We start from the raw sequence: 144,179 nt of genomic DNA, 5'->3' as shown, positions 1-144,179 counted from the left end.
AGAGTATCCAAGGCTTTAATAATTTACACCATTTGCCAGCAATTCATTTATTGGTTTATTCAGCACAGGCTGTATGTTTCTCCTGGCTTCTCTTTGACCTCAGCTTCAGTTTTATGTTCCCCACTAGATCAATGTTTGAACAGAATACAAAATAAATTCTGTAATAAAAATGACTGTAGTCTTTCTACCCCTCTCATATTTTCTGTTTGACTAGCCACAGCCGTGGTTTAAATTTCTTGGGTCACAAATGAATATGCTGTATTAATATTATAAATGTAAAATTTACCGTGAATGTAAAGAGCATGAAATCAGTTATGCCATCAATTATGCATCATGTAGTTTAAGGTACTTTTTATTCTTCCATTTAAATTACTGTATTCATACAATGTGGCATAGCCTTTAGATTTCATTATGAGGGTAGAGGGATATTTGCATGGGTAAGATCCCAATGCAGAGGCAAAGAATAAATTAATAGGGGAGCACAGGTTTGAGAAAGCAATTTATATGTATTTTGATCTGACTCCTAAGGAAAAGCATGAGAAATATGTAATGTTGAATCCTTTTTATTACTTGTATTCAGAGAGAGAGAAACCAGCACATGAACACAGAGAGATGCAACACAGGGAGTGTCTTTATTGAACTAACACTAAAACCAGCCAAGACTGGCTGATCTATACCCTAATAGTCAAACTATTGGCACAACGTATTCTTCCCCTTTAATGAAAACACCCATTCACTAAACTAGGGAATGAGAGTAGACTGCCTCATTTCCCGGCTAAACCCCAGGGATTATTCTGCCCCGTAATGTATGTTCGCCCTAGCTATAGATCCAGTCATTGAGGAGGCCTTCTCTCTCTAGGTGAATTATGGCAGACTTCTGGTGTTCTTGCACCAGAAGGTGTTATTGGTGCTGGTCTAACAATGGGCTCAGGACTCATAGCTCGAACAGGTGAGGATTTTGTATTTGCTCAAACAGGGGAGGGGGCTGTATCTGCTGCAGAGATGGATGGAGAAAGGGAGTCAGGAATGGGTGACTCTTGATTCGATAGCTCACCTGTAATGGTGAGGTCAAGCAGTTCAAGTGGAGATGTGTCCTTGGGCATGTATGACCTGGCAACAATTGATCTACGTGCCCCCGCCAGGTGAGATCATCTGCAGTCTGGACAGTGTAGGAAACGGGACCTGTTTGGGCGATAACTGTAGCAAGGACCCATTTAGCTCCAGAAGCATAGTTCCAAGCTAGGACAGGCTGTCCAGGACTAAAGGTTCAGTCTTTTGCTCTGTGTGCACATCTGATGACTTAGTTTTGCTGTTGACGTTGCACAACTTGTCGTGCTTTGGTGGGTTTCAGCAGATCAAAGCAAGTGCGCAGCTGTCATCCCATCATTAGAAAGGCCGGGGACACTTTGGCCGTAGCATGAGGTGTGGTTCTGTAGGATAGTAAGAAGATGTCCAGATGCTTTTGAATAGACAAATGTCCCTTTGCGGATTTTTAAAGCTTGTTTCATGGTCTCCACAAGCCTTTCAGCTAATTCATTGGTGCATAGATGATACGGTGCTGAAGTGATGTGATGTATCCCATTCGCTTTCATAAAATTTTCAAACTCCTGAGAGATGAACTGCGGTCTGTTGTCGCTCACAAGTTGACACAAGACCGAAATGACTAAAGATTTCATACAGTTTCTGGATAGTGCTTTCAGCAGTAGTGGATGGCATTACAGAGACTTCTGGCCATTCAGAGAGGTCATTGCAGGCCAACTGTAGAGGTAAGGATGGATCAAAATGCATCAGAACCTCTGAATTTAGCAATGCGCATTTAGCCTTGTTAAATGCAACATCACAGGCTTCAGTCCACTTCCAGAACTTGTTCTGGCCAAGGAGTTCATGTAGTGGTTTTAGTAGTGTTGCTAACTGTGGAATAAACTTTCCATAATAGTTTAATAGCCTTAAAAAGAGCGAAGTTGGCTTACGTTTTGAGGAGGTGGAGCTTCCACAATTGCCTTAACTTTTGCAGGAGCCTTACTAAGACCAGTAGCATCTATGATATGTCCCAAATATTCAACAGAGAGCTGGAAGAATTCACATTTGTCTTTTGTGGATTCATAGGCCATTCTCTTCAAGTCTTTGTAGGGCAGCCTCCAAGTTCTTAAGGTGATCCTCCTCATATTTGCCAGTGACCAGGTTGTCATTAAGATAGTACTGGACTCCTGGAAAGCCACTCAAGATCTGGTCCATAGCCCTCTGGAACAAAGCTGGAGCAGACGTTATTCTGAAGGGCAAGTGACAATATCAGTACAGCCTTTATGTGTCATGATAGTCAACAGCTCTTGTGACTTCTCATCAACTTGCATTGTAAATCTACCTGACTCCAATCAATCTTGCTGAACTTTTGTCCACCAGCCAAGCAAGCAAAGAGGTCATCGATGCGGGGAAGAGGTAAGATCAGAGCTAAGCTCTGTTGCTACAGCAACCTAGGCAATTAGGAAGACACAATGCACAACAAAATGCAAAACCTATGTTGTGCAAATTAATTCTTTACATATACATATATACATATACATATACATATTAGGGCCATACTCTGTTTACAGTGGCAGTGGGGGAAAAAAAGCCCATAATATGTCAGGGTGCTTCAGTAATGGGATAGAAAACAACACTGAAAATATATGGATAGGACTCCGAAAATCTGGGTTCAATTTCTGACCCTGCCACTGGCTGGCTGGGGAGCCTCGAGCAAATCATATCACCTCAGTTGGGAATAATGGTATTTACCTCCTTTGTACAGTATTTTGAGATCTACTGATGAGATCTAGGTATTATATAAATCAATGAGGTGTCCTCACCAGAAAGAAGACTAGTCTATTCACTCATAAGTCCTGCACAAGGAGCTGGCTAGAGGCGACAGAAAAAAGGATAAAGGATTTTGTTTTTTATGCAGAGCTTCATTAGTCCGTGGTACTCCTTGCCACAGGATCACACTGAAGCCAAGAACTTAGCAGGATTGGCTATTTAAGTGCATAATTAAAGAATCCATATGAAAGAAAAGTTGGAAAAAAGATTTTAACTCTGATGCTTCAGGTCAAAACCAACCTTTAAACGAGGGGGATAGGAAGAAATTTCCACTATAGGCAAGTTGTTCCATAATTGCCTATTTTGAAGTTTATTGTACTTTTCTCTGAAGTATTTGGTACTGACAGTTAACAGAGACAGGATAGTGGAGTAGACAGACAGTGATCTGAATGCAGCACAGCAATCCGAGTGTTACTACATTGGTATGATTCCTAGGAATATCTATGGGATGTACATACATCGGGAGAATTCCCTGTGATACACTGAGCACCCACAGCTACTGGGGGGGAACTCATTTAGAGCTGGGGATGCTTTCAGGATCAGGCCCAGATTGAGGGACATATATGGTGTTAAAATAGCACTAACGGAATTGAAGCTGTAAATAGCATCCTATTTCTATGCATGCTGTTCTGGTTTTGACAATGGAATGAGTCACAGATGAAGCATGGGCCCTAACTTTGAATTTGTATAACGTTATTTAAATGTACTTTTCCATCTTCACAGACTCACTGTGATGATTCAGGTAAGCTGCTTCTTACCACATAAATGTGAGCTGTAAATATTTAAATCCTAAATTTTACCATAAAGAGTAGCATCTCAGCATGTACACAACACAGTCTCTCTGCTGGGTCTGATTCTCATCTTCACTAAGGCCATTTACACCAAGCAAATAGTATAAAGGAACATTAAAGGTACAACCTCTTTAAGGCCTTATCATGTTGGCAGAGTAGTTTAAGGGAGCCTCAGTTTAAAAGAGAATCAGCCCTATTTTGTGTAATAATTGACTCAACTTGAAGAGTATTCTGTGATACAGGCAATAAAAATGAAATCAGTGAGGTCAAATGTATTGCCACTTCTTTTCTGTTCTATCCCCATAAACAGATTAACAGATATCTCCTCCTTAAGGAGAGTGGGCTTATTCACAGTGTATAAAGCAGACAGCAGTGACATTTTTCATTGAACTCTGACTAACCATGGGACAACAATAAACTTAAAAGGAACTATCACAGGAGGTAATCTTCATGTGAATAAGTTATAAACAACTAAACACTTTTAAACATTATTACACTGATACAAATAACTGGTCTAGAACTTTTGAGAGTAGATTGATGTTTTTGTCAACAAGATTTTGATTTAACTTGAAATTCTACAAGCAGAAGAATAAATTCATCCTTCCTGTGAAGCTTCACAATTGAGTTGAATTATTTATTTTAAAAAGAGAATCTTTCATGCATAGATTAATATGGCAAATGCTTATTATGTTACTCCATTTCTGACTTCATGCTTTTTTGAACTGATGTCTAGAGTCACCTCAAGCTGTCATCATATGGGATTTCTGAACAGGTAAAACTTAGCCTGCAATCCTACGTAGAGTGTTACGTATTTATTTATATCATCTATCATGAACTCTAAGCAAGGTAACAGTTTAAACACATTTCTTCAAAAGACTTGCAGAATGTGACATTTGAATTTAAAGAAAATATCAACCTACCAGCATAAAATTGCTGCTTTTTCCATTTGTAGGCCAATCTTTATGGAGGCCAAAGTGCAACATTTTTCCCTCTGGGTTTATTAGGCAAAGCTGGCCTTAACACTATTAGTTAGCCTTGCAAAAAGAATGTTTGTGTCTGCTGTATTAATTTATATGAATATATGGGGTAAAGCTGTCAACATAACTCAGTCACTGGCTAACATTAAACAATATTAAATAAGGTCTGCTGCTTGGTATCCATGGCAAACACATCATTAAAAATCATTGTAACCTTTTATTAAAGATACAGAAAAAAAGGAAAACCAGTTAAAGCATTTGAAATGTAAAGTATTCAATAAGGGCTTTCATTTTAACAGCAGCCTTTGTTCCCTTTTCCTTTAGCTGAAGATAGTTTTTAAGAGGAGAAACCCCCTGTTGTTTGACAGTCTTTTAGATGGTATCAAAGATGATAACAGTCCTTTTGGGGAAAACTGAAAAAGTTACTTGAGATGGGTTGGAGCTCTTGTCCTGGTCGCTGCTGTTGTTGTTAAAGTCCAATCTTAAAAGGAAAAGGCCCCTTGTTTGATAGTCTCTTAGATGGTATCAAACATGGTAATAAATGTCATCCCAGGTGGCATTTGGGATTCAGCTGGAGCCGTAGGGGTGCCAATGTCTGCTACAGATTACAAAGATTTATCCCATGTGCATTTCTTTTTTTTTTTACCTTGTCACTGCATATACTCAGAAAATATTCCTGAGCAATGAGATCAAGCAATTGATCATAATATTCAACCCCTTTCCCTTTTACGCATTTCCTTATTAGGTTACACATCCTATAAGCATATTCACTATGTCAGCATTCTTCTGAATTCTTCTAAATTTCACCCTATACATTTCAGGAGTAATTTGGTACCTTTATAAAACAGTTTTCTTAAATTCAGAATACTTTAAAGCTTCCTGAATTGGCATTTCATTAAAGACAGTCTGAGCTTTACCAGACAGTTTTGCAATCAGTGTGTGGACCTGCTTATCCTCAGGAATATTATGAACTTCACAGGAGACAGATCGGTCCCAGTCGGGGATTCTTTGAGTGACGGGGGATGTTGGTGACTCTGGGATCTTTTCCTGTTTTTCTAACAGTTCCAGATTGTATTTCCTCTCTTTCTTCTCTGTGACTTGCTTCTGGGCTTCAGCCTCTTGTTCCTTTAGCTCCATAGCTCTTTTACAGGCTTCAGCTTCCTGTTGTTGAAGTTTACATGGCTCTCCTATGAGCTTCAGCTTCCAGTGCAGCACCTGCTTCTTTCTGCTTCAGATCCATCTCCTTTTCTTTCCGTTTCATCTCTGCTTGCCACATCTGATGCTGGTGTTCTCTCTCTCTTTTTTTGCAGCCTTCAATCTGGCCAGCTCTAACTTTGCAATTGTTTCACTGTTGTTCATTTTTATGCCTTACTGTTCCTAATTCTTTTCTCGAAATAAACAAACAGAAAACAACAAACTGTATCCTTTCTTTGACTGTTTCCAGCCATCACATTTGAGACTCACTTAGAATTGCTAAACCAGTGCTTAAAGTGTAACCTTCATCCAATAGTTGAGCAATGATTTATTTTTAAATTATCCTTTACTGTGGCATTTTTCCCTAGAGACGCCCCAAAGCACTGAAATCAGCCATATTCCTGTCCAGATGCTTGTTTGCCATTTTCATGTTGGACATGCTACATAAAGAGCATTGTCTTGAGTAGTGCTATTATCTAATCACTGTTGCTGCAGTCAGCATCTAGTTGCAACAATGAAAGGCTAATTTCATAACAACATGTGGGCTCATCCTCCCCCCTCCAGTCGATTACTTACAGGGTCGTCTTTCTTGTACTCATATCATCCTTGATAACAGGAGTTGATTTTCTTATATTCAATCTTGATTTCCTGTTGTTACTGACTATTTCAGGCAATGGTCATTCCTCTTTGGAATCTTGTCCCAATGACTAATAGTTCTTCTAAGACAACTTTTTCCACCGTATTCTATGCTATGTAATGATTTTTACTTTGCCCAGCACCCTAGCGTTTGGTCTTTGCTGCCTGTGCTAAAACCAGGTCACGGTCCCATGTGCTCTGTGGAACATTGGACCACGTTTATTGCATCCCACCATGCACGTTGCAAGGACATGCTGATTATTTAGCAAACAATTATTTGGCAAACAGGGAATTATGTGGCAAGGCATTCTGATTACAAAATCATTCCACACTGGACAGTTTTACTGAAATAATTCTTAACATGCACCACAATGTGAAAATGCAACACAGATGCACAGACTTCTATATAGAGAAATATCAGTCCTGCCAGGCTTTGACTTGCTACACATGGCAGCCACCTTCTTCCTTGAAGATTCTAAGCCATGCAGAATCTGAACCCTGTTATGTCGCAATGGTAACAATTATACACAATCCTATTTTTTTGTGCTTTATTTACCTTTGCCTCCAAGAACCAATTCGGTGCATCCATCGCCTTCCATTCCCAGCCCACATCGCTGCATGTAATGATGTGAATGACAAGGAGTGAGTTTTCTATGGTGTCACTGAAATACAAAGAATGCTAGTGAGCAATGAAAGGTAACTGGTCTCCTTTAAGTATTTTAAGGCTAATAATTAAAGATGACCTTAGCTCTAGTACAAGAGGCCCACACAAGGCACTCTACAGCACATATACTGCACTGAGGGACTGATCCTAAGCCCACTGAAGTCAATGGAGGCACTTAGCTCTGTGATAGTAACCCTGAAAGCAATTATGAAGGTTATTTGGGGTTTTCATCCTTTAGAAGGAAAACCTGCTAAAAAATCCCAACCCAAATCAATGCCACTCTAATTACTTTCAGATAAAAAAGCAAAAATCTCATCTGTACAAATTATTAAACAAAAAAAATTACAGCCAGAGCCATTTTCACCCTTACTCATTCAGACAAAAGTAATAAATAACAACACATTAGTAGTCTATTATTTGCTCTTTACAATTGAAAATTATAGCAGGCAACTGAAGCAACAAGAAGAAAAGGGAAGTGGGTGGCTAAATAACATAATGGGATTTGTATCTTCTACTCATTCTTGACTTGTAAGGTCAGATCCTCACCTGGTATAAACTCACATAGTCCCATTTAAGTCAATGGAGTCATATTGATTTATACGAGCCAATGGAACTACAACTGATTTAGAGAAGCTGGCCTTTAGTCTTCACAGAATCACAGTAGTAAATAAATAAAAATACTCAACAGCCAACAAAACCTTTCAGTTTAACCAGGAATAGTTTAATGGGCTTTACCCATACTGGGCTGGTACAAGGGATTTTTAGTACTATTCAAGGTCAAGTGTGACTTATTGATGCATAGGTTTTTCATTGGTCCTCTGAACATGAGTGAATTTCACCCCAAATGACTAGCAATCCACTGGTAACTTTAGTTGAAGTGGGAGAGTTCACTAATCCTGAAGCAAATACTAACCTATCAAAAGCACAAGATAAGACCATCCTTCGACAAGCCACACATTGACATGGAAGAAACCCAAGAAGTGCACATTTGGAGTGGACATCACAATGGTATAAATACTGTGACTAAGGTATATATCAGCACAAAATGAGTTATTTATGATACGCACAGTCAAGGCCATCGACCCATGTAAACACTGATTTAATTGTAATTGATTCCATGTGAAAGATGGTGTTGCCAGCTCTGAGTTTTTGTCACCACTATAAAACTGTCAGAAATTTGAAAGCGTATACTCTTGAAAGCAATTTTTTTCATGTGGCTATCCTTGCTCATAAAAGTTAAGGGATGGCAAGTTTTCTATTTAACTACAGGCCATTACCAAGCAGGCAGCGAGAAATGTATATTTCTTTGCATTGCTTTGCAAATAACCACATATCACCTCCAAGACCCTCTTGAGCAGTAGCCTACATCGATAAGCAATTCTATGTGATCACTATGACATGTGGTAACAGATAGAACACAGAGAGATATTAGTACCTGCTGCATTTGCAATGTTTTTCTTAGACAGAATTGTAGACTCCATGACAAATTCAATAATTCATCATGTCCTAAAATCTACCTCTGCTACTACAAGTAAGCATGACTTTGCCTTGATATTTTCTCTGTATTAAGAGTTCCATGCATACAACAGATTATGCACAATTCAGTGACACTGTGCCTATCTCTATAATACAGGAGATTTTTAAGCTGCTCTAGTCCATGTAAGGAGATCAGCACCAGAGACAGCATTTAGCCACACAACTGAAAACAAGCAGAGAGGAGGAGAAAACATTGTGGATTTTATCTGTTCTAATTTAAATAACGAAGATGGTAACAGTATCGTAATGATTAGGCATGAATAGAAATAGTTTTAAATGTAAGGCTTTTGATAAGTAGCAAATGATAGTTTAGAGCAAGTTTTATCTAGAAATCTAAAATGGTGGCCGATGATGTCATGCTGAGAGCGAGCTAGAGAGAGAGAGAGAGAAACAAAATGGAAGTGTTAAGAAACTGACCAATAGCAGAAAAGCAGACTGAGGTGAAATAAAGGTCACTCCTAATACCTGCAGGGAGGGGTCAGTAGGTAAGAAGGAGGATCTGAAGAAAGTCCAAGTCTGCAGTAAACAAGTAATAGCATATCCGACAGTTGACTGGTTGAAATGATACGATCCCCTGCATGGGGCAAGATGCTGTTGATTGGTTGCTTTCTTAATGTCAATCAGGAAAGGGCAGAAAATCATATATAAGGCAGAGAGCTGACAGGCTTGAGTGTGGGTGGTTTGATGGCCAGAAGACAGCAGAAGAAAACAGCAGCAGTAGCAAGCAGCTTGATAGAGCAGAAGGACCCCTGAGTGGAGTCAGAGGGATTTGATCAAGAAGAAGAAAAGTAAACATAACTCTTTTAAGGATTAGGAATGTATGGTATGATGGTAAATAAAGCTGGATGCTTCTGAGTGGCCTCTTACCCCATTCCTTCTGTGATTGCCTGATCAGCACTCACAGAATGTTATTGAATGTGTATTATTGTAAAGTTACTTTATACACATGTATAAGTAATCTGGATGTTACATTATAATATGTTTGGCTTTATATGACAACATAGTATTAAGACTTTATACATATGTATGAAGGGTTTTTCTCTCTGTGTGTTATATGTTGCGATATTGCATGTCTGCTATGCTGTATCCCACTAAGTATTCATAACATTATGTTATAGTATGTGCTAAATTATTGTCTGAGTGTCAATCCTTTGAGCGGAGGGTTGTATCCATGTCCTCCGAAGGGTAAACTGAGGCAGGCAGGTCTAAAGAGTTCACCAATGATTTAAATAGAAACCCCTGGTGAACCCTTGTAAATCTCCTAGGGTGGATCACTTTCTATCACCCGCTTAGAGAATTAAGGCTTGGGATTGGTCCATTAGTATACCCAAGCCATTGTAGGATCTCGTGGGTTCCAAAGTTTAGGGTAACACCTACTCCTCTATACAATTCACTGAAACAGACAAAACAACTCGAAACTTATGCAAGAAGTCTTATGATCATCTATGTTTCTAGCATGTGTCAATGATTCATCTAATTTTACCTATTAATAATAATTATTAGTAAACATTTATAAGTTGGTAGCTCCTAATGTTCACAAAGAGGATGAGCCCCATTGTCCTAAGTGCTGTACAATCACATAACAATTTGACAGTTCTTTCCCCTAAAAGGTTAGAGTAAAAAAGATTTATAAAACAAATATAGGCCTTCCTATAACGTCCCAGGCGTTTTATACTGTCATATGGGCAAAACATTGAGAAAGATTTAATGGAGTTCTATATGTGAGGTCCTCTACGCTATGCTGGATGTCATATAGCTAAGACTCCATCACTTCTACAAAATGTACAGCAATTAATTTCCTGTTACACTGTAAAGTAGTGACATCAATCACTAAAACTATATTTGTTAAACTAAATGAACACATCATATTTCATGCTTTGCTTTCTTCCTAAGTCTCTTCACATAGGGAAAAGGATCACTGGCAAACCCCTGGCCATTCTATATGGGGAGTATTGACCATCCAAAGGGGTTTTTGCACCCTAGAGTGGTGGGTATCACCTCATCACCAAATACGGTGGTGTGGAGAAACCACTATATCCACTGCTCGGGAATGAGTAGTGGCAACAGACCCACTTCCAAACCAGGGACTGAAGTAATGGCTATTGGAGGGGACTTCTAAGATGCCCCCACCTCAGTTGTGAGTTGAAGGCTAGATTCTGTTTCCTAATCCTCTGTGTTCATTTCCCTAGCCAAAGCCTATTTACTTGAATATTATACATGTGTGTGTTTAGGAGTGAACACTTTCACAATCACTTTCTTCAACATCTTTGCAAATTAGCAAGAAGCTATTTGCAATAAAGCTTGTAAAAATGTTCTTATAGAACAGTTTTCCATCTGAAAATGATGGTTTGAGAAAATGAAAACATTGCAGGGGAACATACCAATTTTGTTTAAATTTTGTATGGGAAATTATCAAAAAGTTTTGGTTTGATAAGGTTGAAACATTTTGGTTTTACTTTTATGATACATTTGTAATATAATAATAAAAGTCAACTTCTACGTTATATTATTAATTATAATATAATATAAAAGGCAAAAATGGAAAATTCAAAATGAAATGCTTCAACTTAATCAAAATAAAATGTTTGGTGAGGTCAAATGAAATATTTGGGAATATTTTATTTTGTAAACGATTCCATGGTTTTGACTTTTCCTTCCAATTTGAAACAAAACCAAATTTTGAACTCTTAGCAATTCATGGAGCATTTATATTCTGTTTTTTAACCAGCTCCAATTAGCAAGTTTCTTTTGCTTTTTTCCAAGAGAACGAGAATTCCTTTATATACATTATTCATAAATTTTGCTATTGTGCTTTCAATATACATTTGCATTAAGCGTTAATTATACTTCACTATTTCAGTAACATGCAAATTAAAGATGGGACAAACCACTGAAAAGGCCAAAGGTTCAGGGTACCAATCAGCTCTCCAATTCAAGAGAATAGTGTTTGTGGTTTTCTCTTCTACCTCCATTCCCCTACTTATTGTTAATGGGTGTAAGCGGGCGGCACAGTCCGGCTGGGGTGTTGCGACCTTCCTCGGTCCCAGGCTCCGAGGAAGGCCACAGCGCCTCTGCTAAGGGGAATTAGCAGCCGGTTTAGGAGCTCATAGTCCCCAGCCTTCCCACCGGGGGGCTCTTAGAGCAGTCTATCGCTCCGGCCCTTAGGCAGGGCGGGCAGTTAAGGCAGTCTATTGCTTCTGGCCCTTAAGCAGGGCAGGCAGTGAAAGAAGTCTATTGCCTCCGACCCTCAGGTAGGGCGAGGCATGTAAGCAGTTTATTGCCTCTGGCCCTCAGGCAGGGCAAGGCAGGGAAGTACAATGCCTTCTGGCCAGTAACATAGAGGACTGCAATTACTCCCTGGGTGGCGAGGGAAGGGGAGAGGGGGACGCAGGCCCACCCGATTCCACTGCGTCCCAGCCCAGGGCCCTATCAGTGGCAAAGGCGTTTGCCACTGAGTCAGCTGAGCTCCCGCCGCAACTCGCTGATGGGGGTTTTGCCCCTGACTCAGCCACTTGCTACGGCTGTCCCTGGGCCACTTCCTCCCATCCAATCCTGGGGTACCTGTAGCCACGTATCTCCCTCTGGGTCACTGGGGGAGGTGGTGAGAGGGTGTCCGGCAAGTCCCTCACCATCGACCGGCGGCAGGTCCAGGACCTGAGGGTCATCTGCGGACAGTAGCTCCTCCAGGTCACAGGGTCCCAGGGGTTCCTCCGGTCTGCTAGGGTCTGTCCACACCAGGCAGCTCCTCCAGGTCAGGGCTGGCCTCAGGGGGTTTCTCCCATCCAGCAGGTGAGGTTAGCTTCTCCCTGCTACTAGGGTCCGGCAACCCTCTCCAGTCTTCCGGGACGGGTGGCCCTACCCAGTCACCAGGGTCGGGCAGCCCCCTCCAGTCACTCAGGCCTGGCAGGTCCAGCAACGTTGGGAGGCTCCGGTCAGCGGGGTGTTTATGCCAAACAGCTGCGGGGCCTGGGTCAGGCCTAGGTCACAACCTCCAGGAAGACACATTTGCCTCCAGCAGCAGCTTCCCCCTAACTGAGCTGCTGGGCCTGTCTTTTATACTTCCTGCCCTGGGCCTGGCTCCACCCCTCTGCTTCCAGGTGGCTGGGCCTGCAGGGCCTGGTTCTGTCCAGCGGGGGCAGAGTGACCCTTCCTCGGTCCCAGGCTCCGAGGAAGGCCATAGCGCCTTGCTACAATGGGATTTGGGTCACCAAAGTTAACATTCCTTTTAAGATCTAATTTTGACAGGAGGGTGGCAATTCACATTCAACCTTTTTATTGATAGTTAAAGTTATCATTGAGGGCCAAAACTGAGATCACCTGCTTTGTGGTCCTATAAAGGAAAGAGGATATATGCCTCCTTTACCCCCTTAAACATTTTTCCCCTGAAGCTTTGATGTGTTTCCCATGCTCCTGTGTTTGTGGCTGGATCATAACACTTTGATCTCCTCTTTCTCATAAAGATTCACCCTGACAACTAGTGCTAACTTTGAAAACAATTTCTTGACTGTCTTTTAAGACACATGAAATACATTGACCCTATAATTCGCTTTTGCTAGTGTTTCCACACTTACTTGAAATATAAATTTTTGGCAGACTATAAACTAATCTGTCCTAGGACATGTTTTGCTAAAGAATGTTCAGAATTTCACCAGTTTGATTATAGAGTAAGTAATGATGTATCGTTATTGAATTTGTCTAAATGTCAGATTATAGAAAGTTATGTAACTATTTCTACAAAGAATGAAATCAGTACTTAGGGGATAAAACGAAATTGTAAGATAAATTTTGTGCTAAAGTCCTACTCCATACAACCCCACTGAAGACACAGATTGTGTGGGCTGCATATTCATGTGATTTGGCCGTTTGATATTATTAGCAGAAGCTAATTACTGTTGCTTATTGGAAATTAGAGGTATTAGCTTTTATGCTGTATATTATGATTGACACTACAGAGCTAGAGATAAAGGGCCAACTTCTGACCTCGGTTACAGTGCATAAATCTGGTGTAACTGAGACCAGAATCAGTGGATTTACCCTGGCATAAAACAGTTCAGAATGTCTATGTCTTTGCTGTCCCAGACGTTCTACAGAGCATAAAAATGAAGAGGTATAATTTTCTGTAAGCATATTTAGTTAACGTCTGCTCTTTTCATTGGTTAATATTTCTTCACTATCTAGCAGAGGGACAATCCAGCACCAATTTACTCTCCGTGACATTTCAATGCCGGCAGTGAGCCGTTCGGCTAACAAAGCCAGATCCTCAGCCTGCACGATTAGATGCAGTTCCACTGAAGTCAATAGAGTTATGCTGATTTACACCAGCCGACGCTGTGGCCAGATGGTGGGGATGGAGTAAGAAGAGTGGGCCATAAAAGGTGGTACATTGCTATTTATTGGTTTTCAACAGCACCTAGTAGCCTCAGTCATGGACCAAAACTCCCTTGTGCTAGGTGTTGTACAACTCGGAACAAAAAGGCTGCTCAGTCCCGCTGAATATTCAGCTGTTCAGAGCAGGATCATGCCTCTGTAAACCCCAACCCCTTCATCCCTTCCCGCCCTGCCATCTAACATGCTGTGTTTTTCAACTGAATGAACAGACATATTGGAGGCAAATGAACCATGAGGCAAATAATGAGGTTTCAATAAACTTATGCAAAATTGTGAAACAAAATACACACTCATTATTCATCCTCAAACAGGCAGGAAGCAGGATATTGAAAGATAATCTCAAACCACCAAGCTTCCAAACTTTTCTCCTTTATCATGTCCTTGCAGACAGACATTTTAGTGCCTAAAGTCCAATTTATGAGTGCCTTGTTCCTCTGGGCTTCCTTGTAAGAGACAGCCATGATGGGGTGCAGGGTTGCTAATACTGTGGATGTGCTTAAAGCAGCAGAGGAGACACATCTGGAAGGGGTCAGATTTAGGAGGCATGCAGACAATCTCACCCCTACTCTCCATTCTACTTTCATTTGGAGAATTTAAAGTAGGCAACACAACACACGGAGAAGGGAAGAGAAGGGGTAGAGTTGAGGAGATGCACATCATTCTCCTCATCCCTGTAGGACATCTGCACAGGAGGTAATACAGTCCCATAAGTGCTTCCCTGAATAAGGATGGAATTAAACACAGGGTCAAATGTTTTGCTGAATCAGGGCTCTGATCTGCAGTTGATACAATAAGGAGACAGAGACTTAGATTATATTCCTCTGCTGTAACCATTCATTACTTGAAGACTCTGATATTGCCCGCAAATTCTAGAGCACCCTTACAAATTAATGTCAACATGTGACTGTATGGCTCAGACCAGCATAACACAGAATCATAGAATAGCAGGATTGGAAGTGACCTCAAAAGGTCATCTAGTCCAGTCCCCTGCACTTATGGCAGGATTAAGTATTATTTAGATCATAACATATTGCTCAATGATTTGTTATTTGAGAATCTTTGATTGCCCCAGATATATCAAAAGCTTCATTTAATTCATTCAATAATAAAAAAAATCACATCTGGCCACCCCTCACACTGCTACCAAATGTTGTGTCTAGACACTTTAAGGGTTTCTTTGATATCGTTCAGAATGCCTTACCAGATAATTGCAGCAAAAAAAAAAAATATGAATCATTTAATTATGGGATTCAGAAATATTCATGATATACCTTGAGGGTTTCTGGTGTGAAAAATTATGCTGTGCCTTCTTGCTCTTTATGTTACTCAGATTTGCCTGCAAGATCCATAGTTTCAATTAAATCTCCATTCTTGGATGCAAGAATTCTCATCACTTGTGACTAGCTAGCCTTATTCTCCATAGCACTTAACATGAGCTTTCTTTCAATATCTTGTGTATAATAATAATAATAATAATACCTAGATCTCATAAAAAATGCAACATGGAGAGAAGAGTTAATACCAAAAATCACTTTCCTTTAAAAACATTAAAATTTGCATATTCAGTGCTCATGAAAGATTCCAAACTGAGAAAACTCTAAACCAAAGGAATTCTTTCACCCATGCACAACATGGCCAATGGCTATGCAGGCCCTTCCATCCTGAATGCTTTAACTTTCACCTGCAGGGACAACTGGAGAGGTTAGGTCAGCCTCCGATCCCCATTCATTGTTTGGTCCTTCTAGAGAGACTGTCATCAAGAGTGTCTTGAAGTGTGAATTGTAATGTGGCCATTAACAAGCCTGGAAATGGACCGAGCCCAGCAACTGATTTCCCATAGATCTACCATCAGCATCAGAGGTTATCAATGTAGATGAGAAAGGCTCAGTGTCTCATTGTCAAATCCCTAAACTACCTAAGCCTCCTGTAATCCAGTCATCATGGACAGTCACTTTTTAGGCCTCTTATTTATACTTTTGTTAAGCAATGACAGCTTGCTTGGCTCTGTATAAGACACAAAGGAAGAAACGGTCTATGCCCTGCAGAGTTTAGTATCTAGATCAACCATAGAATATTCTGGGATATGCAGAGGATGGGTCTATCTTAGAAAATAGTGATATTTCTAGCCTAACCAGCAGCTAAAGGCAGGTAAAATCTCATAAGAACGTAAACCTCTGAAAGATTTGCAGCCCCCCAACATTGTGCTCTGCACTGACGAAGCAAAGGATAAGCAGACAGACTATATGATGCTTTCTGTGAATCAGAACTCCATGCCGATTGAGGTTTGCCCATTCCTGGTGTGAAGATGGAAGCAAAGTTTGAAAGCAAGGAAATGGCAGTTGGCATGAACAGACAGGCAGTGCTAAAATCATTGAGTGGCCAGAGGGTTCCAGGTCAAGCGGGGAAACCCATTTCCCTTTGTAGAGGTGGGAAGGGAAATCAGTTGCTTCTGGGGAGTCTCCAAAACAGTTAAGTGAGGGACTGAGGTAGCTGGCTCTGAAAATCTCTAATGCAGACAAGCATCTTTGCGTTTTAGCAGGAAGCGCCTTTTCACATATCAAAACCATACCATCCACACCATCCTTCAGCAAAGCCTTCTCCAATTTGTCCCTCTTTTTTTTCAGGAACTTGGAAGCAAAAGGAGAAAAAAAGGCACAGTGGAAGCAGAGAGGGAAGGAAGAGAACAGGAAGACTGAGGCAAGGACTCCATCTTTCAGTGGCAAGGGAGGCAAAAGAACTGAAGCGGGAAGGATCTGAGTGATGCTTATATAGCATGCTTTAGATTAAACCACAAACCCTTTGCCTCCTCACTGCCTGGCAGGTGGAACTATAACACAACAGTTATATACTGCCTGAAGAAAGAGACAGACAAGAAACAGAGAGTTTGACGCCAAGGGAGTTTCTGGAGCAGAATGAAGTGACTCTTCTAAAGAGTATTGATAGAGAGAAAAGAGGCCTAGGAGAAAAAGGCATAGAAGCCTTGAAGCTGAGAATGAGAACCCGAAGATAGATGAGAATGAGTTACTGTACTTAAAGCAGTAGCCAGTGGTTTGAAAATGTCCAAGGCAAAATAGATACAAATTCAGAATCAGGGAAGGATCCTGGCCACACAGGCTCTGTCTACATAGCAAAGAAAAACCTGCGGCTGGCCTGTGCCAGCCGATTCGGTCTCACAGGGCTCATGCTGTGGGGCTGTGTTACTGCAGTGTAGACTTCTGGATTTGGGCTGGAGCCCAGGTTCTAAGACCCTGCAGGGTGGGAGGGCCATAGAGCCCGGGCTCCAGATCAAGCCCAGAAACTGTCTTTCAATAAAACAGCCCCCGCAGCCCAAACCCTGCAAGCCCAAGTTAGCTAGCACAGGCCAGCTGCAGGATTTTCTTTGCCCTGTAGACATACCCATAATTGCTAGGTGGGTCTCTTATCCCACTGATCCATGCTCATGAGTAGGTAACAACATATCATGTTTTGAAGAAGAAGAAAAAAAAAGCCAGAGAGTAAATTTGTTGAAGAAGTTGCATGACAGCATCCCTGGGTACTCTCCACTTGCAGTTATTGGCACATATAAAGATGCATACCATTACAAATGGGTAACGGGAGGTCACATTGTTTTCATAGGTCCTTAATTTGGTTGTCTAGGATTTCTTAAACAAACATAAGAATGTACATAACATGCAGAACAGCACACACAGTGACCAAATTTTCACAGTGCGCAGTGATGCAGTTTCCCAGCTCCCCATAATCCTCCCTATAGAGCATTCTGGCAAAACATGCATTTAGCATACCTAGATGAGGAACTTCAATCTTACACCTCGTTCCTACTGAATCTAATGAAAAATCTACCATTAGCCAGCATATAAATCCATATTGGGACACTTCTAGCCCACAGGGCACCCACAGGGCAAGTCAATAGGAGCTGTGAGGTGGAGGAAGCAATCTGGCCCTCAGTGTCACAATTTGGATGCTCCAAAAATTGAGGCACTTAAATTAGAGAGTGTTTCAGAAACTGTCTCTGCACCTGCACTGAAGTAATTGGAATTAATTGGAGTTGCTGGGTGCTTAACATCTCCGAAGAGAGGACTTTATTTAGGCACCCAAAAATGGATTTAGGTGCCTACTTTTAGTCATCCAAATTTGAAACTGTTGACCTATTGACTTGCTTGGTAGGCTAGTGAATTAAGCAAAAACCTAAATCAAAAAAGAAATTAATTCTTGGCCTGGACCTGCCACAGACTTCCTTGGTGAGTCACATTACCTCTGTGGCTTCGTTTTCCTTGCTGTGCAATAGAAACAATAATACCTCCTTCATACAGGTGTTGTGTGGCCTTATTCATTATTGTCTACAAAGCATTTGAGATCCTCAGATGGCAAGTCTTACTGAAGTGTCAAGTATTGTTACAATTAAGTGCAAAGTAGTTTTATTTAAAAAGCTGTGTCAGTGTTAAAGGCATTTCAGAGTTAAAGTCACCCCACTTAGCACAAGCCAGCTTTGAATAAAACCAGTTCAATTATTTTTTAAGTTAAAGCTGTAACATTGTCATTCAGTTTTCTAAATTAATTCAAAACTAGTATTGTTAGAACACTGGGACATACCTTCTTGGAATCCGATTAGTTTCTAGATCATGTCACATGACGGAGTCCCTCAAATTAGAGAGCAGCTAAAATTCCAGATCTTCTAAAATTCCGGATCATCTCAAACTTTGGGCCATTCAACTGTAAGCATTCAAAACCTTCACAACCACTGATTTTCCACAAACTTGGCTTAAAAACATAAGTATGGTCAGACCAATGGTCCATCTAGCCCAATATCCTGTCTTCGGACAGTTGCCAATGCCAGGTGCTTCAGAGGGAATGAACAGAATAGGTAATCATCAAGTGATCCATCCCATCGCCCATTCCCAGCTTCTGGCTTGTTTGAGAGGGCTCATTCATTTTTCATCAAGCCAAACTCTGATCTGTATATACTGAATTGTAACTGACTGTAATGTCATATAACAAATTCCAATTTCTATTATACTGAATGTTGTATTAACTGACACATGGGTTATACTTTTAAAATACAGTCTTGCTTTATAAGCACAAGGGAGCAGAATTAAGGTAGAAGTTTTCACTCTTAACACTGCATTTCTGGACTTTTGACAGCTTAATTTATCAACCTTATCATTGCACTAACATGACTTTTTTGCATGGAGTTTAGCCTACTGTTTAACTCTTATGATTTATAGTCATTTTCACATGAATCACTGCGATCTTTACTTTTCCCCTAGCGTGAGAAGGGCCAATTTAATGACTCAGAAGATTAGTACATAAATCTAACCTTTACGTAAGTAAAAAAAAGTAAGAGTGATGGGTTAATTTACAGCTTCAGGAAATGTCTACATGCTTTCAACTTGAGTGAGCAGCAGGGAAAGCATGTGTTATGTAAATTTGTTTGGTTGTATAACCTGTGTTTCTAACATCAAATCTGTGTGTTTTTATGAACTGCTTTGAACAGAGACCTCAGAAAGAATCCTTCTAATGGCCTGAAAGCAGAAAGAGCCCTTACCAACATAGAGAGCATTAAAGAAAAGATTCATATTACTTTTCAAGTTTCAACCCACAGACAAAATACTATGGGTCAAACAAGGGATTTGATGCTGATGCACTTTTTTGCTCCACTGCAAACTTTCAAAGATTGACGTCAACACTCATAGGGATCCATTTCTTTCCAGGTTAGTCAGAGGTTATCCCAAAAATTTGCTAATGAGGAAAAAATAATGTAAATAGACATTTAATACATCTGACCTCAGAGCTGAAAACTTCACCATATGATTAATATAAACATGGCAAGACAAGGAATCTAAGTGATGCAAGCCATAGGGCCCAAACGTAGTAGGACTTTCCCAGCAACGATAAAGCTTAATGGCATAAAGCTGCCTTGAAGTCGTGTTAATTGACACTGAGGAATTCCCTCAATGCGCAGGAATTCTCAAGAAGCACTGAGCTGTCACAGTGGTTTCTTATTCCACCTCAAGTCACCACAGATGATGTTGGGGCAAGGCAACACGGATGTGCAAACCCATAGTTGTCATTGATGACACTTACACAAACCATTTTAAGATGTTTCAGTGTTGCAGCTGGGGACTTGATTTGGCCCAGAGAACCTCCCTGATGGCACTGATGAGTGAGATGGAAAGAATCCAGCTTGACTGTAGGATGCTAGGGTGGGTTTGTGGGGCTTTTTACTTGGAAAATGAGGAATTTAATGTGTAAATCAGTGAGATACATGAAGATGGATCTGTATAGCGCCATTTTCACAAAGCCACTTTTTTAGGGTAGAGTTTCTGTTCTAGGACCAATCCTGAAAATAGGAGTTTTGTCCTTGACTCCAACAGGAGCAGGATTGGACCATGAGTTTTTATGAACAGTCCAGTGAAGAGCAGAGATTTTTGCAGTAATCTTAGAAAATTAAAGCACAATGTTTCTCCCCTTTCCCCAAACCCAGCCATAACCCAAGTAGAGCTTGTTGTAGAAAACAGAGGGAGAAAATGCATATTTTCCCCCTAAAATGTTTTCTGGTTTTGTTTAGTTTTTGCCCCAAAATTTGAAGAATTTCAACCAGCTTCATAGTTGGCTGAACAGAAGGGTATAATCACATATGGGAGAAGTGACTGGTTTTTCAACATTTAGTCAAATTTTTTTATTTTCAAATTTTGTCCAAATTTTGAAATTTTATATATTTCAATCAACTCCAAATGCAAGTATTACTTGGTTAAAATTAAAAGTAAAAAGTATCACAACAATAAAGATTTTGGGGAAAAAAAGATTGTGAATATTGCTGTGCGAATAACAAATTTTTTGGTTTGCAGACAAATGCAAAAAGTTGAAGAAAAAACTGTTTTGGGGTGATCCAAAATTTTTTTTAACCTCACAAGTTTTGGAGAATCAAAAGGTAGGGAAAAAAAACATTTTGGGTCAAATGAATCATTTAGTTCACCCTGAAATTAAAGGAAATTTGAAAACAAAAAATAATTTTGAATTGAAGTATTTCATTTCAAAACAAAATATTTTGCTTTTTGGATTTTTTTTTTTAAATTATTTTTCCCTCTGCAAAAACAATTCAATGAAATCAACACAAATTCACAAAATGTTTCAAGCTGATCCAAATCTGCATTTGAAACAAGTTTCTGTCAAAAAATTTCACCCAGCTCTTATTATGAATCAAAGTTCTGAGCACTTGGTTTAAGCAAAATCCAATTATTATTGGTTTCATGTTGTTTATGAGGAGGAGGGAAGATGTTTACTTTTTCTGGGCTACTAATCACATTTTATATAATTTCTAATACAGTGCATGATTAATTGGCTTAGCTTCCTGCACTACAGCTGACATGAATTAGGTTTGAATGCATCACTTTCTGATTGCACGGAGATAGATTTCCTGTTCTATATTTATGAATGTCAGATTATGAAAGATTTTCATTTTGTTATGCTGCCAACTGGAATAAACAAGACCATACTCCTCAAAAAGCTAGTGGGGGAGACCAAGTCATCTCAGATGTTTCTCTTGCAAAATAAACAACAGCGCGTGCTTAATTCCATTCAAGTACTTGCAGAGGAACAGCAAAAAGAAGGGCATTAGCAGATAGTCTGTTTCTGAATGGTAAATCATTTTAGTTTTAAATCCACAGTAACACTGGGTTGCCATCCATGATGGTTCAAGAAAACATGCTGCTTTAAGCATATTGAAAAGGCCTGTCCTGCACTCCCATGTTAAAATATTATTGCGTGTTTTGATTTCTCTAATATTTTGCTGAACTAATGGTGAGGGCCAGTGTTAGACTGCCAAGCCCGTGGTTGCCATATGGCAATCCAACAATCCAGGTCCCTCATGAAAAGATTTACAACACTCAAATGTTTCCTTCCCATCAGAAAAGTGAGTTGTCACAGACCTAGATCCCCTGTGCCGGCAACTGACCAGACTGAATCCAGCCACTGAATCCCTCATGTACTTTAAGCTTTTCTGGGTCTCAGCAGGGTGCAGCAGTAGCTCCTCCCTTGGTCTCTCTGGCACATTTCCTGGGCCCTGACTCTCAGTCTGTTACCTCTTCATAGAAATAGAGCCCTTCAGCCCACTTGCCTTCAGCCCCCAGGACCAGGGCTGACCTCCCCGAGAATCCCACCAATGAGTGAGCCTTTGAGCATAGACGCTCTCCCTGAGTGATGTTTTAAAGCTAATCAGACAAGGACAAATGTGGAGCAGATCTGTCCCTAGAGGTGGTCAACACTTTCCAAAATTCAGTTGTTCAAATAAAGGTTGAATTTCAACTAAAAAGTCATTTTAATTAAAATGTCCACAAACGTTGCATCTTGTTATGGACCATCTGTACCTGTGTGCCTTGCTCAGATAAGTCCCACTGGTTTCCACTCACACTAGTTCAACACATCTGAGCCTGTCTCAGAATGAAATGTAAAGGACAGTGCAGTGCCTGAGGATTAGTGTATGCCTCCTGAAAGCAACAAATGCCACAAACCAAGTTTTATTTATTTTTTTACCATCTGATAACATAACAATGTGATAACATAAATCTTACAAAGTATGACAATACTTTTCCGTAAAACATTTTATAAAATACAAAATAAAAATATTATCACGTTAACTGAAAGAAAAAACAATATATTTAGAAAAGAAAAATATTACAATATAAATGTGGTACCAGCTTCTTCCTGTTTTCAATCATTTGCTGCAAACGTTTTAAATTATGCATCGCTAAGATAAATTACCTTTATTTTCCCTCTTGATTTTAAACATGTACTAATTCAAACACAAATAAAGCCTATTCCTCAATAAAGGAAGTGTTTATTAATCACCTGGTATTACATGTACATTTAAGGATGGATGATGCAGTAGCTATTAAGAAAAATTCATTATAATTGCTTACTTTCTCCTGGGCATGAAGATTTTAGACCATTAAAAATGGTATTATACTTCACAATTAAAGGAACAGCCACTGGATTAACAGTCATCTCTGATAAATGAGCAGTTGCTGTAAAATTTGTTTGCTGTGAAAATTATCAAATAAAAACTCAGCTTAGCTTTCAGTAGGGCTTGCGAGAACGCAGTGTTGTTAATTGTGATTTTGACTATTTAGAGAGTGCCAAGTCTGGTGGGAACCTTATGGACAAGTAAAAAGATAAAGGAGGGAATTCCTGGTTCCACTGAAGACAATAGTTTTGTCATTGACTTTAATTAGACTAAGATGTCACTCAAGCTCCTGGCACTGAAGAGTTTACAATCTGAGGACCCGATCCTGCAAAGATTTATTCATGTGCTTAACTGTGCTCATAACGCAGAAATTAGTCCCTCTCAGGAAAAAAGGTTGGATAAAGTTCTTGAGCTCCAGCCTGGCATGCTTACCTCTACTTTTCCCACAAGTATCTGTGTTTCCTGCTGAGCTGCTCCCCATCCCCATAGCAAGTCTTGAACAAAGCTGTAAATCTACTACCTTCTTCAAATGCCACTTCTGCTGTGACACCTACATGAAATCAGCCAACTAATGACTTCTGGGCTGAGTGGCATTCAGGGGATAGCTGATACTATTTATCTGAAGAAATAAACCAGACAGCTTTTCATCTAATTCACAACCACCAAGCTGCACATATAGCTAACCTATGTCACCATGTGATCTCATCTCCCTTATCTTTATCCTCCTTTCTTCCTCCCCTTCCTTCCAATATTAATTGTTACGCCCAGTCACTGCATTGTTTCAGATCAGACTGTAAGCTTTCTAGGGCAGTGATCACATCTTTCTGTGCATTTGCATAGGGCCCAGCACAATAGGACCCTGATAGCAATGGGAATCTTTGAGTGTTATCAAAATCAAACTAATAAATAATAATAAATTAACACAGAGAACCTTGCGTTTCCCCCCTCACTAGCAACAGGGGCCTTGTTCACACTGTGAGAGGTTTTCCTCCCAGCAGGTGCCTGGGGATACCTTCATCCTCACAAAAGCTTTTTCTGTCCACCTGACAGCCCTGCTTCAGTAGCTAGGATTCAGTGGGAGCTGTGTGTATGCACACCTGAAGGTTGTCATTTCATACTGATAATTTTTAGAGACTGGACAAGAGCTGTTGAGAGAAACAGACAAGTTAATTAAGTGCAAAGGAAGGGTAGAGAATGTGGGACAGATCCCTGGGCTTGGATGCTATCATGGGGTGTGTAAATCTGCTGAGAATTTGTCCCTGCATATGAACTCAAATCACTTTATTTTGGAATTGTGTTGCTGCACCTGGTGTTGAAATGTCAATTCTCAAGTGCTGCCTACATGGAGTTTTTTCTGTGACAAACATCTCATTGCCTTGTATCTATTTCATTTTAAAAAGCATGTCAAATCTGCAAAACAAATACAGGCAGTTTTTGAAAAAAAGAAATACTAGCAGAAACTGACCTTAGAGCATCAGCCTTTTTTCATTCCCATAACTACAGAATTTGGGGCTTTTCCAAAATAACCATTAATGTAGTCTCCTATGGCTACAGCTTAAGTGGTATATGTCAGACAATACCAGTTCCTGACAAGATATTTAGAAGTGTGTGTGCAGGTACACACATGCACACACACACACTCTCATCGTTGACAGAGATAAAGTTATATTTCAAACATATTAGTTAAAGAGTGACACATTTTTCATTTCACCTAGAAATTTTAATCATTCTCTATAAATCATTTTTCCTGTGAAAACCCATGTTCTCTGAACCCATGTTCTCTAAAGCTGTTTTCCACTGCTGAACAGGTTTGTGAATCATTGAACGTTCTCATCATGAGATAATACTTACTGACATGAATCACTTAGGACATGGAAGGCTGCATTAGTGACTAGTTCTGGAGAACTGGCATTAATTTTTGTGAAAATATTCAAGATTAAAACTCAGAATGTTTTGGGGAAAGATCTACAGCTAATGTGAATTGTCATTGCTTCATTAAAGTCAGTGGTAAGATACACTAACTCAGGATGGGACCAATAATCTTTAGTAAAAATGTTTAAAATTTCTTTTTTTAAAGAGATATCACTATGTTCTTTGTGCAAGAAAAACAAAGTTTGAAATGCAGCTCCCTTATGGATTTAGTGTACTGGTCAGTCTGGCCAAAGGATATCAGTGATCAGTTACTCAAAAACCCTTCCAGAAAAGAGTCATCTACAAAAGAAATCTATAGGAAGAATCAACATTACTAGCACTGATAAGAGGCAACTGCTGAGAAAACTTTATACATTAGGAAGTTGATACTAACTAAAGAGCCAACGCTGTTCACATGGAAGTCATGGCAATTTTACCATTAATATAATGTGGAGTGGGAGCTGGGCCTTAGCTTATAGCTTAAGTATATAGATCCATGAAATCCATGCCATTTACGTTTTATTGTGTTGAAGAAAGTCAGTGTCTTTGTGCAGTAAAATGATTCATCCTGAATTGTAGAGGTGTGCAAAATTTATCTGACAACAGTCTACATTCCCAGTTTTTCATATTTCATCACGTATTTGAAAAGGGCATCATTTTAACAAAAATTAAAAATGGAAAATAGGCCCATTTTGAGGGAAAATATTCATGAAATTGGCAGTTTTACAAAAATGGGACCATTCTGAACCAAATTGCTTTGCATCTGAAACATACACCATTCCATCTTTTTTAAAATAAAGACATGGCCCCTTTGTGCTAGAATTTTGTAAAGGTTTGCAAAAGCAAAACCAAAACATAAAAAAGCACAAATCACAGTGAAACATGAAATTTGACCCTCCCAAAAAATGCTTTCCTCAGTTTCACATGAACCCCTTCACCTGAGCAATGATGTGTTCTAATGCACGTTCAGATCCAGTTACACAGATTTAGCAAACTTCCAAAAGGATTGGAACCTGCAGTACATATTCTATGTATGGTTACTGCTTGGAGAGTTCTTGTTAAAGTATTTTCTTGCCTCAATATTGCTGAGGGACACAGAACAGCGGGATGGATTCTGTCTTCTGTATTCAATGCTCTCCACCATAGCTTGCTTGATCACCTGTAAAACAGAGTCAAACAACATATAGTTCAGGGCAAAGAATTGACACTGACTGTGGTCAGATTGTATAAAACTGTTGCTCTTAATACTAGAAGCAAGCTAGTATTGCACAGAAGGGTTTTAAAAACAGAGAGACCATATGTTGACATTTTTTGAAAAAAGACCATCTAGTTTCTCCCCTCCCCATTCCAAGAAGGAATCCTGGCTACTTCTCAATTTCTTATTATCAATCAGTAGTTCGTTTGTTTTTTTAAATAGCAACCTCTGATAAAATATAAGATATCTGGAAAGACTGAAGAAATATTGAAATGAAACAATTGTGTAATATGGAATTTTATTATGGATTATGATTTGTCCTAATACAGTGGCAGTTCTATCCTTTTAGCATGGCAGCATCAACAATGTGCACTCAAAGACTATACAAATAAACAGGAAGTGTCTTATTTTGGGGCTCTATCCCGATAATAACTGACAATGAAAGGATTTAGTGTGTTCTGAGTATAAAGTGAGGAATGTATAATAGTCTTGAGATTAACTATTTTATCACAGCTTAATTCCTAGATCATCCTGCCTCTACCCTCATCTTGGGCCCACTAAGAGTCCCATAAGCCCAATTTGGTCTATGCGATGTCCCTCCCTTTGATCAAAAATACAACAACAAACTTAATGGCTATGAGGACTTAGCTGGGCTCACTAGTCAACAGAGGAATAGCCAGGGTTGTCAGGAAAGAACCATAAAGCGGTGGCAGACTGCCCATCTGAATTTTGAAAAACAAACAAATGTCCAGTTAAAGAGGCCATTCCCCAAGAATCCAGGGAGGCAAAAGAGTCACTTTTGTTGCCCCTGTAAATTACTGCAAACTCAAGTATTCACTCTGCCAAAAAGGGAAGAACACAACAGCAGCAGCTAAAAAAAGACAAAGTTAAATTCATTTACTTTGGCTTGAATTCACTCCTTGGATCATCTAGAAAGAATGTCTGCTATCTGAATTAATTGAAGAACCTGATGAATTTGTCATGCAAACATTTCTTATCAGTTATTTCCAGACCAGTACTTCTGGTTGTTAGATTCTGCTACGCAGACAATCTTGTTATGAAATAAAGTTGTGCACCTTCTAGAGAAAATTATACAACAGATAAGAGGAGAGACTGGCTTTAAAAAATGTTTATGTTAAAAATCCTATTTGATGTTGAAAGTAGAAAGCAATACAGCCACTAGGTGGCATATTTTGATCATATACTTATTACAAAGATCTGAAACTTGCAGCAGAAAATATTTACAGCTGTTGAGTGGTATCACTAGAATAAAAATATTCTTGGGCCCTGATTCTGATCTCATTTAAAGTAGTGTAAATCAGGTGTGATGATTTAAGTAAATGGAATTTCACTGCAGTATATGATATCAGACTGGCCCACGTCTGATTTTGAGATGTAAACCAAATACTCCACGTATATTCAGATTTAACTGTAACATTAAATCATTAATATGGCTTCTAACTGTTTTAAATTTTACTTTTATTTCCTTAGCTCAAACATAAGTGCATTTATTGATTACAGTTTCAGCAGAACATATCAATCTCTATGCTCTAGGGGGCTGATTCTGAGATCATTTACCAAATCATCATTTAAGAATTATATAACTTACATAGCAACTTTCATCCATAGAATTCAGACAACTTTACAAAGTTGTTAAGTGTCATTATCCCCATTTTCAGATGAGGAAACTGGACCCCAGAGTGGTGAAATCACTTGTTCAAAGTCATACAGCAAAATCAATAGCAAAGTTGAGACTACAACTCATAGACTTCAAAGCCAGAAGGGACCATCATGATCATGTAGTCTGACCTCCTGCACATTGCAGACCACAGAACCTCGCCCACCCGCTCCTGTTATAGACCCATAACCTCTGGCTGAGTTAATGAAGTCCCTATATCATGATTTTAAAACTTCAAGTTACAGAGAATCCACCACTTACTCTATCTTAAACCTGCAAGTGACCCATGCCCCATGGTGCAGAGGAAGGTGAAAACACCCCAGGATCTCTGCCAATCTGACCTGGAAGAAAATTCCTTCCTGACCCCAAATATGGCAATCAGTTGGACCCTGAGCATGTGCGACCCACCAGTCAGACACCTGTAGAATTCTCTATAGTAGCTCAGGGCTCTCCCCATCTAATGTCTCATCACTGGCCGTTGTTGATATTTGCTACCAGGAGTCACACATCAGCTACATGCCATTGTAGGCAGTCTCATCATACCATCCCTTACGTAAATGTATTAAGCTCACTCTTGAAGCCAGTTGGGTTTTTTGCCCCACTGCTCCCCTTGGAAGGCTGTTCCAGAACTTCACTCCAATGTCCTAGCCACTGAACCAAGTGGCTTCACCTAGTTACCTGAGAGGCGCTCAGATACTACAATGATGGAACAGTTAAAAAAAAACAGATTACATTAGAATATGAATCCAAACTGGAATCAATCCTGAACAAGCACAGCATCCTAAACATGAAAAGCATAAAGATATAGTTACACTCTATCCAATTCTTCTGTTTTGGCAGGAAACTACCAGTACATGAAAGTTATCTTCATACATACATAAAATCAAATGCAAAACTACAAAACAGAAAATAAGTGGCTAGGTTGCAATGCTGCTGAAAAGGATCTGGAGGTCATAGTGGATCACAAACTGAAAGTGTGTCAACAATGTAGCATAGTTGCAAAAATGGTTAATATCATTCTGGGATGTATTAACAGGACTGCTGTATGTAAGACATGGGAGGTATCTGTCACACCCAACTTGGCACTGGTGAGGCCTCAGCCAGAGGACTGTGTCCAGTTCTGGGCCCCACACTTTAGCAAAGATGTGGAGAAACTGGAAAGAGTCAGAAGACAGCATCAAAAATGATAACAGGTTCAGAAAATTTGACCTATTAGGAAAGGTTAAAAAAACTGGGCATATTGAGTCTTGAGAAAGACTGAGGGGGGTGATGGGACCTGATAAGAGTCTTCAAATATGTTAAGGGCTTTTATAAAGAGGGTGGTGATCAATAGTTCTCCATGCTCACTGAAAGCAAGACGAGAAGTAATGGACTTAATCTGCAGCAAAGGAGATTTAGGTTAGATATTAGGAAAATCTTTCTAACTATAAGTAGTTCAGCTCTGGAACAGGCTTCCAAGGGAGGCTGTGGAATCCCTGTCATTGGAGGTTTTTAAGAACAGGTTGGACAAACACCTGTCAGGGATGGTCTAAGCCTCAACACAGGGAGCAGGACTTGATGACTTCTCAAGATCCCTTCCAACTCTACATTTTTATGATTCTATAGTTCCTGAAACATTTTTTAGCTGTTTCTTTTGAATGGAAAGCATCTCTGTTATTTCAGCAGCAAACTCACCAAGGAGCTGACACAGTTACAAGGAGAGATGATCATGCATGACTGTATTTACCGCAGCTGCGGAATTCCAGACTTTAAGATGAGAGGCCAAAAGAACGGGCAAAATTCTCCTCTCTGACTCTCACTACACATCTCATCCATCTCTTTCTCTGCCTTACACAAGCCTCTATCAACATAGTATCTGAGCAGCTAATAATAGAAACAACTACTTTTTCACTCCCTCCCTTCCCAGGCTGCAGGGGAAATAATTCCACCAGTTCATAGTTTTTGTGTCTATGTGTACATTATCAACTTGTATGGAAGCACAAAGAACTTATCCAGGGAAAGCTTAACTGAAAATTTTGCATTTAGGGTCTGACCCAACTCCCATTAAAATCAATGTCAGTCTTTCCATTGACTTTAATGAGCTTTGATCCAGCCTTTAAAATGTAAAAGTGTCCTTAGTCTTGGTCCAACTACTTCAGGGTTCAAGCAAAATGTAGCAGCTGTGAAGCATCCTGGTTATGGAGGGTCAAGGTGATCTCTCAGTGAACCAGTGCCAAATCTCAGGCAGAAGCTTTGAATATCAAGACAGACATACCAGTCTGGGGAGCCAGTGCAAAATGGAGCGCTGGTTGATATGTTACAGTGAATAGAGTTGCTAGGCAGATGGGATGTTGGTTGTTTATCCCTGGAACTTTTTCAGTGGTTGACTCTCCATAGATATAATGCACCGTAACAAATAAGCTTGGAAGTAACAAATGAATGGGTCGCCAGGGCCACAGCCAGTTCTGCATCTGGCAATAATGGGTACAATCAGCCGCACATGGAAATTGGCATTTTTTGCCATCACACGGCCATTCAGCCTCTTTGCAGAAGCCAAAAGGACCCCAAAAGAGGCAAACAGATGCCATTAATAATCCTTAATGGAGAAGGCAAGCTGTCCCCTCTCCCTACCAACATCGCCTTCATCTTGTTAGTTGCTTTTCATCAAGGTGCTGATTTAGCCAGTCACTGAGAAAACTGGGGGATGATGCGGTTTATCTTCCCTATGTTAGGTTGTGTTCTACATTCAAGTTGCTCTGTAGACCTTCTACTGAGATCACTGGGATTCTGCACATAAATCAAAGATACTATGGGATCTTTAGAAGTTAGCTGGCTTTGTTTTTTTAAAGTAAACTTTTCCATCTTATTAGTTTGCTGTGATCCCTTTGTGAATTTTGTAAAAAAGATCAATAAAAAACAACATAGCTGCATATGTGAATACCTTTTTGTGCAAGTTTGAACTTTTCTGCACACAGGCAGAAAAAAATAATCAAAGATTTTCAGCCAGTAGGTTTAGGGGTTTATTCTCATCTCTAGTTAATCCCATCACTATCTGGACTTCCTAAAGCACCTCTGAACTGGTGTAAATCAGACATCTTTACACTGTACGTACGTCTAAGTTATTCAGAGTGTTGAATTCCATTAGATCATGAAGCCTTTTGAAAGCTTCATTTGAATATTGGAAGTTGAAGGTAGAGAACGGTGTATTAGGATCATCAAAAATATCAAAGTCAGCAAAATCCTTCTCTCCCTGAGTTTCTCTTGGAACACCTACAGAGACAACAAAAAACAGACACAATATTTATACAATTTATATAACAATAATGTGCTTTTTATATGTGGCTTTGGAAATTCATGGCCATTATGGAAAGATTTCTTGAGATTTTTTGATAAAAAGCATTCACAGTGTAACAACTGATATATTAATTTCTTGTTCCCAGGAACACCAAGAGTTAGTGTCTCAGATATTATGAACTCACCTGGAGCTTTGTATTCTCGGAAGTTGATGTTTGCCAGAACAAAGTGGATGATGGTTGGACAGTCTTTTTCTGTAGCAGTGTTCTTGGGTTTGAAAACATAGCACTCCTTCAGGCCCTCTCGATCAAACACATGTGGATCTATTTTTGGAAAAGGAAGGTTGTTCATTTTGGCCCATTTTTCAGCAAGCAAAATTTCCTAGAAAGGAAGTAAAGTTTCAAATGTTTACAAACAGCCAGCGCAATCGGGGACTTTCTATTGAGGGCCAGAGAGATGAACAAAGATAACCAATGATAGGAACAATCTTACAAACCATTGCTTTCTGACTGCAGGAGTACTGGCATGAGTGAGGCTCTGTCAAATTGGGCTTGATATCTAAACACTAACCATTTGAAGTGTTTGAAGTGTAGACTCTCCTTTAAAGACTGCTCAATCCCCAATCCTTAAAGTGAAGTTTCACTCTTAAAAGAACTCTTTAAACATAATTTTTTATGCAGCTATGCTCTCCATTGTACGGAGAGTCATAGTTGAAGATTTTATTGAAAAGATGAATTTTAAAATGATTTTTATCCCTATATTTCTTGCAGGGCCCGCAGGGCAAGTGAGAAGGAACAAAATTCAATTCCACCCTTGTTAACACCATGACAATTGTTTAAACAACAGTCATACCTCTGTGAAAATAATAGGGCAGTACAGCTGTCATTGAAAGCATTATTTGAAGATAAGGGAGCTGCTCAGCTATAATTCAGAGCCGAATTTGGCCCACACAATCTTTATTACTAGTTATAATTCACATGAAGGAGAGAGCTCAGCCTGACTCTCAAATTTTAGGGTGAGTTTGCTTTGCTGACAGCTAAAAAAACAACCCATACTTTTACTTGTAAACTGAGCGCCACTGCTATGGAAACCAAAGATATTTAATCAACACTGATCCACATAATGTTATGTTTACAGAATTACTTCTCCAAGCAGAATTGCACTTTAAATCATGCGACAGCAAGGATGGAAACCTGGAAAATAGTATGTTGTTTTTCTCATGACAGAGACGTAAACAAAATAATTTGCAGACAATTACTCAAAAGCATGTAGTGAGGGAGCATGTGTGGGAGGGTAGGGAAGACCAGGCTATATTTAAGCTTTTGTTATCTAAATATAATCAGACTGAAACAGGACCCACCTTTGGAAAACTGTTTTGGACACGCAAGAGACTAAAAGGCAATAGGTAATAATAATAATAGGAAATAATAATGTGTTAATACAGTTATTGTCTTCACCTGTCAGATTTCACTATGTTTTGGAGAGATAAGGCACATTTCAAATCTATTGCTGACAAAGGACAAATTGTGCACTGCAGTATGCTCTGTGAAAAGCAAGTCAGTGGGAGATGCACAGAGTATACACACCAGTGCAGACTTTGGCTCGGGTTTTTTTTGGCAGAGCGAAAGTGGCTACCATAAAACTACTGTCTACAGATTATAGCTCTGTGCTACATGGAGGTATGTTAGTATTTCTCTCATACACTTCCGTTTTCAGAATTAATAGATCAGCCATTTCAGAGATCACTTTGAGACAAAACTTGAGGCACTTTGAGACAAAACCTGAGCTCCTACCCTTCTGTCAAATAGCCTTTCAAGTTTTTTTTTTTTAAATGGAATGTATATGAATAAAAGTGCATGAAACCCTCTTGCTATTTCTAATAGCAATCTTAAATGTTGTTATATGCTGTCCCGCAATCTGCATGCAAAATACCTACCGACAGACAGGAAGCTCTATGCGCAGATCAAAAGCAGTACACAGCTATGTATTTAAAACCTTGTATAGGGAGCACTACTGGGAAAATATAAAAATGAGGGAAAAGAAAAGGTGTCTTAGTGGAGATGACCTTACCAAGTCAATGATACCAGCTGATCAGGACCATGACCATATGTTCCCTTAATGACAAAAAATGGGCCAAATTCAGAAGTCAATTTTGCCTAAGTAAGAACTAGACTTCAGGATTCAGTCAATTAAATGGAGGTGAGTAGTTTATGCAGAGAAGATTTAAGAAGCATGCCAAGTTCAGGGACTGTTTGAGTTTGCCTAACCTACTTTTATTGCAAATAGTACCCAATTTCTCTAACCTCTTTCCATTATAGTAAAGTTCTCTCTCTATTTTTTCAATTTGTTTACTCTGCAATTGACAGTATCTTGTCTACATTCATATTACCACCCCTCCCACCCCCCAGTGTTCAGTGTTGTAGCTCTGACACATAGCAGCGTTCTTTTTTAATTGACTATGTTGTTGTAAAACCACTACTATTTTCAGGGTTTCTCCAAAACAGCTGTATTCCCTGACACTACTTTAACCTCACCTTTAACAACTGATTAGGATTTCAAATTGATGATGTCCCTTTAAGTATCCCATGAAAATGTCCTTGCTGTTATTTTTCTGTTGCCTTTAATATTCCCTGGAGACATTAACCTTCTGCTGGACATTTAGAGCTCTCGGTCTGTTTTTTTTAAAGGAGTGGATCAGGGACTGCCTTCCACTCTTGACATTTACAAAATAATAAATGTAATTTAACCTTTATTTTGCAGTAATTATTTTATTCTAGGTTGGATGGGACTATTCTTAGTAAATTCTAGGTAAAACACTGGGTTTACCTTGGCAATGGTGCAATTGAAAAGTTAGCTTCACTTCCAGCATATTGTATGATCAACTATAATTCAGTGACTGAACAAAGATAAATCTGTACAAGATGATACAGAGACATTCCCTACGTCATATAGTGAAGTTGCTCTATGAAGCAAGAGCATCGGAATTCTAGTTCATATTCCAGCTATTACATTCTTTCCAGATACTAATGTGTATGTGTTTAATCTTAAGAATTCTTAGTGTCAGCCACATGTCAACCACCTTCTTAAGTAGTTACAACATGCAGTGCTTATAAATTTGGACTTTTCCCATCCTATTTCTAGTATGACTGAGAGATTCCATGGCACAGTAAGATTAGCATTTCTACCTCCCTTTCCCCAAACAAAACTGTAGACTTCCCCTACGTGAATACAAAGGACCTGACTCTCATGTACACTAAAGCAACTTTACACCAGTTTGGCAGAGTAAAGGAGCCTGAAAATGTGAGTAAATGTAATCTACTGTAGAGCAGTGTAAAGGATCCTTAGCGTAAAGGAGGATCAGGCTCACCAGATCTCAAACTGCCATAATTCTCATGTTCATTTATCAGGTTGGGTCACTATCCTGATAGTACTTTCTAACAGAATATCTGATACACTTTGAATTACACCATGTAATGCATTTTGAAGACTTCCTGTTACATAATCATCATCATTATTGCAATAGATGTGGCAATTTCCTCTAATGTCTTTGGAAAATCAGATTATATTAAGTTTATGTATCATTGTGGGTAAAGGATTGTATGTAATTCCATAAAGGAGAAAAACAACAGCCCCTCATGGAACTAAGAACTGTGGGTAGGGTATTAGGCAAATTCACTCAGGTTGTAACATCTCCAGAGAGACAAAGAAAGGATTTTTGGAGAAATAGCAATAGAAATCTGACCCAGCAAATGCACAGGACTTCTGTCCAAGGAGAGGGCCCCAAACCTCAGGGAAGAACTGGAAGCACTGACACTGACCAGAGTCTTTGCAGAGATAGGAAGTGATCTCTAGTAAACTTATTAGCATACATACAGGCTCGTTTGCTCTGTAATTCCTCTACCGCAAGAACAAATGTGCTTGCTTAGAAAAAGCCGTGTAGTAACTTTACGGTGGGCATTTATGTTGTTTATGGCCTCTGAGAAGAAGGTAAAGCAACCAGTCAGGAAGGAAAGTAAAGCAGCTGTCCACCATGATGGTCAGGGATGCAACCCCATTCTGTGAGTGTCACTAGCCTCTGTTTGCCATAAGACAGGATTGGATGACAGGGGATGGATCACTCAATGATTGCCTGTTCTGTTCATCCCTTCTGAAGCACCTGGAATTGGTCGCTGTCAGAAGATACTGGGCTAGACAGACCTTTGATCTGACCCAGTTTGGTTGTTCTTATGCCCAAGAAAGGTGACAGCTGGGGAGCCAGAAGCTGCTCAAGTGGGTGCTAATGACAGAGAAATTCGCTTGGTTTTGAAATCTCCTCTGGAAAGCAATTGGAATGGCAAAGGGAAAGAGTTATAAATCTTTACCAGATGGTGCTGAATACTTTAATAACCAACAGCTGGAACTACATTGATGAAAAATCTCCAAGCCAATTAGATTCCTGAAAGTTCTAACTGTTTCTTCATTCTTCACCCATCCGCCCCTCCCACCAACTTCCCAAACAGTCAACTCTGGCTTTCTTTTGTGCAAAGTCTGATCCAGTAGGTTTACTCTGAACATCCCTACTGTTTGGGGCCCTGCTGGGGAGATGGGCAGGGCAATGCCTAGACCCACAATCCCTCCGGGACTTAGGTGTGAGCGATGGCTCTGAGCAGCATCAGTGATGTCAGGAATCAGGCAGGTTTTGCACATGACCCATGGTGGGAACTAAGGCCTAGTCTACACTAAAATGTTGGGTCAACCCAACTACGTCACTTAGGGGTGGGAAAAATCCATGCCCCTGAGTGACTCAGTGAAGCAAACCTAACCCCCACTATAGACAGCACTAAGTCAATAGAAGAGCTCCTCTGTCGACCTAACTACCGCGTCTTGGGAAGGTGGAATACCTTTGCAAACAGGAAACCCTTTCCTGTCAGCATAGGTAATGTCTACGTTGAAGTGCTACAGCTCTGCTGCTGCAGCATTTCAAGAGCAGATAAGACCTTACGCAGCTAGAGAATTTAGGTGGCAGCTGAGGGGGTTTTAAGGATTTCAATGACACCTAACTATTGGGCCTAGGCGCTTAAATACCTTGGTTCATCCAGCCCTAAGTGTGTCAGTCACGTCTGAAAATAAGACAGGTACTTCTGAAAATTTTACCCTTATTAACTATTTCTTTACAACAACTTAGTAGTATTTAAACTAAGGTTAAGTTCTGTGCCTGAAACCAATAGGAGTTAGATGCCTCAGTATCTTTGAAGATCTGGGCCTAACCACCTTAAAACTGATAACACAAACTGAAGGAATGGCCTGGCTTACTTACTTTGAAAGGAGGACTGGAGTCACTTGGCCTTGCAGAGAAATCAAAGGAGATGATGAGATCAACCCCTCGCTGAGGTCTTAAGATAAGAGGGTAAGGCAGGTTAAAGGTGAGCCCACTGTCCACTACATGAATCTTTTTGCTCTTCACATCTAGTGGCTCATATATCCTCTCAAACTCATCAGGATCTAAGTAAAACAAAACACAAAACAAATCCAAAAATCCCCAAGAGTTAATAATTGAATTGGTGAAGTACCCTTCTCATATATTGTAGAATCGCTCAGAGCTAAAGAAGTGAGGTATGTATGAAAATTGCATAAGTAACTTAACTAAATATATGCCTAATGTGATCTATTGTAAAGTAAGCAGTCTTAAAAAAAATGTATACGTGTATTAAAATAATCACAATAAGACACTTTCAAAGTGACAGGAATTGGCCTCCCTAGGAACCCAAAGCAAACGATTGTCCAAATCCTATTATCTGACTGGAAAGTCATAAACATGTTCACTGTATGTCCTTCAGTGCCATGTGCACATCCAAACACTATGTCGACATCCTTTCCAGGATCTGAAATTTAACTTTAGGCATGAACTAACACAAGCCACATGTTACCATATTGCTTGTCACACCAGCCAGGTTCCATAATAATGTTTTACAGAACAAGTTGACAAGTTAGATCTTGCAGGCCCAAAAAGATGCCATGTTCCCTTCATGATCCCAAAGCTCAATCTATGTGGGGTGGGGGAAGCGGGGAGGAGACTTCCCTGTGTCCATTTGCATCCATCCCAATCTCTGGATACTGCTAAATAATCCCAGTAAAGGTTGAATATTTTCCCCTGGGTCTTAAAATATTCCTGAAGAATGATTTTTTTCCTTCATAATGCATCTGACTGTACCATGTAACAGACCTTTAATCATAAATTGTGGTTTGCTCACAAAGTTAAGTCTAAGGTGCTTGAAATTTTGATTTAACCAGTGATGTCTTCAGGGGGCAGTGTAGTCCAAGGCTACACTAGAGCACTAGACAACACTAGAGAACCTGTGCACTCAAATTATTTGTATCTGTTGTCTCTCCAATACCTATCAATCCAGGGTAGTGTCCAGGTGCGAGTGGCCTGAGCTATATAGGAATTTGGACTAGAAGTCCCTTCCGACCTTAAATTCTATGACTCTAAGTTAAACAATCATGCATACCTAACGCAGATGACAGAATAAATAGTCACCCTCGCAAAGGTGTTTTCATGCGAGTAAAAATGCATGAAAATTGATTCTTACTCTAGGTCCTAAAAACCAGCTTGCCCCTTGCACTTCAGGTTCCATGAAGAAAATTTTTGCCCATTAAATCTCAAATCAAGTACTTTGATTCTTTTCTCGTTACCCAAGAACAGATTAATCAAATGACGCACCACTTTCTTGTTTTGTATCCAAATTTCTCAAGGGAAAACACCTTCAGAGCAATATATGATCAAGCTGCAGAACTTCTACCGAGACCTAACCAGACATCGGAACAATATTTCTCTATGCCTTATTAAAAGGCATACTCTTAAGTCACAGGCAAATACATTTGGTTACATCATACGTTAGAAACACTTTCCATCATTGGAAGAGTAAAAATACACAAATTTACTTTGTATGTATTTACGTTTTACTCAGCCTGGAAAATGAAAGCCAGTGTAGTCTGTTTTTTTGTTTACACTATAGCCATTTACCTTTCTAGTCCTTACTGATGCAATGATTGTGTTTCAATTGTGTTTGTATGTTTACAGACAATTTGTTTTCGTTAGAATTTTCTTTTAAAAAGGTAGAAACATTTCTATTCCATTTCTAAAAGCTTTATTTATTTAAATTTATGAAATTTAAATTTGGGGCTAAAATAAAGTTCACAAAGGAGTTCTTGTTGAGATATGCAAAAGTGGATCTTGCCCCAAAATGGTTTTCATTATATATATATTTTTTAATTTACTACTGTTCCAAAATGCTAAGCAGAGCAACACGCTTGATTTCACAGACTATAGTGGCATCTCCCATCTCCAGGATGAGAATAAATCAGTGCAGACACCACCTGTACTAATCACATACTGTATTGTTGCTACGAGTATTATTCTTTATATATATCTCCATATTTACCAGCAAAGAAACAGCTGATATTTTAAAATTGTGTCCTAATCTGCATCAATAATACATGGAGTTAAGAAGGAGAGAAGATGATCTCTTGTTCCAAATGGGAGGAGCCACCCCTTGCACCCCTGTTCTGCGTGCCCCCTAAGGACTGGGTTAGGAACTGCTGGTTCATCTTGGGTTTGTAGCTTAAAGCAAGGGTGTCCAGGGTAACCCCTCTGTGCATTTCTGGCAGCCCTTTTAAAGTATTCTATGCTATTCTTCAGACTCTGAATGATAATGGGAACCCACCAAAGGTTAGCACCTGAAGGGCCTAATGCTTGAAGCACCTACAGCACTTGCTTCCAAGTGTGTGGCATACTCAGCATGCTACCAAACATAGATTCGGAGAGTTTAAAGTCAGACGGGACCATCAGATCATCTAGTTTGACCTCCTATATACCATAGACCATTAAATTTCACCAAGATCCCCTGTACTGAGCCCAAACTAGGGGATTTGTGAAGCTCAGTGCTCACAGTGACGCCCTGATTTGGCAGTCAATTACAGAATGTTACAGAGAATTTTTGCCTCTTCTCAGAAGTATCAGCATTGGCCACTGTTGCAGACGAGACGTCAGGTTAGTTAGATCATTGGATTACTCAGTTCTGGCTGCTCCAGGTTTTCTTTTTTTTAAAGATACTAATTTATAGTGCTAGGAATTCTGCAAACTATTCTCTGTGAGAGGTAGGATAAAAAAGGAAGGACTTATTACATGTGGATTCATCCAAGAAAGATGCACCTCTGTTAAGAGATGTTCTTATCACATGAAATCTTTTTTAACAGTAAAACATAGAGAATGGGATGGACATAAAGGAATATGATCTGTGTGAGACCAGCACAGAGTGACTATCTGATACATCAGAATTTGATTTATAAGAAAGAATGTTCCAAGTATGGCTTATAAAACATGCTCTCATTTTTTATTCCCAGATGCTTCTTGTCACGGCAAGCAACTTAAAGGAAAGTAAGGGACTTATAAAGGGCATTCGCTACTGACATGCATCTACCGTAAAATAGTTTCCATAGATATTGAAATAAGGAAACAAAGCCTATGAGATACATTTTTCCCATTGTTATTCAGGTGGCATTTTCTCAAGAGTGTTTTAAAGGGTGTTGGAATGTCAAAGCAGCAGACTAGATCAACAGTGAGTCTATATTGAAATTATTCAGGAATTTTCAAGTATATTTGAGGTTATTTTTTAAAACAAAAAATAAAAAAATGTGGGCAAAAGTTAGACGGGAATTCTACTTAAAATAAAAGTGGACAGCTCAGGCAGCACTAAAGGACTGGATTCAATAAAATTCCATCCAACTGAGGGAGCATATGTTTAAAAAAAATACAAATTAGATGCAGAAGCCAGTCTGGAGTTTTAACTGAATCAAAGCTTAAAGACTTCCAACAGCTGAAATTCTTAATGGAAAAAAAGCCTTAGTCTGAGGACTTTCTGCTCCAAAGAATTAGAGACAAATATTGGTCTGTTTGAAGTCAGTGGCAATAGTACCAGGGGCTGACTGCAATGAGACCAGGATCTAGATCTGAGAAAACAGTTTGTTCTGAACCAAGTGTGAGCAGGGGAGGGCTCCCACCTAGCAGTTAGAATCTGTGGGGGCACTCTTACTGAGTAGTAGGAGTTTGGGGAACATGAGCCCACCCACTTCACTGGGTTCCAAGACAGGGACCCTCTTGGGTGTCATAAAAAAGGTTTCTGGTATGTGCAGACCAGCAACCTCCTCTCCTGGGTCTCTTCCTATCACACTGTCCATCCTTGGACAGTGGCTTGTGGTTGCCCCTTGCAACCCAACCTATGGGCCGCTGCAGGCTGCAGAGTCTCAGCTCTATGCAGCAGTCCTTCTCCTGGGGACTCTCTCCTGATGTAACCCCTCCATAGTATTTAACCAGGAAGAGAGCTCCACTGTTTGGTTCACTTTTCCCAGGGAGGTCTGTCCCTCTCCACGCACCATGCTGCTCTGCTAAGGAGACTCCCTTTTAAACCCCTTCTCCAACTGGAGTGTGCCCAGCAAGCCTGCTGGGGCAGGACTCCTCAGCCCAGTTGTTCTTGTGCCCATCTCTCCAATGTGGGGCTTTATCCACCCTATCACACCAGGTCATCAAGCTGAGTAGAGTTTAGGCCTCCCTGGGAAAAGTGAAACAAACAGTGGAGTTCTCTTCCCAGTTAAATTTGGTTGGCTGGATTTAGCATGATGCCACATAGAGTATCTGTCCCCAGCTCTGTCCACTCTCCTCGCTTGCCAATTGCTCCACACATAAAATCTACCTAGAAACAACTACACAAAATAGAATTTGCAAGCCTGCAGATGGGGAAGGGAAAGTATGTTGCTTGGCTGTTCTCCCAACCCCACCACTCTTGCTTGGTTTATCAGGTAGATTTGACAGGTATTTAACAACATAATCCCTGCAAGCCATAGAAGGGCAAGGAGGGAGGCAGAGAATCATATGACCCTCACTTGAAAATTTCTTACACACCTTACGATCTTATGTGATTATGGTGTCTTATGATGTATAGGGCTTTTATTCATGTTTATATGTATTTTATGGTAATTGTGTATGTATAATACACTGGCCGGGCCTCATGCATGTGGTCACATCTCCTGGCCTAGTGTATGTGGGTTATGTTGCCTTCTAGTGGGTGGTCCTATCTACTCTATTTCCTTGTACTAGCTTCTACTTTTAGCTGAAGCATTAGAGTCCTGTACTTTCAATGCTGCAGGTCTGGATTTCAATCTCTACTGATGACTGTCAAGTTTGAGTAAGTGCATGCTGGATTCTTTATATAGAGTATAACTTTATAAGTCTGTGAAGTGATCAATGTGAAAAGCGTTATATAAATGTAAGATATGTTTTTTAAATGTCTTTATTTCTAGTCCGTTTCATGTTTCTATTAATAAACAAAAAGAAAAAAAATTGTTAAATTCAGGTCAAATTAAATTATCTTTAAAACCAAGGATAATAGCAACGTGGATAAATGTTTGATGGTTAAATACATTCAGTGCCTTGGTTTAAAAGGACATAAAAATAATGTAATATTTTGAATGTATTTCAAAGATTCCTTTGCAGTCCCTTATTTAGGCTTCCAGGCTCTTGTAGATATACAGATAAATCTATCAGTAGTACCAGAGGTACACTATTGAATAATTCATCTTAGTAGAGCCTCTCTTCTCCTAACCATTGAAGGCCCAGTCTATTGATAGTTACAATTAAGCAAAGTGCTGGGGTTACTCACAGTCATAAGCAATACACTTGGTAGCTTGCAATCTTGTAGCTTGAGCAAATACTTAAAAGTGCAAAGAAATTGTCAAGAACAAGAAACTATTAGAACATGGCAATAAAAACTCCAGATGACCTGCAGTCAAAAATATCTCTCAAGTGGAAGCAGCTCCCTGTCAACTTGAGATTCAATTTTGATCCAAATTAAAACCCTGGAAGTTGAGGGCTTGATTGTGCTATAAATATACCATATTTTCATCAAAAGTTATTTTTCCACAAATCTACTACACACTTTCCTGCCTGTTTTAGGCACTATAAATACCACTATAAATATTAAGATTACTCAGTTGTAAACACCTCTGAGCTGAAAAATAATATTTAGAAAGTGGAGCACACATGGAAATTACGATAGAGCCGTTCGAAAGGATAGTTACATTATCAAATACACATTCGAGAGTCACTTTGTTACTTGAGCTTTTAAATGACAGCTGGTATTTACAATTCCATAATGACACAAGTTCAAACTTCCTCCTCAGATTACTGATGGAAAGAGGACTAAGGCGACTGATGATCATTATAAGAGTGCTTGGCATTGCTACTACTGTAGTCAAGATTCTAGCCTTGTTGACCAAGATAAGATTCTAGCTTTATTGACAAAGATTCATCACCATGGAGGTCCTCCATTTCTTGCCATGAATGTAAAATATGCAAGCACAGCAATTTATACACAGAGAGTCTACAAAGGGTTACATCAGGTCTCCTTCTCCACTCTGACATAACTTCTCCCAGGGGAGAAAGCCACGTCTTAACTCAGTTTCCTGGTGAAAACTGCTATATATAAATGTTTAAAGTGCCTAAAGAATGTTCAGAAACTCAGATGGACTCAATTAACAGAACATTCCAATGGTCCCTTTAAACATCAACCAAAAAACGGTATGTCATCAAGATAACTAAGGCTGTATTGTTTTCACAGTCATCATAGCTTTCACAGAGAAATATGAAAATTTATCTTTTCCCATGAAATTACAATTCTCTGAAATTAAAAATTTTCATCAGGTATTTTGTATGTGCCCAATGGATCAATCATGCTGAGATAAGGATTTAAATGAGGAGAATAGTGTGTTTTAGTGGATTAGCAGAGTAAGGGTGTTCCATACAGTGTGGAGAAAAGCACCAAGATAGTTGGGAGAGAAGCAGAAAACCAGGGCAGCAAGACTGACATTAGCAGTGGTTCAGACATGTGGGTATGATTCCTTAAGAGAAAAAGAGGATGTAAGTGGGAGGGAAAGAAAGTCTTGAAGGGGATCCATCTGGGATGGAGCTGAGGGAGAGGAACTCAAGGCAACTTTTGCAGATGTGTTTGATAAAATTTGGAGGGAAAGAGGAAAGAGGTGGGGAGGCAGTATTTAGAAAGGCAGGGGGACTGAGGGGCAACTTTTTTGAAGAGCAGGGAGACTCATTCATGTTTGTAGAGATCTGTAATGGGATCAGAGATAAAAGAGAATGGAAGAAAAACCTACAATAGTTAAATGTAGGAAGAGGGACAGGGTCACAGGTGCATGTGGACGTGTTTGAGGACAGCAGGCAAGAAACCACTGTTGATGTCAGGAAAGAAGGTGAGGTCATTATGAGGTTAGAAGGGAGATGGAAGCAGAGCTTGATGCTTTGAAATCTGCAGATGAAAAGTGCTATATAAGAACTAACTGCTGTTATTCCTGATCTACTATGAAAAATTCAGCAACGAAAAAGGGAGTAGGGAAGGGGACAGGGTTTGTGGAGAGGGTTGAAGGGGAAGCATTAAGGGACTTTCATTTCTGCCCCATGCTAATAAGAGAAGACGAAAAGAACATGATAGGACATTCCACATAATATTTTTGTGGGCATTTCAAGAAAGTCCATGTATAAAAAGCACCTTAAATCAATGCTACCAAGGAAAGAGCGACTCCTCCCCACCATACAATTAAGTAAGTTGTTCTGCCGATTCCGCCAGGAAGCCTTAGGGGTGCGCATCCTACAGAAACACCACCACATTGCACTTCTATGGAGCCAGTCCTGATTCTGCCAGGAGGCCTCAGAGACTTGCCTCATATAGGAATAACACTTTACAGCGCCAGTCATCTTAAGAACCTCAGTGTGCTTGTAGATATTCAAGACTGCCCCTGTACAAACGTGCTCTAGCTTTCAGAAGTGCTCATCTGTAAGCATTCCAATCTAATTACATGTTCCCACAATTGTAGCACACAATTTATTCTTTCATTAACAGACAGACAGCACGCAGATATTTTGTGAACTAACCTGCGACTGCCGTGTCCATTTCATCTTCCTCCACTGATTCCTGAGTACCCAGGCCTGCTAGAGGGGAGAGTGGGTACCAGGTGTTGAGGTTCAAGCCAAGCATGAAGTTGTGTACTTTCCCAGCGCGCCCTTCTCTGGTGTTGAAAAGGGAAGTATCGCCCACCAAGGCCATCAGCATGCGCTGGACCCAGCTTTCTTGACTGCTATTTTGATATTCTTTTGCAGCCCCAGGATTTTCAGTGCCTGTGTGTAAAAAAAAATGACCAGCAGTGAAACAGTTAACATTCAATGTCTCAAATTGAGACTTCAGCTTCAATACCCTGCTGAAGGGAAAGGGAGCACTTCACACCAAGGACCAAACCCTGCCCTGCTGTCATGCACAGCCTGAGTAAATGGGGTTTGTGCAAAGCATTGAAGAGGAACTAGAGGAATGCTCCCTTCTCAACTTCACAGCTTGGTGCAGAACATCCATGTAGCTTCTTTCCTGCTTCCAAGAGAGCATGACTATGGAGATGGCAGGGATTCCTGCCACTGTGGGGTTTGTGTGGATCCGTGTAATAGCAGATTCACTGGCCTCTCTAGTGCACCTCCCCTGCCATGCCACCACTCTGTGTTCCAGGAAGATTGTTACTGCATGGTCTAGGCCCTACTAGGGGGAACTATGGTGATAGTGCTGCATTTAGGATCCCCTGTGCTGGTGGAGGGATCAGCAGCATTTCACCTGTGTGAAAACTAGGTGCTGTATCTCTTTCCATTCAGATCTGTACCTTCGCAGACATAAGGAACATATAGATATTTACAAGGATGTAGATATTAAGCAAAATCTTAAATTCTATGAATCTGCATAACAGAGAAAACCGAGAATTTAAAAATCAAATCACAAAAGTTTTTTTATTGATCTTGGTTAATAAAAAAAATAATTCTTGAAAACGTCAATTTGGGTCAAGATTGATCTGGAAACATCACTCAAGTAAACTAAAAATGCAATTAAAAGCATATTAGGTACCTACATAAAAGTGACCTAATTTCCAAAAGTGATGAGCACCCATAGCTTCCACTGAAATCTGCAAAGGATCTTACGTCTGTGGGGCATGATCTTGCATTCCTGGAGCTCACCGAACTCCCACCAATCTTCTGTAGATGTTTTGAGTGTTCAAGGAATTTAGTATCAGGCCCAATGTTCCAAGTGTAGCACTAGTGTTTTTCTCTTTAATTCATGCTCCATAGTGAGCTGATTTCCATTTAAACAGGGGCAGAGCAAGTGTCAAAATACTAGGAAGTTTGATCTTATCTTGAGCAAGTGAGAAACTCGTGTCAAGCCCCAGTGCTTAGGGTCACAAATACAGCTGTGTAAACTGCATACAGATATACAAGGCTGTAAATAATGATTATTTTCTTTCTGTTGGTCACTGTGACACCAAAAGGGGACATCTGCAAATAAATACAGAATTTGGTATCTCTCTCTCCCCATTATTTCAAGTGGAATGAGAACTGAAGAGCTTCTTGCTTGACTAGACCTTATTGTAAAAGCTTTTGTTTTCCTCCTGCCAGTGTTGGCAGCATCATTAAAACCTAAAATACTGCCTGGAGCTGCATTCGCTTCATTGCTTTCATTGTTAGTGGTGATGTCAATTCTTGTAGGAGAAATAGAGACACCCAAAAGTATGATGTGGCAGGTGCTTGAAATAAGGGGTTTTCCTATATGTAAATCAAGATTAACTATTTGAGCAAGATGGAGATAATGGTAAAAATTTCAAAAGTGCCTAAGTGACTTAAAAGCCTAAATCCGATTTCCAAAAACGGCAATTAGGACCTGAGCCCCAGTGACTCTCAATTAGACTTATACTCCTAAGTGTCCAGGCCACTTTTGGAAATGGAACTTAGGTGCCTTGGAAAATTGTGTCCAATATGGTGGCCTTAGGCCCAGAACGGCAATACTTACATCACTCTCACAGGTGTCTGGAAGCACCGGAAAGTCTCTGAATGCTAATCAAAGACCTAGATTGAGCCATACTCGCTGAACTTTTGATTAAGGGCTCTTGGCAATCAAAAGGCATCTTTAGCTTACTGGGCTGAGGACCAAATCACAGACACTGGGAACTCGCTAGCTCATCGACTTCAGCTTGTTGGGAAACGGCTTGATGAGGTTACTGCTCAACAACTCTCATCTTCCGGGCTTATGTCAAAGTGTGGGCCTCTGTGAGGACCATTAAAGCAGCACTGTCGGTCAGAGAGCAATGCTGCAGGCTTTCTGAGCAGATGTCAAGGCACAAGTCTGTGAGAGGTCGTTTGTTCATTAGCTTGAACAGGCCAGGCTGACGTGATGAGAAAGGCCTCTGTCGGGTCTCTTGCTCAGTACCTCTCTCCCTTTCTGAGCAAACGCCAAGGCACTGGCTTTTTTCAGGTTGGTGGCTCAAGCAGTGGAATTTTGCCATTGGCATAAGTGAGAACTACAAAGGGACAGCACATGTGGGAAGTCAGACAGGACTGGGCCTATTTTGGGGGCATGTACATGACCTCATAGTAACAAAGGTCCCTAAATTTGCTTTTGTCATCACAATCACCTTGCTTTAACTAGACAAGTCAACAGCACATAGAAAGAAAGTCAAGCCGGTACGGTAAGTAAAATAAGCCCTGGACCATGGGGTTTTCCTTACCTTTTGGTCCCCGTGATTCATCTTCACTGTCTGAACTATCGTTGCTCACAAGATGCTTTAGCCTAATATTTTCTGTTGAAAGAAAACAATGTACAATATCTTAAAGAGTTAGATCTAAGCTTTTGAAAATAGTTTACTAAGAGATCAAAAAATGTTTCAAGGTGTATCATTGTATAGAACTTGTGATAGTAAGCAAGACCACTGCAGAGATTCAAATTATTTTTGGACATAAGCTGTGAAGAATCTATTGTGTGTGATCCTACTTTGGAATTGTTGCAAATTTCCGGATGGGTTTGCCCTTTTTACAGGAATTCCACATTATCCAATGAAATTCTCCTTGCAAAGCACGACAGAAAATCCTCTGAAGAACAGGTAGAATTTTAAGGTGCAGTACATATTACTGCATATTATATGTATATCTACATATTATATGTATTATCTACATGTTATATGTATATCTCTATATAAAAATGGCTACCCACACACTACCCAAACTATTGTCAATGCTAAAAGTATGCAACAAAGACAAAGACAAAAATGTATAAATTCTTGGAAGATGACAATCAATATCAGACAAGACAAAAATTAAAAACCAAAAAAGGAAAATATTAAAAGCCACAAATATAGATTTTGGATGCCATATTTTTTTTTTTTTTTTAAAGAAAATGCTATGAGAAATAAGTTATTTAATTTTCGTGTTAAGCGTGATTTATTGAAGTTTTGCTATTGACTTCAATGGGCCAGGATTTCACCAGCTAAACTTTATAGTTGTGCCACTGCAGTGTAGTTCAGGTTTCATCACCCTTTCCACAATAAGCTTTCACTTAGAAGTATTTTGTATTTGTCTGTAAAAATTCTCACATGACATTGACATGAAACATTGACATGAAACATTTCAAACCAAAAGCACGGTTTGTTTTAAAGTAAAAAAGTTGAAAAATGTATTTGGAAGTACAAATAATAGATACTATTTTTTAACAATTTTTTTCCAATAGAGAAAAGATCTTTTTAAAAATGAAAGTAAGGCTCTGTTCTAGTATAGCACTTAACACTTAACTTTAAGCACATAAGTAGTCCTACTGAGTTCAGTAGGGATACTCATGTGCTTAAAGTTAAGCATGCACTGAAGTTTTTTGCTGGCTAAGACCTAAATTCCTATGTTTCAGAATCAATACCTTAAAAATTTACTCAAATCGACAGATTATTGTATTAACCAATTTTTTTTTATTCATGCTGTGAGTTTTGTTGCTCAGATGGTGAGACTTCAGTTCAATCTGAAATGGAATGGAACTGGCAACCAAAAGGTGAAAAGTTCTTTATCAATTACATGAGCAATCCTATCCACAAAAACATTTATTATAATTGTAGGTAGCCATAAGGGCAGGTTTTCAGCGTATTGGCTCCTGAAGCTGACCCCATCAACCAGAAAAAGCATTATGAGGTATGTATATTTAAACCATCGTGGTTTTTAAAAAGTCTGTTTAGAGAATACTTTATGTATAAGACTTCTCCTTTTCCAATAGCCCTGACACAGGTTAGGTATGGTGCCTTTTCAGACTACAAATAAATAAAAATGGGAAAAGTATTGGAAAAGTAAGCCAATACTAATTCTCTTCCCCCGCCCTCCAAGTCTTTGCTGGTGTCTATCAATGTAAACTGTTGAAAGTAAATTTCCCTGGCTTTTGACATGCAAGAAAAGGTTACCAACACAGTGTCATACTCCCACAAACAGATCTAAAGTGATAGTGATGTCTGAGTTATTAATTCACTGAAATGTTAATACCAGTTGATGGCTAATTGATTTGTTTTTGTTACATTACCTAATTCTTCCTCCATGGTGGGACCTTTATTATGAGAATTGGAAACGCCGAGTACTCTGTTAAATAATATAGAAAATGCACTGCCCCAGATGCCTGAAATGGAGAGAAAATAAATCAATCAATAGAAACATACAAAACAGAACACATATGAAATTATTGAAATAGCTAATTCTACTTTGAGAATGCTTTGGAATATCACAAACAGTGAGATTTTTGGACAGATTAGATCCTAAACTCAGATGTGCATCTGTCACCACATCATGAAATTCCCATCACTGAATATCACTGAACCATTCTTATTGGTTACCACCATGCTGCTAAAATATAACCTTTTGTATAGAGGATTTTCTTGTGTCAGACTGTTTCCAATTAAGGAAAGACTGAAATCTAAAAGCACTGGAGAGAAAAGAAGTGAAATGTCAGTTTTGTTTTATTTATTGATTGAATTATAGAAAGGGAATGATTAAAATCTCTTACCCATTAAGAAGTGCAAGGGGTTTTCTTCATATTTTTTCACTGCTGTTCCCATAAAAAATTTACTTCCAAACAAATCAGGAGGCATAAATGTGCCATACTTCGCCATACCAATCTCATACGGACTGAATTCCACCCAATCTGCATGCATTACATAAAGAAATTAGCTAGCATTCTTTCTCTAGACATAAATGCAAGATCATCAAAAACAATTCAGCTGTAACATATACAAATGGCTGACATCTTTGTCCAAGAAGAAAGAAAAGCATACCAGGAAATATACCTGATAACAAATTGTCCCCTGTTCAACTGAGATAAAGTGCTGGAGATATATTTAAAATGAAAGTGTGTCTCTGGGATACATGTAATCTGGGTATGCTACTAGGTTATAAGAGCTCCTGGAAATGTCTTCCAAATTATGTAGAAGTCAAAATTCCCTTTGACTTCAGTGGGAGTTTTGTTCCTGAAGTAGGAAACCTCACCCATTCTTATCATAACAAAATTTGTTAAAAAAAATAAGCGCAGGGGTGGGGAAGACAGTGATTGTGGGTTTGAAAGAGGCTATACAACATGTGTGTTCCATCTCATGTATCAGTATGAATGCTCAGCACAAAACCCAACAGAGGGGTGGTTGTGATCCTCAGAGATCAGTAGGAATACAAAGTTATGGGTTTCTCTCTCTTTATTAAGAATTTACTGAAAATGTGGAGTATGGTGACATGTGTATGACAGACTAAACTGTTTTAAATTGCATAAAGCTGTGAAGAGACTCCAAAAGAGAAATTTGGATTTCATCTAAGACTTATTGTGAAATACAATTAGAAAAGACAGGATTGGGAGCCAGTTAAAAAGTTTACTAATAACAGATGATGCAAAAATATTTTAACTGTACATACAATTTCTTTTTTCTTTATAAAGTTGACATGTACAAGAAGACTGTACATTCTGTGGGTTGTACAACACTTAATAAATGCATGGGGTACAAATTTCAAAAGCACCTGAGTGACATAGGAGTTCAAGTCCTATTTCCAAAAGTAACCTACACACTTCAACATCTAAATCCCATTGACTTGAAGTAAAAACTGGGCCCCGAATACCTCTTTTGAAAATGGAATTTAGATGTTTTTGACAATTTTACCCCAAAATCCATGAAATGCATTGCAGGATTCAGCTCTAAAACATGAATTGATAAAAGAAAATGATGATAGACAAAAATACAACCTAAAATACCAAGCATTCATTGGTTTTGCCTTATAATTGAATCCATTCTTTTCAATAACAATAATCTATTTGAGTGCCCTTATAACTCAATCACCAATAACTGAAGGAATTGAAATACCATCTATTATATCCCTTCTTGTTCATATAAATTTGCAAAACATAGTTACTTTGCATAATTGAATTGAGGTGACTTTAAAACATATAAAAATACTAAAGATTCACAGAAGAGAGAAGACACTAGCATTAGATTCAAAATGTCAACAAAACTTCTGAATACATGAAAATGTCACATATAAGACAAGCCTTTTAATTTGAAGGAATGTTTACTTGTATAGAGTTTAACGAAATACATGTCACTAGTAATGTACCAGTACAAGAAGTAGCCTAATAATATTAGAACATACGTTTGGCCAACAATGTGTTGTCTGCAGGTGTTTTTTTAAATCTTTTGAGACAATTCTTGCTCATGAAGGAAACTGATTAGAAAGATTCCAGCAAAATGCAAGGTGTTGATCTTAGTTTCAGATGCTGGTGAAATTCAGAGGTCTGGTTAAAAATTAAAAGAAAAGGAAACCACCACATCTGCCTGAAGAGGAAATATTTGATCATGACTGTTGTGTCATGCAAATTTCACAGCTTGGTGAGGTTCACGGTGTGGGGTATAAGTTATCTACTATTGCCCAAGCAAAATACTTGGAGTGTTTCACACATACAGGTACAGACATGGGAAGAAACTCCTCAGAAAGCCAAAAATAGTAACCTGGAGGTTAATGCACTTTAGCACTTTGATCTTAATAGTAAAACTAAATTTAGGAACAGAATGGCCAGAAAACCAACAAATTAAATCCATCTGTCATAGCCAAGCCTTAGTATTTGCATACAGGTAGATAATTTTTCTGTTCTGTATAGAATAGTATAGGGAAATCATAGGCTCTTTTCCCTATAATTAACTGATCTCAGTTTTAGTCACCGGTTGTGGGAGACAGGTGGTGTCTCAGTGGCAGGACAGGATTCAAACTGTCCTGAGACACAAGCTTTAACCTGAGGGGAAGAAGCTTTCATAGTGTAAATAATTATATATCTATGTTCAGTACTTTTTGTAGCTGTATCAATACCCTAGTAAGGCAATGAACCTAAAGAAAACTTATCTATGAGATTACTGTCAAAATCCCTTGTATTTTGTTTTTCTTATTGCACTGTATAACTCTTGTTCAATTATACTATGGCTAGAAATGGAATAGTCATTTGCCCCTTGTAGGATTTGGGGGTGGTTTGGTTTCGAGCATTTGCAGCAATGCTCTCTTCAAAGGCACTTATATCAAAATAAGTTATGTCAACTGAGGCCTGATCCAAACCCTACTGAAGTCAATGGAAGTACCACCAATTTATTTCAGCATTGCTTGGATCTGTCCCCTGATATAAATCAGCGTAACTCCACTGTGGAATTATATGGATTTATACTAGATGAGTATCTGGCAATTTTTGCCTATTCTCATATGAGAATGCAGACAGTGAGAAGTCCCACTAGTTCAATGGGACATCAGTAAAGGATACAAAATTTAGCTTCTTCTATGTGGCAATGTTGAGAAAGTATGTGTGCCATAAGAAATTTACACATTCATGTGAAGTGGTGTATGCATGCATCTTCCTCTCCCTGAAATGTTGGTAGCCATCATGGGTTTGCTATACTCAATTTCAGGTGCAGCAGTTCAAAAATCTAAACTTGGAATGACCTGTCATTAGTAAACCTTTCTTGCTGTTGCAATTTGTCTTTTAGAGGTGAAGAAATTTGGGAAGTCCACGGTGGAGCTAGTACATGTTTTATGAGCTCAGATTTCTCACTATAGGTAATCTGACTCTCTACAGCGATACAACTTGGTGCTGTGAATCTGTCATCTGTTACAAGGGTCAATGTCTGATTTTACTTTAGTAAAAATAGAGTGAGGTTTTTTTTAAAGTTGTCTGAATAAAAGCTTTCCTGAAATAAATCATACTAATTATGTTTAGTTAGTAATTATTACAGTTCTGGGCATGACCAGCACCTCCGGGGTCAGAAATACTATGAATAGAATGAACATTAAGAGCCTTGAGCATAAAAGCAGATAGCAGCTGCATGAAATCTTGCACCATCACCTTTCTGAGGAATGTTATCCTATACAATTTATGCTAGTCAACAAGAAGGAACATGACAGGATTAATCTTACATCCAAAACCTAGTAAGTAAGAAAGTGGAAGTATTTTTGTTCAATACCTACTGTACCTCAAGTCAAGAAAAATTATGGAATTCTACGGGGGGGGTAAAGGGGGAAAGAAATGGCTTAGAAAATTATACTGAATGGAAAACTTCAAGAGCATGGCATACTAAATATGCTGATAAGGATGACAGTCTTAAAAGAACACTGTTAAGTTAAAAGAAATATTTAGAAGGAAGATGGTCTTGTGTTTCAGACTCGTGAGTAGAGTTGACTGGGAATTGTTAGTTGAGTTGATGCAAATCTGCCCTCACCTTTCCCCAGCGAAAAATTTAATCTTTTCCTCAAAAAAAAACCCCAAACTGTTGAGAGCATCTTCAGTTTTCAGCTGAAAATGTTTCAGTTTTCCAATGAGAAGTAGAATATTTTTGAGAAAAACAATTCAATTCAATTCCTTGTACATTTTCATTTGGTCAAAAATCTAATATTCCATCAAAAAAAGCTTCAATAGAAATTTTCAGTCACCTGTGACCAAATACATCCCTGTATTGACACTCTACACACTACTGTAATAATCATTGTACAAAATTTGCCTTATGAGGTATCATTTGAAAACTAATACTCACTGGTCAATAATATCATGGGGAAATGCATGTAGCAACATTGTAGAAGTTATGAACTCCTTCCATATGATGTTAAAGGCACATATTTAAATTCACATAGCCCCAGTTAAGTAAAATTGGTCAAGCAAGACTGTCTTAAACAAAGAGATGTGTGTTTACCTCAATTTGCATAGAATCTGCAAACAGCCCTCAGACAGCAAGAGGGGAAAAGAAAAAGAACAAAGAAGATCTGCATTTCAGCATACACAGGTGCAAAGAAACAGCATAAAACAGTAAAACATCTCTTCCCAACCAGACTCCAAGTGTCCTTCCTCTCTGTTAGAAATAACTTTATCTAGGGGTCATGCTCAGGAAAATGCTTTTCAAAGGGTGACTGAATTATAAAAGGGAGGAGAAAAGACACCACAAGTTCTCTCTCCCTGTCCATCTCTCTTTTCACCTAAGACGACAAAAGAAATAGCCGTCGGACTTTGGGAGTAGATCCTGATCTGAAACTTGGTCAGCAATGCTACTGAACACCTGTGGTAAGAATTTTACCTTGATCAAAGTCTAGTTTGTTAAGTTTAGTATTAGGAAGTATTATCTTTATTTTTCTTGCAACCATTTCCGACTTTAATGCCTTAATACTCGTACTCACTTAAAACGTCTCTCTTTGTAAATAAACTTGTTTTATTCTTTAATCACAACAAAACCAGTTTGTGTTAAACTAGGCTATGTGGTAATGCCATTTAAAAGGAGCAAGTTATCGTGTATTGTTCCTTTAAAGCAGTGGTTCTCAAACTGTGGCCCGCAGGTCACTTGCAGCCCAATTTGCATACAGTTGTGGCCCACGTGACATCCTCAGGGCAATACAGGTAATATATATATTGTGTGGATATGACCCACATAGCACATTGAGAGCTGGATATGTGGCCCACAATTGTAAATAGGTTGAGAACCACTGTTTTAAAGAGACAATGGGTCTTTATTATCTCAAGTGCTCAGGACAAGGCTAGAAAGTGCAGTACAAAACACACGTTTTTGGGTGGGGGAGGTTAATTTGAGACTCAACCGTGACAGTTATCAAAAGCAGGCAAAATTCAGTGCAATTTAAATGTTATGATAAACATTCAAAGTACACACTAAAAATATGTGCTGTTAACTTAAAATAATAAGTCTGTTTCTATTTTCATGGAACATGACAGTAGACCTAGTGTGATTAGGTGTCCCTAAAAACCAGGAATGGCCTCACTTTTAGGACCTGTCTTGATGACTCCGTCTGTTTTGGGTGCCTTCTCCCAGTCTCTGTAAACCCAGCAAATTGATAAGCAAAGAAGTCATTGATCAGCTAGGCCAGTGAAATTAATGACAGTCTGGTGGTGCACATCATAGATAACATTTCATAGCAGGCCTGTTGTGTTGCTACCCTGACCTATTCACTAGGCCAACAAGCAGAACCCAAAAGCCAAAGTCCATCTCAGCTCCCAAAACTCTCTGGTACCTCCCCCGACACTCTATCAAAATTGCCCCCCATGCGGTGCCTACCCCTCATACCTTTCACACATATTGCAAACCTCTTGCTTTTTCATCTTGAAAATCTGGTCCTACTTCCATACAGTTATGAACTTTAATAAACATTAATCACTGCTTAAAATTAATACAACCTCTTTTGTAATTCTCACAGTGGGACCAAAAGTCAAGGATTTATCCAAGCCATGGGACATAATTAGTCCCAAAAAGCATTAAGAAAAAGTAGGCCTTTTTCTTAAGTGGAAAAAAGAACCTTCACAAATGACAACTAAATAAAGAGATTGAAAACATACCTGCAAACATAAGTTCTGACACGTCGGGTTTGACATGGAGGCAAGTAAAAAGTGGCAGAGCACACTGCGCCTCACTGACTTTCTCTTTCATCTTGCTCAAAGTGGTGTTCATCCTCTGCAGAAAAAGAGGAGAGGGGTTACTTCAAAACTATTGGTACAGGACCACTCTTGAGAAAGACTTCTCATTTCTCTGAAATCATCAAAAGAGAAAAAGGACCCCCCTGAAAAATCAGAACGCATCACCATAAAAGAAACTAATTTTTATGAATTTTACAATCTGTACAATAAATATTAATATATAGGAATCAAGGTAGTAAATGCCTAAAGCAGGGCGATTCTAGCACCCATGTTCACTAAACTATTTACCATATCTGAGAGCAGGGGAAGACTTTTGAGACCTCATTAGGAATGTTTTGAGAATTTGGCAGAAATATGTAGGATGCAATGAGTGTCTCCCATACACTCTGTTTCCTGTGATTTTCGGGGTAGCGGTATTGGTGGACAGTGGAGATTCTTCTCTTCTGCTTGTGTACATGGGGAGTTAATCAGAAATAACTATTCTGGGATAACTCCTTGTGTCGATGTTCTTATTCCAGAATGAGACTGATTTATTCTGAATTATCTTAATCTGGATTAAGAAAATTCAGAATATGGCACTCTTATTCCATATTAAGAGCATCAAAACATGGAGTTAATCAGGAATAGTTAAAATGCTTTAAATTCATACCTGGCCTTATTCCGGATTAATTTTCATGTTTAGAAAAGCCCTAAGAATAATCATTAGCATCAAGGAGAATACATCAAGAGGATAGGGAGGTCATCAAAACCTTAATGCTTTCTCTTAGGCTGAACCACCATTTACTATAATATGATAGATATAAGAAATTTGATCTACTGCTTAGGTCAGAATACTGGGAGCCAAGAATCCTGGGTTCTATTTCCAGCTCTTTCAATTACTTGTTGCTTCAGCTTGGGTATTCAGCTAGAGTTCTCTGGGCTATTGTTTGTTCCTCTATATAACAGGCATAATAATTCTAGCCAACCTCACCCCTTTCTTCGAGGGAATATAGTAAATATACACATCTCAAGAGCTGTTTGTCATCCTCTCTGTCAATATTTTACTGTTATTAACCTTCAAAAAAGTCAATATCTTCAATCAATAAGTCAATGAAGATCATTTATATATACATGCACACAATACAGTATCAAACACATCTACAATATTCTATTACTATATTTCAGTATGTAAGTCCTTTTTGCTTTCTGTACACGATTAAAGGCAAAGTCTGCTTACATGATTCATTGGCCTTCAACAAGTCTATTACATGAGTTGGTCAAGCAGGATTTGCCTTTAATACAGCACAACAGTACTATCCTATGGCACCTCTTTCACTTTTAGAAAGTTGGTGATAGGTGACTCATACAATAAATAAATAAACAAACAGGATCTGGGCTACTACCTCATAACGGATGTGTTAAACAAATGTTGACTCTTTTCTTATTTGCAAAATGTCCATGGACAGATTACAATTTTCTTGAATGATTTAGTTATTTGAATTTATTTGACGAATATTCCTGCTACAAAACTTATTTGATAAAATGTTAGTGAGGACACAAAAAGGTCAATTCAAATGAATATTTGCAGATTTTATTTTCCAGTATTCTCACAGCTCCAATAACCATATAAACAAACTTACATTTTGGATAAGTGTTTCCCCTATCAACATTCCAAAGATGTCAGTGAATGTTACAGGCTGCCCAGAACGTTTCTTATTCCATAATGCTTCAATGTAACGTTTCACTTTCTGAGGAGTGAGTAGCAGAAGTGGGTTGTGACTGACACAGTTCATCAATTCTTGATTAATCTCTTTTGGTCCTTTCTCTGGGAAATCAGGGTGAGAATACAAAGTTGACATGTACCTGTAATGAAAATACAATAATCAATGGCTCTGTCAGAAAATACACAAGACACCTTGGTCCTGATTCTTCAGTTTACAGGAAAAAGGCCCAAATGTGCTAAATTTACACATATAGAATATCCAAGCTTTATATTTCAATAATTTTAACAAATTTCTTATGTGATGATTTATTTTAGGCAAAACCCTGGGCTTTTATGTGGGGACTTCAGGATTTGACCATCAAACTCCCTTTAAAACAGGAAGGTACCATGAGTAAAATTTTCAAGAGTGCCTAAATCCCATTTTCAAAAGTGCCACTTTTGAAAATGGCACCTAGGTGCTTTTGAAAATGTTATATAATTTATTTTTGTACCATTGATATATTTAGGCATGTTCCTGATTTTGAGGATATGCATATTACCACACCAAAAAAGAGCCCCAAAACAATAAGCTGAAGTTAAGTTGCTGATAGTTCTTCATTCTTAAGTGGGGAAAATGCATGAGAATGTTTTATTTTAAAAAGCCACACACACAAATACAACACATAAGCTAAATTTTTGGAAGACAGAAAGGTGTAAGTTGAAGTTAAACATATTACACACATGCACACACACAGACTATAGTATGAAAAGCTTTACTCATGGCATATTCTTCTTTTTAAAGGGTTTGCACATGCATACACGCACATACACACACACGCAGTTATACTTATTTAACTTTTTCAGACTCCAAATACATTCTTTTATGTCTAATTGTATGAAACACTGTTGAGTCTGCTCTTGAAATGTACATGTGACTATATATGAAAGCTCCAAATAATTGTTTAAATTGTACAATTAAGTATAATAGTGTTAATAAAACTGTACATACAAACTGCATTATGGTCTTGACAATTATGTTTCAGCAGCAGATCCTTATCCAGACACTATGGGTCCAAAACTGAAGTCAAACCACTCCTTATTTCGGCAAAACCCCTCTTGAAGTAAATGAGGTATTGATTAAATAAGGACTGCAGAGAATAGGGCTCCCAAATGCACTGCATTACAATTAAATAAAACTTGCTTATTTTTATAAGTGCTTGAGCATTAAAAAATTAGAGGAGAAATTATTGCAACAAGCTAGCATTGCAAAGAAAAAAATATTCTGGCAATTCAGTTTTACTCAGAGAATGGCCAAACAAATTTCTCATTGCCATATTATCAACTCTGCCTTCCTTTCATCAAATGTACTGACTGGTATTTATGTGAACCACTGTCATCTATTACCTAGAGCCATTTGGGCCAGATATACAAAGGTATTTAGGCACCTAAAGATACAGACAGGTGCTTAATGAGATTTTCAAAAAAGAATCTAAGCAGGTTAGGCACCTAACCCAAATTGGTAATTATGTCACTCTCTAGTGGCCAAAAGGGATATACTACTATTGTATAGGAAATGGGGATTCTTTATTATTCTTTATTATATAGATAATATACTATTCTATTACTTTATTATATATATAATATATTATTCTTTATTAGTAGAAGCCTGCATTTTGGGAGTTTCCCCCCATGTGTTCTGTATATAGTTTAATGGACAACTGAATTGTCCATATATATATTACAAATCTTCTCAAAAGCTATCACTGTTACTCAATTTTATTTTTACCCTACTATAATTTGAACAGGTTTGTCTACGTTAAATCTTTGTATGGAGAATAGCTCTTTGCTTAATTTAGGGAGGAAAGATTTACACTGTAATGAGTGCAGTAGTGTATATGAAAATAGAACCAAGATAGCCCTGAACAGTGTATGTTGGCTGAAGTCTACCCTGTACTTATAAATAAAGCAAATAAGGAAATGAACGTTTTTGTTCTTTACATTTTACAAACCAATTAAAATTTAAAAACTACTAAAGTCAAGTATACTAACTGGAAACAACTCTCAGTCCAAGTGAACGGTATTTTACACATTTAGACCATGACTTAGCAATGCACTTACATACATACCTAATCTTAACCACCTAAATAATCCCACTACCATCAATGAGTACTCACATACATAAGGAAAAGCAAGTCCATAAGGCTCCAATCTAGCAAAGCATTACTTAGTTAATAAAACATGAATCCAGGAAATGCTTTAAAACCATAAAACAGAGAGCTGAAAAGTAATTAAATGCAAATATGCTGATGATTAAAACCAAATTGATTTGCCTTGTGTTTACACAATTTAGCAGTCATCTCATACATCAGCACTGAGGTGGAGAAATTTAAGTAGTTGGTTGTGAATATTTCATGTGACGGTTTTTAAAATGGACAAATGGCCAGATATTCCTCTATCTTTTATAAAGTAATTAAAAGATTAAAGAGTTTATAGCAGCATCCTTCTGTTTGTAACTCATCTTCCTAAGAGGCAAAGGGCAAACATCTAAACTGATATAACAACTTTTATATACATCACAGTAAATGAAGGCTTTGATGATTTGGAGATTATGTAAAGATACTCAGAATCCTCATGCAGTAATATGTGCTCTCTCTATAAATCTTTCTCCAGTCCTCTTTTTTTATTGGTGTCATTTTAATCTTTCACATTTTATTAATGCCATTTGAAAGTGAATAGAGGTGTGGATTATTACAGTTCGCAAGATAGTTTTACAGTTAAGGGATAGCATCGAAGTCACATTTTATGTAGTGTTTTAGAGTTTAAAGTAGATCTAGTGGGTAAGAAACCTCTGGGTTCTGTCACTGCATTGCTGGGGGATCTTAGATAAGTCATTTCTTCTCATTGTGCTTCAGTATAATGAAACCTATGTCACAGCTGCAATGCAAGGTTTAATTCGTCTTTGAGAGTCTATGGCAGTGCAAGGTATTAACACGTGTATCAAATCACAGATAAAATAAGAACACCAGCAAACTACAGTATGTGTGAAAAGAGGAAAACATGATGCAGAAGATCAGTGTATGGCTTAAGGAAGATGACTGACACAATTAATGAGGTAGACACGCTCTTCCAAGGTCAGGCACACATCTCAAGGAACAGGCAGAAACCTGTTCTTTCTCTCTAGGGAAGGAACAGGGAATACCCCACCCTTCAGAGGGAAGGCACAACCCAGTTCCTGAGGGATTAATGATATGGAAAAGAAAAATACAAGCAGTACTGGCTAAGTGTCAAAAATAGAATTTCTTTATATTACACAAGACAATTCTGAATAGATGTTATCACCCAGACAGTGCAGATTTATTTGATTAAACACAAGCTATTTTTAAAGTTATTTTTCTGACCTGATTGGGTCAAAGAATTTTTCTATTTTGATTCAAATTCTATTATCTTTACATTGCATCAGCACACAAAGTTGAACTCTCATCAGCATTGTGTGTACTTAAAATGCAGCTCAATGAGATCCAGACGATAGGCAAAATCGGCTCACGTTCAGACTAGTAAGTGGCTGACTCAGTAACTTCAAGACTCAGCTGAGGCAGGACAGACTTCTGTGATTCCTCTCAACCCAGTTTATAGGGTTGGCCTAAAGGGGATATATAGTATTGGCACCAGATGGAGTCTTCCCAACAGTCCTCACCGACACTTCAAGACAAGAGACCTACCAGACTGATGCTGGCTTCTTTACTAATCTCAAACTGAGCAAAAGCCGGTAATAACAGAGGCACCCTTCAATTTCATAGGACATAAGCAAAGCACCACCAGCACACAGAGTTTCTGCCACATCTTGGGATTAGCTTGAGCAAATCAGTCCTATTGGCACAACATGCCCACTTTTCTGTAAGCCATATTCCATGCTCCCCTGCTTTTAATAGTGGTAAAGAACATCCTATAAGACCATCCACTGTTAATTCCTCCAGAGAAAACTGGAGTACATCTCCAAAAGCCAACAGTTGGAGACATGGGCTTCTTTCTGGCACTGTTTGTTCCCATCTTCTGATGTCCATATGACAGATGTCTATTTAGAACTTAGCACATTCACTGGTTGCTATAAATACATTAGTATATCTTCATCCTGTCGTGAAATTTTAATGGCCTTGATCCAGTTCAATAAGAGCTTTCATTTCCACAGCAAATCTGACACTTGCACATCCAGATCTCTTAACAAAAAGTCTGATTTTTGTTTTTTTAAGCAAGGAAAAATTATTAACCTTTTTTATGTGTTTGTTCTTAGAAGTCCAGAAGGCTACAGTTATGCCAAACTTGTTATAACCTCTCCTAGCTACAAGGTCGCCCACCAGCATGAAAAGTGAGGACATTGGTTCGATAGCGACATGGTTATGAGAGATGGGAACTGTGTTAATTCAGATCCTCACAAACTCCTGCTGACTGAGCTCCTATGCAACCCAACTGGAGTTGAAGTTAGCTACATCCTGGCAGGTACTCCAAAACACTAGCAGCTGAAGATCAGGTCCATTGCCCCGGCACTGGATGGAGAATTCCTTCCCCGGGTGACTGTACCCTACATCATAAAATCATTCTCCCAGTTACCAGTGGAAAGTTTCCACTGCACCAAAACAAAGTCGGGGAAGGGGCACGAAAGCTTACCATGTAGATCCAGATAGCCCAGCAATATATGTTGCACAGTCTAAAATTCCTGATTCGTAGAGTGCTTTCATAACTCCAGAAAAACCCACCATGGCACGAAATCCACCACCTGAACCCAATATCGCTATCACTGGTACCTGGGCAAATGAAAAAGACAGCATACAATAAGGTTGGTTTATAGGCTGCATTTTAAAGAGCTAAATACATTTTGCATCCACCCATCAGTAGTCAAAGACATCAGACTTGTGTAATTAATATAGAGTCACCATTCAACAGTCACCACAGCTGAGACTCAAACCTGAATCCTTATGATCTGTGGGCTGCAGTTCTAACAGGAGGGCCAAAAAGATTCCTCTTAACATTAGAAACTGTTCTTTTTTAAAATGCATATTGTGGAAAAGTGACAAATAGTCCAGTAAATATCTGTGAAACAAGACCTTAAAAACAGAGGATAAGAAAGATGTCAAGGCACTATTCATGATAATGAATATCCTGCCCAAACTTACCCTCCCTACACATGATATGCAGTGCACTGTGTGTAATTTGATTGCTACGATAACCCCAAAGAGAGCTGTATTTCAGTGTTGCTGCATTATTACTAGGGCTGTCAAATGATTAAAATAATTATCGTGATTAATTGCAGTTTTAATCACTCTGTTAAACAATAATAGAATATCATTTATTTAAAATATTTTTGGATGTTTTCTACATTTTCAAATATATTGTATTCTGTGTTGTAACTGAAATGAAAGTGAACAGTGCTCATTTTACATTAGTATTTTTATTACAAATATTTGCACTGTAAAAAAGATAAAAGAAATAGTATTTTTCAATTCACCTCATACAAGTACTGAAAGTACAACTTACAAATGAAGAATGATGTAATCAAAATAATAGAAAGTGACCACTGTACACTTTGTATTCTGTGCTGCAATTGAAATCAATATATTTTAAAATGTAGAAATAATCCAAAAATATTTATAATACATTTAAATTGGTATTCTATTATTCTGTAACAGTGAGAGTAAAACTGCGATTAATCACAATTAATATTTGTAAATGAGTTGATTTATTTATATATTGTATTACTGTAGCACCAATGAGCTCTAATCATGGACCAGGAACCCATTGTGCTAGGCTCTGTACAAACATAGAACAAAAAGAAAGGCCTGCTTTTGGATCCCCAAGGATAAAAGGCACTGTAGAAATGGAATAAATGATGACTGTAAAGGAATCCTCCTGGATCCACAGACCACCAACACCAGATTCTGATCTCAGTCCCACTGGGGCAAATCTGGAGTATTTCCACTGACTTCAGTGGAGTTACCCTAGCTCCACAGTGGTAAAAGTGAGATAAGAAACTGGTTGAATAGATCAAATCAATGAGAACGTTATGGGTCTGTGTCAGTGAAGCTGCTCTTTCTATGTACCGTGCTGCTTAGAACTGCCATAAAAAAAAAATATTACAATTTATTTGAAGAAGTTTTTACTAGTAAGCCAGCTTTCTAAACAGTTATGTATAAATTCCTCTCCATTGCCCCGCTCCTCCCAACACCCATCCACCAACAGCCCAGGATACAAAAAAAAAAAGAAAGAAAAGAAAAGACATTAAGCCTAATGATCTAAAAATAATAAACCCATAGAAATGTTTTTAAAAAGGAAATATATCTAAGTAATGTCTCAGTGAAGTATCCAAAGGCAGTGAAATTTCAGCTCTACAGACTTTATCAGACAAAGCTGGCTCTCTCTTTGAAAGGTGTATTAGTCATCTCACTTACTGACAGCTACTGGAGCGGATGCTCATTCACTTTACATAGGTCTTGGGCCATCATTACTCTTTAGTGGGTCTTTAACTTGGCCCTTATTGCACATCCTTATTTATAATTTAATGATCTAAATCACCTTTAAAAGGGTCATACCATTGACCTTATTTTGTCCTTTATTATCAAAAATTTCAATCCTTTACTATCGAGTTTTACTTCAGATCACATCTTAATAGATATGAGATATTTCAATCACATAGGAAGGGGAGATGAGTGGAAATCCTAACACAGCCATAATTAATGTTCCACTACCATGAAAGCAAAATGCTTTTGGGTCATCAAGAAAATCACTGATCAATGTATACCTCTCACTGCTGACTCTTCTTATACCCGTGACAGAAAAGTGCTGTACTTTATCTGCAGTATGATTTCAACATGCTATCCAACATGCCAATCATAAATTACTGAAGCAATGTTAAATCAATAAGAGCAAGCTTTTAAATCCACAAAAGCAAATATAAAATCAACAAGAGCAAGCTTTTCTCTTCAAGGATTTCTATTAATTTCAATGGCACTACTTGCAGAGTAAGGTACTGTTCACTTGAGTAAAGGTGGAACAATCTGGCTCTACTGTATTTTGTAACAGTGTGTGATACTCTTGATGAAAGCAAAAAATGGTTTTCATTTGGATTTTCTTCATTTCAGTGTTTGTTTCCTGTACCTGCACACTGAGATATTTAAATATTTACAGTGATTAGGAGGATTTTAAGGATGCAGGGAAAACACAGGGCTATTTTATAGTTTACATGGGAATTTTAACACACACTGCAAGTTTTAAGTAAACACTGAAATAAATGAGCAATGAACCCCACTTTTGCTTCTTAGATCGAAAGCACACAGCCACATGGAAGTGGTTGCACCCAATAACTGCAAAACATTGGATGTCATCTTTGGCCTTCCGCTCTACACAAAAGATTAGATTTTAATTCGGTAAAATAAGATTAACTGAATAGTGCTTGTAGAGCACTTTTCAAATGTAAAGCACCTTGTGAGTTCTAGGTATTAAAAATTCCAACCACGCGTTTTTATTGACATCATCATCCTTTGTATCCTATGCAAGGGATAGGTTTCTGTCAAAGAACAGCAAAACTAAGGTGAAGAATTAGGGCACGCCAGTTTTACTAAGGCAACACCCACTGATGGAGCGGTTGCTTTGAACAGTAGAGCTATATTAGTAATACTACTCAGCACTTACAGCGTGCTTTACACTTTGAAAGCTCTTTACAAACATTATCTAATGAATCTATAAAGGCAAATCTCAACATGATGAGCAGAGGATAGTTCCAGGTGCAAGCCCAGAAGAGGAAAAGTATTTAAGAATGCTCCCAAACCATCACTGATCAACAAGTCTATTAATCAGTATGATAGCATGAGCAGGAAGGAAAGGCTGAGTCTCCTTCAGGACATAGCAAACTCCAAAAGGCAGCTCTTTCAAGTGCTTAACATAGAAAAGAAGCTCACATACATTTTCTCTGTATTGAAATCCACAGCCATCATGGTAACCCCAGAATTCAGGACTCCTCCAGTATCACATCAAACAAAGTTTATGGGGAAGTGACCCATTGATGCAAACAGAAAATTCCCACTAACTTTAATAACTGGTACCCCCAAGGTATCAAAGTGAGTATAGAATTCAGAGCAATGCCTGACTGTAGTATGTTCTCCTTTGTGGAGAATTAGATTTGAAGGGTTTTTTCTTAGCTACAACTACTCTCCCTCCTATTTTGACTGGTTACGTGGTGTAATTAAAGACAATGTCAGTGGCAGAGAAGAATAATCATTGCCATAGAAGAGTGGACTCCTGCTGCTGCATAAATGTCTGTTGACTGTATGATCACCTCCTCATTTCCAGCAACACTAATCTACAAAGAGAGCTACTGCGTGGCCCTACGTAGAAAGAAAGTGGCTAAGAAAGATATCGTGTCCCCACCACACCCTTTTTAATCATTGCCTACTTTGAAAAATAACTGGGGTCGTGCAGAAGAAATAGGTGTTGCTAGGAGAAGAGCACCTAGGCTCCATGCATTTATAATTAAATTGGTTTCAGTTCACTCAACCAATGTAACATATGCATCAAATGTAACCTTGTATATTAGTGCTAGAGACATAGTAGAGGACAAGTTTATTGACAGTATTCACCCCCAACCAGAAAAGGCTGAGAGGGAGAAAGGAAGATAAGGCCTTCCTGCTACTCAAGGGAAAGTGAAGTGCAATTCTAAATATGTAACTTCCTCACTTGCAAGGCTTTGCTACAACTGCTTTTGTGTAATGCAATTTTCTGTTTTTGAAGACTTCAGCGACTTCCGCAGACTTCAGCGAGAAACTGCAGAGTTGGAACTCATATGCAAACTTGACACAATCGAACTGGGTCTGAACAGGGACTTGGAATGGTTATCCCATTACAAGAAGTAATTGTCACTGTTCACACATTCTCACCTTCTAATCAACAGTTGTGAACAGGCCTCATCTACCCTAACTGAATGATTTTGTTAGCACTTGCCCTCCCCATTGTTATGTTTCTTACTCTTGGATGTGTATATATACCTCCTATCTGTGGTTTCCATTTTATGCATCTGACGAAGTGGGTTGCAGCCCACGAAAGCTTATGCCCACAGAAATTTGTTAGTTTTTAAGTGCTACAGGACTCTCGTTGTTTTTGCTTTATACAGAATAATACGGCTACCCCTCTGGAATAAATACTGAGTTAGCTTCCATGAGAGGATGTCAAAGTCCTTCACAAACATTAATTAACTCTCACAGCACCCCTATGAGGCAGATGTGGTATTGTTTACAGATGGAGAAACCTAGGTATACGGTGGGTAAGTGACTTGCACAAGATCATACAATAAATTAGTGGCTGAGCTGAGAATACAAGCTAGGTTTCCTGACTTTTAGCCCCATGCTCAAACCATAACTGCCCCTTCAACATTCCTGATGCAAATAATCTATAGCAATAAAAGTGACAACAGCAGATTGCTTGGAGAGGAGAAGTAGATTTACTCTAAACTGAGAGTCTTGCCTCAGAGCCACAGGCAGTTAAAAAGGTACCAACAATTTATGCTACAAACTGTTTTTCATTCAGATCATTTGGAATATGCAAATAGGGCAGGGTCACATTACATCACCCCCACATGAGGCTGATGAGCCTAGAGTTTTATAACTGCTGGCAAATTTCAGAAGACACACCCTAGTTAACAAACTTGTAGAATTTGCAGGCAGGGTGGGGAAGTCAAAACAGGTAGTAATAAAAAGTTTTGAAAAAGTTATCCAGACTTTGAAAAAGATTGCTTGTGTGCTATGATTTTATTCATGCATGTACATAGGGTACATAGAATTAATCCTCTGTACACTGGAGAATATTCAGCAACCTGGATAAGTCCCATGACTGAACATTCTTGCATTCTTTCTGAGGAAGATGTTGGCTTTTTTAAGGAGATGTCTGTTGGATCAGCCATTCTAATGCTATAAATGGGAAAGGATTTATAAAGAAATATATTTGTGTTCTTTGCAGATTTGGGTATTTTAACAGTAAAATAAATATATTAAAATAATACAAAATCGCTTTATAATTTTTTTTTCCAAAAACATGTTAATTTTATATACATAAAATAAGCAGCAACTGTTTTTGATGTTGCCCAAATTGCTCATGCAAGCATATTCTATCACTAAAGAGAGAGGGCCACTGTTGCACTTTATGAATATGTTCACAGCATGTTTAATCTTTATTGAAGCTGGGAAAGCAAATCCTCTGTGTTGTTATAAAACTTCCAGATTTAAAACAGTCTGTGCAAAAGGCTATCACATTCTGCTAATGCTAAAAGAAAAATATAGCTCACAAACGAAACCAATACAAACATGTACTGTAAGGAAAGCCTTCATTTCAATGTTATCAGACATTCAATGTGCAGAGACCAAATCTTCAGTATGTTTAATTGGTGGTAAAAAATAATTATCCTTAGATACGGAAGGCCAGATTACAAAGGTATTTAAGTCCCTAAAGGTGCAGATAGGTGCCTGGTGGGTTTTACACATATGCCTAAAAAGGTTAAGTGTCTACTTCCCACTGAAAGCCATTAGAGTTAGGCCCTAGCCCATTTAGACAGCTTTGTAAAGCTCACTTTGTGCAATCTGCATCTTTAGGCACCCAAATACCTTGTAAATCTGGCCTTAATGGTTTGGTTTTCAAAGTGCTGAGCACCCTCAGCACCAGCTGCAGTCAATGGGAGGTGCAGGTGCTTACCTCCTCTGAAAAATCAGACTGCAAAGACTCAGTCCTGTGAGTGCACTCAACACAGTGCAAGCACCTTGCAGGAGGCAACCAGCACTTTGCAGCATAAAGCCCCAAGTGTCAGAACTAGGTGTGGGCAGTCTAGTGCAGTGTTCTTCATCACAAGGCCCAGGAGCCAGTGGTGGCTCTCATCGACCCTAAGTGCGGCTCCCTGACTAATTGTTTATATTCCAATTTATTTTATTTTTAACATTAGAATATGTACCGAGCCTATCAAAGTCCGCCTTCTTTACATGTCACATTGACCACATGGTACGATGTGCGCCAATAAGTGTATCTAATTATACCCATTGTATGATAACCATAATATTACCATAGCAACCAACACAGAACTCAGATCGTTCAACCGTTTGTGTCGCATATTATTTTTTGTCCCCAGTGAGTTACTGGAAAGAATGGATAGATTCCTAATTCCGTTGAAGAGAAAATCAGAAAATGAAACAGGAGAAATAGCAGATAAGAACGTAACTGTGGATATTAATCAAACAAACAAACAAAAGTTTTAGTTACACAAGTTGCTCTGTAACATTACATCATTAAGGACTGGCAAGCAATGTGTTAATTTAGTAGTTGATGTGGCTCGCATATAGAAAGTTTTTTGCCAAAGTGGACCCCGCTTGAAAAATAGTGAAGATCACTAGTCTAGTGGTGAAAGCCAGAATCTAGCCTATTGGTTAGAGCTAGGGACAGGAGCCAGGGGTCAAGACAAGGGTCAGAAGCCACTAACCAGAGCCAGGGCTCAGAGTTGGCATAAGCAGCTGGCAAGGGAGCAGAACAGCAGACTGGAGAAGGAACAAGGCAGGGGCACGGCTGGGAGCAAGGCAGGCACAAGAGCAATCACAGCTGAGGATATAAGCACTGAGTAGCCAGCAACCTACTGCTGAGTTTAAATGCAGACCTGTTGGCTTCTTTCAACCAACTGGTTGGGTCAGCCAATCACGCAATTCTGCCACTGCCCAGCAGGGCTCATTAACCGGCCTGAAGGCTGAACTGGCTAACCTCAGGCTCAGTTGCAGGAACTCAATCCCATGATTCCTGACACTAAGGATACAATAATACCAATAGAGAAGGAACAGAGGGATCTCTGATCTAGCAGAAGTAGTGTCTTACTACAATAATAATATGTGCCATGGAGAATAAAATGGAAGCTTTCAATTAAGAAGAAAAAAAAAGGAGAGCCATTGATAAGTTCTAAATGGAGAGCTAAAACAGATCTCTAAGTGTCTGAGACATGCATACAGGCCATCCTGCTTCAGAACAAAAACTATAGGAACATTTTTCCATTTTTCTATAAGGTGTATTTTGTTAAGGATTCAGAAAGAAAAGAACCAAAAACTATATTACAGGATGTTTAATGAAAGTGCCAATAAAAAGCCAAGGTTTTCATCCTGAAATGTGCAGTGTGCTCCATCCAGGCAGATAACTGTGCCAAGGTACAGCCCTATTGACTTCCATGGGGCTCCATGCGTATGTAACTCATTGCAGGCTAAGCCTAAATCCTAACTTACAACTTTGAAAGATGACAGAACCAGCCTGATCCCACATCATGAATGTGCTGGGACTAAAAGATGCTTATTTGTACTTATATTAAACTTCATATTGTTCCCTTCATCCTATTCTTTATTTTTATGTTTTTCAAAAAGACAGGAATAGGGTTGCAAAGGTAATATTGATCTGGCTGCTTAGGTTGTAATTATTTAATTTCAAACCTACATCACGGGAAGTGGCCAAGTTCTTGCTGCTTTCTGCTCCTAGGAGATTTTTCATTTTGTGCATGATATTCTCCCTCCGCTGCTGTCGAAATGTCTTCTCCTGATCACACAGAGCCATGCTGAACCGGAGGTCAGTTGAAGAGCTGTTTTGCAAAACAGACAGGCTGTAACCCCAAAGCTGATAACTCAATATTTCATCTACGGTCCCAAAGACTTTAATGCAAACAGGAGTAGGTGCAATAGCATTATAAGCAATAAAATACAATGTAATAATAAATTGCATAATCATAGTAATAATGTATCACATTCCCTGAAATCATTCTAAGGGGGAAGAATGGTCACAGTGTCTCTTTAGCAAATATGAAGTCTCCTAGTATTCAACTCGTTTTATCTGGCAAGACTGCAGCTCACAGACTAGTAAATTCATGGAACAGGAGATGTAATATATACAGCTGCTAGTAACATATTCTGTGGTCTTTTAAAAACAAGTGAATTCAGCACTTATAAAAACGGTGCTAGATTCACAGCCCAGGAACTTGAATTCTCTGTTTATCAACAGATCAAACATAGTATGAACAAATGCAGTGAAAACTTCTTTGTACAACTCCACCAGCACACATTAATGTTAACTTAGAGGTGCTGTGTCAAGAGATGAGATGATAATTCAATCTCTGTGGACACTTGGTCCTTGGGCTCTCTCCTAAGATTGTCATTTAGTGCCAAATGTAGTAGCAAAGTCAGCATGAATTGCACCGATGTAGTTTAGGGCCGAAGTGGATCCTCTCATTTAGGCTTCTCTCAGCAGGGCCTAACTATCCAGCAGGGCCTAATTTTTGTTTTGGGATTTTCTTAGCAATTCCACAAGCTGGGCTTCCACTTTTCACCACACATAGTGAAGGCAGAGTAAGGAGTTTTATCTGCCAGTTCACTGGAGATGGTTAAGACTCACTGACTTTGTACACCACTCTGAGGGTAGTTTTTATTGCATGACTCTTTTATCAATACGCATTATTAGACAGGCCCCAGTCCACGCAGGCATGGAAGTATGCACTTAACTTTGACTCTGTGAGTAGCGCCACTGAATTCAATAAGACCTCTCACATGCTGAAAATTAAACATGTACTTATTTTGTTGCATCAGAGCCATAGTGCATATGTTGGGACATACAACATAGTATGTATATTGTAAAAAAAACTGAAAGTAAGCCATTATGAAGGATGAGCTAAACAACCCTTTGGGGTATTTTGACAACATAGTTACTAGACAGCACATCTAAGGTTCCTTTATGACAAATACCTGTGAATATGCTATGTCTTACGCAAAGTGGTAATATACATCAAAAGACATTGACTCAGGCCATTATGCGGTCAGATAAGCATAATGAGTAAAGAAGAAAAAAAGATTGCCTAGAAGCAAGGCACCACAAAAATGCACGTAATAGTATAATTCAGAGAGCAGTGTCTGTAGTACTGTAAAGCACAATTGAAAAAGAAATCCAGATTTCTGAGTTCACCAGTTAAATTAAACAGCATATTTCATCTGTGTTTGTTGAAAACTACAGACATGAAAAATATAGCTATCAGACCGGTTAACCACAATGCCCTTGCCTTGGGTTTAGAATTACAGTGGACTAAATATTGCTGTCATTTATATCTCTGCAGTCTCTCTGCAATCAGTGGGGTTGCCAGAGTGTAACTGGGAGCAGAATTTGGCCTCTTGTATCATTTTGTTAAGACATTCTAATGTATTCTATAATTGCAACACAACTCAGCTATGAGGTTTGTGTTAACACCGTACATTTGAATTAATTACACCCTGTTGTGTCTAAATGTATAAACCATAGGAATTTTAGGGGTGACCTAGTGGACCACACACAGATGCACATCTGTTGGCATTAAAAAAAATAAGATGAAATAAACCCTAGGGGATGTTTTCCACAGCCCCATAGCCCTTACTAAAGGGTTGTATTTAATATAGTGATGGTGCCTGTACTCTCTACCATAGTTACAGATGAAAATTATTCTATTTTTAGGTTCTCTGTTTTCAGTTGCTCATAACTTTGGATTGAAAATTTTGGTGCCTGACCTATTCCTCAAGGTGGGTTGTTTTTCTGAAGAGAAGAGAAACCACACATGATAAAAGTTAGTTACAGCATATAATGCACTGGTGGATGGTGTTCAGATACTACTACATTGATGATGATGGTATAAGAATTTAAATAGATTAGGTTTGAATAGAATTTCCTCCTCTCCCAAATATATTTATTTGACTAAATCACTTCAGACATTCTTGAGATATGAGAAGCGAATTTGGGGCCACCTTTCTGTTTTGGATTGGTACAGCACCTAGTACAATAGGACCATGGACCATAATTAGGGCTCATAGGTGCTATCGTAATACAAATATTTTTCCCCAACTTTTAAAAAAAATTATGACCATCTGTTTCTTTGGAAGGATCATTCAAAAATAGCTGTCCTATAATACAGAGCTTGTAAATAACCTTCATTGAAGAGTTATTTCTTACTTTGTTACGTGTGGAGTGGATTTAAAATAAAGTTTTTAGATGAAAATTTGAAAATGCACACTAGAGCATTTCATTATTTGCTGATCCTGCAAAGACTTATGCATGTGCTTAACTTTGCACATAAGGTAAAATCCTGGCCCCAGTGAAGTCAATGACAGCCTTGCCATTCACTTCAGCGGGGCTGTAGTTTTACTCATAGGGCATGGTTCCACTAAAGTCCACTTCAGTGACTTCAGTGGTAATATTCACCACGTACAAAGTTAAGCATAAGCATAAATATTCACAAGAATGAGGCCTTAAAGATTGATCTGATGAGCATGCATCTGCAACTAGCTAGCTAAAAGTTGATATCAGAGTGGAAAATTGCTGTAGAAGAGTGGGAGATGACTGCAATAAGGATGCTGGGGCTGGGTGACTCCTAAGCTTCTAAAGTTCTGCAAAGGAGAGGACAATTGGAAAGGGAAGGACTTGGTACAGGCCCAGGAATAAGGATCTTACAAACTACAGCCTTGCTCCTGCGAACACTTAAACAAGTGCATAGCTTTACTCACATGAATGGTCCCATTTAAGTCACCATTTCTGGATTGTCCTGAGTTTTCAGTGCTTAATATTTCAATCTTAACACTAGTTATTTTTGCATTTCAATTTATATACTTGCCAAAAAAAATTACAATGAATGTAAACCACATAAATAGGCTGGCTCACACAGTCATTCTCGACAGATTTGTTTGGTTAAGTGAGATACTTACCAGACTTCAAGAAACAACTCCAAAGTCATTTCTGTGACCTAAACAAGAAACATTTCAAGCTGGTTATATCATTTATAGAGGAAAGAAAACATATGCACTCATCCTCCTCCTTATAAGTTATAAACTCACTTTGAAAAGAGGAACCAATTGATCAGATATGTAAATGGGTTTCCTTAGGAAGAATGACTTTTTGGAAGAATGAACAGAGTGCTTTCAAAGGAGGTCACACAATACAGAGACTATAGTTCTCGGTTAACCCAGGGAGTATGTGGTGTTAAACCTTAACTTGAATTAGGCTATGTCTACACTGCTGGCGAAATTAGGCGGCAGTCAACGAGAGATACGCAAGCTACGCAGAGCAGCTTGCATATCTCCCATCAACTTCCTAACTTCTACTTACCATGGTGTCCCCACTACGCTGCACCAATGGGAAATGCCTTCCTGTCAATGCAGCATTACTCTTTTTGGTGGGGGTGGATTAGCAGCATCAACTTCCAGATTGATTGAGCGGGTCTCCACTGCCACTCAATTGATCCTAAAGAATCGATCCAGTGGCACCAACAGTGCCATCATCAATGTAGATATGGGCTGAATCAAGTCCCATTCATTTTGTCTTCTCCCATACATTGTTTTGTCAATAAGTGCCACCCTTGACCTGGATGTAATTTTAGTTCAGTCTCCACATAATTAAAATCCTTGGCCCCTACTGCCAATAACAATACTATCTATGATTTGCTTCACATGCAGTATCAATAGGTACTATACCCCTGATACGGATTTGAAACAATGACACACGTAAATGATTGTACTGTATGGTCTATCTGAGACACCACAACAAACAAACATGTTTACAGTATGATTTAAAAGATGAAATGTCCAAGCCTGCAGCCCTTGCACATGCAATTAAAATAAGTATTATTATACAAATGTTTAATTAACTTCTTTAAGCATGCATAAAGTTTAAAAGATCAGAGAAAAATTTATCACTGTTCACTGAGAAAGAATAAGTTGTTTTCTGCCTGTTTTGAATACTCAAAACATACTCAAAACGTACAGTGATGCACTGGCTTTAAGAATGTACACACTGAATATTAAATAAACTCCCAAAGTGAAATGCCAGAGTCAACAGAACTCCATTCTATATAACAAATACAAATATTAGACACTGCTGATGTATATTAGTTGTGCATGTTGAGTTCATCCTGACTGGAGACCCCTTACAGTTCTCTCGTAAGTTGAGTTGGGTAACATTTTTCTAATGAATAGCTTATTCAATGAAAAATGCAGCCTTGATTGACCCAAAACAATTTGTGAAGTTGACACAATGGCCAGAGGAGGAGGAGGTGATGCTGCCACCACCGCTGTCCTCCCTGCCCCCACCTATATTGTATCCTTTAGCTCAGTGGTTAAGGCACTCACTTAGAATGTAGAAGACCTTGCTTTGAATCGCCGTTATAGAACACACCTAAAATTGACTTTTTTGATGCATTAAAAATTTTGAAACATTTTAGATTTGGTTCGACCCAAACTGAATTTTTTTCCAGTTTTTTGGAACCACCATTGAACATGAAAAATCAGTGATTCACACAGTACTACTCATAATGTTTATCACAGTTTGATTTCTTTAACCAAGTCTTTCCCCTGCCCATTCCACTAATATTCATAGTTTAAAGTAGAGGAAAATTAGTTAACTAAATGACTCCATCTGTGGAGGGAAGGAGGAGTATTTGCAATTTCACAACAGCTTAAAACATTAACACAAAATGTATATAGCATATTTTTCTCTTTATTAATTTCAGACATACCAGCCCCTTTTCCTCTATCTCACCTCTTTCCTAACTAAATGATGATTCAAGTCTGATTTCTGTAATATGGTAGAACCAGTCACCAATACATCAGAGTAAATCAAAATATGAAAAAGGCCAGGAATTAACCAGAGCATTCCTATGACACAAGTATTCAGTTAAGCAATATCTTTCAAAAGAGAGGGTGTTAGAATTACATCAACCCTCAGACCACAGTAAATTACACCTTTTATACATTCCTTAATTGATTTACCAAAACAGGCTTTAACCAGTTACTAGCTTTAACCAAACATGCTTTAAAAATGATATCACATGCCATAAAGCTGTGTTGGAGGGGCCACTAATCAAAATGTATGATTATATATATCAAAATGAAACTGAAACACACACATTGTATAGAATGTAAATATTTTAATATCTAAAGAAAATTTTCAGCTACAAACTTGTTTATCTTTTTTTTTCCCCCAGGATTTATAGTATAGACTAAAATTGTTACTACATTAACTCAATTAGTTTTGTATCAAAGCTCAGACAGAAAAATTCAATTGTGACTTACTTTAATCTTACAGAAGTCACATTAGCACATTATTATATGTTAACCAAGGCTGTGTTACTGCAAGCCATCTACTAGCAGCACTATGTATAATAGTTAAATCTCTGTTAGTGCCCCTGGCACCACAGATAAAAGTAATTTGCTGAATACCAGCATTTGTATTGCTTCTCAGGCCAAGAAAGTCCTATTGAATTGAGTTTTGCAGGGGTTTGCTCCACTGAGGGATAGCTTGAAGTTACTACATCACACAGAATCCTCTTGAAAGGGAGACTAATGTATTATGTTTTAAAAATAACTATTGAGTGTTGAAGTTTTTCCCACTCTTCTCTCATACAGAAATATATAATGTGTATTCTATTGAGATGAGAATACTGGGGAGGAGGATGATCTTGGGACTTCCAGGTATCTCAGGGCATGACTCCTTGCCAGTATCAAAGGAAGAGCAAACCATCTCCTCATCTTTCAACAATGCAATTTGGAGGTAACTCTGAGTTGAAATCAGTATCAGTGAAGAAAGTGAGGTCCTTTGGTAAAAGCTCTCAGAACATGATAGTATACACATGGGTAGCATGTAATCCATTTCCAGAAGCAATAGCTTCCATGTGATCTGGGAACAAGCAAAACTCTCAGGCTGTTACCCAACCAGAATACTGTGCAGCTAAAGATAAACCTGACTTGCCAAATACCAGATTTCAAGCCATCTGCTACTGAATTAACTTTCATCATCATGTTTAAGGCTTTAGCAAAACTGGCCAAGCTTTAGCGTTTTGCAACTTACTTCATTGAAAGTAAATGGAACCTCTTTCTTCTCCCCGAGCTTCAGAGAGGATATAGGAAACGTTGACGTGCCAAGAGTCTCATCCATGACATAGTTGGCATCCATTAATGTGATCTATAAAAGATATACGGATAGCTTAAACAGCAGAGCACTTTAAAACAAAAATATAGACTACACATAGGAAATGCCTAAATCATTCACTCTGTACTCAATGACCAGACACAAGCAACAATATTCCTTTGGCACTCACTATGTTTGTTTATGACTTAGTAGAAGCTTTTAAAGGATTGCACTGCATAGATATGAACCACTTACATAGCACCTTTCATCTGAGGCTATCACAGTGTTTAAAAACTGTCATCAGACCTAACACCACCCTTGTCAGGTGTGTGACATTTTGTAGGTGGTGAAACTGATGATGTACAGAGTTTAAACACTGTATGACAAAGATCATACTGCAAGGCAGTGGCAGCAGTAGAGCAGAATCCAAAAGTGTCCTAACTCTATACATAAAAATGACCATAGTGGGTCAGACCAATGGTCCATCTAGCCCTGTATCCTATCTTCTGACATTGGCCAATGCCAGGTGCTTCAGAGGAAATGGATAGAACACAGTAATTATCGAGTGATCCATCCCCGGTTGTCCAGTCCCAGCATCTAGCCATCAAAGGACATCCAGAGCATGGGGTTGCATCCCTGACCATCTTGGCCTATCCTCCATGAACATCCCTAGTTCTTTTTTTAACCCAGTTATTCATTTGGCCTTCACAACATCCCTGGCAATGAGTTCCACAGGTTGACTGTGCGTTGTGTGAAGAAATACTTCATGTTTGTTTTAAACTTGCTTTCTGTTAATTTCCTTGGGTAACCCCTAGCTCTTGTTTTATACAAAGGGCTAAATAACACTTCCTTATTCACATTTTCCACACCATTCATGATTTTATAGACCTTTATCAGATCCTCCCTTTGTTGTCTCTTTTCCAAGTCCCAGTCTTTTTAATCTCGCCTTATATGGAAGCTATTCCATACCCCTAATCATTTTTGTTGCTCTTCTCTGTACCTTTTCCAACTGAAATATATCTTTCTGGAGATAGGATGACCAGAACTGCATGCAGTATTCAAGGTGTGGGCATTCCGTGGCTTTATATAGTGACACTATGATATGTCTTATCTATCCATCCCTTTCCTAATGATTCCAAACATTTTGTTAACTTTTTTGACTGCTGTTGCACACTGAGTGGATGTTTCCAGAGAACGATCCCCAGAGACCTCCCAAGATCTATTTCTTCAGTGGTATCAGCTAGTTTATACCCCATCATTTTTATGTACAGTTGGGGTTATGTTTTCCAATGTGCATTACTTTACATTTACCAACATTGAATTTCATCTGCCATTTTGTAATGCTTTACAGTCTGCTTTTGACTTAACTATCTTAAGTAATTTTGTATCACCTGCAAACTTTGTAACTTCACTGTTTACACCTTTTTCCAGATCATTTATAAATGTTAAACAGCACGGGTCCCAGTACAGATCAATGGGGGACCCCATTACTTACCTTTCTCCACTGTGAAAACTGACCATTTATTCCTGCCCTTTATTTCCTGTCTTTTAACCAGTTACTGATTCATAAGAGGAACTTCCCTCTTATCCCATGACTGCTTACTTTGCTTAATAGGCTTTTGACCTTGTCAAAGGCTTTTTTGAAAGTCCAAATACACTATATCAACAGGATCACCCTTGTCCACATGTTCGTTAACCCCCCCAAAGAATTCTAATAGATTGGTGAGGCATGACTTCCCTTTACGAAAGCCATGTTGACTCTTCCCCAACAAACAATGTTCCTCTGTGTGTCTGATAATTCTGTTCTTTACTATAGTTCCAACCAATTTGCCTGGTACTAAAGTTAGGCTTACCGGCCTGTAATTGCCAGGATTGCTTCTGGAGCCTTTTTAAAATTTGGAATTATATTAGCTATCCTCAAGTCATCTGCTACTATAGCTGATTTAAATGATAGGTTACATACCACATATAGCAGTTCTGCAAATTTCACATTTGAGTTCTTTCAGAACTCTTGGGTTAACACCATCTGGTTGTGGTGACTTATTTCAGTTAAATTTATCAATTTGTGCCAAAACCTCCTCTACTGACATTTCAGTCTGAAACAGTGCCTAAAATTTGCACCTAAAAAGACTGGCTCATGTGTGAGAATCTCCCTCACATCTTCTGCAGTGCAGACTGATGCAAAGGATTTATTTAGCTTCCCCGCAACAGCCTTATCTTCCTTGCGTTCTCCTTTAGCACTTCAATTGTCCAATGGCCCCACTGATTGTTTGGCAGGTTTCTGCTTCTGATGTACTTTAAAAAAAATTGCTGCTAGTGTTTGTGTCTTTTGCTAGTGGTTCTTCTATTCTTTTTTGGCCTGCCTAATTATATTTTTGCACTTGATTTGCTAGAGTTAAATCCTAGTAAGGAAAATAGAAAGGAGGATAGACTTCCATTTTGTAAGGATGCCTTTTGCCTCTAAATGCCTCTTTTGCTTTGTTGATTTTTTTGCTTTGTCGCATTTTTTTGGTCCTCTTACTATTTTTTTATTTGAGGTACATATATTTTATTTGAACTTCTATTATGGTGTTTTTTAAAAGTTTCCATGCTGCCTATAGGCATTTCACTTCTGTAACTGTTCCTTTTAATTTCTGTTTAACTAGCTTCCTCATTTTTGAATAGTTCTCCTTTTTGAAGTCAAATGCTACTGTGATAGGCTTCTTTGGCATTTCCCTTCACACAAGGATGTTACATTTAATTACATTATGGTTGCTATTACCAAGAGGTTCAGCTATATTCACTTCTTGGCCCAGATCCTGTGTGCCAGTCAGGACTAAATCAAGAATTGCCTCTCCCCTTGTGGTTTGTGGGACTAGCTGCTGCAAGAAGCAGACATTAATGGTGTCTAGAAATTTTCTCTCTGCATCCCACCCTGAGAGGACATTTTCCCAGTCAATATGGGGATCATTGAACTCCCCATTATTGGGTTTACTGTTTTTGTAGCTTCTCTAATCTACCAGAGCATTTAAAATGACCATCACCATCCTGGTCAGGCCGTCAGTAGTATATTCCTACTGCTATACACTTATTATTCAAGCATGACATTTCTGTCCATAGAGATTCTGTAGTAAAGTTTGATTCATTTAAGATTTTTACTATATTTGACTCTATGCTTTCTTTCACATATAGTGCCACTCCTCCACCAGCATGACCAATTCTTTCATTTCTACATATTTTGTAACCTGATGTGACCCAACTTTCATTGGTTACCACTGTTCCACCAAGTTCTTCTTCGAATGCTTCGTCATGTCCCTTTCACTATAGGTTTGTGCACGCCTCCATGCATGGTTACCTGGAACATTTTTCCCCTTAGAAGATCCCGTAGGGCCGGCTCTGGCTACCCCTTCAGTTCCTTCTTTCCACCCGTGACGTACCTGCTCCAGATAAAGCTCCAGGGTCTGGAGCTCGCCTGGTTGAAGGTTCACCTGGTGACCCTTTCAGCATTCCATCAGATGGTAGAGGGGAGAACGCTATTCTCCCATCCTATGTTGGTCAGATTACTCAAGGGAATAGAGAGGCTTTATCCACAGGTCTGTGACCCGGTGCCTCCCTGGGATCTCAATATGGTCCTCTCAAGAGTCACGGTGCCCCCCCTTCGAACCCATAGCTTCATGCCCTCTGCTCCTGCTTTCATAGAAGGTAGCCTTCCTGGTGGCCATTACCTCAGCTAGGAGGCTCTCCGAGATTAGGGCCCTGACCTCAGAGCCCCCTTTTACAATGTTTTATAAGGACAAGGTTCAGTTGAGGCCACATCCAGCCTTCCTGCCCAAGGTGGTTTCCCAATTTCATTGTAATTAAGATATTTTTCTCTCTGTGTTTTTTCCCAAACCTCACAGTTTGGAGGAGGAGAAGAGATGGCACTCGCTGGTCATGAGACGAGCCCTGGCCTTCTACATTGAGCGGACAAAGCTGTTCCGGAAATCAATGCAGCTCTTCGTCACATTTGCTGACCAGATGAAAGGCTTACCCATCTTCACCCGCATCTTCTCGTGGATTACTTCATGCATCAAGTTCTCCTATGAGCAGGCGAGGGTGCCACTTCCGGGAACCATCACAGCACACTCAACCAGAGCTCAAGCCTCGTCTACAGCCTTCCTGGAGAAAGTGCCCCTGCAGGACATCTGCAAAGCTGCCACCTGGTCGTCGGTGCATATCTTCACTTCCCACTACACCATCGTCCAGCAGGCAAGAGAGGACACAGGATTTGGCAGAGCGGTGCTGGGGGCAGTTCACCAGTAACTCCAACCCACCTCCAAAGGTATTACTTGTTAATCACCTACAGTGGAATGGACATGAGCAAGCACTCGAAGAAGAAAACAAGGTTACTTACCAGTAACTGATGTTCTTGGAGATGTGTTGCTCATGTCCATTCCACAACCCATCCCCCATCCCCGCTGCCAGAGTTGGCAGAAAGAAGGAACTGAGGGGGCGTAGGGCCGGCAGCACCTCATATATCGTGGCATGTGCGCAGGGCTCCAAGGGGCTCCAGAAACGGCCCTACGGGATCTGCTAAGAGGAAAAAAGTTCCGGGTAACCATGCATGGAGGCATGCACACACCTATAGTGGAATGGACATGAGCAACACATCTCAAAGAACATCAGTTACTGGTAAGTAACCTTGTTTTTCTGTGATGCCTATTATATCAATATTCTCATTTAATAGTAGGCATGCAAGTTCACCCATCTTACTATTTGCTATATTTGTATTTACTATATAACTCTCAGTTCCTTACTTTTTAATTACTAGGTCACATTACAGCAATAATTACTTGGCATAATGCACAGAAATTCCAACTAACCTCTACTCTATGTCCAATCAAATCTAAAAACCCTTTGGCATACCCTCCATCTCATAGGGGACCACACCTTTTGGAATGTGAGCTGCACAAATAAACAACAGATACTCCAGAACACAATTGACCATTCCTATTGCCACAAGAGTGTATGGAAGAAATCATATTTCTGAAGAGAAAGAAGCAAAGGAGAATGCATCAGATAGAGCTTTCTGATGGTAATATCGTTATGTTCTTCACCAAAGACACAACTACACACACACACATACATGTGGACATACTAAAGAACATAGCTACAATGATTAAAATACTAAATGTTCTCCTGTCATTCAGTAAATCTTTCAAGGGTGAAAGAAACCTGTGGATATCGGGAATGGGTTTTTTGTCACTGACTTCACTGGGAGCAGAATTAAGCATGTGTGAACTGGAGCACATCTTTTACAAAAACATTCAACAACATAAGAATGGTCATACTGGGTCAGACCAATGACCCATCTAGTCCAGTATCCTTTCTTCTGACAGTGGCCAGTGACAGACGCTTCAGAAGAAATGAACAGAACAGGCCAATTATCTAGCAAACTATTCCCTGCCATTCAGTCTCAGCTTCTGGCAGTCAGATGTTTAGGAACATCCCAAACACATGGTTGCTTCCCTGACCATCCTGGATAATAGCCATTGATGTACCTATCTTCCATGAACTTATCTAATTTTTCTTTGAACCCAATTACACTTTTGATGTTTGACTTTCACAACATCCCCTGGCAACAAGTTCACAGGTTGACTGGGCATTGTGTTTTGAAGTACTTCCTTATGTTTGTTACTCTTGATTTAAAAAATTCCAATGATAAAGAAACCACCACAATCCTTGGTATAGTAGTTATATTATCCTCATTGTTAAAAATAAATATATATGCCTTATTTCTACTCTAAATTTGTCGAGCTTCAACTTCCAGCCATTGCATCTTGCTATACTTTTGTCTGTTAAACTGAAGAGTCCTCTATTATCAAATATTTGTTCCCCATGTAGGTACTTCTAGACTGTGATCAAGTCATACCTTAACCTTCTCTTTGATAAGGTAAATAGACTGAACTCCTTGAGCATTTCACTACAAGGCAGGTTTTCCAGTCCTTTAATAATTCTCATTCTCTGTGGCTCTTCTCTAAACTCTCTCCAATTTTTCCAAAATACTTCTTGAAGTGTGAACACCAAAACTGGACATACAGAAGAAATACGCCTACGCAAGATTCACCTGTTTATGCATCCAAGGATCACAGTTGCCCTTTTAGCACCAGCATTGCACTAGGAGCTCATGTTCAGCTGATTTTCCACAAGGACCCCCAAGTCACTGTTTCCCAGGACAGAGTCCCCCGTCCTTCATGGCTGCATTCTTTGCTCCTAGATATGTGACTTTACACTTCGCAGTATTGAAATGCATACTGCTTGCTTGCCCCCAGCTTACCAAGCGATCCAAATTGCTCTGTATCAGTGACCTGACATCTTCATTATTTACCACTTCCCCAATCCTTGTGTCATCTTCAAATTTCATCAGCAATGATTTTTTGTTTTCTTCCAGGTCATTGACAAAAATGTTAATCATCATCAGTTGAAGAACTGATCCCTGCAGGACCCCTCTAAGAACTCACGCACTCAATGATTCCCCATTTACAATCACATTGTGAGACCTATCAGCCAGTTCTATTTTCTTAATCAAAATGTTATGTAGTACCAAGTCAAATGCCTTCTGGAAGCCTAAGTATATTACATTAACACTATTACCTTTATCAAGCAAACATATAACCAAAAATATATCATTAGTTTAACAAAATAGATTTTTCATAAACCCAGGTTGATTGACATTGGTTATATTACTTCCTTCAATTCACCAAGTCCCATATCTGCCATTTCATTATTTTGTCTGGGATCAACATCAGGTTGACAGACTTATAATTACCTAAGTCATCCCATTTACCCTATTAAATATTGGCACAACATTAGCTTTCTTCCAGTCCCCTGTAAATTCTCCAGTGCTCACAGACTTATTGAAAATCCACAATCAAATCAAAGAGTTCTTTGGCTGGCTTATTTAAAATTCTTGGATGCAGGTTATCCAAACCTGCTGATGTGAAAATATCTAACTTTAATAGTCACTGTTTAACATTCTCCAGAGTTACTGTTGGAATGGAAAGTATTTCATTATCTTCACATAATATGAATACATAATTTAGCCTTTTCCCAGATATAGAACGGATACAGAATAGACATTTATTGAACACTTCTGTGTTTTCTGCATTATTATCAATAACTCTACCATTTCCATCTAGTAATGGACAAATACCATTGTTAGGATTCCTTCTGTTCCTAATTACTTGAAAAACTTCTTATTGTCTTTTACTCTGCTGGCCATAGATTTCTCCTGGGGTCCTTTTGCTTCCCTTATCAAGTTTTTACAATTCCTAGCTTCTAATTTATATTCATTTCTATCAACATCCCTCTTCCTTTAATTCCACTCCCCCTTTAAAAAAAAAAAAAAAAAGCAGCTGCTTTCACTTCCCCTGTAAGCCAGGTTGTTTTTTTAACCAGTGTTTTTCAATTATGTGATTGTGGTTTTGGGGGCATCTAAAATAGTGTCCCTAAACTGTTCCCAATTATGCACATTTTTCTGTTTAAATTCTTTCTCCAAGTTGATTTGGCTCACTTTTTTCAGTTTTGTGAAACTGGCTGTTTTAAAGCAACAAATATGTATGTGATTTGGTCTTTATTTGTGTTTGCATATAATAAATGTAATCAAGCCTTGATTACTTGCACCTAAGTGCAATTTTTAGTTTTGTGATCAATTCCTCTCTCTCTCAAGATGAGGTATGATACGGAGTTCTCCATGCTGGATGCAATACCCTTGCAGGATGTACGTATGTTAGCATGGCATTTATTATTTTAATAATGGTACCTATATTATTAATATCTATCTGAGGGTTTTATACTGCTTTCCATCACCATAGGATGTAAGTGCCTTTTACATAAAATCTACAAAAATAGCATCTCTAGCACTTCTCCCTCTATGAAATCAAAACTCCATTTGGATTAGGGTGTTCGTTTTGTTTTTGAGTGTGAAGTGTCATTCCTATGGTGGAAAGGTATTTTTCAATGTATCTTCCCACACAGAGAGTCAAATTCTGCCATTTCGTTTTATGCAAAATACAGAGACTTTACTCAGAATTGCCTGTGTATGGAATAATACCATGCTACAGACAATTTTAAACTAGACATAGAGATTATACTTCTAGTAGTCAAGAAAACTTATATTACAGAAAACCTTTACCATGGACACTATATATTTAGCTAACTAATGTGCAACTTGATATTATTACGTAGTGTTGCTAACCCTTTGGTGCTAATTTTATATATCCTATGGCTCAGGAAACAACTAAAATCTTTAATTAGTTTAAGTGAACATACTGAATTCCTGTTTATAACAAATCCTGGTAGGTTCTGCTGCAGGAAATGGGTACTTATATAATCTTGGCAATTGGCTTCCGCTGCATTATACTGGAAATCGAGTCACACCATATTGCACTGGGTGCCAGCTCATAAAATATTATGCTTTTTTAATGACTACATAAAACCATGCTACAAGAGTGAAACACCTTATAAAATCAAAGATGACTTACAAGATATGTTTTAGGAACTGTCTGGATTCTTACCATAGTAGGAAATCACTTAGTCAGACCATACCATAAGGGAAAGTGAGCTACTCAGACCATATCATAGTAGGAAATTACTGAGACGCAATAGTCTGAATAAAATAGCTTGCTACCTTCCCAATTTCTTCTTGACATCATAATACAGAAAAACATAGACCAGAAAGATGTGTTATTGCTTTGAAGAAGATAGTTTGGATAAGCCATTAGCCATTACAATTAGTTATTTTAATACTCTATCTTTTTAAATCTTACTGAGCAAATTCTATATTCAGCACATTCTTGCAACCATCGTGAAATTCATGAGTCTGTTAGCAGAATTTGAGCCATGCTGTCTACGAGGAGTCTCTCTATTACGTCAGTATCACCAGATAGACTATTTGTACTTTGACTCCTGTTCCTTATCCCCAGTTTACCATTCGGCTGATTTTTAAAGACTGCAGGAGCTATTGCAGACCTTGCACAGAGAATCAGGCCTATAGCGCCTGTTCACCTTCTAAAGCCATAGCAGATTGTGAGAATTTTAGATGAGCAACAAACAAGGAAAGCTGATAAAAGGAGCCAGAATCAAGGCATGGAGTTAGGTAAGTAGTGGGAACTGACAGACACTCTGGAACTAGAGACTATGCAGAGCACTTGAACTGTGCCATGTTCCCTTGTGACAGATTCGCCTTGGTCCTAGTCCTGAAGCTCTGCTCTCGCGCTTTCCAATTCCCAGTGTCCTGTAATTTGTAGCTCTGCAGGGTACCCTGTTCCCTACTTCCAATGAATCTTAAACATTTTTAAACTGTGAAGAGAGGGGGAAAAAAGCCTAAGGAAATTCCAAGACTAAAACCTTGTTAAGATGGAGTTAAACCTTAAAGTATAAGTCAGTAATTTATGGGATAAATACAAAACAAAACAAAACAAATGAGATGAAACTTAAAAGAAACCAAATATCTGAAATGCACATTTAAGGCATTCAAACAACCTTAACTCTGCCCTTGCTGTGACAGTAGCTTCTCATCTTTCTTTCTATGCTCCTTCAGCAGCTACTTGGTAAAATGCATCGTATTATAGATTCTCCTTTCTGTTGTGGAAGCCTTGGCCTTTGTACACATAATGCAGGAGTAAAATTAGAATTTGTATCCTAACTCCTACATCGTTTGAATTAGCTCGCAATGTAAGCCAAAGTGGACATTCTGCACATTACAAAAACAAAGTGCAAGGTAACTGCTTGGAGACATGGGCAATTTTTGCTCTGGCAGATAACTGTCATAATATACCTCACAAAGGTGGAAAATGTGGATAGTTTCTTCATCACCAATGAGGTCTCTTACTGTATTCCCAGTTATAGTGATAGTTTTAACTAAAATGATAGTGTTGCTCCCACATAAGGGGTTAAGCTGATTGTCTAACTTGATGTCATGGAGAATGGGCATAGGAAACATTGGCAGGGATGTTGTGGGTTTTTTTTATTATTATTTACTTTCTCTTTGCAACAAGAGGGTTGAGGAGGGATCCTGAAGTAGCATCAGGTGGCTGTATCACAGTGTATTTCCAGTAATTGCAGGAAAGGGTGGCACTGGTGGACCTAACTTCTGCTTTTCTTCTTCATTGCTGTTTCTACAAATACTTTCCCGTTAATTGCGGGGGGAGGGCTTTGAGGGGTAATTGCAGGGGCGGGGCAACTGCCCCAGCCTTATAAAAGGCAGCCAGCTGCGAACCAGCTGAGCAGCAAACAGAGGGGCGGCTAACAGAAGGAGAAGGAGGGAGTTTGCCTGGGATCTGTCCGAGAGGAGCCCAGGTGAGTGCTAAGTGAGGGGAGCTGTGTTGGGTGTGCTGTGCTAGAGGGGGGAGTATCTGAGAGACCAGGTGTGTGACTGGTGCAAGTTACAGCTGACTGTGGGTGTGTGCTTGTGACTGGTGCAGTTACAGGGACCATTTTGGCAGTTGGGGGTTTGTCTGTTTGAGTGATTGATTGGAGCCAGGTGGGGTTAATTGCGGGGGTGGGGCTTTGAGGGGTAATTGCAGGGGCGGGGCAACTGCCCCAGCCTTATAAAAGGCAGCCAGCTGAGCGGCGAACAGAGGGGCGGCTAACAGAAGGAGAAGGAGGGAGTTTGCCTGGGAGTTCGCCTGCGGAGAGAGCCCAGGTTTTTGCCTTTCAGACGTTGCTGAGCAGGAAATTGAGCATCTGAGGAGGCTGTCAGAGCAAAGATATGGGGAGGGAGCGATCCGTTGTTGTCACCTTCACTGGATGTGCTATGTTTGTCTTCCTCTCACAGGATAGAGATGACTTCATCTGTACCAAGTGCAGGCTGGTTTCCTTATTGGAAGAGAAGGTTAAAGGACTAGAGACCCAAATATCAACCCTGCGTTGCATTACAGAAAACAATGTCTTTCTCCATCAGGCAGAGTGTAAGGAAGATTGAGAAAAGGCCGGGCAGGCGAAACTGAAGAACGGGGAAGAAAATTGGCAGCATGTGACCTCCCGAAGAAAGAGAACCCATGTGACCACCATGCAGATAGAAGTAAGGAATCATTTTCATCCTCTCTACACAAGTACTACGGCGGAGAATGATTTGGAGGACCCTTCAGAGGGAATGGATCAGAAGGAGACCCGTTTGATCAGAAGGCAAGGGATGCATTCTCCTAGGGATGGGGGTTCCACGACCACCATTCCGAAGAGGAAGAGAAGGGTGATGGTAGTCGGGGACTCCCTCCTAAGGGGGACGGAGTCATCCATCTGCCGTCCGGACCGGGAAACTAGAGAAGTGTGCTGCTTGCCTGGAGCTAGGATTACAGATGTGACGGAGAGACTGCCAAAACTTATCAAGTCCTCAGACCGCTACCCCTTCCTACTTCTCCACGTGGGCACCAATGACACTGCCAAGAATGATCTTGAGCGGATCACTGCGGACTATGTGGCTCTGGGAAAAGAGATAAAGGAGTTTGAAGCGCAAGTGGTGTTCTCATCCATCCTCCCTGTTCAGGGAAAAGGCCCAGGTAGGGACCGTCGCATTGTGGAAGTAAATGCGTGGTTACGCAGGTGGTGTCGAAGAGAGGGCTTTGGATTCTTCGATCATGGAATGCTGTTCCAGGAAGAAGGATTACTAGGAAGAGACGGGATTCATCTAACGAAGACAGGGAAGAGTATCTTCGCAGACAGGCTGGCTAACCTAGTGAGGAGGGCTTTAAACTAGTTTCGACGGGGGACGGGGACCTAAGCCCGAAGGTAAGTGGGGAAGAGGGACACTGCAAGAAAGCAGAAGGAGGAGGGTGCAGCAGGGGAGGCCTCCCGATTCATACTGTGAAAGTAGGCTAATCGGCTACTTATCTCAAGTGCCTGTACACAAATGCAAGAAGCCTGGGAAACAAGCAGGAGGAACTGGAAGTCCTGGCACAGTCAAGAAACTACGACATGATTGGAATAACTGAGACTTGGTGGAATAACTCTCACGATTGGAGCACTGTCATGGATGGGTATAAACTATTCAGGAAGGACAGGCAGGGGCGAAAGCGGGGAGGAGTTGCACTGTATGTAAGAGAGCACTATGACTGCTCTGAGCTCCAGTATGAAACTGGAGATAAGTCAGTTGAGTGTCTCTGGGTTAAGCTTAGAAGCAAGAACAATAAGCGTGATGTCGTGGTGGGTGTCTGTCACAGACCACCAGACCAGGAGGATGAGGTAGATGAGGCTTTCTTTACTCAACTAGGGAAACTTTCCAGTTCACAGGACCTGATTCCCATGGGAGACTTCAATCACCCTGACATCTGCCGGAAGAGCAATACAGCAGAGCACAAACAATCCAGGAAGTTTTTGGAGAGTGTCGCTGACAATTTCCTAGTGCAAGTGCTGGAGCAACCAACTAGGGGCCGTGCTTCTCTTGACCTGCTGCTCACAAACAGGGAAGATTTGGTAGGGGAAGTAGAAGTGGGTGGCAACCTAGGCAGCAGTGACCATGAGATGGTCGAGTTCAGGATCCTGATAAAAGGAAGAAAGGAGAACAGCAGGATACGGACCATGGACTTCAGAAAAGCAGACTTTAACTGCCTCAGGGAACTGATGGGCAGGATTCCCTGGGAGGCTAATATGAGGGGGAAAGGAACCCAAGAGAGCTGGCTGTATTTTAAAGAGACCTTATTGAGGGCACAGGAGCAAACCATCCCGATGTGCAGAAAGAATAGCAAATATGGTAGGCGTCCAGCTTGGCTTAACAAAGAAGTCTTTCTTGAACTTAAACACAAAAAAGAAGCTTACAAGAAGTGGAAGCTTGGTCAGATGACTAGGGAGGATTATAAAAACACTGCTCGAACGTGCAGGAATGAAATCAGGAAGGCCAAAGCACAATTGGAGTTGCAGCTAGCAAGGGACGTGAACAGGAACAAGAAGGGTTTCTACAGGCATGTTGCCAACAAGAGGAAGATTCGGGAAAGTGTGGGCCCCTTAGAGAATGAGAGAGGCAACCTAGTGACAGAGGATGTGGAGAAAGCTAAGGTACTCAATGCCTTTTTTGCCTCTGTCTTCACAGACAAGATCAGCTCCCAGACTGCTGTACTGGGTGGCACAGAATGGGAAGGAGGCGAACATCCCGCAATGCTGAAGGAACGGGTCCAAGACTATTTAGAAGGCTTAGACATACACAAGTCCATGGGGCCGGATGCAATGCACCCGAGGGTGCTGAGGGAGTTGGCTGAAGTGATTTCAGAGTCATTGGCTATTATCTTTAAAATTCGTGGCAACAGGGGGAGGTCCCTGAGGACTGGAAAAAAGCAAATATAGTGCCCATCTTCAAAAAAGGGAGGAAAGAGGATCCAGGGAACTACAGACCCATCAGCCTCACCTCAATCCCTGGAAAAATCATGGAGCAGGTCCTTAAGGAATCCATTTTAAGGCACTTGGAAGAGAAGAAGGTGATCAGGAACAGTCAACACGGATTCACCAAGGGAAAGTCATGCCTGACCAACCTGATTGCTTTCTATGATGAGGTGACTGGCTCTGTGGATGTAGGGAAGGCGGTGGATGTGAAATACCTTGACTTTAGCAAAGCTTTTGATACTGTCTCTCACAGTATTCTTATCAGCAAGTTAAAGAAGTATGGGTTGGATGAATGGATTATAAAATGGATAGAGAACTGGCTAGAGCATAGGGCTCAACGAGTAGTGATCAATGGCTCCATGTCTAGCTGGCAACCGGTCACAAGCGGAGTTCCCCAGGGGTCGGTCCAGGGGCCGGTTTTGTTCAACATCTTTATTAATGATCTGGAGGATGGGGTAGATTGCACCCTCAGCAAGTTTGCGGACGACACTAAGCTGGGGGGAGTGGTAGATACCCTGCAAGGTAGGGATAGGATACAGAGTGACCTAAACAAACTGGAGGATTGGGCCAAAAGAAATCTAATGAGGTTCAACAAAGAAAAGTGTAGAGTCCTCCACTTAGGAAGGAAGAATCCCATGCACAGCTATAGACTGGGGACCGACGAGCTGGGCAGCAGCTCTGCAGAAAAGGACCTGGGGGTAACAGTGGATAAAAAGCTGGATATGAGTCAGCAGTGTGCCCTGGTTATCAAGAAGGCTAATAGCATATTGGGCTGCATTAGGAGGGGCATTGCCAGCAGATTGAGGGAAGTGATTATTACCCTCTATTCAACATTGGTGAGGCCGCATTTAGAATATTATGTCCAGTTTTGGGCCTCCCACTACAAAAAGGATGTGGACAAGTTGGAGAGAGTCCAGCGGAGGGCAACAAAAATGATTAGGGGGCTGGAGCACAGGACTTATGAGGAGAGGCTGAGGGAACTGGGCTTGTTTAGTCTGAAAAAGAGAAGAATGAGAGGGGATTTGATAGCGGCCTTTAACTACCTGAAGGGGGGTTCCAGGGAGGATGGAGCTAGGCTGTTCTCGGTGGTGGCAGATGACAGAAGAAAGAGCAACGGTCTCAAGTTGCAGGGCGGGAGGTCTAGGCTGGACATTAGGAAAAAGTTTTTCACTAGGAGGGTGGTGACGCACTGGAATGGGTTACCTAGGGAGGTGGTGGAATCTCCATCCTTAGAGGTTTTTAAACTGAGGCGTGACAAAGCCCTGGCTGGGATGATATAGCTGAGGTTAGTCCTGCTTTGAGCAGGGGGTTGGACTAGATGACCTCCTGAAGTCCCTTCCAACTCTAATATTCTATGATTCTAAGAAAAGTGATTCATTCCATTCTTTGTGCTGATATCTATCTGGTGTTCTTGTGGTTAGAACAGGGAACTAGGAGCTAGAACTTAGAGTCTATTCTCCGATTTCCCACTGCCAGGTGTGTGCCCCCAGCATGTCATTTAGGGTACATCTTCACTGCAAATTTAACTCAGGTGATGGGTACCCAGGTCTGAGCAGCTGAATTAGCCTAGCCCAGGTGCGGGCAGCCACACTACAAAGCCACACATGAATTACTGCGTCCTCTCACTGATGCTGCCCTCACCAATATGTATTGCTAGGACTTCAGGAGGCAGAGCCCATGGTTCTTTCTGCTACTGTAAGCAGATGGGCCGCTCCCATGATCCTTTCCCAATGAATTGTGGGACAACTTTTCTGTCATTTGGATCACATGGGAAGAAACTGTAGGAAGCCATTGAGGACTATCAGCACTCAAGTAGTTTAGCCTGTGTCCTCACTGCAAAATGGACAGGTTACCAAATAAGAGCCAGAGTAAACTCTGCAAAGAAAATATACCCTTTAAACTCGTGACAGACTAAAATGGTTAGACTAAAACTTAATCGTTTGTACACACAGTGTTATAATGCTTAATTAATTAGGAATCAATGGTGACTTGGACTAGAAGCCTGCACAGAGTGAGAGCTGAGACCTTGGGTTCAGGCATATAGAAGTAAGTGAAGCTACTCGCCCACTGACTCCCTCCCCTGGTTGGCAGGGTGGAGCAATGAATGGGCAAAAACTTGGTTCCACCCCCACCTACTTGCTGGCTAAAGTAGCTGAGCCAATGAAGGGTGAGCAAATACTGTTGCTGGAGAGCAGTAAATTACTAGCCTCAGTAGCAAACAGGTAAGAAATTGTGACTCAGATGTGTGCCAGTGTCACAATGCCACCCAGGGCTGCTCCTGGGATGGTGCAATTTATGTACCCACCCCTTGCTCAGGGCTGTGCATAAAGGCAAACCCCTAATGTTTAGAAAACACTTTGAAATGCTCATCTGACAGATGTTGTGTACGTGCAACATGGTGCTCTTTTAACCCTCCAGACACTGCTCAACTTCCATTTCCAGTTGAATCTCAGTGCATGATTTACCTCCAGAACATTTTCCTGGTTGGGATCCAAAATAAACTCAAATGTCTCGTTCCACACAGGGTTCACGTCATTATTGAAGTGTTTTGTTCTCTTTCTGCAGTCAGGGGCTGAGGGGATGAACAGCTCCACATACGGATCTGGAGTGTCAACTGTAGAGTACCAAACAGATGGTAACGTTAGTTAGAACTTGTGTTTGGATAGTATTAAGCAAAACAAATTTAGGAAAGAAACGGTGCATTGTAGGTCATCTCAATATATATCGCAGTAAATGAAAGGTACATGACCTGATCTTGCTCCCATAAAGACCAAAGCAATGATGCCATTGATGTTAATGGGAGTAGGACTAGGCCTTGAGTAAAAGAATGATACTGTGAGTAAAGATACATATTTATTGAAAAATTTCTATGATGTTGTAATTATTTAAAGAAGCATTCCCTCCCTACCCCCACACACTGTAACAACATTATCTGGTATCACAATAGCAGCAAGGATACCCAATGAAATGGTCTTTGATTAAAAATTAAATGAAGATATTTTGGATTCAGTTTTGCACCCTCTCTCAGAAGAGACTCTCCAGGCTACCAACGGCTTTGCAGGACTAAGTAATGAGCCATTTATATACTCCTCGATCCTGTAATGATATCCATATGGGCATCTCTGTGAATGGAACCACTGAAATCGCTGCCCTGGCACAGGGATCCACCTTAGGAATATCACTGTAGGGTTGGGGTCTTATTTACATATTCCATTTAAATTGTGAATGAATAGAGGTGAAATTCTAACTATTCCATTTGTATCCAATGTAGAGTATGAGTAAGGGGGAAAAGGTGTCCTGAGAAGTTTTTAATTAAGTTGCTTTGACTATTACCATTTTATTACTAAATGCAAATGCTGTACTGTAAGCAGCCTTGCTAAATCCTACTTACTCATCTGCCGAAGGGTTTTTTTTTTTTTTGACAGAAATAAAGAACTTGTTTTTAACCATTATCATCATCACCATCCTGATAGGAAGGGTGGGTAGACAGATTTTGAGCCTGGGCTGAAATTGCCATGCCAATTTTGCATAGCTGCATTATACATTTGCCAATAGATTTTTACACTGACCTGGCATTTTACTTCATTTTTAAAAGATAAAAAAGCATTTTGATGGTAGATATTATTTTCTTATAGCAGCTTTAAAGGAGAGGATGTCAAATATACAAGATAAGTGAACACAGCAGAGCTGATGCTTAAAGTAGGTAATGGACTACAGTAAGTATAATTATTATTGGTAGAAAAGTTGTACCATTTTTTATTTAGTCCAACCTATTTAGTCCATTTTTCTTCAAACAGTTATCTAATACAGACAGTAGTTCGTTCCATTTCTCTCAACTTTATTCTTGAAAACCACATTTCTAATGGACATATTTGGTTTTGCAACAATTGTTCTCTGATCCAGCAAAAGGATCTATATGTTCTGTATCTATACGAAGATCTATATGTTCACCAGTCCCTTTAATTTCAGTGGGACTCTTTGTGGGAATTTGGATGTGGGCTGGTGCATCCCATTGAAGGATTGGGGTAACATTGATGAAACACGTGCAGGTTGGCATAAGGAACTCTCACCATATCTTCTTCTTCTTAGAAAATAAGACTGGGGAGAGAGAGATAGAAAGAACACGCACAAGCAGGATTTGGCAGTCTACATTCCACTCTGCACAATATTTATAGAACTATTTAAAAATCAAAGAAAGCCTGGGCAGTCCTTTAGGGTAGGTCTATACTGCAATGTAAGTCCACAGTTAGTAGAACTCAAGTAAGCAGACCCCACAGTTGATAAACTACAGCTAGAGCGTCTATACTCTTTAGTAACCCCAGGTTAGGAATTGTTGAATCCTGGGTCCCAACCTGGGTCTCCAGAATCTATAATGCATTATGTGGGCCCAAACCTAACCCCCATATCCCAGACTTCCTAGTACCCTCACAAAATGCTAGTCTAGTCCTTTGTTCATGATGCAGCATGGGAAAACTTGACTGTCCACCAAACTTGACTGTCCAGAGGACAAAGAAAGTCAGTGTGGGGGACTATGGAATACTTTTGGCAGACTCCAGGAGCATGAGTCCAATGGGAATTCATCTACACTACAAAGCAAACCCTGAGTTTGAACTCAAGCTCAAGCCTGATCCCCGCCTCTTTCTTCTACAAACAAACTGTGCTAACCCAGGGCTCCAATCCAGAATTCCAGGACCCCTTCAGGTCTTGCCTTAGACAAGACAGTCAAATTCCTATCTACTCCAACTTTTTTTTTTAAATGATTAACATGATTTTGGCCAACTTTGACTGAGTTGAATGAAAAGTAAATCTGCTTGAATGCTATGCAAACCTCCTTCCCAACCTCTTGAAACTGAAATGCTGAAGTCTGGATATCCTGACAATACTGTCACTAACTACTGCAGATCTCCTGGTGCTAAAGGATTGAACATCTACACATCAGCTTGGTTGTGAACCAAGATACTTTTGCCAAGCAGTTTGCTGGACAAATTAGGTCTTTCTCTTTTATTTCAGTTTTTTTACTTGACTTTGTTGCCCAACTCTAATTAATTTTCATTATAATTCTTATTCCTTTTAACTCATGTTCTTTTAAACTCAAAATACAAATAACTTTGTTTTCTTTTTGTTGTCAAATCTTCGAAGCAAGTCAAACCCACACAATAGCAAACTTCCATACACATGCTATTATTGCCTTACCTATCCGATTGACTTCAAGCCAGTCTGTTGAAACAGAAACTACTGAATTTTGCAGCTAAACGTAAAAGCAGTTACTATATGAACGACTGAGGGAAAATATTTAACTAGCTCAAAATCTCAAAAATAAACAAAACTTGCTTCCCATCATGTAACAAAAATACCCTAGCCAAGAGTTAATCAACTGCCTTTTCATATTTGAAAGTTTACTTCGCAATCTTTTCAACTAAGAAAATGAAATCTATTCCTTTAAGACTTTCTTCTGCAGATGGAGAGTAGTTTCAGACCATCTCGCAAGACAACCGACATGATCTTCATTGTCTGTCAAACCCATAAAAAGTCTAGGGAGCAAAATCAGGGCCTGTACATGGCCTTCATTAATTTAACAAAGACTTTTAACTCTGTCAATCGTGAAGCCCTGTGGAAGGTGCCGGCCAGATTTGGTTGTCCTCCAAAATTTATTAAGGTCCTAAGGGTTCTTCATGGTCAGATGACTGCTACCATTCTTTGTAATGGCATGGAGATGAACCTTTTTCTCATCAAAACTTGGATTAAGCAAGGTTTTGTTATTGTCCCAACCCTATTCATAATTTATTTAGCAAATCATTCTGATCCTCTTAAAGTCCATCTCCCCATTGGAGTTGACATTCAATATAGAATGGATGGGCAGCTTTTTAATTTTCCACTCACAATCTAAAATCCTCAGGGTGTCCATTATTGATCTTCAGCAGATGTTTCTGCTATCCTTATCCTATACTGAGACTGACCTTCAATCCACACTGGATCTTTTTGCACAAGCCTACCAAAGCCTAGGACTTTCAATTAATATCAAGAAGACTAAAGTGCTCTATCAGCCTGCCTCAGGTCTTGCACATGGTCTACCACAAATGATTGTCAAGGGACAGATTTTGGAGACAGTTGAGCATTTCTGCTACCTTGGTAGCCAACTTTCTCAGTGAGATTCAGTGCAGGATCCAGTGCGCAAGTGCTTCCTTTGGGAAACAGTCCTGATGCATTTTCTCGGATCGTGAACTACAGAAGGACATCAAGATTGAGATCTATAAAACAGTAGTCATCTCTACACTCCTTTATGGATGCGAAACCTGTGTGACCTACCAACACCACATTAAGAGTTTAGAGAGGTATCACTAATGATGCGTCTATAAGATCCTTCGCATCAAGTGGGAAGATCGCCACACTAATACCAGAATCCTCACTGAAGCCAATGTCATCAGTATTGAAACAATGATCTTTATATACCAACTATGCTGGGTTGGACATTATGTGTGGATGCCAGATTTTTGCCTCTCAAAACAAGCTCTCTGTTCTCAGCTCACCTATGGTCAGAGATCTTGTAGTGGTCAGAGGAAATAGTACAAAGATACACTGAAAGCATAGTTTAAGAAAACTGATGTGGACATCATAAATTGGGAGGAGCAAGCCACCAACCAATCTCAATGGTGCATATCCTTCATCAGGCAGTGGAGAAGGGTCTTGCCCTCAAAGCTGAAAAGAGAGAGAGAAGGAAGGAAAAGGAAAGTACTTACTACCAGCTACCAGCTGACCCACTTGGAAATGTGGGTACCTATTGCAGCTGGATCTGTGGTTCCAGGATTGGACTCCTGAGTGATCTCAGGACCCATATGTAAATCCATAATAGAGATCATCCTTGAATCAAGAGATTGCCAATGGCATACAGTGCCAAAAGTCCTGCCTGCACTCAGTGAACATTTGATAGTGTAAATGACTCTGTGGATATTCATGCATGGTGCTTTTAACATTAATGACTGGTCAGTATACACCTATTTCTACATCTCCCACTAGGCACTGGATGTCCTCAAGGTAAAATGCCACTCTAGTAGAGCAAATCTAATATTTACACCACTAACTACCTTAAAGGCATATTCCAGGTTCTGAACTCCACAACTGGTTTTGAACCATTTCAGCCCCATTCATTGACCCAGTCACTGCATGCTATAGAACTGAATTTAGTGAGAGTATGGCGGGCACAATTCCAGATCTAACTAGGATGTTACATATCACAAGGATCATCTGATTCCTGATTACCAAATATACTGGTGGCATCATTCACCTACATGAGATAGGCCCCAAGGCATGTTGTGCTTGTGCAATGCAGGGATGAGTTGATTTCCTGTCTGCAAAATACTCTAAATGAATAGTTAACTCAGCAGAGACTTTATTAATACTTTGAATTTTCGAAGTGCCTTTCATCTGAAAGAAGTTTACAAACATTAATTAGCATTAATTAATTTAATTAATTAATTAACTAACAAGACTTCTGTGAGGTAAGCATTTCTATATTTCCAATTTACATGTAGAAAAAAATGAACCAAGGAAAACATAAGTGACTTGCCCAAGGCAACACAGCAGGTCTATGACAAACCATATTAAGGACTGAAGGAGTTCAATGCCATTCCAAGGTAGGCACTAGTAAGAAGTGATTGAATTAGCTAGCTTTCAACGGTTCACCGAATTAATACATTTTTCTGAGGGCTGCCATCTTGTATACCAGAATCTCAGCTTCCATCAAGAAAGTTAAGTCTTTAGTTCTTATTCAAAAAAATCCTAAAAATGTGAACAGAGGGTGAACTAATGTAATGGTGTCTGCTTGAATATACAGACAGCCTAAAACAGGAGCTCAAACATGTGAACTTCCCCAGTTCATCTCAATAGCTTGTTAACGGTGAAGTTGAATGATGATACCTTCAGTGTTAAAGATTTCTCTGATGATGAATGCACAAAAAGGAGAGGATGAAAAAATTATGAGAATATCCTGCTCAAAACAGAGGCTTGCTGTGGTAAAAATTTTTTTTTTTTTTTTTTTTTTTTTTTTTTTTTTTTTATTTTTAAATCAGACCATAGCCGAGGAATGTAAACACCTCGGATACTTTTCATTAAGCAGGGACAGTCTTAACTGAACCAGACAGTAATTAAGTATAGGCTCAAATTAATTGTATTAATATAGTGGGCCTATGAAAAGTTTTACCTTTGCCATTTGTAAGCAATTACAGAAGAACTAAAAATAAAGTATTACTCTTTGAATTCTTTCTGGATTAACTCATCTCTTAGTGTGGTTAAGTGCAAGCATTCAAACCAGATTACCAAAGAGCTGGAGTGTACAATCTTTGCTCAGACTGGTGAAGGTTTACTCACACAAATAGTTCCATAAAGGTCAATGAAACTACTCATATGAATACATGCTCAACAGTCTGAATAAGTGTTGCACAGTCTAGCCCACAATAAACAGATTTTCCCTAGTTTTTGGACCAACACTCTCATACACACAACACAAACTGAAGTAAATTAGAGAAGGGAGGGGATGTGTTTGCACGCAGGATAATTTTGACAGATCATTGTTGTTTACTAATATATTTTATACAATTATTTCTCCCTGTAGAGATTTTGCTGTGAGTTAACTGAGTTTCTTCACATGAGAATGAAACCAGCAATAAGAGGGATAATGTAGCACACATCCTATTTATAGGCAGAAGCTGCTCTCTGACCAGAGTTGGTCTTCCTTCCGCCAAATATGACATGCTGCAAAATAGCAATGGAGATACACAAGAGGCTTCAACTGGGGAGAAAAATCAAGTTTTCACCAATATTTTTTTAATAATCATTCTTGCCGCCATTTTTTTCTTTGTCTAAATGTAAAGGCAGAAAGCAGTAATTTTGCCATCAAAAGATGTGTTTGTCAAAGGAAATGGCAATTTTTTTCTGGATCATTTTCATGCCCTTTTCAATGTAACACTTGAACTGATGAGTAACCATAGCTTTCACTTCCCAGCTACTCTTGCAATAAGTGATGAGCCAAGAAAACGGTCATCAGAACAGGATCCTGACCAGAGATTAACTGGACTTTGGATTTGAAACCCAATCATGGATAGATGTGGAGATAAGAGTTGATGGAACTGAAATCTCATGAGTCTTTCTCATTAATATTATTATTAATTATATTACAGTACTGGCTAGAGGCAAATTATTGGACCACTTCCATGAGCTTTACATTACATAAGAATATAAGAACAGCCACACTGGGTCAGATCAATGGTCCATCTAGCCCAGTATCCTGTCTTCCAACAATAGCCAATGCCAGGTGATTCAGAGGGAATGAATAGAACAGGTCATCATCCCGTTATCCACTCCCAGCTTCTGGCTGAGGTTAAGGACATCCGAACCCAAATATCAATTAGAAATTCAGGTTCTGCTTGAGGTCCATACAGTAGAGCATGTTCTCTTTCTAGAACACTTGCTGAGTATTTTAAATATTTTTTTAAAAAACCTCACATTTCCTTAGAAACCCAAAGTACTTTGTGAAACAGTTTATTGTCCTTTTGGTAACAGTCATCATCATAAGATGAAAATCAGACTGTAAATAAAAGTGGCAAATAAATCCACTCTCAGCTTAAGCAAAGTAAGATTATTAAAAGAGAAGTCATCTAGCTAATTTATTTTGCCACCTCAATAAATAATTTTGAATACCAGGTGAATGTAAGAAAAATATAATTTTCTTTAAAATTGTCAGATAAACAAGATTCCTACCTTCCACTTCGACTCATGTAAAAATCTGGAAAGAGTAGGTCTTACTGGAAAAGAACCACAGTGAGATCCCCTACTCACTACCTTCTTTCATATAGACACCACACAAGAAAAATACATACAATGCTCCACCATTATCCGAATGGCAGGAAGCTAAAAGCTGTTCATTTTATACAAGCTACTAAGAGTACAGTTCTTGTGCTGCTGGCAAAATTGCCAATATAACCCTCAGATGGGTAACATGTGGGTGCCCCTGGCTAAATAGTGGGGCACAGTAGCTTCCAGGTTGCAGTGCATCATGGATCTTTTAAACTAAGCTTCACATACAAGAGATGTAAAACAGGTGTGACACCCAGGATTGCTAATAAGAGACTGACATGGATCAAGGCTACAAAAGCATGGATCACAGCAGGTGGCCACTGCAAGAGTACCAAAGTCTAAAAATAATTCTCAATCCTTCCCTTCTCTGTCTGCCTCTCACACACACACTTCTGTCTCATTTCAAAGAGTTTCTCAAATAACAGTGTGGAAGAGCCAGTGTATCATTAGAAACATTTGTTCAAAGCTTTAAAAAAATCTGTCAGTTTGTATGACCTTCCCTATGCCCCTAGACATGTTACTGTGGAGGAAGAACAGGAAAGTACCCTTGGAGGTTGCACACTTAGTTGTTTCTGCAGACTGAGTTCACTCCAGACACCAGAGGCTCCTTGCATCGCTCCATTCCTCCCATCATAAGGTTCCTGTGTGTTACCCCTTTAATCCTTCCATATTACCCCTCTTCCCCCACACCAGGGTCCCCCATTCCCCTAATCCCCCATTCCAGGGGCTGTGTGCACCCCCATTTTCCAAATTTCCTTCCATGTACCTCTTTTCCCCTCCATTTCCCCCATATTATCCCTCTTCCCCCATACCAAGATCCCCCATTCTCCCCTCCACAACAGGGGCTCTGTGGACGCTCCCATTCTGTCCCAGTCTCCCATCATTCTTATCATTTGTTTCTTTGTTCTTTTCTTTCTCTTTCAGGGTATCAACAGTTTTCAACTGTACTGGCAGAATGGGCACAAGTGAGATGGGAGGTGATGTTAGATAGAATCTCTTAACGGCTGTTACATCCAGTCCTTTCATCTATAGACAATTACAGACATGGCTGAAGATGCTTGATCTGCTAACCAGATGCCAGAGTCCAAAATGTCAGCCCCCTCTCCTTCACACACCCCCTCCCCCATTTTCTCCAAAATCACTGATGCCTAGAACATTCCAGGAAAATTGGAGATTGATCAGAAGCAGCATGCAAACGTTCGTTGAACGTAAGGTCCAACCAGGTCAGGCAATTTAAGGGGCCCAGTCAACCTGAAATGTAGTCATTTCCAAAAAGTAAAACATGTTCTGGGCCTAGCAGCAGGAACCCTAATCCTTGTGGGGAGCTGCTAAGAGCTACCACAGTATTAATAATAAATATTAAAAAATTGTAGGTACTACATTGGAACCTGAGTCTTTCTGACAGTGTTTGTGGTTTATCAATCACTTTTTCCTACTGTTTTGCAAATCTCCCTTGTTACTGTGTGAAAGACCTACCAGTACTGGAGAAACTGACTGGATATACAGGGGAAACAGTGAAACAAAATGCTGTTGACTGGAGAAGGAAGTTGTGTGGGGGAGAGAAAAAGATAAAAGTAAAGAATAAACGGTGGCATATATTCACTCTCTAATTCCTTTCAGTTGCCGTGATCTTAGAGTGCATAAAACACAGTCAGAAATACCCCAGACATAGAGGAACTGCCATGGTTCCACTGTGCAAGGAGACAGACTGCAGAGAAGCCTTGCATTAGTGCAGTAGCTCCGATGTATCATGACGGGGATTTACTAGAGAGAGCTGGGAAAGGGACAAATGCATATCAACTGAATTGAACAAAACCCCCTGTGGAGGAGCCGCCCAGGGGCTACAGTCATTCTTGTAGCCTGAAGGCTGCAGTATCAGCCCAAGCAGTGACCCCTGTGGTAGTCTTAAGGGGGCAGCAAGTGAAGGGAGAGATGACCTGATAATAGCATAGTCATAGCCAAAGAAGCAAGAATATGAGAAGTTGACATTCTTCTTTGGAATAAGCAGATATTTTCTTAAAACTGATGATGTTTTCTGTGGGTCAGACTTTCCAGTGGCTTCCTGTTCTGCAACAGCTACTGTAGAAACACAGGCAGAAAGTAAGCGGCAATAATGTTGTTGCAGTATGTAATTCGCCATAGTGCAAACTGTTTACTGCTCTGTGCTGACTCAGCACAGCTCTGGGTCTCTCTGTCTCTTTCTCTTTTTAGTCTTTTCCACCAAACCGCAACTTTCTGAAGACACGGAAACCCCGTTTCTTTACACTAAGCACTACATTTCTGACTCAGCCACTGACTTGTTCAACATGCTGCTGGCAGCACACAGCTCACTCATTCATCTTTTTTTTTTTGGATCGACTGTAGGAGAAAAGGCAAAAGTGCCATGTGAATTAAAATGAGTGAACAATGACAAACCAAATAGGTTTAAACAGCAATTCTTTGTCATTAGCAAAACTAGAGAGAAAGCACCAATGCTACTTTGAACACATGACAAGCTTAGAGTGCTCCCACAATGGGAGAAGAAACAACAGAGCAGGTGAGAAATGGAAAGGTGGATCAATAAAAGTCATACTCACGCATATCACCGAAAGCCCCTTTCGTAACATTTGTGGCTTTCAATACCGTCACAGTTAATTTGTGTGAATACTGATGTTCCACCTGGAAATCAAATGGCATGTGGTTAAACAGGAAATAAGAAAGAAGTTATCAAAAAGCTCCCATTTGCCCAAGGAGCAGCAAAAAGAAAAATCTCTTATTCAAACTGTAAGAGAAATGCATACAGGAAAGAACATCCTAAAGTTGATCTGCAGGCTTTAATTTCTTCTAGCTTTATTGAAAGTTAAGACAATGCATCACATTTAGCCTGATGTTCCTTCAACCACTCCTACACAACATGTTTTTCCTCACAAACTTTTTTTATTTTAGTTTCAATGAACAACGCTCCTCCTATCCAAGCTTGTTACCTGCCATGAGGCATTTAATTAGTCAGTAACAGTTTACCAAGGAGAAGAAGTGAAAAGCTATTTTGCAAGATGTTTTATTTTAGTTTGTGTTTGTAACTCCCTTTCAACAATAAAAATGATCCAATTATACCTAAATATATGTTGCTGTCTATATGTATATTGTGCACATACAGTATGCATACAGTTATGCATATAGAGTGTATATGTCCAATATGTATCAAAATTCAGAGCATAGAGAGAGAGACATATGCCATAGAAGAGTAACAGTGAAGGATACACCACAAAAGTTCACCAATTCAGTTATGCTCCCAGAAGTTAAAATCTCATGCAATCTCAGGGACTTCCTGTTTTCTATCAGGCCATGAACACATCAAGAGAAACCTCTTTCATGGTATTTCAGCACTTCCAATGCCATAGTCCTGAATGGAATCAGGAAGTATAGAGACATGAAAATAGGAGGGAAAAGGTGACAGCCTTAACTTTGCTGGACTTCAGAATATGGTTCAGGTCTAGTCCTCCAAATTGCCCATCCCTGTTATATTGTGGCACTGAAATCCCATTCCATATTATTATGAGCATTGTCACAGTGTATGATAATGTAAAGGACATAGACTGCACAGCCCTTGACCTAAATAATGTATAGCCCATACACGTACTGTATGAGCTGGGTAACAAGGCACAGGTCTGCGAGTTGGGAGACCTAAATTATGTTCCTGGCTCTGTCACTGACTCCTGTGTGACTTCAGATTAATCACTTACATATGTCTGTGACTTAGCTTTCCATCTGTAAAACAGGAATGATGATACATTTCCACCTTTGGGAGGTGCATTGAGTGCTACTGATGAAACACTCTATGCTGCATTATTATTATTTTACATTTACAGTCAGGGAACATGGGCAAAAACTCAGCAGCCGATCTCAGTACATGCTCCTCCGAGCAGTCAGCAGTATAGAGCTTTACCTCATTGCCAAACCACAATGACCAAACAAAATGTGCAAGTACTCAGAATGACTCCAGGTTCTGTCTTCACTGCACAGTTAGCCTGGGGGGAGAACAGCACTCAGGTTTCAGCAGCCAAGTTAACCTAGCCTGGGTGGGAGAAGTCGTACCACAAAGCCATCCCAAATTACTGTGTTCTCACCGGTGCTGCACTCCTCCATGTGTGTCACTAGGACTTCTGAGGTATATCCCATAGTTCTTTGTGATGCAGTAAGCTGAGCTGCCCTATGATTCCTTGACAATGGATTGTGGAAAAATTTGTCTGTCCTTCTCGGCACGCAAGGAATTGTGGGAGGGCACTGGAGGACTATCAGCACTCGAGTAATCTAACCAATGCCCTCACTGCAAAGTGAGGTTACCAGCCCAAGTGAAAGCAGAATCCAGGTTCTAACCCACATCTCCAGCCATGCCAGCTAGGCCAGGTTGAAAGCAACACCAAACCCAGATGACAGGAGTATGGGTGGGAGAGTGGAAAGAGGGTTAGGGGCAACACCCAAGTAAGAGTTTAGGCAAACTTTGCACTGAAGAATACCCTAGAAGTTTTAGCTTGCCCAGTGCTTTTTGACTCCCAGGCTCGAAAGCTGGGGGGAGGGGGGGTAGGGAACGACGGGACGACGACGACGACGACGACACAAACTTCTCCTTGTCATTTTGACCTTGACAGCTTATCAAGCAGTTTCACAAGATAGTTGGGGAAGGGCAGGAAAAACTTCTTTCATTGCGGCCTCTGAGTTTTTGTTTACTTCTTGATGATACTCTATAACACATTTAATTAGTACATTCTACCTCCACGGGACTCAGGATGGCTGAACAACATCTGTTTCATAATATGGTGTTTCTTACACTGAGGATAAAGTTGTCAAAAACCACTAAGCAATTTAAGAGCCTAATTCCCATGTTCAAAAGTGACATAGATGCTTAGAAGTCACTTCTGAAGATGGGACTTAGCTTCCTAAATTACATAGGGGGTTTTGATAATTTTACCTCAATTCCACTTTCTCCAGCAAAACAAACTAAACCGCTCCACTGGAAAAGAAGGGAGGAAATCACTCAACCATACAGGCCACCCAGATGGATTATATGAGTCACAGGAATTTCTGCCAAGAACATTCTCTTTCTGATGGCTCAGTCCAACCCATGTATAACATACAAGCATAGAATTGTCATATGAGTACACTCACAGCCATCGGCTGGCACCTCATTCCCCCCACACATACACCTCTCTCCATTTCTCGCGACGCGCCCCCCCCCCCTTACCCTTTCCTGTCTCTCGTCTTAATATCTTCCTGTCCTCAATAAAAACTCTCTAGCTAACTTACTTCCTTTCTCTGACATATATGGCAAGTAAGTGACAATTGTTCACTATTCAATTTTTTAAAAAACTGGTTTGATTATATTTCACTTTACTACCATTATCCTGGGAATCAGAACATTGTGCTCAGGTTTCACCCAAACTTTGCAGTAAAGTGAGCTGGTTTAGAATATGAACCTTCTGTGCCTGTTGAGAAATTCAAAAGGTTACATGTATTTTTTTAAAAGGTGCCTAACGCCATTCACACACACTAGGATGCTGAGTCATATAATTTAATCTGAAGACAAGATGTAACCGTGCATAAAACATACATCAAAGAGTTCTGACCTGCATCAATTGTATAACAACATTTTTACTTCCTTGCTAGGAAATTTAAGCAGATAATTGAGCCAGGGAAGAAAGGGGTTGTTTTGTTTAAACAATTTTTATAATGTACATTTCCTTCTTTCAAAGGGAAATTGTAAACTTTAAAAAAATCCACACTTGAGGCTGAGCATATTTTACCTATTATTCTTACAAACAACACCTAACATTAATATAACTGGAGAAAGATTGCAGGGGGCAAAGTTATTTCTCTAATTTCTGTGCTTCTTACAGCAAAGTGAGTTTCACTAACTTCTTGTAAACTCAATAACTAAGTCAATCAATTTCCCCTTTTATTTATTTGAGGCTTTCATGAAAAAGAAAGGGGACAACGTTTAAAAACTAGGAAGAGATTACTCTCAAAGTTCAGGATTTTTATTAAGCTTTTCTGTGAAATTTCATATTTCAACAAAAAATCATGAAAATTATGTTTCATTTTAATTCCTGTTCTTTCATTGACAATTAACTATAGTTGGACATGGTGAAGAGGAATTTAACTACATTTTGTTTTAAAATCTGCACTTTCCCATTATATTTCTGTTCCATAGCGGATGTCCTACCAAACTTCTCTGAGCAGCTAAATGAAATATAATCCAATGCCCTAATTCAATGAGGTTCTAAAGTACGTGCTTAATTTTAAGCACATGAGATCCCAATGACTTCAAGAAGCTACTTAGATACTTTAAATTGGGCATGTTTTGTTGTGAATATTTCAAACAGCTGCATCACAGATATTTGAGCAGGTTTGACATTCCATCCAGGAGAGGGCAGCGATACACATACACACTAGCCAGCCCATTACAAACCATAATCTTTCAGAGTCGGCAGGCCACTTTAAACTGTTAAATAATGCTGTCTGTCAACCTGAAACTGGCATCACAACAGTCTTCACAAAATTCCACCATGAATAAAGCACTTGCTTGACATCCGTTGGCTACAGACTCATTTAAAGGATGCAACTATCGGGGGTGAAACCACACAATTGATAAGAGATCATTTGAAGGAAACGTACTGTATTTTTAGCAACTCAAAAGTTCAACAATATGACAAGTATATTGGTAACTACTTCTGAATGCACACTGCTTTTCCTGCTGTAATAGGTTTCCAGACAGAGTTACAAACAATGTGATCTTAAGAACACACCCTGCTTATTTAAAGATTCCAGTTCAGATGGGATTTGTGATTCCATTGTTCAATATACAAAGTTTTAGTTATTTATAGACTAAGTTTGTAGGCTAAGTTGGAAGGTTCTGTTTTAATCAGTAAGGGCTTTCCCTGGACTTCAATAGACTTTGGTTCTGGTGTTAAATTATTTTCAATTTATCATGCCACTCAAGATTGTGAGAAAAATCACTTTTAAGAGAAAGTTAAACACATTTGGTGTTGCATTTGTAGACAATTGGTGAACTCTTCGGCTCTCAGTTCTATCTGACAATCAGTTCATGAGAATTTTAATAGGAGGAAATATAACTATCACATTATCAAAGCACCGTATGACTGAACTGTTTACGAGTCTTGACTTCAACAGTCATCAAAATTATGGTAATTTACAATTAATGTCCAAAGGTAATATTTGGAAAGTGCCTATGAGACTTAGGAGCGTACGTTCTATTTTCAAAGGTGAGTTAGGTGCAGCAGCTCGGGCTAGCCAACTGAGCTTGGACCCACCCAACCCTAGTCTGAGCTCAGGTAGCTAGGCCAAGCCTCCACCAGTGCCACTAAATCCACACTGCAATTTTTATCACGTTAGCTCAAGCTGAGCTAGTGTGAGTCTGTCTATCCTGGCTGCGAGGCTCACCCCCAGATGCAGTGTAGACGCACCCAGGGCAGCTTTTGAAATTTTTACAAAAACATCAATAGTATCCATCAAATTTCATTATAAATAAAATTCTTCCAAATCTATTCTTAATTCACCCAAACATATATTGAAAGTCTTTCAAGTCTGATGATGACACTAATACTACATGGTAATTGATAGTAACAGTTTACAGGAGACGATGCACAATACAACATGCATAGGAAAGTCAAATGTACTCACTGTAATATGCTGAAATGGATCTATACAGGACATTGTTGGTTCAGATCTTATATGCAGGTACAACAATAAAAGATCTTGTGCTCTATGGATCCAATTTCACACAGGACAGACTTCAATGTGTTTCCAAAGTGAACTGTAACACAACAGCTCCTTTCACCACTGCATAATGAACAAAAACTCATGGTTAAAAATCAAATTTTCCTTTTAAAACATATTTTCTAATACAGCAGAGTAGCCACTTAGATTTAACAGGGTTCCCAAAATTCAGACATTTAATGAAGACCTGGATTTTGGGATAAGCTGAGGGTGTAAAGATTTCTACCCGGTATAACCCTGATTAACTACATTTCTCATGTGATTTCCTCCACGCCCATGCAACTGCATGCTTTGCTCAGCTGTAATTATCCAGAATGCCATGTATTGAAGTGTTTCTCATGTCCTTCCAGCATTACAGCTTAATTGAATGGCTTGGTACAAATAGAAGCATCAGTTATACATATTCATATACATTTACTAACTATAAATATTATTTAGGATACAGTTCAATCACCATTTAGCTAACTGTTTTCTTAATGTTCCACTGCAAATTCTTGGTAGCTACTGTATGTACATTTGGTTCCTTGTAAGAGGCCAGTTTTTCCCTAATTCAGTGAATATGAGGGACAGGAGTGTATGGGAAAAGGACATATGCAGCCCTTCTGCACAAACAGAAATGCCAGAGCTGTGCCCTACATGCATATACCAGGACCTACAAGTTGCCTCAAAAAGGCTGAGTAGAGCTAGCCATTCCAAGAGATGGTGAAGCATGCACACTCCCATGGCGGTTTTAGATGTTCCATAAGGCATCATGTCTCCTGATGAGGCAAGGGCAGAAAAGGCAGGCAGTGCAGAGGAGCTGAAGAGCTAGCTCAGGAGGTAGCCAGCAGGAAAATTAGAAGTTTGCAGTGCAAAGAATTCTGCAATTCTTTTGGGGTAATATGTGGCTCCCAACAGGCCATTTTAATGCCTTTACCAGTACCTTTCCTTCTGCAAGCATCAACTCAAATCACACATTCCCAAGGTCTTATATAACTACATTTAAGAAGAAATAACCAAAAATTCATGGATCACAGCAGCTATCTTGGGTGACACAATATTGCTCCTTTCAAGATTTCCATTGTAATTATGAACAGCAGCAACAGTTTTCATTGCAAGTCTGACAATACTGTACAATCTGAACTGTACATATTCCCTTTACTTGTCAGATTCTTGTAGTGATCCACAGAGAGCTTTGATGTACTAAGTAAAGAGTTGCTTGCTATATAGACAGGTTATCCTAGTTACAGACGCAGGTCTTGATTCTGCAATGAGTTTTGTGTTAGCAAATCCCTGTATCTGTGCAGAGGCCTGCGCAAGTCAATAGGATGCCAACCGGGGCCATATACCCTACAAAATATTCTTTATACAAGAACACTGAGCCAAACAAAAATAAGTCATTGTAATATTAATTTAGAAATTGCCATAGATAGACGTTGCTAAAATTCCTAAAGAATAAGAGTTTATATCCCTTCCAAAACTCTTGGTATATATTTGATTACAATAGAACCTTAGAGTTACAAACACTTCGGGAATGGAGGTTGCTCATAACTCTGAAATGTTCATAACTCTGATCAAAACTATATGGTGTTCTTTCAAAAGTCCACAACTGAACATTGACTTTATATAGCTTTGAAACTTTATGTGGAAGAAAAATGCTTCTTTTATCCATCTTAAATTAAATGAAACAAGCACAGAAACAGTTTCTTTACTTTGTCAAATCTTTTTTTTTAAACCATCCCTTTATTGTTTTAGTAGTGTACGTTTAACACTGTACTGTACTGTATTTGCTTGTTTGTTTGGGTTTTTTTGGTCTCTGCTGCTGCCTGGTTGCGTACTTCCAGTTCCAAATGTGGTGTGTGGTTGACTCTGGTGTTCATACTCTGAGGTTCTACTGTACTTATTGTAAGAACTCGGGAAATTTTTCTTGTTTATATAAATGTTAAATCCCTTCTTTATTCCTGTTAAACTCAATAACTTATTTCAACAAGTTCCACAATGCATTGTGTGGAAAAATATGGACATCTGAATCAGAAAGGCAGCGGTTAATGTAATTTTGTTCATATTTTGACATAGAAGCAGCTCAATCCCTGGGAGACAGGAAAGAATGATCTTGTTCTATGACTGAGAAGCAATACCTTTTCACACTTAGACTTAAACTGAGGCCTCACAATGCACAAATACATCTTTTCATATCATTATTTTAATATGGATTTAATTAACAGCCGTGGAAAGATCATTCTTTTTTTCCATTCAGATCAAATTTGTCACTGGCATAAGTGGGCAGAATTTAACTGACATAGCACTCACCTATGCCAGCAACATATTTGGCCCAACGTTTCTGTCCAGAAGTCAGTTTATTTTTCCCATGTCCTACTGAAATAGAGCAGTAAAACACTCCATTATCTTTTTAAATAAGCTTCACTATATTAAATATTAAGGAAATGCTGTGAACTTCAAAGGAGCTCAGGAAGAGCATAAGATGAAGGCTATTCAATAACTGTAACCAAAAGGAAGTTTAGGAGCTATAAAACAGAGAACTTGAAGCTTCTCATTAGACAGCAGCCAACTACCAACAAGTTGACATGGGTCAGCAAGAGACTGTACTCAAGTGAGGGAATTAGAATCAGGAAGCTGCTGTAAGTTTGAGACGTAAAGACAATTTTCAGTCACAAAAGGGGTTAGGCACTGATCTGCCATTGACTTTTATTGGGAGCTAGACACCTAACTGTCCTTTATACCTTTGAAAAACTCCCCGTAACAATTCAGTCAAAAGCTTGGTCAACACTTGAGAGTTATACTGGAGTTACTAAATTGGTACGGAATATAATTTTTTACCAATATAGTTATACCAGTACCAACTCTAGTATGGCCACAACTGCAATGGTATAAGGTGCCTCATATTGGTATAGTTAGTCCCCTTTCACTACAGGAAAAGCTATATTAAAGGTGGAGCTGGTGGTGCCGTCTATTGTTGAGATTGACTTACACTTCCCATTCTAAGACTCTCTTTTCAATTACTCATAATTTGGCCAAACTTTAACTGTTCAGGGTGAAATTTTCCATGCTGAGTGTCTGCCTCAGGCTTACTTGTTTTGGAATATGTCAGGAAAAACAGTTCAGTCATTTCCGAGAATGAATCTAGGAAAGAATATGTAGTTTTACCTGTGTTCAAAACTTGTGGCAACCTTTTCCTTGAAAAGCTTTAGTACCCCCATTCTTTGGAGCAGGGATTTGAAGGTGGGAAGAGGGTCAACTTTATCTTGGGAATGGACATTTTGCTGTCCCCATGAAAACGCACTCAAATTTGACTAAGTTATAAGCCTTTGAAAAACTGCCATTTACACAGGCTCCATACATCCTCTCTCACAAAGACCTCACTAAGATGCTTTATACAAACTATACGTTTGTATAACACACACATTCAAAATAAATTCAGAATGCAAAGTCAAGCAACCAAAATTAAGAAATGTCAGAATTAAGGTTTCCTGTGCAGCCTTAATTCAGCATTGTTGTGTGTATGCATTACGATATAGAATTTAATTACATGATCACATACTATTTTACCCCACAAGATACCTGCCTCAGTGCACATAACTGACTCAAAATTTCAGACACCCTCTGTTTTTGTCAAACTGCTGCCAAAAGAAACAGTAGATGTAATACAATCATGATCCAAAGTTAGTACTACAGCACAACCAACTTTAGAGAAAAGTAATTTCAAGGGTTTTTTCTTCATTTAAATTGAATCTGTGAATTCCTATATTTGAATAGTGGTTAAAATTGTGATTACGTCATCTGTATGACACACAACATGAAGAGATATGTGCTTAGATTTGCAACTAAATGAATTAAGCTGGGCCTACTGATTAATGTTCACTTCCTTGCCGTTTTTTTGGTATTAATAAAATAGATTCTATTTTATTAGTCATATTGAATAGTCTGTCTTGAAGGATCATAAATGAGTTTGGTAATTTAATGCAGAGAAATAGTCTTTTGATAAATTCTTTATTTAAACACTATTTTAATTTGCCTATCAAATATACTTTTGCCAAGCCATGGACCTCTGAACACTAGATTCTTAGTTCAAATTCAGCTGAGTCAAAGTTTGTTCCCTGATGACTGATGATGTATGTAAAATGCATATCGTGGCCTTAGCCTAGTTCACAGGGTCCACATAACAAATGAAACTACAATTGCATCTAGTTCGCAGCCTCAGGGATGTCAAGGATACAATGCCTGTGGAGCCCCAACCAACAAAAGTGGTCCTGCAAAAACAAGGTTGAGGCATATTATCTGGGATAATGCACACTCTATGTTACTTCTATGGGAAAAGTGAGGATTTCAATCTCAGTGGCTAAGCATCTTTCATGAAGTCTAAGGACTTCATGTTACCCTTTTTCATGTTGAACAGTAGCTTACGCTGCAGTTAGTCCCACTGAAAAAAATGATCTCAGAAAATAAATAAGGTACAACTCAGTGTGAGTACGGCTGGCAGAATCTAGCCTTAGGTTTATAAGAAAATGGTAAAAGGAAAAGAGGACTGATTATTCCAAGTCTATGCCAACTTGATTTTTTTTTAAATCAAAGACATCATGGTCTGGGAAAAGAAACACTTGAAAACTGAAAGAAAATGAATAAACGTGACTAATAAAGTGTCACAGTCATTTATGAAAAACATGTCCAAGATGATATCAGGAAAGAAACAGAGTAGGTTTGATACTGATTCAGGCTTCTGATATGAATGTTGTCAAAAGGGAAGTATCTACTTTTACCAAATCAGATTTCAGGATTATATTTTCTTACAGATTATTAATGTAATGGTATAATACATAATTTGGTTTAGAGTGAATTTTCTGCAAATCCTGGGAAAAACTCTGAAATGCTATTTTTTAAATTAGTTCTTTAAGGCCATGACTGTGTGTATGCACAGCACCTAGCACAATGAGAATCTGAAGTAAAATGGAAACTCTAAGCCTTATCATTCATATATATGTGTATATATATGAGAGTCAATGGGAAACTATTAATTTCAATGCTGAGAATCAGAACTCGTGATGCTCCCACTACACCACTGTATGCTCTCATGTTGTCTTCTGCTCTCTTACTCTTTACTCTCTCTTCTGCTTGCAGTCTAATCACTGTCCAATGAGAAAGGTAATACCTACAAGAGGATGACAGAATGAGACAGGTAATATCTACAAAGAGATGACCATGGCCACGGCACTGTGGCAGGTCCTGCTGGCTGGATCCCTGCTCGCCAGTCACCTGCCTACCAGCGGTGAGTGGGAGGATTCAGTGGCTGATGGGGATGGGTGTGCTGGTAGCGAGGCGAGGCCACGGCACGCAAGGCCAGACCACTTCCCCTGCCAGTCCATCAGAACAGCTCCTACCCACTCACCACATGCCAGAACTGCACAGATGCCTCCCACCCTCCCAGGCAATCGCCGGCTGCGACCTGTGGCGGCCAGTGAATGCAGAGAAGTGGTAGCCTCTGGCCAGGTGAGGAGGCTGAGAAGATGTGGTGCCAGGTACAGGGAGAGGTGGACCTTTCCCTGGGGCCCAGCCGAGCATGGAGGGCGGATAGCAGAGGGCAGGAGGGATCAGTCAGTCACCCCTCCCCATGTGAGAGGGGGTAGGGATGTGTGTGTGTAACCCTGCTGTGTGAGGGGTGGGTAGGTGTGTGTGTGTCCCCCAGCCAGTTCTGCATTCTCCCCCCACACATAGTCCCCAGCCAGCTTTGTACGCATCCCCTCCCACACACACACACGCACACACAAGTAATTTTACCAGATGTCCCATACTCAGCATAGGGAAATATGGTCTTTTACTTCTGGAAACTGTTCATTCTATTCTCTTACCTGCACTAGACACTGGCCACAAGTTGTGACAAATAAACACCACCACCCAACTTCCTCAGTTAGGTGCTAAGTATGTTTCTGCTCAACCCACTGTGGCTTGAAGGTGCTGCAAGGATAGCAAAATACTCCCTGGGCCTCTACCAATTGGCCCGTGGGAGAAAAAAATCCTTCCTGACCCTCTAAACAGGTGATTGGGTAAACCTGCAGCATCTGTCAGGCCAGGTTCCCATTCCTAGTTCAGGTGGGTAGGGTGGCCTATTGGAACAGAGCCAAAAGAGGTTCCACATGACCCCAGAGCTGGGCTAAATCCTGGGAGCTGGAGAATGCTGGCCAATCAGCACCCCTCTCTTGGAGCAGGCCAATGGGTGCTAAAGACTCCGAGGGGGTACAGCTACCTATTGTCCCTTGAGTGTCTCCCTCCCTTACTATTGGGATTGTCTCCTTCATCACTGGCCCCATCAAGTTCTCCCCCACCATTGATGTGGGTGGCTGGCATGTGGGGGGGCTTCATTTTGGGGAGCTGAGCTTGGACAGCTGGGGCCTGATTTTTAGAGGTGCTGAGAAGCCACAACTCCGTTTTAAGATGCAGGGTGCTGCAGACACACAGCATCTCTGAAAATTAAGCCCTAAGTCTCAAACTGGACACTCAAAAATGAAGGCACTTAAAGCCAGTGGCTCATTTTGAAAGTTTTGACCATAGTGACAAATACCAAATCAATACATGAAACATATAAAAGATTAGGAAATCATATATAGTTCTAGGTTCCCCTCTGAACAAGTGGGATACATTTGCTTGGGGGGAGGGGAATAGTTGTATATCCCTTTAAACATTTTTAATGGAAAATGTAAAGTAAGAGTGGATATTGCAGGGTAGGATACTGAAATCCCAGGCAACTCATTTAAAAAGCCTTAGAAGTAATTTGTGAAGCACTTTATAGGATGTTCTTTTAGCTAGAGCAATGGATCTGGACTCAGAACATCTAGCTTCAGTTTCTTGCTCTGCCACAGGCTTCCTGTCTGACCACAGGCAAGTCCCTTCAACTCTCTGTACCTCAGTTCCCCATGTGTAAAATGGGGATAATATTTACTGTCTCCCACCCTTTGTCTTGTCTATTTATGTGTTAAGCTCTTTGGGGGCAATGACAGTCTCTTACTATATGTCTGAATAGTGTCTAGCACAATGGAGCTTCATCCTCAAGTACAGCCTTTCAGCACTACTGAAAACAATAAATAATAAGTGTTATATAAATGCTATGCATTAGTATTAGTGGGTTCTGTACAATTAAAACTTGGTGAGTCATACTCAAGTCTTGCCACTAAATAGACCAATTTAAACCAAACTTCTGCAAATGTTTCAGTTAAAACCTTCAGTTCAACTAATGACGTTCTAGAACAAGTTGCCCATACTCTAGAACTTTCCAGATTTGTGGGCACATCTAGGCATGCATCAAAGCATCCTACAGCATGTGTTCTGCCTCATTTTACCACAACCAAGTTGCACTAAGGACTGCGGGGCAAAGGGTGTTTTGTCATCTTTCACTCAGAACTTCAGCTGAACGTGACTCAATATTAGCATGACTATTGTTGCGATGTTGGTTTATTTGATCTTGTGGACACAATTTGTAATCAAGGGCAAAGCTATGCTACTTCCTTTGGCCTTCATTTTAATAATATGAACTCATGACAAATGCTTTTGAAATTTCTGTGTGTGATGAATAAACTCCCAAAGTAATTTGTTGCTACTTTCTAGTAAAGTAGTTAATAATGTATTGCTGAAATTTTAGCATCCTATTTAAACAATATTAATAAAGTATTTCCCCCTACAATATTTATTTAAAAAATAGATTTTGGGGACAGGATGGAAAATGGTGCATTTAATACTTAGGAAAGATTTCTCATTCACTGACCAAGACACAGAAGCATTGTATTTATGTGCAGAAATTTCTCTATCCTGCACCATCAATGCTGACTCCAAGCACAAGAAGATAGTTACTTTTCCATATCCATATAATCCTTGGCTTCTCTGCTGAGATGGCCAATAATGGTGTAAATTAGTGTCAGTTCTGCAGGGGAGGAGCAGTTGTAATATGGATGTGATGCTAGCTCATGCCAAGGCCCTTAGACCTCACTGAACACTGACAAACCAGTCTGGCTCACCCGTGTTAGCATCATTAAAATAGATGTTAGACTGATAAGAATGTGTTTAGTGTTTGGACTTTACGAAATGCTTGTGAGTTGCTGCATGGGTGTGCGCACACACACCAGAAGAAGAAACTGTATCACTATGTTGCTTGGAGTTTGGAGAGGGCAATATCAGCTTAAGCAAGGGATCCCCAAGCTGCTTAGCCTGGGTTAGCCCTACAGAACGTACAGAGCTTGCATATCACAGCAGCTTCTATTACCTTTTGAAACCTAAGACCATAACTCATTTGTCTGTGTATGTTCACCTGCTTTAACTTTGTGAAATAACTCTTATTTCTTTTTCCTATTTAATAAATCTTTAGTTAGTTTATTACAGGATTGGCTACCAGAATGGTCTTTGGTGAGAGATCGAAGGTACATTTGATCAAGGGCAAACAACTGGTCTTTTGGGACTGGGAGTAACCTGAATATAGTTGTGATTTTTGGTGTTTGGGACCATCTATCACAAAGGCCGGACTGCCTGGATGCCAAGATAGACCAGAGTACCCAAGGGGAATGTCTGTGACTCCATGGCTGTTATAGTGATTGAGGAGTTCACACTTGATATTTGGTTGGGGAAATCTATTTACAGAACACACAATCATTTGGGATCCATGCTCTGGTTTGTAAAAGCCTGCCCTGAGATTGGTACCCACGCTCGTGAGCCACTCCAGACAGCTTGACAATGGACACCTGTCCAGTGGCACCCAGACTCAGCTCTAAGCCCTGATCCTGCACTCTGCCCCAGATGGGCACAAAGCTCAATTTGCATGGCACTCATAACCTACTTCATTTCACACAGGCCAAACCACCAGCAGAGCAGAAATTTCAGTCCAAAATGTGAACTTTTACAGGACAACTTTTTGGGCTATTTGATTGTTCTGAGAGCCAAGCCTCACAGCAGTATAGTACAGAATATATTGGTTTTGATCTGTATCTGTATCTATTTAATTTAAATAACAACCACAGGAGCCTCTGCTGTGCTTGGCAGACAGAAAGCCAAATCTGAATGCTCCTGTCTCCCCAAAAATCTTCTCTCCTTGTCAGCAGGGAGAAGCAGCACTGTCCTCCTGTCTGCAGGTGTGAAGGTGTTCTGCTAACATACCCTTTCTTTAGCTAGATAAAGGCTGTGATATGCATGTGACTGCTTTCCAGCTGCTACAAGTGGGTATTTCTGCTCCTCTATGCCTCTCACAGTGTCTGCTTCTGAGTCTTCTACCCAATGAATAGTTCCAGTGATTGTTGCTCAAAGCTTCCCCAGGCAGCAGCATTAAATTGACTTGAATTTTCTCTGTTACACTGCTGCCCTTATAATTCTGAATAACAGCAGTGAAAACTCTGAGCTGCAGCAAAGGCACTAGTGTGGCCTCTCTGCAGATTTAGGAAGACAGCACTGTATCAGTTCACACATTGTTCATGTTTGAAAGGCTACCTTCACAGCCAGAAAGTTAGCAACAGAGCCAGATCCTCAGCTGGTGTAAATCAGCATAGCTCCATCGACTGACGCTGATTTATACCTGCTGATGATCCGGCCCTCTTTCCCTTCCTTCCTTCCCTCTCAACCCCATTAAAATTTGGATTCAACAGAAGTTGATTGTATTCACAAGTAATGATTTCTATCATCCTAAGCCTTGTTTTGACCTAATACAGGGGTGGGGAACCTTTTTTATGTCAAGGGCCTGATGGTGGCCCTGGCGGTGGGGGGAATTCGGCGGCGGCACGGTTTCACGGCAGCGGCGGGGTTCCATGGGGGGCGGGGGGCAGTGCCCGCCACCGAAGTCCCCCCCACCCCAGACCTAGTACAATGAATACCAAGGGACCTTATATAGAAGAAGAGATCCAAACTACATCACAGGTAACAACAACAAAAAATCACCAATATCTTAAAGGCAGCCCTAACTGACCTTTAGGAATGCAATACAACCAGTCCTACTTGGTCAGCAGCCACAACTCATGACTCACGGCAGCAAAAAACCCAAATCTCTCACTCTCTCCTCGGGATAGCATTTCACAATTAGGGAGTTTACTGGGATTTCATGCTGTCTTCTGATGCATCGGTCACTGTCAGAGACAGGTCAGCAGACGAAACAAACCACACTAGACCATTCTCTTACTGAATTTCCTATGTTCTCAATCTAACTGTCCCTTAGGACATTAGTGGCTTAGCTAGCTTGCCAATTCAAACTAGCATTTTGTATATTAAACATTGAGCCTTGAAAAGGAAATGGGAAATGGCATTACATGTTAATTGGAACAGAATGGCAGTCAGTATTTTGCTTCTCCGATCCCACATTCATATTTCATCATCATCCTCGTCATTTGTTGTAAGTGGACCTTTGTGAAAGTTCCAATTTTCAGTAAAGGAGGGATCAAGGTGCAGAATTTAGGCATGGTTGAGACCCGTTTCCAATTTCCACTTGGCATTCACTTGTGAAAATTAGTTTTACCACCAAAAAATCTCCTTTCTTTTCCCCCTCCCTAGACCACATCATTTCTTTCTTTCTTTATTTTTTAATCTGCGTTTTTTAAAATGGCTCAAAATTGTAGGAAGAGCTGGGTGAAACCTCAGGTGCCAGATGAGAAAAACATAAACCAACCAAGAATAAAGACAGCTGAAACAGTCATAATATTTAGTGAATTTAACTGGGGAAGCTAATACTCCTGACTCACCAAAATTACAATGCATATTTTTCACAACGTCCTGGAGCTCAGGAGGGAGAGTTCTCTAGGAGCAAGCGACTGGAGTTGTCTCTCTTTGGTTTTACACATGGTTCTATCACTAATTCACTACATGACCCTGAGCAAGCTATTTACCTTTCTGGGCCTAAATTTACTATTGTCAAGAGACAATGCTCACTTAGTTCATAGGAATGTTGGGAAGCTTTAATTAAAGTTTGTAATGCACTTTGACATCCTTGGACCAAAAAAGACCTACATGCAAAGTATTATTATAATTTGTGAGAATGGCAAACAGTTAAATACACTAGCTCATTTCAGTGTGATGGCTTGTATGATTTAGTACTACTCAGAGTGAATAAAGGTTGCAGAATCTGATCATTAATAGGCAATATCTCACACAGCTATTTATAAGGAGTGATTTTTTCCTTTATTTGAAGGGCTTTGCCATTACTCTATAGATATTTGCATAAAAAGGAACTGCTATTCAGTAGTACATTAAAATTTGCAACTCACTGGCTTCCTAGTGTAACCTCAGGTAGTTTGACACTGAGTTTGATAGCACAAGCAGTGTAGTGACATTAAATGAACATGAATCTATTAAAGAATCTTTTGAAATACACTGCCACACATCTGGGAGTGGAACTGGACAGCTGGGTTCTTTCCCATCTTTGCTACTACAAGTTATTCCCTCGTGTATTTGTATGAAATTTTTCACTAATGCCATCACTGACTCGTGGTTGCAATGTTTCAACTTTGAGAATAAAAAATAATTGTCCACTCAAAACAGCAAATTGGTGTCAAAACAATAACAACAGACAAATACTAGCAGGGGAAAAAAGACTTTTCACATAATCAGAACTAATAGTTGTAAACACAAAAATTATTCTTAATATACTTGGGTGGGAGGGGCCAGGAGGGGAGTAGAGGAAGAGAAGAGAGGATATTTGAATTATCCAGCCATATAAGAATTATATATATTGAACATAATAAAATCTAAAAACAACCCCCCAAACTGGGTTCCTATTTTATACCTGCTGTATACATAAAGTATGCATTCAGTGTAGTTGTAACTGTGTTGGTCTCAGGATATTAGAGGGACAAGGTGGATGAGGTAACATCTTGTATTGGACCCTATTTCTGTGGGCATGAGAGACAAGCTTTCGAGCCACTTCTATATAAAGTATGAACATTACTCCAGATATTCATTCACTGCAAATGCCTCAAAAACCATAAAAGTTTCATAACTACCTCTTTTATACAAGCCCATTTCAGACATGCTGCCAGGCAACACGCAGGGTTAAACACCAGGTCAAAATGAGACAGTTAAATTAAAAAGGTTTTTACACATGAAGACATCCTTCCCAACAAAATATTCTCAGTTCTGCTAGGACCATATAGAAGTAAATTGCTAAGCAACAGTGAATGATTTTACATAGGAACCCAAACAGTTGCAAATCAGGTACAAAGTCCTGGTTTCATTGATACCCTATGTAAATCAGTGCCATAGACCATACAATGTTTTTATATCTCTGTGCAAAACTGAACATGGGCCTGACCCAAGTTCAATGAAATCAATGAAAAACTCTCTGACTTCAGTGGGCTTTGGATCAGGCCACATGTATATGTTTTGAGGTGTTTTTTTATTATTATTTTTATTTTTGCAAGTTATAATCTAACAATGAATAAAATTTATTGCATGGCAAACCATTTCAGTAGTTAATCTCCACTTTGTAAAGTGTGCCATCCACACACAGGTATGTTCACAGATCAGGCCTAGAGCAATGCTATGCACAAGCCAGGTCTTTAGTGTGCTAAACTGGCAAACGGAACAATCCAAGTAGGTGGCAAATTGGGATTACTGATTGGCTAGAAATTGCACATACAACTAGTCTGTGCTAAAATATTCTTTTATGTTTCTTACGCTGCCATCCCCAGCTACCCTCTCAGCTGCCTTGTCTTAGCTACCTGTTAACTCTTGTCTTTCAGACTGTAAGCTGTTTGGGGCAGGGAGTGTCATTTGACTATATGACTGAACAGTGTCCTGATCTTGGCTGAGGCCTCTAGGCACTATCGCAATGTCTCATCTGGCAAAAGAAATGCAGGTTTCACTGATTTATGCTGAGCCCATCCTCAGGGAGTGTTCAAAAAATGGCAAAGGTAGATCAAGTTGGGCAGCTGGGTCTAGTATTAGGTAACTATGGAAAGAGATGAATTTGATAGTGGGTGCAGTCTCCTATTGTCCTCTTCTCTCTCTCTTTCCAAAGTTCATATATTTAGATTTACATTAGGTGAATATTAGGTGGTGGAGGACTTAAAAAAAAATTAAATTGAAGCTGGACTTTGCAAATATACTATGTAGAAAGGTCTTTCAACAAGAAGCTTGTGCCACAGATTGGAAGTTTACTACACAACAGGTATTTCTTTTATTCTACTAAAATTTGTGCGTTTAGAATTGTCAGGCAAACTTTTAATAAATAAACAGACCTGTCACAAAATAATACTCCAGAAGTGTATCAGGCAAGTAGAAAGATGCCTTGTATTTATTTGCTTTCTCCTTATCATTTGCCACTATGAACACTAGCATCTGCTGGGGAAAAGAATGCACCTCAATGGATACATTTTCAAAGAGACTTCTGCTCAGTGGCCTAGTTAAATAAACTTTGTGCTCTCAGTCCACTTCCTGGTGCAAATGCCACAAGGGTACAAAGTCACCACAATAAGTGTCAATATTTTTGGCAGTCTCAGCAGAAAGACAAAGTCCTGTTTGGATTAGAGATAGGCTACGGAGCCCAACCAACCATCTCATACACAGCAATAGTTCCTTCAGGTAAGGTTAACTGATGAGGCACCATGGGAGAAAACATTGGACCTTTGCTACACCCATTCGGTTGATAAATAGAGGACTTCAAACTCAAGGGTTGTCTCATGCCCCAAACCCACATCCAAATCTAAGCAATTTTTTGTTAATTGTACTACTTACGTCGACTTTAACAATCTGCAGAACAGTTATCTGTGATACTCTCCCCCAAGCAACTAATTACGTTGATGTACCTTATGGTTTTACCCTTACTAAATAACGGCGAGCCCTTGTCTAATAGTTATCAAGGGTTAAGTGAGTCCCTTGCTTCCATTCCCAAACCTATCAATGATCTCAAGTTAACTCACCTCTCTGTGCCTTCGTTTACCTACTTTATCAGTGGCTATAGTAATACCTGACTACCGGCAGATTTTATGAGGCATGTTTATAAAGTGCTTTGAGATCCTCAATTAAAAGGTTCTATAAAAGTATAATAATGGAAACTGCTTATAGTGAACTACTTGTAAGTAAAGCAAATGTGACAAGAGGTGTCCTTTATTTGTAATTTAGTTCAGGGGCCTGTCTTCTGTGTGTGTTCTCGGATTCCAAATAATTTATTTGGCTGGTTCCTGTTTGTCTTTCTGTTTGACCCTGTGTGGAATTTATAGTAAATTTGTGACATCACCGTCTGTTGTCATTGAGATTAATGTGATGTCACATTCTGCATCATTATATTGCTACCAGATCAATATTTTTGGTAATCAGAAACAGGTGTAAGAAAAATGCTGAGAAATGAAACAAATATAAGGTATCATTACATCCTTGCCCACAACACAATTGTTTCAGATTTTGGGGGACACTATGATTTTAAAAATGATTTTTCCAAACAAAACAACCCCAGCATTTAAGGCATCTCTATTTTGGAAGTATTGTATTTGAAATACAATAATGTGGAAATAAGTCCAACGCTGACATTTGGAAATAAACCAATGGGTCCAGTTAAAAATTACATGACACATCATTACACATCATGTGTTGCTTCCAAAAAATCCTTCCAATCTGGGAATTTAGGGAAATACTGTTTTTCCACTAGAGAATGGGGGGAAAGTGTTTCTGAATTACTGTTAGCACTGTCCATCACTTAAAACACTGAATCAGACTGTGCACTGACTGACAACTCAGGCATCACCATTACAGTTGACGTGTATTTCAGTGCAGAATTTATCTCATGCCACATTACATGTATTTGGAGAAACAAATGGAACCTCCGGAATAAAACAGAGGCCACATAATTTTGCACAGAGTAGACAATTTAGTTGCCAGCTGCAAGACCTACAAGCAGCAAAGGTAATAGAATTTAGGGGGCCAAATCGTAATCCCTGCTAAGTTTGCTTCCACACTACTTGCACAGCAAAGGGGTATGCTGAAAAAAGGGGAATGGCCAGGGTGTTACTGTGCTCTGGTGAACCCTGGCTGTTGGAACAGCACCCTGGTCTGCAGTTACTGCCTCATATAACTTAGAGTAGCCCTGAGGTTACTCAAAATCTGCTGGGGACAAAATCAGCTCCCAAGCGATCCCAAGATAAGGGATCCACATAACAAACTATTTTTGAGATATCAAAGAATTTGGTTTTGGTTTAGACTGTACAGAGAAGATGTTTATTTTTCATACTTGTATAAATCAAGTGATTTTTACTCAGTTTTATTCAAAAATTACCATCAAACCCAAAAAAATCATGTTGAGGCTAAGATCAAGCCTGGAACATTCCAGGCCACACAAAATTACTTTGAGAAAGTTATGAACAACTGCAGATTGGTTAGAATGGAAGATGGAACTCAGCAATATGAATGGTGTGGAGAAAGTGAAGAGAGACGTATTATTCCCCCCTTTACATAACACAAGAACCAGGGGTTAACCAATGAAATGAATAGGCAGCAGGTTTAAAACAAACATAAGGAAGTACTTCTTCACACAATGGACAGTCAACCTGTGAAACTGGTTTAGGGTTGCCAATTTTAGTTGGAGGTATTCTTGGAGGTTTCATCACATGATGTAATCTTTAATTAAAGATTAATCTTTAAATCCAGGACAATCCTGGAGGGTTGGCAACCCTAAACTCCTTGCCAGGTGAATTTGTGAAAGCCAAAAGTATAACTAGGTTCAAAAAAGAATTAGATAAGTTCATGGAGGATGGCTCCATCAATGGCTTTTAGCCAGGATGGTCTGGGATGCAATCCTATGCTCTGGGTGTCCCTAAACCTCAAACTGCCAGAAGCATCTGGCATTGGCCAATGTCAGAGACCAGACACTGGGCAACGTGGACCTTTGGTCTGACTCAGAATAGCCATTCTTATGAATCATATCAACATGCAACATGTAAACTGCAGTTCTGGAGTTTCATCATCCTATTAGTTGTGTGTGGAAGTCACTCTGAAATCTTAGTCGTGCCTCTTACAAAGCCAGACAGTCCCCTCCCATGGGGAAAAGAAAGATTGGAGACTACAGCTTTTTCACACAATCAACACTTGTCAACCATATGCATCTATTGATGCTTCCCCCTTTGGGAGACAGATCTCCAGGACCTCAAACTCACAGTGGATGACACAAGGTATGCTCTCAGCCACCTGGATACCCCAAAATTCAGAGGGGAATCCATGGAGCCAGAGATCCAGACCCCACATCACTGCTCCCCCTCTTTTCCTGCTCTGACAGCATAGTTTCTTTAGGATATGTGCAGTCAAGAGATACCCCCATTTGTGCCACCCATCCTAGCCCTTGGAACAGAAATGTTTGTACAAACTGTACTTCAGAAGTTACTGTGCCCTTTATCCATAATCAAAAAGAAATTTTTCAATATGAATATTTGAGAGAGCAAATTAAAAATCTTTGGAGTGTAGAGCAACAGTTTGAAAAGCTCCTTCAGTGTATAAAATGAATACTTCTCTCCTCTTCATCAATATGGTCTTTATAACCTCCACAAAAGTCATCCTATTCCATACAATATTGGGAGCAGGGAATGTTGAGATGGCTTCATGCCCTCTTCATTGCTGCCTTTGATTCCTTAGGCTTTGTGACAGGAGACAGGTAGAGCTATGAAATTCATATCATATCTTTGAGGTATACAGCAAATTAAAGCTCTCAGCACTTTGAAGAAATGAGAGTATTGTTGAAACCACTCCATTGCTGTATCATGTTGTTGTAAGTCCCAGAGCAATGGTGGGCTCATTCCTCACTAAAATGCCAATTACTCTGCCAGGATTTGGAATTTGTTTTTTCAGACTGGTAAGAAAAGAATAAGGCTCTATCACTGAGAGATGGGAAATACACATTAAATAAAATTAATTCCCTCTTATGAAAGCAGGGCCTTATCCTAAGCCCATTAAAACCAATAAGAGTCTTTCCATTGACTTCAAGGGGCTTTCAACTAGACCTCTAGTCACCCAGAAGGGAATGTTACAGAGTGAAATAATTAGGGTCCAGTTCAGCAAGACATAAAAGGCTATACCTAACTTTAAATACACGAGTAACTCTATTGGATTCAATGGCACTGTTCACGTGCTTAAAATTAGGCATGTGCTTATGTGCCTCACTGAATCCAAGCACTGGGAAAAAAATAAATTCATGGGAATGGATAATAGGATGCAAAAACTGCAATTATTTTAGGCTTAAATCATGTATGGACTGTTAAGCACCTATATCTTTGCAATTCAATTACTTTTTGGAGTAGCCATTAGAATATGGACCTTCCTGTCTGTATGAGGTAGACATTTGTCTTGGCTCCCTTGATATTTTTCCCACACACACCTCCTTCTGTTTGGCCCTATCCTCTCCCAACAGGGATGTGTATTTGAAAGATTGCCACACAGCTTGAACAATGTGAAGTCAATTCAGATTTACTCAGGTCAGGCCATTTAGATTTTGTCCCCATTTTGTCTCCAAAATTGTATATAGCTGGAAACTCAACACCACATTGTGACAGATCTTTCACCCTCCAGCACTGCTGGGGATGTAGTGCAAGGAGGAGGAGATACTCACTCTCAATAAAAGTTCCACAAAGCCTGTTCATTGGCCTTTGGGAACCATACCGGGGGTGTTCCCAGAAAAATTAGGGCTGATAAACTGGCCCTATGCCATCTCATACCCAGCCCCCAATGTACACACCTGCCACAGGCAGAAAGTAATGTGTTTTTCTTGAGTGCTTGTCCTACATAAGACAATTGACCAGCATAGCTACATCAGAATAACTATTCCAATATAACTATTCCAGAATAACTCCCTAGGTGGACAAAATATTCTGAAATAAAAGAGACTTTATTTTGTAATACTTACTCCACTTTGGAAGAAGAGTAGTTATTCCAGAATAAAATGCTTGTATTTCAGAACAGAATGCCTGCATGGGGAAGTTATTCCAGAATAGGCACTGTAACTGTGTTGGAATAATTTCACCCCTGTAGACAAGACCTGAGTTCCAATTACACAGCCACTCATACACTGACAGCCAGGTGTTGCATAGATGTAATATAAGGCCCCATTTGTCCTGCTGTGTCTTTATTATTGGTGAGGATCATAGAAGCATAGAAGTGAAGGACTGGAAGGGACTTTAATAGGTCATCTAGTCCAGCCACCTGCACTGAGGCAGGACTAAGACTAGATGACTAAAATGTCCCTGAAAATATTTGTCTAACCTGTTCTTAAAAACCTCCAGTGATGGAACAGAACCCAAAGAATGTTGAAGAAGAGAAGAACCTGCATTAATTTTCAGATTCCAGACTGAGTCTGCAAGGTTGGCTGTTAGAAAAAAAACACTTTCCATTTGCAAACTCTGCACATTTGATCTAGAATCATGGACACAAAACAATGTCCTGTCAATAGGTTTACGCAAGTATGTATGAACTTAATGAGAAAACAGCACAGTTTTAAAGTGTTCCTGACTAATTAAAATTTTCTACTCCCACCTCCCAAAACCAAACATAAGAACTAGACCTCACTCAAGGCTTGTTCCAAAAAAATAAATAAATAAATAAAAATAAGAATAAGAATGGGGCATCTGTAAAGAAATTCAGTTGGGGTCCAGTTTATAAGGGCCAACAATCAACGTATGCTCTTCTCCCTTCAACCTATCCCAAACAGTTTTACCATGCCAGATGAAAGAGATTGTAGTAGAGAGATTTTTAAAGACAAAAATGACAGTTGCACACCTGTCATTTTTGTCTGAAAATCTCCTGTCTAAATCTCACATGGGGAGAATAAAGATTGAGCCTAAAATTGATGCACTTATTTTATTTTCCCAAGTCCCTAGTGAGCCCAGCTTATTCTCTCTCTCTCTCCATAGAGTCCTTCATCAGTACAAAGAGGCTAACTCCTTACACCAATCGACACCGGATCACTGACACTGGTAAACACCCCACTCTGTCATTGGTGGGGCAGACCCACTGCCCCAAAAAATATCCTAGGGTGTCCCTGCCATTGCAGAGGTGGCAGCCTTGTCTGAACCAGCTTGGTCTACAGTGAGGACTAAATCCATGCCCAGTTTCACATCCCAGTCTTGGTTTTTTTTATGTAGTAGCCCAGTCTATGGTTTGAATTATTATTAATTTTTATTAAATAGAAAAAGTGTGCAAAAGGGGTTCATACTCTCAGAGCTCAAACAGTTGAAGGGATGTCACTCAGAACTTTTCAGACAAATAAGACAACTTCTGACAGTTATAATCACACATGGGGAGTAATACCTCTAACAAGTAAAATATTGGGGAATACTGTTTTGGACCTCCGCTCTAATGTGCACTAACAGAAGACAATTAATAATCAAAATCAACAGTAACATTAGTAGAGTTTTATATGTGTGTGTGTGTGTACACATATACATATGGACACACAGAAAACACTTCCACCTCAGGAAGTTTGTAAAACTATTGCTTAACCCATTTAGCATGTTACTTCTCTATATATTTCACAATGGATTGCTTCATTAATCATTGTTTAACTAATATTATAATGGAGGGAACGATTTACAGCAAACCTAAAAGAGAAAATAGAAAAGGAGTCGTCAATCTTTGAGGGAGCAGATCTGGAGTGTCCGAGGCCAACCCTGACAGACAAGTCTGCATCCCCAAGGCTTGAAATTTTACGATGTACAGGAAAATTTATTTAACAATTCTTAGAGCTCTCTATTTTGATTTGCTGTCAGGGTTGTTTTATATTTATACCATTTTCATTTAAATGTATTTTATAAGTGCCCTCTATCTCAAGACCTATTACCACTCTGTAGTATAAGGATTTATCTACACAGAAATTAATTCAGATTAAGATAGGATGTGAATTTAAAGTGGATTAATTATTCCTCATCAACTCCCTGTATGGCCACTCTTATTCTGGAATAAAAATGCTTTATTCCAAATTATCTTAATCCACTTGGATTACGCCAATTCATACTCCTGGGGGAATTCTGCGCCTCACAGATTTCTTTGCTTCCCTACAGAAAAAGGACTTTCTGAAGGGGAAGCAAAGGGAAGCCACAAAAGTGGTCATGCACTCCTCCACAGCAGTGCAGGCGCAGCATTTCAGGCGCCCGGAGCACCCAGCAGAGAGGGTGCGGGGCTGGGGACACCCCAGCTAATGGCTCCTACTTTGTGCTGGGCTCAGCTGCTAGTCCAGGCTGGACTGGGGAAAATGAGACTTCCTCTTTCCCTGGAAAGAACAGCTGGGGCTGGGTCAGATCCACCCCCAGAAACCTCGCCTGGCTGCAGGAAGCTCCACACACACACCCCCCACACACACACTTCCTGCCTCATCATTCTTCAGCCATGGGGGAGGGATCACTGTACAGGGAGCTTCTTCCCCATCTGCCCAACCCCATGCATCCGGACCCCCCCTATATCCAGCCCCCCAACGAGCCACAACCACCGCACCCAGAATCTGCAAATGGAGCTCCCCACTCCCAAACCCCCACCCCACTGAGCCTCACCCCCTGCAGCCAGAGTCCACCCTGCACACAGACCTCCCCACCGAACCCCACCCCGTCACACCAGGACCCACACTGAGCCCCTCCTCCCTGTATCTGGACCTCCAGCCCTACACCCAGATGAGCCCCCACTGAATCCCCCCCACACAAACCCCCACCCCAACAAGCACACCCCCCACACACACACTTCCTGCCTCATCATTCTTCAGCCATGGGGGAGGGATTACTGTACAGGGAGCTTCTTCCCCATCTGCCCAACCCCATGCATCCGGACCCCCCCTATTCCGAGCCCCCCAACGAGCCACAACCACCGCACCCAGAATCTGCAAACGGAGCTCCCCACTCCCAAACCCCCACCCCACTGAGCCTCACCCCCTGCAGCCAAAGTCCACCCTGCACACAGACCTCCCCACCGAACCCCACCCCGTCACACCAGGACCCACACTGAGCCCCTCCTCCCTGCATCTGGACCTCCAGCCCTACACCCAGATGAGCCCCCACTGAGTCCCCCACACACAAATCCCCACCCCAACAAGCCCCACCCCCTCATACCTGGATCACCCCAATGAGCTCCCCGCACCTAGACCCCCACCCCACTGAGCCACAATCAGCTGTACCTGGACCTCCACCCCACCAAGACCCAGCAACCAGACATTCCCCCCCTGCTGAGTTCCCTATACCCAGATTCCCCTCACTGAGCCCCATCCCCCATACCCAGACCACCACCCCCGCTGAGCCCCAAGCACCTTCACCTGGACCCCCCTGCAGAGTCCCATTTCCCCTGCACCCAGAATCCCCCAACGAGCTACCCGCACCCAGGTTGCCCCCACAAAGAACCATCTCAACCCACAATAAGCTATTGCATGCTTGGATCCTGCCAGGCTGAGCCTGCCTGCCCCACAGTTGAATCAGTGGCCAGGGCTGGGCACGTGTGTATACGAGACTCTGTCCTGCTTGCTTGTTATCTTGGTGCACCTGGTGTGGAGGGGAAGGGCTCCAGGGTGTTTCTGGGGCAACCCCAGCCCTTGCGCGGTGTCAGTGTCAGGCGCAGCCTCACCGCCGAGTCTGTATCCTTGGTGGGGTTGGGAGGCCTGCAGGGTGATCTCCCACCTCTGTGCAGCCCGTGGCCTGTGCTCCCCACTGCCATGCTGGACCCTCCACATTTATTTATTGACAAATAAAATATGCAGAATTTTGCAGAACTTTAAAATATTGTGTGCAGAATTCTTAATTTTTGGCGCAGAATTCCCGTGGGAGTCAATTTAGAATAAGGTATGTTCCAGAATAAGAGCATCCACAGTTGATCAAGAATAGCTCTCTTGGAATAACTTCCCTTATAGATAAGACCAAAGAGAATAGTAAATGTCCCTCCAGAATGATTAACCTTTCCCTTTCCCTTGTTAAAACACCACTTTACTTAAGTATTAATGACTCTTTTTCTGATTAAAATATTTTAAAGTATTTTATTCATAGCAGTGTAAGAGATCAAAAGGTCCATTACAATGGCCTAGAATATATATATATATATATTTTTTTGTAGGTCACCAGTAGTTTTATCAAGAGTTAGAAGGAGCAATAAAGTTTGGCATGCAGTATGTCAGGGTCACAGATAGACAGTGCAGAATGGAAAGCACAGCAAAAGAAAAAAGGGAGGGAGAGTAGGTGCGGAGAGGATGTTCCTAAATGTCAGCAAGTAGGAACAATTCTAAATGCTCCCATATCATTCTAATATATTTTGATTTTTCTACACTACCTTTCCCAGGGCCACCGAAACAATCATTCTGCCCCAAGCACAAAGTTTACACATTACTGTGATTTGTCTTCCAGCATTTGTTAGTGTTAGACACGTCAACTCTGAGCCTGATACCTGACAGGCTGTACTTATAGGATGCGATTTTATTAAGATAAATAAATCTCTCTTTATAAATAATTATCTATGCCTCCGCCAGCAGTACATATTTTAACTTTCACCCTCGCTCAAAGGCACTCAGGGTAACTTTCACAGTTTAGGCTTCCTTCTCTGGTAACGTAGTTGCTCTTGGAATTGGTCCCTAACAATGATTTGCAGGGAGAAAGAAAATTCGGCCATCCTGCTACAAACTACAGGAGAGAAAATTTCTCTGACAAGGGGATTAGTCCCAGACTAAAGGATTAGGAATCTTGGGATCAGCAACCACTGGATTACATGATCATGTGGAAACATATTAAAGTATCCCGATGTTTTAAAAGTTTTCCTTCATGCTCACAATCTGACATACTCTTTTCTGGGTTCCAGTTTTGTTTTAATATTGCAAAACAAGTTCCTTTTTAGTATTAAAAAATCGCTTGTACTGCTTCCTCGTTTCAAGTTGTAACAAGTATACTTGAAAACTATATAAAATGATCCATCACATCTGTTAACTCCCTCCTCTGTCTACGCTTTTTTTCCCTGGTAACCTGACAAAATTAATAGCGGTTTAAAACAAAATACAAACAAACAAAGACCAAGAATTAGTTGCATTGCTTACAGTTTCAACGTTACATTAGATCCTTTTGGGCTTGTACATCCCTCTTGCTTTCTAAGCAGAATCCTTTTTTTCATTGCTAGGATAGAGTACGTTTCATTCGTTCTAAATGGGTGGAGCTGAAGTGTCAGCTGATCTATGAGAGCTGTGTGCCTCTTAAGGTGGTACTTTAGGATAAGCAAAGAGCATTTTGGAGTAATACTCATGAACATTGTTTGACACTTTGCGTGAGGAAAAATTGAAGGGATGAAAGCACAGAGAAATATCTCAGCAACAAGGACAAATTTTACAGATCAATAGTATGACAGTTATCACATTTAACAATTACCATGCGTTAACTTCTTAATATACATATGCAAACAGCTAAAAAAATGTTGGTGATGATGGGCATGATCTGAGGTGAAGGCCTTTCAGAACACAGTAAGGAGATGAAGTTTGTAAGACAGTCTTAAGGTAATGCTGTCAAATACTTACAAAATGAGTGCCTCAAACTATTGTGATAGTCCCTTGTTTCTCATGGAAAGGGTATTTGCCAAAGGTAATTTACAAGCACTCATTCACAACATCTTTATAGATTATCTACATAAAATAATTCTTCTATAAAAACTTGAGGAAAACAAGAGTTTCTGTAGAAATGCTACTTTTAAAACACTAGAGAATTTACTAGAAAACAATTTCTCTGTAGGTTTGTTGAAGGGTTTTTGTTTTTTGGGGTTTTTTTTGTTTTGTTTTTTGTTGTTGTTGTTGCTGTTTTTTAAATTTGACCCATGGAATTCTATACCAGGGATGCAATTCACTGTCAAATTTTAATATGATTTTTCCACAAGAGGATGTAATGTTAAGTGAGAATTTAGTAACTGCTAAGATACAACGACAGCTACCTTACCAATGTAATAGATTAGAATTGCACAACACTGGGGGCTTGTTTACACAGAAACTTACATTAAAATAACTAATTTCCTTTTATTCAGACCTTTTGTTATTTTATGGCAAGACTGTATGGGGACACTTATTCTGAAATAAAAGTGTCCTATTTTTTATTATTTATATTACCTTAGCACTTATCAGCCCTAGTCAGGGACCAGGACCCAATTTTGCTAGGCACTGTACAAGCAGAAGAAAAGATGGCGCTTGCCCCAATGAGTAAAATTTTTAGTAATTTACTATCATTTAGTAAATTTAGGAATTTAGTATCATTTTTAAGAACACCTAACCAACAAACACCTATGTCCCTTCAACTTTCAGTGCACGTTTCTCCAAATTCACACAGCAACCTTAAGTGTTTCACCACTTGCTAGTGTTCTCCTGGGGACCTAAATTTTCTGACCACAGCTTTTGGCCTTGGATCAAGCACTTGGGAGATTTCTCAGGCTTTGAGGACCGCCTCCAAACTCTCCTGGCTAGGCAACACAACTAGAAAAGACAGCTCTTGAAACTCATCAGTTTAAATGTAGTGATGTGTATGTGATGTATTTTTTTCCTGTGGCCAAATTGAAGAAACAAATAAAAATGGTAGGGCAATTTAATCAAATTAAAGGAAAGACCCTTGGTTGTTTTGGGGGGTTTATTTTGAGATACCACACTAGAGCATTTATTACTTTAAAAAAGTAGTATTTGCTTATCAACGCTGAAAAGTTTACAAGCAAACACAAAGCATCTATGCCTATTTACATATGAAAATTATTACTGTGTTACTCAGTCAGTTTCCTACTGTCAGCTGTCCCCTTACATGTATGCATTACAATGGGGTCTTATTATGTAAACCACAGCACCCATCACCCAATCCTCAGATCTCCCTACTTGGCTTATAATGCAGTTCAAAGTTATTATCTTTAAAAAGGGTTTTAAAATACTTTTTTGTTTTATTTTTGCAGCATCAGAGCCATCAAAACCTTTGATTGGCTGGAGCATTCCCGAGTGGGATGGAAGAGCCTCAACAGCCTGAAACCCAAGTGCAGCATTTCTGGCCCTCAGTTTTCAAATAGGCTCAGCACCTACAATTGGGGCTAGACTCTCAAGAGTTCAGTTCCCATTTAGGCACCAAAACAAAGAGCTAGACTTTCAAGAGTGCTCAGCCTGTTGGATATTGAGCTCTTTCAGAAATCGAGCCAAGAGTCTGATAATGGGAGCTGCCAGATGGAGAGTATTTTTTAAAGTCTGGCACTTATTTAGAGGCTGAACTCCTTTGAAAACCTGGTCACAAAGGGGTGAGGATAACAGAAAGAGGATCTTAGTATTACCCCACTGAGCACAGCAAACTGAAGGGTACATTTTCATAAACCAAAATGAATAAATGCATCCAAGGTGCACAGAGATGTACAAAATTAGCAACATTTTTAAACGCCATGGCCCAGATGTCTGTGATGTGGTAGGAGTGCAGGGGAACTCAGACAGCTACCTTTGAATTAGTTTTATGTCCCATCTGTTGGGTGAAAGCCTGCAATGAAATGTTCGTCAGCGCTCCTTGCAGAAGGGCAAGGTGAAATAGCTTCTCTTTAAAGTGTACATTTTAGGCCGTCACTCAAAAACGATTCACTTGACATGGACAGTCTCTCTATTCATTGCCCCGTGTCCTATCTTCCCATTTTTGTGGAATATTATGAAGAAAATTGCAGCAAAACAGCTCCAGCACTAAGTAGATTGTTCAATTCCCTTTGCCACCTTCTACGTGACTTTCGGCTGCAGATGGTTGTTTGGCTGGTGAGCTCCTTCACAAACACTGGGCAGACGGGGCCTTTGGCACCTCAGATGTTTGATAGGGTTGCTCGAGTGGCTCTACTTTTTCTTCCCCTGAGCTATGCTTAAGGGCTTGTCTTCACATACAGTGCTACAGAAGCACGGCTGCACCGATGCAGCTGTGCCGCTGTAACGTATTAGTGAAGACGCTGCTGTGCTAACGGGAGAGTTTCTCCCATCAGCCTAGTTAATCCACCTCCACAAAAGGTGGTAGCTATGTTGACATAGCACTGTCTACATGGGAGGTTAGGTTGGTATAAAATATGTGGCTCAGAAGTGTGATTTTTCACACCCTTGAGCAACATCATTATACCAATATAGGTCTGTAGTGTAGACATGGCTTAAGACTGGTATAGCAGGCTCAGATCCAAGCAGAGACAGATCTCAGCAGTCTCAGATTCTCAGCAGTCTCACACAAAACACCCTTTCTGGGGACTCAGATTTACTCAAAACACAAGCTCAGCACAGTTTCTGGCTATATTTCTTCCATGCAGCTTTACAGTCAGTAAACCCCAAAACAAATATACAAATCAGTAAACAAGGTAGCTCTTATGCTTCATCGATGCTGCCTGTCCCAGTTTTGAGCCCAATACTAATCTTTGTCTCCCAAGGGAATAACCCAGCCCTTCTCTAACGTTCTGAATCTAACTAAGGGGAAAATATCAGCTGTCACCTTTCTTTTGCTGCTTTGTGATGCACAAAGAAAGTCTGGGAGGGCTTTATTTCAGCCATGAAAGTTTTTCTGCTTCTTTTTAATGTATTAGAAATGTCACGTCTTGTCTACCTTACTTCTCCTGCAACGCTGAAGAGCCAATAGATTTAGGTCAGGACAAACAGCAAGCTAAGGTGACCAGACTACCAAAATGACAAAGGACACCCATTACACCCCCACACCTCAGTACAGAGCTCATTCCCCCCACTTGCCTACAGTCCTTGCCTCCTAAGCTCATGCTGCCACCAGCTGATCCCCACTTCTGCCACCTGGTGATGCCAGTGCTATAGGTTTACTGGTGGTGCCACTATAACCCAATGGACGGTATATGCTGTGTGTCCTGTTCTGTGCCCAAACCATAGAGGATACACCTTAAACCTCTCCCGGAAATCAACCTGTAGCCAGCACACGTGTCATATACTCACTGTGAGAAATGCTACTTAACAAACAGCCTGATTTATTATGAATCTGCTGAATCTTCTAATGGACCTGAAGGTTTGAGACCAAAAAGAGTATGTTGCAGGTGATTAAAATATGGATAACCATGGTGATGTCTGCATCCAAAAGAAAGGAATGCAATGTGTTCTGCCATGAGCAGATAAGAGGTGTTTTTGACAGCTGCTGTTACTTAGGAATGCAACTGGAGCTGGGGATCCAACTGGATCTCTGCAGGCTATGTAACTTATACCCAGTGGATGGACCTCATTAGAGGTGATCCTAAAGGAATGCAGCCCTGAGAGCCAGAAGAATCACACACAGAAGAGCCTGAGGTACAGCAGGTCTGGTAAAACCTTCAAACCAAGAATGGAGCTAGTCTACATTACCACGTGTTCCTATTCATGTTACACTTGACTCTCTCCTTCAGTTCCTTCTGTTGTGCACTACATCCACATGTTGTGTTTTGTCTTTTGCTAGATTGTAAGAGCTTTTGGGAATAGACTGTCTTTTTACTTCATACAGCCTACCACAATAGGGACTCTAATCTTGAGTGGTGCCTCTGGTTGCTAGTGTACTACAAACAACAAGACCAGGGCCATAGGCCAGGGGCATGACCACATGTGAGTGCTATCACAGCACTTCTCTGTGTGCTGCTTTCTTTGAGCAGCATGGACCCTGATTAGCCGCAATCATCAGTTCAACCAACAAGAAGGCAATCATGGTAGACAGGGATGTGGTAGGTCCTCTCTCTACAGCAATGGGCCTGGGTTCCTACCTCTTTCCACCTCAGTGATTCTCCCTATGATTTCAAACCATAATTTCCCCCAGTTTATACATCTGGCAGCAAGCCCCAATACTGCTGCAACTACTGCTAAAGTCAAAGGAAACCCCTGAACAATAGTAATGTCATGAGATATCCCTACTCCATTGTCTCCCTCTTATCCCCCAGTGCCATATTTGTAATGCAATTAGAAACAGAACAAGAATAGAAGCATTGAGCCATTCCAACCTACCGGCTTCTAGATATAAATCAAAATGTAAGAAAAACACTGATTACCAGAAGGGCAGTTTAGCCGCTGAGATTATCAGTTGCCAACAAACAATATCATCCTCTTCATTCTCTTTCTATTTACTTAAAGTAAGAAATGATTCAGTGACCCATACACAAACTGCCAGGGATGCCCATTGTCTGGGACAATTGTGATCATATTGAATTTAGTACAGCTAATAGTTCCTATCCCTAAGTGTCTTCATAGTTATGTATATTATAACTCAGATCAGGAACAGAGTTAGAAGAGACAAACAAGAAGTTAAGAATGATGATACTCTTGGAACTGAAATTTAATGGCTGCAGTATGTTGTCAGGCCCCTAACAACCTTTGTGGTTTTGGAGCTAGATACTGCCTGTCCTCTGTGGACGTAAAGAACTATGATGATAGGCAGATGGATGGACTATGGAAAGTATTTCCAATAGCTGCTACCTAGCTTCTATTTGTGCATGTACAAACATTTATGCTTGCACCTTCTGACTGGGATCACTTTGGGTTTTGAAGTCCATTCACAAAAGTTTTGTTGACACAGAATTAAGTGAGCTGGGTGGGCAACTTATAGTATCCAAAGATGCACATGCAAGTATTTGTATGCCCATCAGTGTACATGCATGAATGGAGGCCACAGCTTGAAAATTTGGCCCTAAAATCTCATGGCATTTTTCAAGAGTACATATTTGCCTTGCTGTCCCTGGCCAAAAGTTCTTCTTTCACTACATTTGAATGAAAGGTGCTACAGATTTACAGAGGATATAAACCGCCCTCATTAGCATGGCTTGTAATGTTTATTTACAAGATTGGTAGCCACTACTAACTGATGTACTTCTAAGTATCTCCCCTGATACAAGACAGTCCTGACCGTTTCTTTACTACTTCGTTTTTGTTTTTCCACTATATCTTTGGCACCTTACACTCTCCCGGCCCCATCCATGCAAACACTGGCCCATGAGAGAAATGAATGAGGGAAGTTACTCACTTGTGTATTTGCCTGCAGAATCAGGCCCTCAGTCTCTCACCGAGTGGTTTTTCCAACTTTCCTTTCACCTCAGTCTATGAAATGAGCTGATCCTCCACACCTTTTCAAGTAGTCCATTGCAATGCTCTCTCAAACGTCTTGGGATTTCAAAATAATGTAAAAAGCATTCTCATGTGAAAAAGGGAGCTGGCACTTTCAGCACACTGGGTGGCTAAACTCATTTCTGGCTGACATCCCAGACTCAGCATGATATGTTATATCTTGAAAGGAACATAGGTTAACCCCAATATGTCTTTTTTGTTCTACTCTGGAAGTACAAACCAACCTTAAAGTTGGCCCAAGTGGCCATCTGGGGATTTCCCTTTTGGGGAATGTCAGGGTAGCTGGTTCTATACCACCTCAGGGACAGGGAACTGTTGCAAGTGACCACACTTTAGAGCAGCCCTTAGGATGCATTAATTTACAACAATGGCTGAACTAGCCCATGGCAGCACCAGGGATCCCTTGAGCAAGAAAGTACAGCCCCTTTCCACACTCCATTCCCACTCAAGCACAACTCAGCTAAACCCCAAGGATTGGGGCCATAGTGTGACTAAAATCTGAGGATTTCTCCATAATATTAACCTATATTTAAAATTACCAAAATAAAATACTTCGCAATGCAAAATCCCCTGTATAAGTTACCAATGTATTCAATTTACTCTACTCACCCAGTCTTTACTTACTGTTCTTCATGGTATGACTAGATTGGTAAACTGATACATGGCCAACAAAACAAAGTTAAACATAATGCTTTGATTAGCAGAATGGGGGAAGACTGCGGGACTGGATTATTTTCCTAATGGTCAGTTTTTGTAGAATTAAGCTAACGTCACTCATTTCACAAGAATTTCCACTCCACTGATATGAAGTTCCAGCCCACACTTGCATTTCTGTTCATTACTTGTTTCATTATGATTGAATGAGGAAAATTCAGTAATTTTATGAGAACAGTAAATACAATAAACCAGAATCTCATTTACATATAGGCTCAATCAGTGTAAAGGGGCCTTAATGTAAGTGTTAATTATATTTATACCCACATTCAAGCCCCTTTACCCTGCTAGAATGGTGCAAAAGTATTCTTTGCGTAAATGAGAATCAGGCCCACAAAGAGCAGTTACAGATAGAACAAATACTATGTACCTTCGGTCAAAATTTTAATGCTAGTTTTAAGAGGTGCTAACTAGTATCCTGGAGTTTATTATTCAATGTTAATGTTAAGTTCTCCCCATTTTTTGTGCATATTGTATGCATAGTCACCTTGTATTGATTTTGACAGTGTGCAATGTTGAAAGTAAAGGGGACTAACATTGCAAATTTTTAACATAATGCAATTTATACAAGAACAAGCTCTTTATTAAGCAACAGAGAGGGAAAGCAACCACCAAAACTGAAATCAAATATATGTATATTTGATATTAAAATAAACAATATTGAGGGCATGATTTTGTCTTTTAAGCACTGCACTGTAATGGGGGCTGTGTGGAGTTGCATAGCCACAGCTGCTAAACAACTGAAAATTCAAACCCTGGAAACTCAAGGCAAGAGACCTCTCATATCTTAAGAGGATAGGGCACCAGCAAGTACATAAGGAGTAGGGACTGTAATCTGTTATAGCGGCAATAACAAGTGTCTCAACGTAGGGAACAGAAAGCTCTCTTTCCCCACCTCTATCCACCTGTACTAAGAGATAACATAGGGTCTGATCTGACAAACCCTTACCCATGCAAGTTGTCCCATCAAGATTGATGGAACTACTCATGCAAGTAGATGTTTGAAGCACTGACTCCATATTTGAGAATCTTATATCCTGAAAGAGCTGTGGAAAACCTTTGCATGGTGTGAGAAAAACTACAGTGGGATCCCTTTTGTAGAAGTGAGCCCTTCACATAAAAGTACATGGATTTGCTCTAACACCATCAATGTGTGATTATACATACCCTTTTTTTAGGGTTCAATTCAATAGAAATGACCTATGCATGATTGTAGTAGCCCTCTGCACTAAATTCACAATAATAGTTTGTGAGCTAAAGTGAGCTAAACTGAGGTTGTGGTATTTGGCGTGTGTGGGGCGGGGAGATGTTACATTTGGGAGATTAAAAATGTTAAAAAATGGGGTGTATTGTGTGGACAACCTTGCTCGCCCTTTGGAAAAATTATTGCATAATAAACCTTCTCTTGACACCTTATTATTTGCATCACAGGTCATTAGTTTTCTGAATACTCCATTCAGCTGTTTCAAAGCTTGTACCATGGTTAAAGAGTAACAAAGTGCATATTCCGACCCCTGCTCCCCGGAAGAGGTGCATTTCAATTACCCTGTCTTTTTAATGGACAGAAAGCATTTTCACAATATTGCCTAACTCCAAATTTAACTCTCTTTTCACTACTACAAAGTATGCCATATACAGACATGTAAAGTGTCGCTTTGGCATCAATTTTATTTTTAAGTCCATTTTTAAAGCATCTCCACTTTCTGAAAAAAATATTTAGAAGTAGTTCCATACTGAACCATTTAAAATATGCAGGGGTTTTGGTTTTTTTTAAATTCTCCCGTATTCAGATTGTTACAACTCTGTCTATATCAGCATGATTTGTTCAGATAAAGAAATGAAATTGCATACAGCTTTTCAGCTGTATTCTTTTCAGTGAGTACTTCAGCTTCCTGTGTTATTTTAACCCAGATTTCCTATTTCTCAGAGTCTAGATTCTTGTTTCTTTTTCTACTTCTACTCCCATTGAAGTCAATGGGAGTTTTGCCATTCACTTCAGTGGCAGTAGGTTTGGGACATATATCAGAAAAAACATTTAAAAGTCTGGAAGTACCAAAAAACTGTACACTTTTCACCATTCCAGGCTGCCTATCATAGCTGATAGTATCCTTTGGAATGGGGCCTGTTGATCCTACTCTACTGGGCATCCTGAAAAGGTATCATTCTATTATACAATTCCTGATAGACTTCCCATGATCTGAGGAAGCTTGGAATGGTGGCACAAGATGGAGTAACAGTGGAACAACTCTGCAGTCTAGTGTTCTCGAAGTATCAGAAAATGCAATGATAAACCCCATTATACTAATCTTTCCAGTTCTCTTAGTCTGTCTTTCTGAATGCTACTTCTCCAGTAATGTTGGCATTCATAAATTTGACTGAAAAGACACCCCTCCAAAAATAAACATGAAGAAGCCACATTGGATGCAGGGAAGTGCTTGTTTCATGGTGGTCTTGTAGTTCAAGAAAGCCTCTGGAAATCCTAAACAAGTCCTGAACCAGGCTATAAGCAGCAGCAAGTATTAGTGTTTGGAATCTAATGTATACTTCACTCATATGACAGAAGCAGCTCTGAAGACTACATGGAAGTGTTCCTTGGGCCACAGAGCAACACTCCTCTAAAACAAATTAAACCTGAATGCCGACAGAGAATGGCACTATATATGAAAGAAAACAGTGTCAAATAGACTAAAAATCTTAAATGAATCAAATGGTACCACAGAATCTCTATGGATAGAAATTCCATGCCAGAATAATAAGAGTATAGCAGTAGGAATATACCACTAACTGCCTAACCAGTGGACGGCTGAGGTGCTAAAGGCACCTTCAAGGAATACAAGGTCACTGCAAGGAAGCTAAATGAATTCTTTGCATCAGTCTTCACTACAGAGGTTGGGAGGGAGAGTCCCACACCTAAACCATTCTTTTTAGGTGGTTGATCTGAGGAACTTTCCCAGAATGAGGTGTCAGTAGAAGAGGTGTTAGAACAAACTGATAAATTTAACAGTAATAAATCACCATGACCAGATGGTAGTCTCCCAAGACTTCTGAAGGAACTCAGATATGAAATTGCAGAACTACTAACAGTGGTATGCAACTTATGGTTTAAATCAGCCTCCGTACCAGATGAGTGGAGAATAGCTCATGTAACACCCATTTTTTAAAAAGGTTCCAGAGCCAATCCTGGCAATTACAAGCCAGTAAGCATAACTTCAGTACCAGGCAAATTGGTTGAAACCATAGTGAAGAACAGAACTATCAGACACACAGATGAACATAATATGTTCAGGGAGAGACAACACAGCTTTTGTGAAGGGAAATCATGACTCACCAAAATATCATAATTCTTTGAGGGGTTAACAAACATGTGGACAAGGATAATCAAGAGCATATGGTGAATTTGGACTTTCAGAAAGCTTTTGATAGGGTTCCTCACCAAAGGCTTTTAAACAAAGTAAGCAGTCAAGGGATAAGATGGAAGATCTTCTCATGGATCAGTAACTATTTAAAAGATAGGAAACAAAGGGTCAGAATAAATTGCCAGTTTTCACAGTGGAGAAAGGTGAATAGCAGGTCCCCCACACTGTACTGGGACCAGTGCTGTCCAACATATTCATGAATGATCTGGAAAAACAGATAAACAGTGAGGCAATAAAATTTGCAGAGGATACAAAATTACTCAGGACAGTTACATCCAAAGCTGATTGTGAAGAGTTACAAAGAGATTTCATAAAACTGGGTGACTTGGCAATAAAATGACAAATGAAATTCAATGTTGATAAATGCAAAGTAATGCCCATTGGAAAACAATCCCAACTATACATACAAAATGATAGGGTTCGAGTTAGCTATTACCTCTCAAGAAAAATCTTGGAGTCATCATGGATAGTACTCAACGCACAGAAGCAGTCAAATAAGCTAACAGAATGTTAGGAAAGAGATTGATATTTTCTTTCTTATTATCTTAATGCCACTATATAAATCCCTGATACCAGGAATTAAGAGAATGAGAACAGAGAAATAATATTCTCTGAAATGTTGAACGGAGCTATCCTCTCTACTTTTAGAAAGCTGATTCTATTTTAAAAGGCAGAAGATGTGGGCTTCAGTAGCTATTTTGGGAAAGATACCCATATCTTGAATATTGCATGCAGTTCTGGTCACCCCCATCTCAAAAAAAAAAAGATATATTAGCATTGGAAAAAAGTACAGAGAAGTTATTATTATATTAATTAAAATTATTAGGGGTATGGAACAACTTTCATGTGAGGAGAGATGAACAAGAGATGATTGGCAGGGAAGTGCGAATATGATAAGGGGTCTGTAAAATCATGAATGGTGTGCAGAAAGTGAATAGAGAAGAGTTATTTCCCCTTTACAAGAACCAGGGTTCACCCAATGAAATTAATAGGCAGAAGGTTTAAAACATATATAAGGAAGTATTTTTTCCACACAACAGACAGTCAGCCTATGGAATTCGTTGCCAGGGAATAGTGTGAAGGCCAAAAGTATAACTGGGTTCAAAAAAAGAATTAGGTAAATTCATGGAGGATAGGTCCACCAACAGCTAATAGCCAAGATAGCCAGGGGTGCAATCCCATGCTCTGGGTGTCCATAAACTTCTAACCGCCAGAAGCTGGCACTGGATGATAGGGCATGGATCACTCAATAAATTGCCTTGTTCTGTTCATTCCCTCAGTCGACAATTGGTCTGACCCATTATGGGGGTGTGGGTGAGAACACACATGAGAATGACTTTGTAGTCTGGAGGTTAAAGCACTCACCTAATAGGTGGGAGACTATGGCTCCTGTGGGTCTCTCACCTAATAGGATACACTGCTCCATTGACTTTTTTAAAATATTATTTGGATTGGCTTCAAAAGGAGACAGACTGAGGGAGCCCACATCAGAATATCCCATAGCCCAGTGGCTAAAACATTCTCATGAGAGGTGGCAGATCCTCAGTTCAAATCCCTTTTCCCCCTCAGATGGAGGGGAACTTGAACAAGGAGGGGGGTCTCCCACGTCCCACATATGTACCCTAACCACTGGGCTAAAAGTTATGAGAGAGGTCCTTCTCCCGCCCTCCCTCCCCCCAGCCATGTGGTGTAAGTTTGCCTTTAGGAGTCAGATCCAATAAGCAAGCTCCAAGCTTTGGGGCGCCAACACCCAGGCACCATGCAATATGGCACCAGGCACTATGCAAGCTCAAAAGCAGAAACAGAGACATTTAGGGAACTTTTACTGCAAAAATTTAGGCATTGAGCAAGTTTAGGCACCTACAGGGTTCAGCAGCAGCTGAGCACATGTTCTGTGAATCCCACTGAGCCTGATTCTGGGATTTAGACACCTAAAGTGGCAGTTGGGCACATAAGCACTTTCGTGAATCTTGGTTTCACAGCAATCTTAAGAAAACAAAGACGAAAACCTACAGGAACATTACTGATATTATATTACCACTCCCATTGACAACTGCCACTAATCAAATGAGCTGATCGACAGTCATTTTGCAAGCAGAAGTAGAGAAACATCTAGGGCAAGTGATTTACACAGAACTATACAGATTTTAAGATTCCAGAGACACATATACTTAGTTACCTTGCCTTACTTGTTTGTGCCTGCACTCAGCCGATTTGCTGATTTCTCCCCCTTGAGTTCCTCCTAGAGATAACTCTATCTCTCTCTCTCTCTCCAAGTGGTACTTCTTACTCTCCTGGGTGGGCCAGCTAGTAATAAAACTTTCAATTCAGGGAACAGTTTGTCAGTTCTTCAGGAGAAAAAGCAGAAGTTTCCTGCCTGGAAGACAGATGTTGCAAACTTACATTCCAGTAAATACATCCTAAATCTGATAGTCACTTCCCATACATAAGGGTACTGCTGACTATTTTGGAAACACTCTTTAGCTTTGCAACAGTCCCTAGTGGACCCATTATGGTTCACCATCCCCTGAGAAGACACTGGACAATAAGCTGCCCCAATAAAGTGAGAATTTCTTCAGCCAATATACCCACAGGACAATATTTAGTATTGGGTGGATAAACCAAAAAGTAATTATTAAAGGTGATTAATGAGTATAGCCAATAGTTAAGCAGCATGCTTAGTCTTGAAACAAGGCTTCTGAGCCTTCTTTACAGCCCTGCATGTTCCCATGTTAGTCCCCTGTAATCACACCTCTCACCTTAAGAGTACCTCCCTGGTGCAGCCTTGCAGGAGTTCTTTCAGTTCAGCTCCTCTTTAGTTATTCTGATGCCACAATGGTCTATTGTTGTATTTGGCCTAGCCTTCCGACCTGGTCACTGCTCAGTCCAGTTCCCCTTCCTGGTTTAACAGAAAAGTCTCAGATAGGAAATCCCAAAGTCTAATGGCTTTTGAGAGCCTAGTTCTCAGCCTCTGTCTGAGGCCCACAATACTTGCCCTCTTCTCCATCTAATGCCCATACCTTCCCTCTTGGTCTGTGGAAGGGTAGGGGAACCTAGGCCAGCCTTCTTCTCTGGGTTACCAACCATGACCCTGTTTTAGGTGGATAAGGAATAGGGGTTTTTTATCCCTTCACTATTTCCCTGAGCTGTTCCTACCTTCACCCTGCTTATCATAATCTTCCCCAAATCTCTGGACTCTGCTGTACCCACCTGAATCTGTGGTTCCTCACAGCTTCTGCTTAGCTAGCTAGGAAGGTACTTTCTAATGACTGCTTCCAACCTTTCACTTGCAATACAGCCCAGCTGCTGCAGTGTCCCTTGCTCTCTTCCCTTTAGAGAGGTCGATATCTTCCTACTCCTGACAGGCTTTCCCCCCTCAGCCCTCTCTCTGGAGATGGGGTTTGTGACTAAGGCCTCTTGCTTTGGAATAGTCAGCTGCAAGGCTTTTGTCAGGTTCCTTCAGCTAAACCCTCTCTCCAATGAGCCCTCCAATCTGGAGGGTTCAGCAGGTCAACCATCCCCTGGCAAGTCTGCCTCCTGTGAGGGAGGAGGAGGCAGCCTTTTTGTGGGTCCCCTTCTCCCAGGTCCTTCCCAGTTGATTGAGTGAGGGGGAACCTTGCCCTGCCCTCTCTGTACAGCTTCAGGCCCTTAAACGGTATCCGAAGCACCATTCATTTTCAGGACTCTCAGGTCAGTCTCTCTCTCTCTCTTAGACACTTCTGAACCCTAAAAGGACCATGCCAGGTGGTGGGATGGACTTACCACTAGGTGATATTTCCCTCTATGGCAGACTACCTCATCTCATCCCTGTAAGAGATGCTAACCCCACATTTAAAAAAATATATATTACAGTGAGCAATAAAACCACCCGGCTGAGCATGGGACAAACCAAGCTAAGGACAAACTATCACCACATCTGTAGAGGAAGATTAACCATTCCAATAGGTTAAAGAGAGACAGAAGAAGTTAACAGAACAGTGGATAAGAGTGAACTTGTAGACATAATTTAGACTTTCATAAAAGGCCACAATTAGAGGCTATTAAGGAAACAAAGATGCCATGGGGGTGAGAAAAGAAGTTTGATGTATTAGAAACCAGGTAAGAGGCAGAAGACAGAATAGGAATGGTTGATTTTGTGCTTTGGAGAAGGCTGATGGTGAAGTTTCATGTTTGACCCTGTAACCAAAGCTTGCCCCTTCTTTGTTCCACCTATAGCAAGCTGAGGGCCATACAATAGCTGCTTGTTTTATTAAAAAGGAAAAATGCCATTGACCAATCTAGAATCCCAGACACTGTCTAGTACATTTCATTCTTTGTAGACAAAGACTCACCTCTGCACAGGGCCACATTTCCAATTAGGCACAGTAGGCACATGCCTAGGGGTGCCGGCATTCTAGGTGCCTAACCAATAGCAGAAGCCCAGAGGCCCCAGCCAATTTAGGGGCCATGCACAAGCTCAGGAAGTCTGGCCCACCATCCTGCTCCTCCTCCTCTCCCCCAGGGCTCCGCCGCTCTGCACCTCCTCTTTCCTCTGAGGCCCTGCCCCCTGGCCAGACTGGAAGCTGGAGCCCAGGGGTGAGCATATTCCCCCCGCCC

General features: G+C 39.9%; 1 protein-coding gene across 4 annotated transcripts; it reads right to left on the bottom strand.

The window, feature by feature from the left end:
* Nucleotides 1-22,539: 22,539 nt before the first annotated feature.
* PLA2G4A (phospholipase A2 group IVA) lies at nucleotides 22,540-141,866 on the bottom strand. 4 transcript variants are annotated; one of them, XM_067535170.1, is made up of 18 exons: nucleotides 141,763-141,866; nucleotides 106,383-106,541; nucleotides 101,282-101,363; nucleotides 91,322-91,470; nucleotides 75,468-75,581; nucleotides 72,332-72,369; nucleotides 69,060-69,201; nucleotides 61,236-61,372; nucleotides 56,512-56,734; nucleotides 54,815-54,929; nucleotides 48,980-49,117; nucleotides 48,503-48,595; nucleotides 46,683-46,754; nucleotides 44,026-44,268; nucleotides 36,349-36,533; nucleotides 31,238-31,433; nucleotides 30,871-31,028; nucleotides 22,540-26,065 (listed from the first exon to the last, which is right to left on the bottom strand). In XM_067535170.1, exons 2-18 carry the CDS (start codon nucleotides 106,413-106,415, stop codon nucleotides 25,934-25,936), a joined length of 2,250 nt encoding a protein of 749 aa, XP_067391271.1. In that variant the 5' UTR covers nucleotides 106,416-106,541; nucleotides 141,763-141,866; the 3' UTR covers nucleotides 22,540-25,933. The 4 variants fall into 4 exon arrangements, with proteins under 4 accessions (XP_067391271.1, XP_067391272.1, XP_067391270.1 ...); XM_067535171.1 differs by lacking the exon at nucleotides 141,763-141,866 and adding an exon at nucleotides 135,353-135,377; XM_067535169.1 differs by lacking the exon at nucleotides 141,763-141,866 and adding an exon at nucleotides 129,445-129,495.
* Nucleotides 141,867-144,179: the final 2,313 nt, after the last annotated feature.

Source organism: Emydura macquarii, unplaced genomic scaffold, assembly GCF_026122565.2.
Source record: "Emydura macquarii macquarii isolate MOO-44397 ecotype Brisbane River unplaced genomic scaffold, CSIRO-AGI_Emac_v2 contig_3477, whole genome shotgun sequence".
Lineage (NCBI taxonomy): Eukaryota > Metazoa > Chordata > Testudines > Chelidae > Emydura > Emydura macquarii.
The sequence above is the reverse complement of the archived record's forward strand: the minus strand, read 5'-3'. Positions and strand labels throughout refer to the sequence as shown.

Bases quoted from the DNA above. Each gene is read 5' to 3' on its own strand.
- PLA2G4A (XM_067535170.1), bottom strand. From the start codon at position 106,415: ATGTCCTGTATAGATCCATTTCAGCATATTACA. The intron at 49,118-54,814 runs GTATGTTTTCAA...TAATGCATGCAG, and splicing joins GTCAGAACTTATGTTTGCAG to ATTGGGTGGAATTCAGTCCG. The intron at 26,066-30,870 runs GTACGTACAGTG...TCTGTTTTACAG, and splicing joins ACACTCTGAATAACTTAGAC to GTGATCAAGCAAGCTATGGT.